The sequence below is a fragment of the Euprymna scolopes genome, chromosome 46, assembly GCF_053919585.1.
Source record: "Euprymna scolopes isolate OS-2025 chromosome 46, ASM5391958v1, whole genome shotgun sequence".
Lineage (NCBI taxonomy): Eukaryota > Metazoa > Mollusca > Cephalopoda > Sepiida > Sepiolidae > Euprymna > Euprymna scolopes.
The window spans coordinates 72,455,663-72,598,984 of record NC_136527.1 but is presented as its reverse complement, the minus strand read 5'-3'; the positions used below and the strand labels follow the sequence as shown (position 1 = coordinate 72,598,984).

At 31.2% G+C, this 143,322-nt stretch overlaps 1 protein-coding gene across 5 annotated transcripts; it reads right to left on the bottom strand.

The window, feature by feature from the left end:
• Window positions 1–21,700: 21,700 nt before the first annotated feature.
• Window positions 21,701–122,847, bottom strand: LOC145270429 (uncharacterized). 5 transcript variants are annotated; one of them, XM_080126072.1, is made up of 8 exons: window positions 122,721–122,847; window positions 101,134–101,367; window positions 90,093–90,185; window positions 89,485–89,577; window positions 70,678–70,764; window positions 69,327–69,404; window positions 62,666–62,758; window positions 21,711–24,077 (listed from the first exon to the last, which is right to left on the bottom strand). In XM_080126072.1, exons 2-8 carry the CDS (start codon window positions 101,201–101,203, stop codon window positions 22,876–22,878), a joined length of 1,716 nt encoding a protein of 571 aa, XP_079982198.1. In that variant the 5' UTR covers window positions 101,204–101,367; window positions 122,721–122,847; the 3' UTR covers window positions 21,711–22,875. The 5 variants fall into 5 exon arrangements, with proteins under 5 accessions (XP_079982200.1, XP_079982201.1, XP_079982199.1 ...); XM_080126071.1 differs by lacking the exon at window positions 122,721–122,847 and adding an exon at window positions 118,791–119,054; XM_080126074.1 differs by lacking the exons at window positions 69,327–69,404; window positions 122,721–122,847 and adding an exon at window positions 118,791–119,056 and having other exon boundaries at window positions 21,701–24,077.
• Window positions 122,848–143,322: the final 20,475 nt, after the last annotated feature.

Here is a 143,322-nt window from a genome sequence, read left to right as displayed (position 1 = left end):
CTTTGAAGAAGTGCTCTGGAAGTTACGTATCAGCGCCGGGCAATGAAACCACGTCCAATATCCATGTCGCTGGAATCCAAAAGAGGCCGAATTTTGCGCTGGGACTCATGACGTCTTAGAGGAGCTAGCATTGCCGTTTTCTTTAAATTAAAGGGAGTTTCGTACAAACCCAAAATATATCAAACTAAGAATCATAAAAGATATGAAATACAGAAAATCAACGGCCCTATCGGTGGGGCATTAGAATACACCGACTGCCCCCCTGGAGAGGGTAAAAGTCCCTCAATGGGAGTCCTGAATATAACCTTAAACTATATCCAGTAGTGAGGCCCCAGCTTGTGGGCTTTGTGGAGTGTGGAGCGTCTCTTTAATTGCCATTGCTCCCAGGTCCACTCTGACCTGGAGTGGTAGTAACTGTTAGGGTTCCAACTATGGATTAAATAGAAACCGACTTGAAAACAGCAAATATATTCTATTAAAAATTTTCAATGTTTGGATTCGGCATTAAATAACCCGAAAAGGGTTGATATGCCGTAAAACAACCAACCAATCCAATCCTGAGACAGAAAATCAAATATAAGAACCAGAGTAAAAATATAATAAATGTATAAACAGAGGGATGCATGATTATTGGTACAAAAAAATTCCAACAATATATCTATTTTTTTTTTCATGGTTTCCAAATTGTAAACTACTTCAGCCATTTTCAAAACTGACTCGGAAATCTTTGCTAATACTTATGTTACATGATAAGGGCTTTTCCCTTTTCATGTAAGTATAAAAATAGAGAGATTTAGTTAAAATTAAAACAAAATGAGAGAAAGCAGGAATCGAACCCTGGATATAAGTTTTAAAGAACAATAGGTTTAAATGGAATGTCCAGTAAATTGTTCATTCTGATAAAATAAATAAACTATTCATTGTTAAGAAAGAATGTGGATAATAAAATATGGGTTAAATGAATTAGATATGTAGGTTGAATTCCTTTGTGAAAACAACAAAGAAAAAAATGGGAAATCAGAATGTTCGGAAACGTGCAGGTCGCGCATGTTGATGGCACGTGAATTGTGGTCACGTTGGCCGGACATGCATGGATTTCTCAATATAGGAAGTGAGAGTTAGTTAGTTAGAGAAGTCAGAAGAAGGGAGGCAGAGAGTCAGAGTCAGACGAGAGTTCGACCAGTTCGAACCTTGGCCCGTCTGGAAGCGAGAGGGTTTAAAACAGAAAAAGAAAATGTAAGAAGAAACTTTGAATTCTTGGATGCAAAGCCATTGACCGGGCAAGTGGAAGAAGAATAAATGCTCATCATGTTTTTATAACTGCCGTCTCCTGTGTCCATCATTACATGAAAAAGTTATTGTCTATTTATGTGTACAAACTATTTGAAATTCATCATCTAAAAAATATATGTGTTAGAAAGTAAATGTGTCTATTTATGTTATACAAACACTCCCGTTCATACGAACTGTCAAAGCATAAATGCCAACCTGTCAATCCATTGGCATAAATGCAAACCTCTCAATTATCGGTCTGTCTATCTAGATATGAAAACACCTTCTCAAAATGTATTTATATGCAATCTCTCTCATTTATAAACTCTCATTCTCTCTTTATATACACCTGTTAATGTCTCCATATCTCACAACATGATCACACACATGAACCTCAAAGATCTCTTACTTCCATGAACACTCTTAAGACTCTTATCCTTACTTTTCTTATAACATGAACTTTAATATATAACACCATGGCGGAGTCACTACTTACAGGATTTGTGGGCATGAGTCGGCGTTCACAAATTCACAATTGGAATCTATCGATTTTAAAGACCAATGGTTGCAAGTGCAGAAATATCTATAAGTCGAAAGTGGTAAAGTATCACTGGGACCATTAAAGGTAAATTTAACGAGATCTCTGATTTACAGAAGGGTCCTATCGAGCCGCATCTAAATTAAAAAGGTATGAATAACTTCTGAAAAATAACAACATCCAAGAACAGTTCTGGTGGGAAAGACAAAAAGAGAGATACAAAAAGTGTTGGAAGCAAAAAAAAAAAAGACGGAGACGCGAATGGTTCCAGAGTCAGGGGGGGGGGGCAAAAATGAAAATCACGAACTTTCTATAGCCTGATACCACTTGTACGCTGAAATGAATATCAAAAAAAAAAAAAATCGATATTTGTGAGAAGTGCTAAGTTTTTAATACGGCGTTCTAGTAAATCGATCCCCCATATTAGAACCATTCAACGAAAACATGCACACCTCTCTTATATAAAGGATTTTCCATTTATCAAACATAGGGTGATTATATTAAGATCTTTATTAACCAATGTAAACCGTATTGTTTTCACTGGTCGCCATGTTTGTTTTCACACATGCGTGCATTCAATTTTTTTTACCAGCGAAAACAATATGGAATACATTGGATAATATCATTATAATGGCCACCACTTATAACATAAAACATCGCATTTAAATTTGCCGCAAAAAATAATGACATTCGATAAAGAACCTGAGATCGCTGTATTTGGATGAAATAACAAGAAGTAATTCAAATCATTTTAATGTTAAGGGATTTTGCAAAAAGTGTTCATCAGACAATTTTTGCTAATAAGTATCTCGTAGGAAAGGCAAAAAATTCATGATTACTGATTATTATGAACAAAAGAGACACACGTGGTTATTGCGTGCGTGTGTGTGTGTGCGTGTGTGTGCGTGCGTGTGTGTGCGTGCATGTGTGCATGTGTGCACGCGTGTATGTGCATGCGTGTGTGTGTGCACATGCGTGTGTGTGCATGCATGAATGTGTGTGTGTGTGCGTGTGTGCGCGCACAAGTGTGTATACATGTGCATGCGTGCTTGCATGCGTGTGTGCGTTCATTACATATCGAAACAACAGTCCGCAATAACAGGGTTGTGAAGAAGAATAAGTCTTGTTTGATACGATTATTCTTCATGTTGAGATTCTAAAATACGTACTGCGTGGAAAGTCACGTTAGGTAATTTAACGTCCCACGTAGACCAAGTCTCTAAAGATTCGAGTTGGGCTGGTGAAATCTGAAGAGAAACTGGTTTTATTTCCACAGGCAAAAGCTTATACACCTATGTCCTAGAACATCTCAAACTATTTGTTGTATCGCTGAGCGCAAAGCATAACGTAGTTCCTTTATCGCATGTGTGTGGATGCGCAAATTACGATGTTGCAAGCTTGCGTGTACTTTATAATACGACGTTCTTGTAAATCGATCCCCCATATTAGAACCATTCAACGAAAATACGCACACCTCACTTATATAAAGGATTTTCCATTTATTAAACTGAGGGTAATTATATTAAGATCTTTATTATCTAATGTATACCATATTGTTTTCACTGGTCGCCATGATTGTTTTTGTGCATCAGTGTTGAAAGCGGTTATTGCTATGAGAATGTCTCCGCTGAAGAGTTGTTCTGGGCATATATAGTGGTCGCTACACCTCTTTCGTGGTCATCTCTTTCACTCCAGTCAAAACAACCACTGATAGTTCGATCAGCTGATTGATGGTTTGGTTTTTGATGTTCACCTGATGAACCTTCCTATAAGTTTTGTGGAAGTTTTTTCGCATCCTATTTCCTCTTACATTTCTCTGAGGTTGATTTCTGCCGATCAATTCGTTCTTTATCTATACATTGCAATAACCCTTATCCCTGAGTGGCTTCCGGACCTTGATAAGTGGTGACCACCGTTTAAAAAAAAAAAAAAAAAAAAAAAAAATTCTCTTTCGCCCTTCCATTTCATATACTGGTGACCTTCTCGACCAGTCACAGATATTAAAATCTTCATTTTGGACTGAGGTGATGAATCAGTAAAAACTTGTTTTTCCCATGCAATTTCTTTTTTTTTTTTTTTTTTGGGTGGGGGGGGGGAGGGTTCACATTTTGAAAACTGCAAGCATCATTATGTACAATTCCAAGACGTTGAGTGTCTTGACTTCTAAACGGTCTCATGAAGATATAAAGATGGCCAGTCACTAGGGTCTGCAAGAAGAAAAGTATACCTGCTATGTTGGATATGGGTGTGGCTCCTTCATTCTCCCAGATGACTTCTTCACCCTGGTGGCATTTTGGTTGGAATCTCCTTTCTTCGTCCTCCGGACTGCTTTTTTTTTTTTTTTTTTTTTACATAGGCATCACCACATTATCAAGGCCAAGAGGCCACTCAAGGATAAGGGTTAAAGAGTGTACAGTAGAAATTGGACATTATAGTAATCATTAGTAATGAAAATTTGGTAAAGTCGATAACTTATATGGAACGGCTCATCAAGAACTTATTTACGTTAGACTTGAACACAACCATATTGTAGTCAGCCGGAAAGCAGGAAAACGGAAGACAATTCCACAGGCGTGCAGTTCTAAGAAAGAAGCTTTGTTCATGGAATCTACGTTTAGGTTTAGGCACAGATAAAGAGTGGGGGGAATTATTGATAGTGTTTACAGCTAGACGAGTGTTTCTTGTGAAAGTTTGGCGAGGGGGGACCATAGATTGAAGCTCATTCGAACACTTTCCATGAAAATAACGATACATCAGAGACAGACTCGCAACATCTCTTCTGTGAGATAGAGGTTGCAAGGAAGAGAAAAGGACATCTCCTACGAGGCTACGAAGTCTATTTTGAACTCTGACTGCTTCGTTATTTATTTTAGGCATTCATGGCACACACACACACACACACACACACACACACACACACACACACACACACACACACACACACAACACGAAATAATCATAATATTTATGAAACATAATTAACTATTTATTTAGGTACGTGCAAAATTCTCCCAAATTTACCTTATCCAGTTTCTCTAACATTTTTGATAATTTGAGCTTCATTCGTGGAGAAATGTGTCAGACAATAGTGTCCCACAGTTTTGTGAGGTTACTCAGCTGGGTGTTCACTTGCTCTAAAACAGGTGGTTTCATTAGATACCTCTCCTTGGACTGGTAATACACAAGCAACCCTGTGAGCTCCGGATCCTTTGTCCAATTCCACCATAGTCATGGGTGGGGTTACTTTGATTGTGTCATCAACATTACTTCCACACACTTTGAACAATTTCAGCATGCTGTGGGTGGACACAATCCATGTACCTGCTGCTATGTGCACAGCCAGAGGGATTGACCTCGTCCCTACAGCCTCTACCTGACACGCCTTATCTATTAGCTCCTCGTTTTTCTGATACAACCTTAGCACACACAGGTCGTGATCTACTACTATCTTTTTTGAGACTCTTGGTTCAACTGGTCCTCAGACCACTGGTCTAGCATTTCTCAGCTTCTTGCCGTCTCAATAGCATAAGTCTGTCCGTAGCCACATTGAAGACTATGAATTCTAACTCTACCCAAAAACTGGCTACCAAACCCAACCGGGTTGTGTCCAGTGGGAGGAGGATAGTTGGTTGGTTGTTTTTGTTTTACGGCATATCAACCCTTTCCGGGTTATTTAATGCCGAATCCAAAGATTTTGAAGAAAATTTTTTTAATAGAATATATTTGTTGTTTTCACGTCAGTTTCTATTTAACCCATAGTTGGGACCCTAACAGGTAATACCACTCCGGGTCAGAGTGGACCTTGGAGCAATGGTAATTAAAGGGTGGCTCCACACTCCCCAAAGCCTACAAGCTGGGGCCTCACCACTGGATATAGTTTAAGGTCATATCCAGGACCCCCATTGAGGGACTTTTACCCTCTGCAGGGGGACAGTCGGCGTATTCTAATGCCCCACCGACAGGGCCAGGAGGAGGATAGGTAAAGTAATCACCTGATATACTTCGTATTGGCTTACCTGGATCAGTTCGATCGGATTGATCACTTTAATGGGGAGTACAACATTGAACTCTGCCCAAACAATCATCCCATAATACATGCATAAAGAAAATGCCCCATGAGGGATGAGATAAAGGCAGAACTAGACGAAATGGTGTCTCACGGGATAATACAAAAAATAGATTGGGTGGGAAGTATTGTGTTTATGTGCAATGGCAAACTTCGCCTATATTTAGACCGTAAAGATCTGAACTAGAACATAATGTGTTGTGATTACAAAGAGGAGGATGGAAACAAACAATATCTTATTGTCGAGTGGTGCACTAGATCCAAAGTTTTATTTATCACAAGGGCAAAGTTAGTCGTGTGGTTAACTTTTAATGTGGAGATCTTCAACTTCTCCAAGAATGGGCATCCTTGGTTTGAACATTTTTTAATATCTTTAATATTTTTATTTATGGTATGGTTGTACTTGTCCGGGGTTGGTTTGTTATTATTATTATTATTATTGCTGCTGCTGCTGCTGTTGCTGTTGCTGTTGTTGTTGTTGTTGTTGTTATTATTATTATTATTATTATTATTATTATTATTTCTTCTTCTTCTTCTTCTGCTAGTGTTGTTTTTATTTCTGTCCTGGTGTCTACTTTTTTTTATTGTTTATCTTGTTGTTGTTTACATTGTTTTCATTTAGTATTTTGTTATTATGTGCCTTAATTATCATCTCTAAATTTTCGCAACAACTGTAAGATAACTTCAAGGTATTTTTATTGAAGATTTTGTGTAAGGGGTTGGTTGCGGGAAAGTGTTTTTCAATAAGATCTAGAAATTTCTTGCCAATTTTTGTTTTTAACATTTGATTGTATGGGGCCGTATACCAAATTATAGTTCTTTTTCTTCTGTTTTTAATTTTATTATAGTTGTTGGTGTTTTGTTGTTTATATTTGATATCTATATTTTTGTATCCACTGTTTTTTAGGGCTGTTTCGTAAATATTGGATGACCTGTTAAATGCAATATCTTAGTGTAAAAGTGTTTTTCTTCCTTTGACTAAGAACAGACAGAACAGATACTACACTTTGAACTATTTATTTGCACAAAATATAAAAAAAAATTACAAATTGAACAAATTAGGCCCAAAGCCAATCAAAAGTGTGGGGATAATGAGTGTCGTTGATCATCTTTGGTTATAAATACTTAAAGTTGTCTATCCTACTCTTAACTAGGACTGTCTTAGTCACCACAATACCACATTCACTCCAGGGACTGTCCTACTTAAGTTAGACACAAATTTGAAATTTTTTTTATTGAATCATAAATACATACAGAGATTTCATTCCATAGGTGGAGATATTAATGTTCTGGAGTCACAGGTAGTCTAAGATGCTCTCCAGCACTTTTTGACATTGTTTGGGGCTTATTACACTGGAAGCGTCTAGCTGCACCTTCATATGTTCAGTCCATATAATTAACTAACCGGGGTGCCCGGTGTTGCCCTGGTGCTGGGAGGTGTGTGTTGAGCAAAAAAAAAGTAGTAGTAGACAGACAGGAGGAAAAGAATGTGAAAAGGAAAAAAAAAGTGACATCTTTGCCGTTGCATCCATCGCCAAACAGTAAGTGGCAAAGGTTTAAATTAAGGATTTTTTTTTTTTTTTTTTTTTTTTACACAGTGATCACCACTTATCAAGGCCCGGAAGCCACTCAGGGATAAGGGTTATTGCAAGTACATTACGTTAGTGTGGAGATTTGATGGAGTGTTTACTTAAGGGGGCGGTTCATTAGGAATTTGTTAACATTACACTTGAAGACATCCAAGTTGTAGTCCAGAGGGAAGCAGGCAGACGGAACAGAGTTCCACAGGCGTGCAGTTCTAAGAAAGAAGCTTTGTTCATGGAATCCGCGTTTTGATTTAGGCATAGATATAGAGTGGGGGAAATTTTTCACAGTGGATTCAGCTAGACGGGTGTTTTTCGTGAAAGATTGGCAAGGGGGGACCAGGGATTGGAGTTCAGACGAGCACCTGCCATGAAAATAACGATAAAACAAGGATAGGCTCGCAACGTCTCTTCTGTGAGAGAGGGGTTGCAGGGTAGAGAAAAGGGCATCCCCCACTAAGCCACGAAGTCTATTTTGTACTCTGTCAAGGCATGATAGGCTGTTTTTGGCAGCTCCTGCCCAGATATGGCAAGAGTATTCCATCCTTGGACGTACTTGGCTTTTATATAGATAGAGAATTGCATCAGTAGTGAGATATCTTCTGGAGCGGTAGAAGGATCCCACCATCTTTCCAGCGACCTTGGCAACAGACTTGATGTACGTGTTCCATTTCAGATCAGGAGTAAAGGTCAAACCCAGAAGCTTGTCAAAACACGGGGCCTCACCCAGACGAGAGCCATCCATCACAATTGATGCCAGCTGGGGATCAGAGCGTTGATGATGTAAGGATAGGAGTTTGGTTTTGGATGCATTAAAGGTAACTAGCCACATCTTCCCCCACTGAACCACGCGCTCGAGATCAGAGGAGAGAGAATCAGAGAGAACTTTGTCATTTACAGCCTTTGATGTGTTGCTGTAGATGGTCGTGTCATCAGCATAGATGTCAACGAATGATTTAAGTATGTGTTTAGGGAGGTCATTGATGTAGATCAGGAAGAGAGTTGGGCCCAGGATTGACCCCTGAGGGACCCCAGCATTTATATTGCAGGCCTCCGATTTTTGTCCATCTACCACTACTCTTATAAGCCTATCGGAGAGAAATGATTTAATGATTGAGAAAACATTTCCAGTTATACCGTAGCTGGAAATCTTGTGAAGTAGACCCTTATGCCATACCTTGTCGAAGGCCTTTGATATGTCAAGAGCAATTGCCCTAGAAAGGAAGCCTTTGTCAAGAGATTCACTAATCCTGTGGGATATAACCGTCAGCACATCTGCGGTAGATCTTGCAGAGCGGAAACCATATTGTGTGTCACTAAGAAGGTTATTCCTGCTGAGGTGGTTGACTATTTCTCTATTTAATATTGATTCCAGCAACTTACTCATAACACAGAGGAGACTTATTGGTCTGTACTGAGAGGGAGATGACTTATCACCTGAATTCTTAAATACAGGGCAAACTGATGAGGTCTTCCAGGGAGTCGGAAAGCACTTCTCCTTAAGGCAGCGCTTAAATAGTTTTTAGTTTTGTAAGTATGGGAGCAAGTTCTGGTTGAAGCTTTTTTAACACTATAATTGGGATGCCATCAGGGCCAGTTGCTTTACTGGAATCTAGGTTTTTTATTAGCTTGGCGACCTCATGCACGGATATTTGTACGTTACCTAGCTTGGTCTGTGTTATAGGAGGAAATATGGGGAGTTGATGGCCTTCGTCGCATAGGGTAGAATTAGCTGCAAAGTTCTTTGCAAATAGTTTGGCCTTGTCTGACGCTGACGAGATGACCTCTGGTCCATTGATAATGGTTGGGATAGAACGCACACTTCTGTTCAGGATCCTATTTGTTATTTGCCAAAACTGGTGAGAACCAAGCCGCTGATCAGCTACCTTGGATTTAACAGACTGGGCATATAGCTCTCTTGCATTTTTATTACTCTTTTACAGTGGTTGCTGGCAGTCCTGAAAGCAGCTTTAGTCTCAGTGCATCTATTACGTTGATAGCTATGGAAAAAGTGATTTCTGTGCGCGATAGCAGCAGCACATTCTGGGGAGAACCATGGCTGGCTTTTAGGTTTTTGTTGGAATTTTTTAGATGGTATGAATTGGTCTATGCCTACAAGTAACCATTCGGTCAGATCTGGTACTATAGAGGACACTTCCTTTTTAAACATGGAGTGCAGAGGTAAATCAGATATGAATGTACGGAAGCTATCCCAGTCAGCCATAGAGTATCGGTATACAGTACGGTGGAGGGGTACGTCTGGGGGCTTCTTACATTTCGTTTTTATCTTAACTGATACGACGGAGTGGTTGGAGGATCCTAGAGGAGAATGAACGGTACATGAACATAGCTCAGGGGAAGTTGAGAGAAAAAGGTCTAAGAGGCTTGCATATTGATTGGGTGTATCGGGCACACGGGTGGGTTCGCGAACTATCTGAGTGAAGTCATAAGCAATGGCAAAATCATGACAAAACCTCCCCTCATCATCTGTCTTATTTGAATGGGTCAGCCATTCCACGTTATGGACGTTGAAGTCACCACAGATGTGGATGTTAGCCGAGGGATGTGAAGACAGTATGTGGTCTATTTTCTCAGATATGCTCTTAAAGATAGTAACTCCGCTGTTGTGGGGCCTATAGAGGGCAAATATAAATGCAGTGGTGTTAGCAAGTGCAACCCTGAAGCACATATAGGGTAAATTAGGATCTTCTCTAGAGATATCCCTGCCACATGGGAAGCCATCTTTAATGTAGGCACATATTCCATGCCCATGGCGATCTTGGGTGTCAGATTTAGCTGTTAAATTGGAGTATCCATTAATTATGAACTCATCTAGGGAAGTGGTCGGCCCTATTCCAGTTTCACTTAGAAATAATATGTCCGGTTTCGTCTCCTGTAATTGGGTTTCAACCTCTGGAAGGTTGGAACGTAGACCCCTAATATTGGAGAAGGAGATCTGGTAGTAGGGGTCTACGCTGGAAGATGGGGTTCTAGGTTTAATCGAGTTTTTATTCTGGAGTCAATCAAAAAGAGGGGATGACTTTCGAAAATATCAGCGAAAAGTAGTGAAGAAATTAATGTTTTTAGCCAATTTTTCGATATTTGTTGTCTGAAGGGCTGAGCATCAAAACGATACTGACCTTGTCACTATATATATATGTATGTATGTATGTGTATGCATATATATACATATATATGTATGTATGTGTATGTATATATGTGTATGTATATATATATATATGTATGTGTATGTATATATATATGTATGTGTATGTATATATATATGTATGTGTATGTATATATATATATATGTGTATGTATATATATGTATGTGTATATATGTATGTATGTGTATGTGTATATATGTATGTATATATGTATGTATGTGTATGTATATATATGCATATATATATATGTATGTATGTATATGCATATATATATATGCATATATATATATATGTATGTATGTGTATGTATATATGTATATGTATGTGTATGTATATATATATATGTATGTGTATGTATATATATATGTATGTGTATGTATATATATATGTATGTGTATGTATATATATATGTATGTGTATGTATATATATATATATATGTATGTGTATGTATATATATATATGTATGTATATATGTGTATGTATATGTATGTGTGTGTATGTATATATATATGCATATATATATGTATGTATGTGTATGCATATATATATATGCATATATATGTATCTATATATATGTATATATATATATATGCATATTTATATGTATACATGTATTTACTTATATATATATATATATATATATATATATGTGTGTGTGCGTGTGTATATACATTGCATATCAAATTATTAATGAGTTTAATTTTTTTTAAATATTTAAGGAATGAGTGAAAAAAAATCCATGAAACCTTGAGAAAGTGCTTACAATACTATTCAGCTATTCCAGTTCGAAAATAAAAATATTAAAAGCAGTATTAGCGAAACTAGTACGACACAATCGCCTTGACACACCGGTTCTTGCTAGATCACCGAAGTTAAGCAATGTTGAGCCTGGCCAGTACTAGATGGGTGACCATTTGGGAAGGCTAAGCGCTGTATGTACCTTCTGGGAAGGTTGGGCGTGGGGCCATCCCCCTCACCCTGTAAAAAGAACTCCTCGCTACAAAAGCATCTAAAAAAGTTGTAGATGGCCAGGGGCTCAAGAGCTATGGATGGATGGATGGATGGATGTCAATCGTCTATAAAAACTAATTTGACACAAAGACTTATTAGAATGTAAACAGATGTCAATGATCCATATGGTCTTGCTATTAAATGGATCAAAAAAACAACATTATTTTTGCACCAACTTAATATTTTACTTCAGTTGAAGTTCTCAGAAATCAATGGGCCCATTACTTAGGGCTAACACTTGAACTCTAAATGAGATACACAGATGTTCGAATATAATGGGTTATAGGCCATCTACAAAAATTGTAGATAGCCTATGCCCCTCCAGGGGATCATGGGCTATGGATGGGATTAGCGAAACTATGGCAGAAGACAGGAATATCTGTTGATTTTAGTGTGGCAAGTTATTAACAAGGTTGAGAAAAAACATAATATAACCATAACTTGTTTATTGAAATAATTTTCAAACATTAAATGAACTAGGAAAAATGCTTAGAAGACAATAACTACATAGAAATTTCTACATTGACATAATTAGTAGGGGATATGCGATCTTTTTTTATGAATGACTTGTAAAGAAGGTTGGTCCACAAAATTAGTCAAATTTATGTTTTCATCAAGTTATTCCTCGCAATACCTCTTGGAGAGCATCCCACAACTCACGGTACCTCTTGGAGAGCATACTACAACTCATCTTTGCTCTTACATTGGCGTCCACTTGCATAGAGACGTTGCTTCATGATACCCCAAAGGTTCTCAATTGGGTTCCCATCTGGCGAATTTGCATTCCACTCCATCTTCCGTCGCCCAGACAACCCCAGTTGTTATAAATACTCTTTGCTTTTGTTTGCTGCATGCAAGGGAGCATTATCCTGCATAAAAATAATGGTTCTTCTGAACGTCAACCTTTGCTTCTTCAGCCATGGTTCAAAGTTTTCCTTCAGAAAAAGCTATGTAAGCATTTGACGTCATTTTTACGCCTTCTGGGACTCTCCATGGGCTAACTAAAGTACCTCTGATAATTCCAGCCCAAATCATTATCTCACCACCACCACCACCACCACCACCACCTTGTTGGCGCCTTAAATGCTGATGATCTAGGACCCATCCCTTGCTCCAACCATTTGGGCCATGAAGAGTGACAAGCACTTTATCCATGAACAAATTCCGTTTTCCTGTTGTCCTCTGCCTATTTCAATTGGTTTTGTATGTGATGTTGCTTTAATCGAGGCTTTGTACCAGGCTTAACAGATTGTGCCACTTCTTTTAGAAGGTGACATCGAGTACTTTTTGAGACATTCTCCAATCCAGCTTGATCAAAGACTTCTCGACGTGTCTGGACAGGGTCTTAACAACTTCACGTTTAATTTGGAGTAGAGAACGGCATGAAACAACTCTAGATTTTCCTTTATCAGCTCTCTTACGTACCTTTGTAGGGTCCTTGACAAAGTTCTTCACAGTTTGATGGTACCTTGCTATCATTTTCAATATTTCGAGGGTAGTTTTACCTTTTGCTAGCTGTACTGTAATAGTACTCTTTTCAGAAATACTCAAACCCCCTTTACGACCCATTTTATTGGCGAAACAAACTGCCTTGTTAATAATTCGACACACCTCAAATACCGTGGATTCAGCAATTATGATGGCAAGTTGTTTATATTGCGCAGAACAGTACAAAAATTTCACAGTATGCGCAGCAGCTCAGCATTGCCAACGTTTCCAAAGCTTTAGATACAAAACTACCAGTAATAAACACGTTTTCCCTTTAATAATATTCCTGCTTTCCAGCTGACTACAATATGGTTGTCTTCAAGTCTAACGTAAATAAGTTCTTGATGAGCCGTTCCATATAAGTTATCAACTTTACCAAATTTTCATTACTAATGATTACTATAATGTCCAATTTCTACTGTACACTCTTTAACCCTTATCCTTGAGTGGCCTCTTGGCCTTGATAATGTGGTGATGCCTATGTAAAAAAAAAATAAAAAAAAATAATGATTAACATTTTCATGAAATATCTCACTTATGTTTAAGTTATGTTAAACTTTGCTGAATTGCAATCTTGATTGTGACGTTGCTACAATTTCTTTATTCATTTGTAATTTTTATTAACATCTGCATTTTTAAAAATATTATCGAACATTATTTAATTCTATTCGTTATAAGTATTATAATATTTCCAATGAGATGTTCATCCAATATATTTTCTAAAGCGGTTTTTGTGTCTTTTCGTAGATTTTTAAATGCTTTTTATTAATTTTATTTTGTTTTAGATTTTGCAATTTCATCAGTAATTTTCATTAAAAAGTATGTGTTCATCTAAATTTTTCTTTGAAATTATTTACATCTTTCGTTACTTTCTCTTTAAATTAATATTATTTCGTTTTGCTTAATTATTGTTCTGTCGTTATTTCACTTATAAAATTTTTCATTTTGATGTTATCCATCACACATTTCATATTTACAAATATTCTGCATAGATTCTCAAAACAATTCCCATAGTTTGACACGACACCTGAAGAAGGTCAGAGGTTACATCGTTCAAAATGTTTAAAAAATTTTTTTTAAAAAGTCTGAAAAATGTAACTAAGCCTATCTCAAAAATTTTGAAGCAATATTAATGTATCAACATTTGTATTATTAAGAGAAAAACACTGAACAATTTCATGACTTATTTAAATAAACTTTTGAAATCTTGTTTAGCAATGAAATATTCGGAAACAAAAGAGGAAGCACATTTATTTCATTTGTTTCAAAACTCGGCAACCCTCCTGCATAGATCTTTTCTAAGAAAAGAGGTAGATGAAAAGGTTTTAATAAAGCTCACATGCTTGCAACATTTATACCAAAAATACAGATTTTATTTTAAACAGTTTAAGTTGAAATTTCATTTAAGTACCGAGATGCTATCCTCCCAAGCATTAACTCCTTCCAGAACAAGTTTGGCTTATTGGTTATCGGCTAAGGCACTCCCTACTGCAGAATGATGATTGCATCAAATTTTGCAGCGGGGGAGAGGGGGCTGAATACCTGACCTCATTTCCATATTTTCCTGTAGTGGAAGGGAGAATGTTATATCTAAATAGACTGGCCCTCTCCAAAAAAAAAAAATAAAGAAAAAGAAAAAGAAAAAAAGAAAAGAAAAGAGAAAAGAAAAGAAAAGAGAAAAGGAAACGTGTAAAGCGTATTTAAAGTTGTTAGCTTTTCTATAAATCTATAATACAAGGGGTCGCTAGAAAAGCAGGAAAATTGCCAAACAATGATTTATTTTTACAAAGAATAACTTTTACAAAGTTTTTAAAAAATGTTATATTATACTCATAGATACTAAAAATGTCGTCCGTGCATTTCACTGCATCGACTTAAACTAGAAATCCAAGCTCAATAAATAAATAACCACCAAAAAATAGCAATAACGTATTTAAGTCATGATCTTAGCTTACCTTCAAATTTCCCGATTTTCTAGGGATTACCCTGTAGTTTGATTTGCTTTTGATCATACCGTATTTTAACAATATAAATTCTGAATTTTATTCGTTATTTTTTAAAAATATTTTATAGAGCCAAGTAAAAAAATATTATCTCGTTAATAATTTGACCCCAGTGTATACTGATTTATCAAATGTACATGATTTAAAAGCTAAAGACCATGCACTAGCAGTGTCAGAAATTTCGTGAAAATAGTGAATAATTCCACCCCATCTTTCCAAGCTTATAACTCCTCGAAAAATGTAATTCAAGCCCTAATTTTTTTTTCAATTAAAGGAGCAAGGACCAAGGTTTTATTAAAAAAAAAAAACAAAAAAAAACAATGTGTTTTTTTTTTAAAAGGTTTTAAACTTCGGACTTTACAGGTAAACTTCTAAAAAAGCGATTTTTTTTTTTGTTTTAAATTTGAATATATTATTTATTGACCTTTTCTCTTCAATTTGTGATATATAAAACTCCACGACATAAATTAATTATTTACTTTTTAAGAGAAAGTTGAAAATGGGTGACACTTGGGGGGGCGTGAATTTAAAAAAAAAAACGTTTGTCTAAAATATTATATTCGGTTTATTGGAAAGAACATAACATTTCACATTGACCCTGAAAATATCGTAAAAATAGAATCAATAGAAAAATTTTGATAGATTTTTAAAGTTTAAAAATTGAAAAGTTTAAAAATTGAAAAAAGTTCGGAAAATTCATTAGTTTAAAAAAAAAAATATTTTTATTACTTTTAAAACAACTGTAATAGTTTATTTTTGAAGTATAATCCATAAAGAAAATAAATAACCCACTTTTAACAGAGAAATTACAAGATTTTTATATTGTATTCGCAGTTTCGTGTTAGGGGTGTCAAAAATTCCTACAAAAATTCTGATACTGCTAACCATGCACTGACATGGTTGAGCGTAGGATTTGAAGGACGCTCAACTTGAGCGTCCTTCAAATCCTACGATCTTGAGCTAAGACGTTTGTTTGGTTTATGTTTATGCTCGGTCATTCACAAGCACTGTCTATCCATTTTTTTTTGTCTAACTTTCAAATGACTTCCTTGTATCAAGTTTTCAACGAATATTTTACATAGCCCACCCAACACTCGTACGATTAGCATAACCAAACAATCTCAAGACTTATTCTTATGGGTGGATTTGCTCTCAATGACAAATCGACTCTAAAACTGTGTCTTTCTTTCTCATCAAAATCTTTCTTAGATTCAATATATCAAATCCATTGCTCTTTCTGTTCTCGTACAATCGTTTTCTCTTGCTTTTTTATGAAAATAAAGCAAGCATTAAAAAAATATTTCGGGAACATTACGAAAAAACAAACAAACTTAAAATCCGTGAATTTTATTTTTTTACATGGTAGTCACCACTTATCAAGGCCCGGAGGCCACTCGGGGATAAGGGTTATTGCATGTACAGTAATCAATGGGATAATATTGTAGTAATCGCTAGTAATGGAGATCTGATAAAGTGTCTTATTTAAGGGGGGCGGTTTATCAGGAATTTGTTTATGTTGGACTTGAAGACATCCAAGTTGTAGTCAGGTGGGGAAGCAGGCAAACGGAAGAGCCCAACACTCGTACGATTAGCATAACCAAACAATCTCAAGACTTATTCTTATGGGTGGATTTGCTCTCAATGACAAATCGACTCTAAAACTATGTCTTTCTTTCTCATCAAAATCTTTCTTGGGTTTCATATATCAAATCCATTGCTCTTTCTGATTCTCGTACAATCGGTTTTCTCAATTGCTCTAAATATTTTCTCACACCCAAGGCTCTTCTATACCTCTACAATGTGTGTGTGTGTGTGTGTGTATATATATATATATATATATATATATATATATATATATTGCAATCATAAAGGGATGACATAAATTCATGAATACGCCTTGGCCTTCAGGCCGGGATCAAAGTATAGTATCTGTTCTGCAGATGCTGTACTTAAGATAATGTGTACCAGTCAATGGAGGGGAAACCCTCTATACTGGGACAATTATTATTTTTGGTAACCAGAGTGCCCCCTTTTTGCCTACTTTTAGGGGAGCTGGTTTTTACCCCACATTAAAAACGGCCTTGTGCCTAATTTGCTTTGGTGGGGAAGCAAATAAATACAATAAATTCATGAATACGCCTTGGCCTTCAGGCCAGGATCAAAGTGTAGTATCTGTTCCGGCAGATACTGCACTTAAGATAATTTGTACCAGTCAATGGAGGGGAAACCCTCTATACTGGGAACCGCCTGGGTAATACCTAGGAGGTCCACCCTCCCAGGCCTTGCCACCGGGCTTTCCGGTGGGGCAAGTTTATTGCTTGCTGCCTGAGGCGCCCCGACCGGGGAATGCCGACGGGGTTACTCAGGCAATTTTTAAAATTGCAGGAGTGCCCCTCCTTTAGGGGAGCCTGCGGGGTTCCCACTTTCCGGCCTTGTGCCACATAATGCTGATGTGGGCAGCATTTAAATAAAAACCCACATATAAGACCTTGGTCAATGAAGGGGCAATCCTTCATACCAATTGTCACTATCCAGATCCCCTACTCCCTGGGGAGTTGGTCCCCATTTCCCCATCACTCCTCACTTTAAAAATCGGCCTTGTGCCTAATTTGCTCAGTGGGGGAGCAAATAAATACCTCAAAGTGTAGTATCTGTTCTGCAGATGCTGCACTTAAGATAACTTGTACCAGTCAATGGAGGGGAAACCCTCTATACTGGGGCAATTATTATTTTTGGTAACCAGAGTGCCCCCTTTTTTGCCTACTTTTAGGGGAGCTGGTTTTTACCCCACATTAAAAACGGCCTTGTGCCTAAATTGCTTTGGTGGGGAAGCAAATAAATACAATAAAAACGTTTTAAAAAAGTGAAGAGAAGAGAAGAAAGAAAATGGGGGCGTCAGCTAATCGGTTTCATCTTCGCTTTCTCAAAGCTGTATCGAGGGGTTTGTTTCGGGGGGGGGGGGAAGTCGAGTGGAAATCGAAAATATGTACAAATAAAATCCCGTTACGTTGTGTTATCTTTCTTGTGATCGCTTGGCTTTATTTGGGAAGAAATGAAATACACACCAGTGCCTCTGTTATTTTAGTATTATTAGACTGGACTAGTATTCAAGAGAGCTAGAAGAAAAAAAAAAGATGCCAGATAGTAGTATCATTAACATTTTGTTGTTATGAGTCTTATTGTGTATATTTGGGCTGTTAATTTAAGTAACATCACTTGGAGAAGATGCACCATTCTCTGTAAACACCAGTATGGGTTAACTATGTCGTGTTGAAATCATTCTTTAAGTTTTGATATTGTGTTATCTTTTCCACTTTAGCACTATTAAGGTAATGATTATTTATTTTTTTTTTACATGGAAGTCAGTACTTATCAAGGCCCGGAGGCCACTCGGGGATAAGGATTATTGCGTGTACAGTAATCAAGGGGATAATATTGTAGTAATCATTACTAATGTACTTTTGCTTTTTTATGAAAATAAAGCAAGCATTAAAAAAATATTTCGGGAACATTACGAAAAAAAAACTTAAAATTGTTTTACTTAGATTTTTTTTTCTTTTTTTTACATGGTAGTCACCACTTATCAAGGGACGGAGACCTCTTGGGGATAAGGGTTATTGCGTGCACAGTAATCAATGGGATAATATCGTAGTAATCGTTAATAATGGAGGTGATAAAGTGTCTTACTTAAGGGGGCGGTTTATCAGGAACTTGTTTATGTTGGACTTGAAGACATCCAAGTTGTAGTAGGTGGGGAAGCAGGCAAACGGAAGAGAGTTCCACAGGCGTGCACTTCTTAGAAAGAAGCTTTGTTCATGGAATCTACGTTTTGATTTAGAGACAGATAAAGAGTGAGGAAAATTTGGAATGGTGGCATTGATAATAATGAACACAGTTACAATGTCTGGCTTGATGGACTTATTTTTTATATATCTGCACCCCTGTATATTTTTCTCATCTGTGCGGCTTCATTTCTTCTCAAGCTGCAGCTCTCTCCACATCTTCCAACAGAGGTATTTTATGGCTGCTATTTGTATTTCATTACAGCTCGATCCTCCGGAGATTGCTTCTGAAGATTCTTTTTATTAGGCTGGTTGCTCCTATCACAACCAGTATAACGCTTATTTCTTTCAGAGACCGTGTCGTTTTTTGATCATTTTTTAGTTCTGATATTTTGTAATTTTTTCCCATTCAGCACTATTAAGGCCATAATCATTTGAAACTGTGACATCAATAATAATAATAGTGCATTTTTTCTGGGCTTGTTCCATATTACTATGTCTGGCTTGATACCCTTATGATTTATATATCTATTATATTTATATATACCCTCATCACTTATATATCTATTATATTTATATATAGCCTTATCATTTATATATCTATTATATTTATATATAGCCTCATCATTTATATATCTATTATATTTATATATAGCCTCATCATTTATATATCTATTATATTTATATATGGCCTCATCACTTATATATCTATTATATTTATATATAGCCTCATCATTTATATATCTATTATATTTATATATAGCCTCATCATTTATATATCTATTATATTTATATATAGCCTCATCATTTATATATCTATTATATTTATATATAGCCTCATCATTTATATATCTGTTATATTCATACATAGCCTTATTTATATATCCTATTTATATATACCCTTATCATTTATAGATCTATTATATTTATATATAGCCTTATCATTTATATATCTGTTATATTCATACATAGCCTTATTTATATATCCTATTTATATATACCCTTATCATTTATAGATCTATTATATTTATATATAGCCTTATCATTTATATATCTATTATATTTATATATGGCCTCATCACTTATATATCTATTATATTTATATATAGCCTCATCACTTATATATCTATTATATTTATATATAGCCTCATCACTTATATATCTATTATATTTATATATAGCCTTATCACTTATATATCTATTATATTTATATATAGCCTTATCACTTATATATCTATTATATTTATATATAGCCTTATCACTTATATATCTATTATATTTATATATAGCCTTATCACTTATATATCTATTATATTTATATATAGCCTCATCACTTATATATCTATTATATTTATATATAGCCTTATCATTTATATATTTATTATATTTATATATAGCCTTATCATTTATATATTTATTATATTTATATATACCCTCATCACTTATATATCTATTATATTTATATATAGCCTCATCATTTATATATCTATTATATTTATATATAGCCTCATCATTTATATATCTATTATATTTATATATAGCCTCATCATTTATATATCTATTATATTTATATATACCCTCATCATTTATATATCTATTATATTTATATATACCCTCATCATTTATATATCTATTATATTTATATATAGCCTCATCACTTATATATCTATTATATTTATATATAGCCTCATCATTTATATATCTATTATATTTATATATAGCCTCATCATTTATATATCTATTATATTTATATATACCCTCATCATTTATATATCTATTATATTTATATATAGCCTCATCACTTATATATCTATTATATTTATATATAGCCTCATCATTTATATATCTATTATATTTATATATAGCCTCATCATTTATATATCTATTATATTTATATATAGCCTCATAATTTATATATCTATTATATTTATATATAGCCTTATCATTTGTATAGCTATTATATTCATATATAACCTTACCATTTACATATCTATTATATTTATATATAGCCTCATCATTTGTATATCTATTATATTTATATATAGCCTCATCATTTGTATAGCTATTATATTCATATATAACCTTATCATTTACATATCTATTATATTTATATTTATATATACCATCATTTATATATAGCCTTATAATTTATGTCTTATATTTATATATAGCCTTATCATTTACATATCTATTATATTTATATATACCATCATCATTTATATATAGCCTTATAATTTATGTCTTATATTTATATATAGCCTTATTTATATATCTATTATATTTATATACCTCTTGTTATAAATATATAGCCATATCATTTATATATCTATATTTATATATAGCCTCATCATTTGTATAGCTATTATATTAATTTATAGCCTTATCATTTATATATCTGTTATATTCATACATACCCTTATTTATATATCCTATTTATATATACCCTTATCATTTATAGATCTATTATATTTATATATAGCCTTATCATTTATATATCTATTATATTTATATACTCTTATCATTTATATACCTATTAAATTTATATATAGCCTTATCATTTATATATGCTATATTTATATATAGCCTTATCATTTATATATCTATTATTTTTATATATGTCCTCATCATTTATATATTCTATTTATATATACCCTTATCATTTATATACCTATCAAATTTATATATAGTCTTATCATTTATACATTATATTTATATATAGCCTTATCATTTATATATCTATTACATTTATATATACCCTTATCATTTATACATTATATTTATACATACTCTTATGATTTATATATCTATTATATTTATATATACCCTTAGCATTTATATATCTATTATATTTATATATACCCTATTCATTTATGTATCTATTATATTTACATATATACCTTTATCATTTATATATCTGCCGACATGTATGTTTTTATTATCGAACACTCTTACTTTTCCATTTGATGTTATCAGTGGTGCTTCATGTTACCAGATGTTAGACATTCTCTGCTGATCTCCCAACATACTTGTTGTGGCACAGTTACAATAGCTGGCTGGATGGCCTTATTTTTTATATATCTGTCCACCTGAATGTCTATCTTATCAGTGGTGCTTCATTTCTCGTCAAGCTGCATCTCTCTCCAGATTTTCCAACAGAGGTATTTACGTACTTGTTGTGGCAGACAATGCAAAAGCCATCTTCCAATAAGATTATGTGGCTAAGGCTCTCAATTGCTGAGTAGCAAAACCTTGTAGACCAGCAACTTGTTAAAAATGCTTATGTGAGTAAACCCTGATCTTGACAGCTACAATAAATCTTTCTTCAGCAAATTGAAGTATCCCACTCCTAATGCTGTTTGTATGTTTTCTATGTCTGATCAACGAAGTAGAGATGAATAAATTATTTTGACTTCTTAATCACTTGCTCCAAACACTGACAATCTGTGTAAGTATCCGCTACCAATGTTTTTAAAGAATGATAATTCGAATATCCATATGTTGTTTGTATGTTTTCTATGTCTGATCAAGAAAGTAGAGATAAATAGATAATTTTGACTTCCTGATCACTTGCTCAAAACACTAACAATCTGTAGGGTTATTTATATATTCACAACTCAAGAAGAGTTAAGACTTATTTTATTAGCAAGTAGTATAGAATATAAAACCTCTTTCTACAATTAAAAAAATAATCTAGCAGTATAACTTATACTGTTCTTTGATTATTAAATCTATAAATTAATGCATATTTAAATGTTGAAAACACCAAAAGTTAGTGTCATGAAGGTATTTGAATTTTCTATGGTGTGTACAAAGATAGATCTGCAAATTAACGGCCAATTAAGAAAATATAGTGTAAAACCAATCATATTTAGAAAAAGTAACTCAGATATTAAATAAAATTAAATTAAATATTAAATTATGCATAATAATTCATTAGACAAATCTACACACAAATTAAAATTTTTTATCTTGTGTGTATACGAAGGTGTGTTTTCAAAGTTGATTTCAAAGAGAATGAAGATCCGCATATTTCACAAGAATAGGGTTTCTCCCCGGTGTGTACACGTACATGAATTTTCAAAGTTGATGGCTTTGAAAATGAAGATCCACACGTTTCACAGCAAAATGGTTTCTTTCCAGTATGTATGTGCATGTGCGTTTTCACGGTTGAGCGATCAGAAAAAGAAGAGCCACATACATCACAGGAAAAAGGTCTCTCACCAGTGTGTACATGCATGTGCCGCTTCAAATGTGCTTGACGGGCAAACGAAGACTGGCATATATCGCAGGAGAACGGTTTCTTCCCACTGTGTATACTCGCATGCATCTTTAGAGTCGATTTGCGAGAAAATGAGCACCTGCAGATCTTGCAGGAAAATGGCTTCTCACCAGTGTGGGTTCGCATGTGGTCTCTCAAAAGCGATTGCTTTGAATACGAAGACGTGCAGATTTCACAGGAGAATGGTTTCTGCCGGGTGTGTACGTACATATGGCTCTTCAGAGTAGACGGGTTTGAAAACGATGCTTGACATGTATCACAGGAATAAGGCTTTTCGCCTGTGTGTATATACATATGTCTTTTCAATGTTGATGGTTTGGAAAATCTAGAACCACATATTTCGCACGAATATGGTTTCTTTCCTGTGTGTATTTGCATGTGTGTTTTTAACGTTGAATTAACAGAAAAACTACAGCCACACACTTCACAGTAATATGGTTTCTCACCAGTGTGTACTTGCATGTGACGTTTCAGATGCGACTTCTGAGAGAAACAGCATCCACATATTTCACAAGAAAATGGCTTCTCTCCAGTATGTATGTGCATATGGCTTTTTAAGTTTGACGTCTTTGCAAATAAAGACCCGCATATCTTACATGGGAATGGTTTAAGACCCGTGTGCGCAAGCATGTGCGTTTTAAGACTCGATTTTTGCGTAAAGGACGTTTTGCAGATTTCACAGGAGTATGGTTTCACTCCGCTGTGCGTTTGTATGTGCCTGTTTAAACTTGATTTCTGAGTGAATGAAGAGCCACAAATCTCGCAGGAAAACGGCTTCTTTCCAGTATACATACATACGTGATGACTCAGCATGGACTTAACTGAAAAAGACAATCCACAAAGATTGCAGGAAAATAGATTCTGTTCTCCAGGGCTTGGTCCTATATCTGTAAATAGAAAAAAAAATGGATTAATAAAAATGCAACAACTTCCATTATTTACTAGCAGATATGTCCGCTTTTATTATAAAAAATAAAAAAATTATTATAAATAAAAATAAAATTTTTTAAATTATTATAAATAAGAAAAAATGTATCCAATACCAAATATTTCCAGTCGTCTTTTATTCGCTGCCGCCACAGGAATTCTTGCAAATGATTATCAACTTTTGCATCATTAGTCTGTCGCGCTAGTCATGCAAAAACATAAAAGACTTTCCTGAGTCCTCACCTCTTCAGGAAACAGGTTCGCAGAAAACTTACGGTGACTTTACTTGATTATAACCAGAACTTTAATTGCAATATTCATTCTTTAAAAAAAATTTTGACTGACATACAAATTTTTTTATATAATCATTGTAATATTAATTTAAAAAAAATTTTTTAATTGCAATATTCATTCTTTAAAAAAATTTTGATTGACATACAAATTTTTTTATATAATCATTGTAATATTAATTAAAAAAATTTTTAATTGCAATATTCATTCTTTAAAAAAATTTTGATTGACATACAAAATTTTTTATATAATCATTGTAATATTAATTAAAAAAATTTTTAATTGCAATATTCATTCCTTAAAAAAAATTTTGACTGACATACAAAATTTTTTATATAATCATTGTAATATTAATTAAAAAAATTTTTAATTGCAATATTCATTCTTTAAAAAAAATTTTGACTGACATACAAAATTTTTTATATAATCATTGTAATATTAATTAAAAAAATTTTTAATTGCAATATTCATTCTTTAAAAAAAATTTTGATTGACATACAAATTTTTTTATATATAATCATTGTAATATTAATTAAAAAAATTTTAATTGCAATATTCATTCTTTAAAAAAAATTTTGATTGACATACAAATTTTTTTATATAATCATTGTAATATTAATTTAAAAAAATTTTTTTTTTTAATTGCAATATAAATTTTTATATATTTTAATTTTTATGTTTGTGAATTTTTTTGATGAGGATTGGTTATTCGTATTATTTGGATTCTTTGGACTACTGTTCTCATCTTGAGTGTGATTTTTCACATATTTCGGTCGATGTCACCTCCGACATTCTTCAGGCATATAATTTTTGAGATGAAGCAGTGAAATTTTTACAACGTTTCAGTCGATATAACCTCTGACCTTCTTCAGGCGTATTTCCATAGCCCTTGATCCCCTGGAGGGGCATAGGCCATCTACAACTTTTGTAGATGTTTTTGTAACAAGGAGTTCTTTTTACAAGGTGAGGGTGCTGGCCCCACACCCAACCTTCCCAAAAGGTACATAGAGTGCCTCGCCTTACCAAATGGCCACCCATCTGGTACTGGCCAGGCTCAACGTTGCTTAACTTCAGTGGTTTGTGTAACGATGTTATCGTTTCGTTACAATCCTAGTTTTGTAACAACGTTATCATTTCGTTTCATGACAATCCTTGTTTTGTAACAACCACGCATGCGCACTGGAAATAAAGGCCTCCATGTTTTATATTTAAAACTAACAACACGCGTCTTTTCATTTCTCTCTATTAACCAACCACACAACACGAGCTAACACAGCTTGACATGGTGACAGCGACGAGATAAAGGGAAAAATAAAATAAAACAACGATAAAAGTAAGACATTATATTTTTTTTTTCTCTTTTCTTTTCGAACCAAAACTTCGTAAAACACACACACACACACGCTCGTTGAAGCTCGCAACAACACTACTACTACTATGGCTAATATATCGATACCAGTTCCCATTCTCGACTGGGACTCGCCTAATACTGCAGAGTCATTCAAGATATTCCAACAACGTTTGGAACTTTATTTCACAGCGAAGGGAACTAAAGAAGAAGAGAAAGTGCCTATCATTCTACTCGCAACTGGCGAGGAAGGAATTCGTAGATACAGCAGTTGGTCTATGTCAAACGAAGACCGGAGAGACGCCAACAAAATTTTCAACGCATTTTTGGAGCAGCTGGAACCGGCAACCAACCACCGTATATGTAGGCTCGAACTCAGTAGATACCAACAAAAACCTACCGAGACGACCGACATATTTCTAAACAGGTGTCGCTTACAGGCGAAGAAATGCGATTTCACAGCCCATGAAATGAACGAACGTTTAGTAGAAATACTGATAGCCAACACGCCCATACCGGACTTACAAAAAGAACTGTTGAACAAGCCGAAGGGCTACACAATAGAAGAGGCTGTGAAATTAGCATGCACATATGAGGCTTCAGCCGTGTATATAAACAAAATACACCAACTACATGGCCTGTCACAGATAGACACCATAAATCGCGGTGGTCGCGAACGCCAGGAAGGCAACAGAAATACCAGCAACTTGTGTAAAAATTGTGGACGGGACCACCATTTTGGCAAGGAGCATTGCCCTGCCAAGAACGACATATGCAGCTCCTGCGGGAAAATGGGCCATTGGGCCAAATTGTGCTTCTCAGCGAGACTCAGACCCAGGAAACAAGAAAAACCCTGGCACAAAAGCCGCAGCCAGCCAAGGCACAGACAACATGGAACAGGCCGAAAAGTCGACAGCGTTGCTGAACATGACGACCGAGCCACAACAAAACTACATGCGGCGATGGAGCACCTCACATTCAGCACTATTAACAGTGAACATCCACTGCACAAACAAAAAACAACACAAAATGAAGTGTTTGCCAATATCAACGTTATATTGACAGACTACCCAGGTACGCACAGCCTCAAACTGAAGGTAGACACGGATGCACAGGAAACACACTACCTTTACACATATTCCGCAGTATGTGCCCCTCCGCCATAAACGAAGACGGAAACCCAATACCTGGATCACTAAACTCAACGAAATGCGTACTGACAGCATACAACAACACTGAAATAAAATGCCATGGCACCACAAACATCAGGTGCAAATACAAGGACTTTTCATGGCTCAACACTCAATTTTATGTGGTCAACACTCCAAGACCAGCTATACTGGGCCTGCCAACATCTGTAGCCCTCAACGTTGTGACAATGAACTGTGCCATATCCGTTCAGCAACAACCTATCAACAGCATAGATGATCTGATGCGTTTATACCCTGACAGATTCGACAGCATTGGCGAGTTCAAGAAAACACACAAGCTCACTGCCAACCCTAACACTCCATGCCACATAGACGCACTAAGAAGACCGCCAATAGCCATGCGGGAGAAGATCAAGGCTGAACTAGACAAGATGGAGTCACAGAATGTCATTCGTCGTATTGAGGAGCCAACTGACTGGGTAAGCTCCCTTACATATATAACCAAACGCGACAACACAATAAGGGTCTGCTTAGACCCAAGGGCACTAAACAAAGCCCTAATGCGGCCGTATCATCAAATCTCAATAGTTGAGGAACTCAATCACCGGTTTGCAGGTGCAAAATACTTCTCAAAACTGGATGCTAAGGCAGGATACTGGTCTATAAAGCTTGACCAGGAAAGCCAGATCCTGACCACTTTTCAAACACCATTTGGAAGGTACTGCTTCCAACGACTTCCATTTGGTTTAAACGTGAGCCAAGACATCTAGCAGCTCGAGATGGACAGAATACTTGAGAAGTGCACAGGAGCATGCAGTATAGCGGATGATATTGTTGTATATGGCTCAACAGAACATGAACATGACAACAACCTAAGGCACCTCATGGAAGTCGCCACACAAGAGGGCCTCACAATGAATTCCAAGAAATGCGAGATAAAACGCCAGGAAATCTCCTTCTTCGGAAATATATGCACCCATTCCGGAATGAAACCTGACCCAGCAAAGGTACGAGACCTACAGGAAATGCCAGAACCACGCAATAAAACAGAACTGCAACAGTTTCTAGGTGTAATGACATACCTATCCCGCTTTATTATAGATTTCAGCTCAAAAACCACTGTATTACGTGACTTACTTCACAAAGAGTCAGAATTCCAATGGGAGCCACACCACCAGACGGTTTTCAAAAACCTGAAGAGTGAAGTGTCTGAAACGTCCCTGCTTCACTACTTTGACCCCAAGCGCCCAATCTACTTACACTGTGACGCAAGTCTTCATGGAATAGGAGCAGCGCTTCTACAACCAGACTCAGCTGGCAATTTAATGCCTGTCTTATACGCAAGCAAGAGCCTGACACAAACAGACGCATGTATCGAGCGGGAACTACTGGCAATCGTGTTTAGCACACATAGATTCCACACATATTTATACGGTCATGGTTTCCAAATTGTCACTGACTACAAACCTCTTGTCATGATCATTGACAAACCTCTCACCTCAGCTCCAGCTCGCCTACAACGAATGCTCATCCAGCTACAGGGATATAATTTCAGATTATCCTACAACAAGGAATCCGAAAACATATTGGCTGATGGGTTATCACGCCTGCCATCACCTGGTAATTCGGACCCTATCGATCTGGATGTTCGAGTTGACACCATTCGTTTCTCTGCTGACTGCATTGAAAAACTGAGAGACTGCACAACAGCTGACCCTCTGCTTAACCAGCTAAGAGATACCATTGTCATGGGATGGCCTGAGACAATCAATCAACTGCCTACCGATATCAGAGAATTCTGGAGCCTAAGAGATCAGCTATCAATTGATGACGGCCTTATCCTTAAAGGACAACAAATTGTCATTCCTCAGACCCTCCAAGAAGATATCCTAAAGCAACTCCACACCGCTCACTTAGGACAGGAGAAAACCAAACTCCTAGCCAAAGACACTGTCTATTGGAAAAATATAAACAGAGACATCGAACAATTTACAAGCTCATGTAGCATCTGTCAACAACATCAGCCATCACAAATGTCAGAGCCTCTTCTGCAGCACAACATTCCGACAAAGCCATGGGACGTAGTTGGAACAGACCTTTTCGAGCTCCATGGACATCAATGGATGATCATAGCAGACTACTACTCCAAGTACCCCGTTATCAAACAGTTTCCTGCCCACTCACCAAGCAGTGCTGTCATAAAAATAACACAACAAACCTTCGCGGAGTTTGGCATACCGTCAAAAGTGGTTAGTGACAACGGGCCGCACTTCTCAAGCGCCCTTTACCACGAATTTGCCACAGAATGGGGTTTCAACCATCAGACCACCTCACCTCGAAGACCACAGGGAAATGGTTTCATAGAGCGCCAGATAAGGACCATCAAGACCATCCTCAAAAAGGCCAAGCAATCTAGGACAACACCCGAAATTGCATTATTGCACTGGCGCTGCACACCTATCTCAAACGCCATACCCAGCCCCGCACAGCTACTCATGGGTAGACGAATCCAATCCCCAATTGCAACAAAAATAGAAAACAACCACCAAGATCAGGATCAAATATATGATGCTTTTAAACAAAGGCAACACAAGCAAAAAAAAAATATTTTGACCAGCATGCGCTCAAGGAAGACCTACCACCTTTATATCCTGGCCAGAGGGTAAGAGCACAAAACCCTACACACGGAAACTGGGACTTAGCAACCGTAGCTTCTCAAGCAGATAGTCCCCGATCATATCTCCTACAAACTGCAAACGGATATATGCTACGGAGAAACCGGCAGCATATTAGGAGTGCTCCAATAAGGCCAACACCACCACAAACGCCAAAGCATGTAACATTTGCAGAACCACCTGCATGTATAACTCAGTCTCCACAAAGAGACTCCCAACAATACACTCGTAGTGGCAGGATGGTACGACCACCATCAAAAAATGAACTTGTGAACATTTTCTAGAGAAGTATAGCAAGCAATTCATGAGGCAGAATAATCCCCTGCTTCGCTGTAGCTATTCAGGCAGTCTACCCTGAATTACCTTTTATCATATATTGAATATGCTCAATGTCATAATCTTCATATTGGTAAAGGGGGGATGTAACGATGTTATCGTTTCGTTTCGTTACAATCCTAGTTTTGTAACAACGTTATCATTTCGTTTCATGACAATCCTTGTTTTGTAACAACCACGCATGCGCACTGGAAATAAAGGCCTCCATGTTTTATATTTAAAACTAACAACACGCGTCTTTTCATTTCTCTCACACAAATTGGATTGAATTAAAGTTATATTCTTTTATATAGATTTACTTTTTGTATTTTGTTGGAGTTTATTTTTTTAAATAGTTCCTTCATATTGTTGACATGGTAATAATTTTGCCGGATATGCGCGAGATCGCCACAATCCAAAAGAAAGTGTTTTACTGTAAAAGGTTCTTGGCATGCAAAACATTCTGGAGAGTCTTCTTTTTTTAGCAGGAAGGAGTGGGTTATGTGCGTATGTCCTATGCGAATACGGGACAAAATCACTTCCTCTCTACGTGATCTTCTGGCATCTGGTAATCGTTCTTCTATTATGGGCTTGATCTTGAAAAGTTTATTATTTGGACAGTTATTCCATCTTTCTTGCCATTTCTTCATAATGAGATTATTTGTTGTTTGTAGTCAGAATGTGGAATTTTTATATTGCTTTTAGGGAGTTTTAAAGCATTTTTGACAGCTATGTCAGCTTTTTCATTGCCCTGAATTCCAGAATGACTGGGGATCCAGCAGAATTTGATACTTTTTTTTTGTGAGAGAGTGTGTATTTTTTGTAGTAGTTTGATGAGTAGTGGGTTATTTAAATTTTTATTCTTTAAGGATTCGAGTACCGATAGGGAGTCAGAAAAAATTATAAAATTGTTGTGGGTAAGGTCAGTGATGAGATCTAGTGCCATATCTAAGGCTGTGGCTTCGGCACTAAAAATTGAGGCATGGTCTGGTAGTCGCTTCTGTAAGGTAATGTTAGTGGATACGACTCCGCATCCGGTTTTGTTGCTGTCTTTGGACCCATCTGTGTATATGTGCTGATGGTTTGGGTGTTTTTCCTGAATGATAAGGAGTTTTTCTTGAAAGGTTAGTGGATGGCTTTGATTTTTTGGGAGGTTATTTAATTCAAGGATGATTTCAGGTTGTTTTAGTAGCCAGGGTGGAAGGCTTAGTTGGTTGACATTATGGATATTGGTGATTGTGATACCTGCATCTTCTACTAGTGGTTTTGTACGGATCCCAAAAGGTTTTATAGCTTTTACTTTTTGGTCATATAGATTTTGGTAATTTGGATTGAAGGTACAGTTAGAGGTTGGATTTGTTGGTTGTTATTTTTCTCTATCATAGAGCGAGTAATCTAGTGAGTTTGCAATGCAGTCGTAAGTAGGATTTTCTGGGCAAGAGAGAATTTTGGTCAAGTATTGCAAGGCTAGTTTGTCGCGTCGAATTGATAATGGGGGTTCATTGGCTTCTGCATAGAGACTATCGATGGGGGAAGTTCGGAAGGCTCCCAGCGCAAGCCTGAGGCCCTGATGTTGAACGGTGTCCAATATCTTTATATACGACTTTCTGGTGGCACCGTAAATGAAGCTACCATAGTCTAGTTTCGATCGCACTAGTGACCTATATAACTTTAATAGGGTTTGTCTGTCCGCTCCCCAATCTATGTGGGCAATGACCCGCATTAGCTGTAGGGTTTTATTACATTTATTTTTAAGATGTTTTATATGAGGGATGAATGTAAGTTTTTTGTCTAGTATTAACCCTAAGAATTCATGTTCATTTACAACAGGAATCAGAATATCATCTAGTTTTAAAAGAGGATCTGGGTGCAGTTTTCTTAGTTGACAAAAGTGCATACATTTTGTTTTGTTAATGGAAAATTTGAAGCCATTCTTAGTTGTCCATTTTTTTTATTTTGTCAATGCATTGTTGAAGTTGACGCTCAATTATATGGATATGTCTTGAGCTATATGCAATTAAAAAATCATCAACATATAGGGAACAATCCACACATTGGTTTATGCATCCAACAATACTGTTAATTTTTAGGCTGAATAGTGTTACCGACAAAATACTTCCCTGTGGAACTCCCGTTTCCTGTTCCTTGATGTCCGATAGGCATGTTCCTACACGGACATTGAATAGTCTATTATTTATGAAGTTGTTGATGAAGATGGGTAGTCTTCCTTTCACTCCAGCTTCTTTAAGATCTTTCATGATGCCATATGCTTTTTTTGTATACATGAATTTCTGATGAAAGTTTCTAAACGAATTAAATGGTCTGTTGTGCTACGATGTTTTTGGAAGCCACACTGAAAATTAGTTATTTTATTTGTTTCCAGAAACCAAATTAACCTGGTGTTGACCATTCTCTCCATGATCTTACACACGCAGCTTGTTAAAGCTATGGGGCGATAATTGGAGGGGTCAGATGCATCCTTTCCTGGTTTTGGTATAGGAATGACTGTGGCTTGTTTCCATATGGCTGGAAGATTGCCATTGAGCCAGATGTCATTATAAATAGAAAGTAAATACTTTAATGGTTCATCTGGTAGTTGTTTTAGAAATTCATACGTTATTTTATCAGGTCCCTCAGCCGTGTTGTTGGCTTTTTTTAATGGATCCTTTAGTTCATGGATGGTAAAAGGTTTGTTGTATTCTTCCTCATTATTACTTTTAAAGTTTAGTTTGTTTTTTTCTGATTCCTGTTTAATGATCTGGAATTTTTTATCGTAATTTTTAGAAGATGAATTATTTGCAATAGTATCTGCAAGCAGGTTTGCCATGTCCTCTTTTTTTGTTATTTTACTATTGTTTACACAGAGGTGGTTGACAGGGGGACTGGTGTTTTTTCCTGATATTTTCTGAATCATATTCCATACAGTTTTGTCTTTGGTGGTGTTATTGATTTTAGACACAAAATTCTTCCACGATTCTCTTTTGGCTTCGTTTATTGTTCGGCGTGCTTTAGCCCTGCATATTTTGAAGTTGTTTAAATTCTGAGTAGTTGGTTGGTTGTTGAATTTTCTTAATGCAGCACATCGTAGCCTGATAGCCTTTTTACAGTCATTATTAAACCAGGAACGATTATACTTGGTTGATGATTTTGTTTTAGGAATACATTCTTCTGCTATTGAGATAATGGTATCTGTAAAGTGAGTGATTGGGTCTTTCTCACATTTTTCAGGTACGAGTTTGTGTTTGCATAGTAATTTGAATTTATTCCAGTTAGCTTTTTTAAGGTTCCAGCGAGGAATTTTTGAAATTATTTCAGGACCAAAATGTTCTAAAGTTATTGGGAAGTGGTCACTTCCACAGGCATCTATATGCACTGTCCAATTGTAATCTATAAAGATACTAGGATCACTTATAGAGAGGTCAATTGCTGAGGATGAATTTGTAGCAGAGTGAATAAAGGTTGGTTTTTTGTTGTTGTATATGCATAGATTGTTGTTGTTGATAATATTTTCTATAGTGATTCGTTTTCTATCCGTGTTTGAGCATCCCCAACTAACATTATGACTATTAAAATCGCCTAATAATAAGAAGGGGCGAGGAAGTTGGTTGATGAGTTTTTCTATTTCGGTTTCATCTATGGGGTCGTTTGGAGGCAGATAAATGGAGAAAATTGTGACCGTTCTATGTAGGGTGGCTGTGACAGCAATTGCCTGTAAGTTAGTTTGTAGATTTATTTGGCTTTATGCCGTGTTTTTGTTAATGAGAATGAATGTTCCTCCTGAAGCTCTATTTGGGTTATTTGTTGTATAGTTGTATTCAGTAAAACTTTGGAGATTTATATTTTCAGATGGTTTTAAAAAGGTTTCTTGTAGGCATATTATTGTGGAACATAGATCGGATATCAGTAGAAGTAATTTGTTCCGGTTGGCTTTTATGCCTCTGAAATTCCATTGCATTATTTTGTTGGCCATAGTTTAGATTTTATGTATTTGATTTCCCTTTTGTCTTGGGAATAGGGGTGTTTTCTTTTTTATGGGGGTTTAGAAGTTTTGTCTTCTATTTCCATTGTTTCCAAGGAGGTTTTAAATTTATTTTGGTCTGTAGTTCTTGTATTTGAATCATTGGACTGTTTCATGTGCGTTTGAGCATTTGTGAGCTTTTTATCATTGGTAGATTCGGTTTCTGTTTCCATAGCTTCTGGTTCTTTGTGTTCAATTGGTTTGTTAGCTTTTATGCTTGATTTATCTCTGGTTTTAGATGTTGAGCGAGATCATGGTTTGGTTTTTGTGGGGCTGGTTTTCTTCGAGGAATTTTTCCCATTTATTGTTCTTGTCTGTTCGGATGTTTTTGGAGAATCTTTATCATTTTTTCGCTCTTGATTGCTTGTGTTTGGTTTCTTTTTTTTTTCCAGGGTGTTTTCGGTTTCCATTTTTCTTAGAATTTGGAATCTATTTTGAATATCTACTGTTTGGTTTTCTTCTTTTCTGGTTCCTTTGTGGAGGGTACTAGGCGAGTGTTCTTTTGATTTTGGGATGTTTTCAGTTTGTGTGGATTTTTTGTTAGGGGATTGTGTTTGGTTTTTTGGATCTGGTGAGATTTTACTCTCAATTGTTTAGTAGTTATTTCCAAGTACAGCTGGAGTTGACAGCAGTTGCCGTAAGGTGGCCCTCAATGTCTCAACTAGTTCATCAAGTGATTTTATGAGGGTAGAGATTTCCTTTAGTTCAGTTTTTTCTATTGTTTTTAATTGATTTTTGGTTGCACCTGCGTATGATCTAGTTGGTTCTGTTGTGGTGACTGTTTCAATAATTTTCCTGGCTTCAGTAAAACTTATGTTTTTAGTATATTTGAGTTCATTTATTTTTTTTCTTTGATCCAGTTTTGGCAGAGCGATGAGTATGCTGGATGGTTCTCTCCACAGTTTGGGCATTTTATATTTCCTTGGCATTCTGTTTCCTAGTGTTCGTTACTGCTACACTTTGGACATACTGCTTTCCTGGTGCAGTATTCTTTGAAGTGGCCAAACTTTTGGCAGTTTAGGCAGCGAAGTGGTCTGGGGATATATGTTTCTACTTTAATGTTAATATATCCAATCTTGAGTTCAGTTGGTGGAGTAGGAGTATTAAAAGTTAATATGTATGTGTTGGTGTTAATTGTTTGTTCGTTTCTTTTTATTGTAATTCTTTTTGTATCTATAACTTTTTGATTTTTTAGGTTTGTTTTTATTTCATCTAGATAACAGGTGTTTAGTTCTGGACATCTGATGACTCCCTTTGAGGTGTTGAGGGTTTTGTGAGGGTAGGCTTTGATGTTTATATCATGGAACTTTGTCCATGTTAAAATTTCTTCGGCACTACTTTTAGTAGATACTTGTATAAGTAAAGTTCCATTTTTTAATTTTTTAATTTGTTTTGTGTTCAGATTTTTGTTGATAATTCTTTCGATTTTGAATGGGGACATTTTAGTTATTTGTGTGTTATCTTGCGATTCCAAGATTATATACTCCGGAAAGTTTGTGTTTTCATCTTCATCGCTTTCTGGATGGGGCCTTTTAATTTTTTTGGAAGCCATAGAATATTTTTTGTTTTTTTCATCATCCTTGCTCCCCACCCTCCTCGGAGCCCTAAATTGGGAGATGGTTGAGGGGAAACCCATTCGCCCAAGCATCTCAGGGATACAATGATGATATACTCAAACAGTGAGTATAGCTGCTTATGACGATTTTTTTCATTTCCTTGGACCCAGCAAGGTGTAGAAAGGGTTAGTTGTCAATAGCATCAGTTTTCACCATCTGATTGGCCCTTGCCATCGCCTTCTAATGGTAGTATGTGTGTGTGTTTTTTTTTAAATTTTTTATATGAGTATAATGTGTTTGTGTTTCTCTTTATGGGGGTTTACTATTATTAGGGACTGTCATGACTAGCCGGTTGGTCGGGTCGAGCCTGCCCGACCGCCCGTCTAGCCGAAGGAAGGGCCAAAGTGGAGTGTTGCTAAATCACGGCCATTTGGTTCCAAGGTCGTGAGTTGCTCAGCCACCAGGATCCCGTTCTAAGGCATTACGGGTCGCCACCTACGGCCAACAGGTGGCCCCATTGAGGGACTTTTACTCTCTGCAGGGGGGCAGTCAGTGTATTCTGATACTCCACCAACAGGGTCTGGGAGTGGGGGGAGATAGAAAAGGGGAGGGAAGGGGGGCTGTTGTTTTTGTTTTTGGTTTTGCAGAACAAAATTAAGTTTTACAAAAAAGATCAGAAAACAAAAAACATCAATGTAGGTGCATTTCGTCTCAGGAAGCCAAAAGACAGCCTGATCTGGTAGCACCAGTTAACTTCAGTGATCTGGCAAGAACCGGTGTGTCAATGTGATTGTGCCATACTCAGGCGTATTTTTATTTTACTTCAGTTTTAAGAGATCAAGGGGCTCCTTCTTGGAGATAACACATTTCATTCCATTATGATTTAAATTTGGAATCCATGACACAACTTGAGCTGAACGTTTTGGTTTCGATTCTTGGTGGTGGCGCATGAGTCTTTTTTTTTTTAATACTTTTTAAATCATTACTATATATTGCATCCAATCTATCTATCTATCTATCTATCTATATATCTATAAAAGTGAAAATGTCTGTCTGTCTGCCTTTTCTCTATGGTAGTTAAGGAAAACTATTATACACAAAGGCATTACTTTGCATATTCACATAACCTTATTAACAGTACATAGGGCCCGAACAAAGCTGGGCGGAACTGCTAGTATATATATATATATATATATATATATATATATATATATGCATTGTGGCGATTACTCCATATCTGAAAGGGAAGACGAATAGAAATGAAATAAAGTTGAGAAAAAAGAAGGATGGAGATATTAAAGTTATTGAGAGATAGAAAATCTCTTGCAAAAGACACAAAGAGAATATATATATATATATATATATATTCTCTTTGTGTCTTTCTTCGAAGGCAAAGCACACAGTACCACGCAGGTTTTTTACATCAGAAATACCTTCTCCTAAACGCATGTCTTAACTAAGACTCGGGGTGCATCTCTCCCAGTGAGTTAATCTGCCTCTAGATACCAACCTGGAAATTACTACGACTCGGCTCAACGTTGCTTAACTTCGGTGTGTCAACGTGATTGTGCATCGTATATATATATATATATATATATATATATATATATATATATATATATATATATATATACATATATATATGCATTGTGGCGATTACTCCATATCTGAATATCATTATATTGAATGTTACAAGTTCACTCTGCTGCAAAAACCAAATTCAACTTTTTAATAACAACTAGAATGGACGGGGCCCACGAGAGACTTGCTATCGTGTACAGACAAATAATCATTATATTAACAATCACTGTGAATGCGAATTGGCACAGTTTGTTCTTTGGCAATTAAAATCATTATTACAAGATTATATAATATGAGCATTTGTCTACAGAAAAATCCAGATTTTATTAATGCAATGTTTAAATTAAACAATAAATTTTGAAAAATTAGCTAAAAACATTAATTCCCTCAACTGGGCATTTTTTCTACAAGGAGAAGTCGCTTTTTTTCACCAATATTTTTTTAAGTCATCGCCTCTTTTCGATTGTCTAGCCTTAATCACTTCTGTTTTAGCGATTGGCACAACAGCAAACACATCACGTTTCTTTTCCCCACGTTCGTTTCCTCCTTCACGGTACGGGTTCAAGCCTGCCTGCTACTAACACTTTTTTTTTGCTCAACACATACCTCCAAACACCCGGACAATGCCGGGCACTCAGACCAGTTTACTATAAAGACTGGGGAATATGTAGTATATATCAGAAGTAGCACACAAGTTATACACGAGTCATGCCCACCTTATGGATAATAATGTACTCTTCCACTTATAATGACCTCTCTTAGCATTATGCACAAGTCATGGGCACTTGGCAGTTAGACTGACATATAACCACTTTTTTTTTTTTTAGTTGATATAACTATTTCAGGAACAATGGACTAATCCAGAAATCATAAATATAATAATGGACTAATCCAGAAATCACAAATATAATATTGGACTAATCCAGAAATCACAAATATGATAATGAACTAATCCAGAAATCATAAATATAATAATGAACTAATCCAGAAATCATAAATATAATAATGGACTAATCCAGAAATCATAAATATAATAATGGACTAATCCAGAAATCATAAATATAATAATGGACTAATCCAGAAATCATAAATATAATAATAGACTAATCCGGAAATCATAAATATAATAATTACATTTAACACGTTATTAGAAAGAGATGCAAGGAAGTTAAGAATCGGTAACATACTTTTGCTAATACACCTTTTATTCATCATTATTGTCTTAATTATTAATGCATTATCATAAATTATTATGACTAGCGGGACCTGTGGAAATTCCACAGGGACTCATTCCCATGTAATATATTGATGTTGGCATTCTGTAGGTGTACTTTTGCAGCTTTAATAAAAGGGCTACAATAATATCAGAGCGTCTCCATTTACGCTTCAGCGTAAATGGAGACGCTCTGATATTATCGTAGCCCTTTTGTTAAAGCTGCAAAAGTACTTATCTAAGCTAGTAGGGATGCCCAGCATAGCCCTGTCATAAAGTATGTTCAAATATGATGTTTTTATTCTTGCAGATTTTGTATTTATTATTATAGAGTTAATGTGCTATCGATTTTTATATAGCACACAGTTGTGATTTCAAAAATAAAAAATGTATCCATATGAATTGGGTACATTAGGTTGAATCGAAACCATATGGCGATTGCCGGGAGCTGGTGTCTTGTTGAAGTAGGAAGTGGGAAATACAGAAATAAAGATTGCTGAACTCACACAAGAATTGGAGAAAATTATGTATATTAAATTGAAAATATTACAAAGAAAAGGTTCTTGCAAAACTAATTGTGTGTCCAATAAAAAGTTCTTTATCGTCCAAAAGTCTTGGACGGCTCCCTGAAAAAGTTCAATCAAAATTCGGCGGCAAATTTAGGAGAGATTTTCCATAGTTGTCTATAGGCCGACGATTGATTAAAAAAGAGGGCGAATCTGTTTTTCCAGAATTCTGCTTATATTAAATGTTTGTTGATTGGCCAAGGAGCTTCATCCTAGCCAATCAAAATAGGGCTTTCAGAAAGGAGAAGTGGTCGATATAATTAGTTTGAACAAAGGGAGGTAACTACTTTTTTTTATACTCTGCCAACAACAATAAATAATGCGACGATTGAAATCGTTGCATGCTATATAAAGGCAATCAGTTACAATATTTGTGATTGCTACGTAAAGTGTTTAAATTAAATTGTACAGAATATTCTGTTTAATAGAAATATTTAACAGGTAGAATATACCTTAATGTGTTAGGCATTATTATGGCCCATTTACAATGCAAATTTTCTTTTTTTTTTTTAATAATAAATGTAATGTATAAATTAAATTGTACAGAATATTCTGTTTAATAGAAATATTTAACAGGTAGAATATACCTTAATGTGTTGGGCATTATTATGGCCCATTTACAATGGAAAATTTTTTTTTTTCTTTAATAATAAATGTATTCAGGATTAGATGTGGATTTCTTGATCCTTTTAGGCCTGTAATTGGCCATTTCTTCTGAAGGTTCCGATGGGTCCCTACATTCTTCTATAGGGTGGGATGCAAATTCATCAGATTCCTAATCTGCTGGGGTGTCAGGAAAGTGGTTATGAGTGAGTGATAACTCCAACGGATATAAATGTTTGAGGCTATGTGTTTCCACTGCACCATCACCTCTTTTTATTCGAGCAGAACGAACCTTGCCATTGTTGCCACTAAATAGCTCAATAACTCTGCCCAGCTTCCAGAAGGGCCTGGACTTGGCCGGATTCTTGACGAGTATTACGTCGTTGATATTTATTTTATTGTGAAATTCGATTTCGTGTAAATCCTTGCAACTCTCCCTCAGACTTAGCAAATATTCATCGTGCCACATCTCTTTGAATTTAGATATTAATTCCTCTCTGCTTTCCAAGGTACTCACAAGGAGAGACCTAGTTATTGGTTCTGTCTCAACCAAACTGGGTGTGTCAGATTGGAAGAAGAGCTCACAGTTTATATTTGGATGAGTGAAGCAGTTGGGTGTTAAGGGAAGCAAATCAATATCGGTAGAGCATCTGTAGGTCAGAGGTCGAGAGTTCACGGCTCTTTTGATGTCTGATAGAAGGGTTAGAAGGTTAAAATAACTGATTTTAGATCGGCCAAGTGTTTTGAATAGGCATGACTTTATCACTCTGATCATTCTTTCCCAAGTACTTCCAACCCAAGGGGAGTATAAGGGTATTTTTATGTGTTTAATGCCAGCGCTTGAATATGAGTTACAGAACTCATTACTGTTTATGTGATGTTTAATTACATCACCACCTAAGGCTGCATTAAAGGAACGTGCATTGTCACTGTATATGTGACTGGGAACTCCATAGGTATTTGAAAACCGAATCAAGGCTTGAATGAAGGCTTGTGTGCTCATATCAGGTACAAGTTCAATGTGAACAGCCCTCACGTTCATACATGTGAAAATTAATAAATACATTTTATGAGACTTTCCATCTCTTTGTACCCAGATGTGACCTGTGTAGTCTATGCCTGTGTGTTGGAAAGGATTGATTAATCTAACACGGTATTTTGGCAAATTTGTCAATTTGGGGTATTTGAAGGCTAGGCTGTTGAATTTCCTACAGGTATTGCAGTTAGAAATCACAGTCTTCACAGACTGTCTTGCCTGTGGGACCCAGTATCCGGATAACTGCAATTTGGTCACTGTCGTACCAATACCCAAATGCCTGCATCGATTATGGCTATCCATAATCAGTAATTTTGTAAGAGAGTGATGTTTTGCAAGCAATATTGGATAGATTAAATTGTAGTCATATCTTGTTGAATTGGCAATTCTACCATCCACTCTCAAAATCCCATCAGAATCGATGAAAACGTTAAGATTCTTCACCAGCACTGGGATTTCCCTGTCATGAGGATTCTTCAAATAAGCAATTTCCTTTTCAAACGATTGCAATTGCATCATCTTTATCAGGTAATTCGTGGCTGTCTGTTTTGGATCTGAATGTTCCTTCACTTTTCTGCATCGATGCACAAACTTGAATACGAAAGCAGTTGATCGACACAACTTGTTGAAGTCTGAGAACCTGTCAAATGGAATCAGTGGTTCCCTAACAGCTTCACTCAATGTATTATGGAAAACACTTTCCACATGACACTTATTTTCCGGGCTCAGACAGCTCAAAGTACTCGTAGGCCACTTCTCAGGGCAATGGGCATATTTGGATATTGTAGTATGATAATTGACAATTGTTTTGGAAATTCCACATCTCACAGGACTGACTTGATGAGGATACAAAAAGTGTTGTACATTACCAAATGGGGCAATCCCTTGAGGCAAATCCCAGGCCTGTCCATTCATACATTTAATGATTCTGGAACCCTTCATGAACTGAAATATGTCAACTCCCAGGATACCCTGAATTGTTATGGAATCACCCTGTTTTTCACTTGAAAATGCCAATCTGTGTTTCAACTCATTCAGGTTGGACTTCACTTGGCCAAAGCTGGCGAACTCAAACTGCATACTGAATCCATCATCGATTAAAACAGGAATAGGGAGTTGTTTCCCCTTTTCCACGGTAACGTTCAAGACAACCTGTTCAAATCGCTTCATAGTCACACCCGCATAGGTCTTCATTTGATAATCGGTTGGATCAGAATTTCCATCAGGATACTTCAGCTCCTTTAATATTTTCTTAGAAAAATATGAACGCTGACTCCCTGTGTCCAATAGGCAGTTAATAGTAGCTTTCTCAGATCCATAATTTAAAGAAATAGCTACAACAGGCAATATGATTTCGTTTTCATAAACGTGAGAGAATAGAGAAACCACTCTCTTAGTGTTGCACAGGGGTGCAATATGCGCCTTTGAAAGGCATAAGCTGCACGTGAGGGGGGATTTGCTCTGGAGTCCAGGACAATTCTCACTTTTATGTTTTAAGCTGGAACATCCTGTACACAGTTTCAGTTGCTTGCATCTCTCAATTCTGGCTTCATAAGATGCAAACTTGGTGCATTTTAGCATAGTGTGGCCACGTGATGTGCAAAGTTTGCAATATGCCCCAGAAGAGCTTGTAGTGAAATTCTGTAGAGCAGCATCACCATTCTTTTTTTCATAGGTCTTGACCTGCCCTTTATCATTCTTCGAGGGGTTTTCCGTAACCCAAAAAAGTTTTTTATTTCGAGACAGAGCACGAACTGCCTCATTGTAATTTTCAAAAATTTGTGTTAGAGACGGGTAACTCGTGCCCACTCTGTGGTTAATTTCCCTTCTCAAGGCAACTGGCAACTTTTCGTATATAATATGGCTGACCAGCAAAAATCCGGGGGAGTTCTCCTCAAAAAAATCTATCAGATATGAAGTCCTCAATTCGGATAAATCCGCTCTCACCTCAGCAAGGTATCGCTTCACAGCCACAAATTCAGGGTCATATTGAGGAGAAGTAGAAATGATCTGCTTGAAGATCTCACTTATTATAAAGGGGACATCCAGGAATTCCTTGGTCAGCAAATCCACCGCTACATCGTAATTACCATCCTCCAAGGTCAGATGGGAAACCAATTGCAAGGCATAGTCACTCAAATACCCTTTCAATAAGGCTAATTTTGCCCTGCCGGAATCAATAGACTCAGTACAGTTTTTGAATTGAGCAATAAAATTTTTATATTCAAATTTGGAAGGATTGATTCCACTAAAGGTGGCACACTGCAACTTGGGGACAGAAAGCAAAGGTACAGAGGTAGGTTCATTTTTCCGTGATGTGGTGGGGTTTTCAATAGAATTTTCAATGTCGGCAAGGCGATCATTAATATTTGCTCGAAAGCCAATTTCCCTCCTTTGCTCCTCAACAAATCCACACTCCCTTAAATCAAGTTCTGCTTTTATACACAGCCCTTTAATTTTATCATTTAAGGAGCGGACCTCAATCTGCAACTCCTTAATTATAGCTTCTTCCTTCTGGAAGGTTTTTTTTCTCAAACCTTCGCGTTCTTCCAACATGTCCGTGTTAAGGGAAATATCTTCCTTTAACACGTTTCTGGAGTCCATGAGCGCCCTAACACCCTTCAAGGTCCGGAAATCATCCATTTTACAGTTGTTTTGTTTTGGGAAAGGATGATGGTTTTAAGTTGTTTTTTTTTTTTTAAACAAGTTAAATTTGTGGGAGTATTGTTGATAATGTCTGTGTATAGGCCGAGAAGAGTTATGGCCCTTGGACGGAACTTAGCATAAATGGAGTTATGGCCCTTGGACGGAAGTTTGCATAAGTGGAGTTATCGCCCTTATATAAGGAGGCCATGTTTATTTACATTCGTATGTACGACGCCACGCTCTTGAACGAATGATGCCTGCTTTATGCGAACTTCAGTCGGTAGAAAGTTTCAAACTTTTAATAATACAACAGGAAATATTATATTATTTGTTCGTTTTTTTTTGGAAACGAAATAATTTTTTTTTTTTTCTTTTAAAATGTTCATTGAATTTTAAACCTTTAACAAAGGAAGAAATACTATTTGTTCGTTTTTTTTTTGGAAACGAAATAAATTTTTTTTTTCCTTTAAAATGTTCATTGAATTTTAAACCTTTAACAAAGGCAGAAATACTATTTGTTCGTTTTTTTTTTGGAAACGAAATAAATTTTTTTTTTCCTTTAAAATGTTCATTGAATTTTAAACCTTTAACAAAGGAAGAAATACTATTTGTTCGTTTTCTTTTTTTTTGGAAACAAAATAAATTTTTTTTTTCTTTTAAAATGTTCATTGAATTTTAAACCTTTAACAAAGGCAGAAATACTATTTGTTCGTTTTTTTTTTGGAAACGAAATAATTTTTTTTTTTTTTTAAGAGGGACTTCTCAAATTGGTATTCCTTTTTCCATTTTCCTTGCAAATATCCTCAGGAGTTCAAATCTTCTCTTCCCTTTTATTATTTTTTTTTCTTCACAACAAGCTGCTAAACGTTATTTAGTTTTGCAAAATATGGCGATTGCCGGGAGCTGGTGTCTTGTTGAAGTAGGAAGTGGGAAATACAGAAATAAAGATTGCTGAACTCACACAAGAATTGGAGAAAATTATGTATATTAAATTGAAAATATTACAAAGAAAAGGTTCTTGCAAAACTAATTGTGTTTGCGGCTTTAGAAGTCCAATAAAAAGTTCTTTATCGTCCAAAAGTCTTGGACGGCTCCCTGAAAAAGTTCAATCAAAATTCGGCGGCAAATTTAGGAGAGATTTTCCATAGTTGTCTATAGGCCGACGATTGATTCAAAAAGAGGGCGAATCTGTTTTTCCAGAATTCTGCTTATATTAAATGTTTGTTGATTGGCCAAGGAGCTTCATCCTAGCCAATCAAAATAGGGCTTTCAGAAAGGAGAAGTGGTCGATATAATTAGTTTGAACAAAGGGAGGTAACTACTTTTTTTTATAACCAAAACAAAAACCAAAATCACAACTTATGAAGAAAAGAATATATAACTTGAGTGTCATCAGTTATAATCGAAACCAAAACTCATGAGGAATTCTTGGAAAAATTATTTATATAAAAAAATAGATTACTGGAGTGTCATCAGCTATAATCGACACCAAAACTTATGAAGAATTCTTGGTAAAATTATTTATGAAAAAATATTACTAGCGTGTCATAAACTATAATTGAAACCAAAACTTATGAAGAATTCTTGATAAAAAAAATATTACTGGAATGTCATCAGCTATAATCGACACCAAAACTTATAAAGAATTCTTGATAAAATTATTTATTACAAGAAATGGAAGTCCATAATTAAACACTTGGATTTAAACAAAATAAATAACACACACGCTATCATATTAATATATAAATACTGTCGTATGTCAGAGCATCACCATATTACACAGATTACAGGAAAACAAACACTTCTCTAGAGATTAAGCATTAAAGAAAATAGATCAATACTGTGCAAAGAGGACTGGGATCTTGGGGAGTTTATTATCACCCAAACTCCAGTGAAGACCAATGGTTGCTGCCAAGAAGAAATCAATGGTAAGCGGCTGTTGTGATAATGCACATTTTTTTGCAAAGGTTATCAACGAAGGTGAAAAGTACTGGAGATTTGGGGTGACTTGCTGTCAATCAGACTCCAGAGAACACCACAAGTTGTTCTCAAATATAAACCTTTGATGATGGCTTGTGTGACTAAATAATATTAATAATAATAATAATAATAATAATAATAATAATAATAATAATAATAATAGGATTCCCAGTTAACTGCTTTTTCATGCAGTCTATTGGGTCTAGTTTACAACATTATTATTATTATTATTATTATTATTATTATTATCTAAATATTAATTTACTTGTCTGTACGTCCAGTGTCACAAAAAACATGATCATTACAAACATTAATTGCTAAGAAACGAATTACCTGACTTTATAGTCGCTCTTTATCAGTTAAAAATCATTAAAACCATTACTTCCTCAAAGATTTTCAAAAAAAAAAAAATCATGGCTGTCGGTTTACAGTTTCACTATTTTATTGTTTTTTTTTTAAAGTCATGTTGAGAAGAGACTGCGGTTTTTATTAATTCTTTTTAAAATTTATTAATTATAGATTCTTTTTAAAATTTATCAATTATAGATTCTTTTTAAAATTTATCAATTATAGATTTTTTTTTAAATTTATTAATTATAGATTCTTTTTAACATTTATTAATTATAGATTCTTTTTAACATTTATTAATTATAGATTCTTTTTAAAATTTATTAATTATAGATTCTTTTTAAAATTTATTAATTATAGATTCTTTTTAAAATTTATTAATTATAGATTCTTTTTAAAATTTATTAATTATAGATTCTTTTTAACATTTATTAATTATAGATTCTTTTTAAAATTTATTAATTATAGATTCTTTTTAAAATTTATTAATTATAGATTCTTTTTACAATTTATTAATTATAGATTCGTTTTAACATTTATTAATTATAGATTCGTTTTAACATTTATTATAGATTCTTTTTAAAATTTATTAATTATAGATTCTTTTTAAAATTTATTAATTATAGATTCTTTTTACAATTTATTAATTATAGATTCTTTTTAAAATTTATTAATTATAGATTCTTTTTAAAATTTTATTAATTATAGATTCTTTTTAAAATTTATTAATTATAGATTCTTTTTAAAATTTATTAATTATAGATTCTTTTTAAAATTTATTAATTATAGATTCTTTTTAAAATTTATTAATTATAGATTCTTTTTAACATTTATTAATTATAGATTCTTTTTAACATTTATTAATTATAGATTCTTTTTAAAATTTATTAATTATAGATTCTTTTTAAAATTTATTAATTATAGATTCTTTTTAACATTTATTAATTATAGATTCTTTTTAAAATTTATTAATTATAGATTCTTTTTAAAATTTATTAATTATAGATTCTTTTTAAAATTTATTAATTATAGATTCTTCTTAAAATTTATTAATTATAGATTCTTTTTAAAATTTATTAGTTATAGATTCTTTTTAAAATTTATTAATTATAGATTCTTTTTAAAATTTATTAATTATAGATTCTTTTTAACATTTATTAATTATAGATTCTTTTTAAAATTTATTAATTATAGATTCTTTTTAAAATTTATTAATTATAGATTCGTTTTAAAATTTATTAATTATAGATTAGTTTTAAAATTTATTAATTATAGATTCGTTTTAAAATTTATTAATTATAGATTCTTTTTAAAATTTATTAATTATAGATTCGTTTTAAAATTTATTAATTATAGATTAGTTTTAAAATTTATTAATTATAGATTCGTTTTAAAATTTATTAATTATAGATTCGTTTTAAAATTTATTAATTATAGATTCGTTTTAAAATTTATTAATTATAGATTCTTTTTACAATTTATTAATTATAGATTCGTTTTAACATTTATTAATTATAGATTCTTTTTAACATTTATTAATTATAGATTCGTTTTAACATTTATTAATTATAGATTCTTTTTAAAATTTATTAATTATAGATTCTTTTTAAAATTTATTAATTATAGATTCTTTTTAAAATTTATTAATTATAGATTCTTTTTAACATTTATTAATTATAGATTCGTTTTAAAATTTATTAATTATAGATTCGTTTTAAAATTTATTAATTATAGATTCTTTTTAAAATTTATTAATTATAGATTCTTTTTAAAATTTATTAATTATAGATTCGTTTTAAAATTTATTAATTATAGATTCTTTTTAAAATTTATTAATTATAGATTCGTTTTAACATTTATTAATTATAGATTCGTTTTAAAATTTATTAATTATAGATTCTTTTTACAATTTATTAATTATAGATTCGTTTTGACATTTATTAATTATAGATTCTTTTTAAAATTTATTAATTATAGATTCTTTTTAAAATTTATTAATTATAGATTCGTTTTAAAATTTATTAATTATAGATTCTTTTTAAAATTTATTAATTATAGATTCTTTTTAACATTTATTAATTATAGATTAGTTTTAAAATTTATTAATTATAGATTCGTTTTAAAATTTATTAATTATAGATTCGTTTTAAAATTTATTAATTATAGATTCGTTTTAAAATTTATTAATTATAGATTCTTTTTACAATTTATTAATTATAGATTCGTTTTAACATTTATTATAGATTCTTTTTAAAATTTATTAATTATAGATTCTTTTTAAAATTTATTAATTATAGATTCTTTTTACAATTTATTAATTATAGATTCTTTTTAAAATTTATTAATTATAGATTCTTTTTAAAATTTTATTAATTATAGATTCTTTTTAAAATTTATTAATTATAGATTCTTTTTAAAATTTATTAATTATAGATTCGTTTTAAAATTTATTAATTATAGATTCTTTTTAAAATTTATTAATTATAGATTCGTTTTAAAATTTATTAATTATAGATTCTTTTTACAATTTATTAATTATAGATTCGTTTTAACATTTATTAATTATAGATTCGTTTTAACATTTATTATAGATTCTTTTTAAAATTTATTAATTATAGATTCTTTTTAAAATTTATTAATTATAGATTCTTTTTACAATTTATTAATTATAGATTCTTTTTAAAATTTATTAATTATAGATTCTTTTTAAAATTTTATTAATTATAGATTCTTTTTAAAATTTATTAATTATAGATTCTTTTTAAAATTTATTAATTATAGATTCTTTTTAAAATTTATTAATTATAGATTCTTTTTAAAATTTATTAATTATAGATTCTTTTTAACATTTATTAATTATAGATTCTTTTTAACATTTATTAATTATAGATTCTTTTTAAAATTTATTAATTATAGATTCTTTTTAAAATTTATTAATTATAGATTCTTTTTAACATTTATTAATTATAGATTCTTTTTAAAATTTATTAATTATAGATTCTTTTTAAAATTTATTAATTATAGATTCTTTTTAAAATTTATTAATTATAGATTCTTTTTAAAATTTATTAATTATAGATTCTTTTTAAAATTTATTAGTTATAGATTCTTTTTAAAATTTATTAATTATAGATTCTTTTTAAAATTTATTAATTATAGATTCTTTTTAACATTTATTAATTATAGATTCTTTTTAAAATTTATTAATTATAGATTCTTTTTAAAATTTATTAATTATAGATTCGTTTTAAAATTTATTAATTATAGATTAGTTTTAAAATTTATTAATTATAGATTCGTTTTAAAATTTATTAATTATAGATTCTTTTTAAAATTAATTAATTATAGATTCGTTTTAAAATTTATTAATTATAGATTAGTTTTAAAATTTATTAATTATAGATTCGTTTTAAAATTTATTAATTATAGATTCGTTTTAAAATTTATTAATTATAGATTCGTTTTAAAATTTATTAATTATAGATTCTTTTTACAATTTATTAATTATAGATTCGTTTTAACATTTATTAATTATAGATTCTTTTTAACATTTATTAATTATAGATTCGTTTTAACATTTATTAATTATAGATTCTTTTTAAAATTTATTAATTATAGATTCTTTTTAAAATTTATTAATTATAGATTCTTTTTAAAATTTATTAATTATAGATTCTTTTTAACATTTATTAATTATAGATTCGTTTTAAAATTTATTAATTATAGATTCGTTTTAAAATTTATTAATTATAGATTCTTTTTAAAATTTATTAATTATAGATTCTTTTTAAAATTTATTAATTATAGATTCGTTTTAAAATTTATTAATTATAGATTCTTTTTAAAATTTATTAATTATAGATTCGTTTTAACATTTATTAATTATAGATTCGTTTTAAAATTTATTAATTATAGATTCTTTTTACAATTTATTAATTATAGATTCGTTTTAACATTTATTAATTATAGATTCTTTTTAAAATTTATTAATTATAGATTCTTTTTAAAATTTATTAATTATAGATTCGTTTTAAAATTTATTAATTATAGATTCTTTTTAAAATTTATTAATTATAGATTCTTTTTAACATTTATTAATTATAGATTAGTTTTAAAATTTATTAATTATAGATTCGTTTTAAAATTTATTAATTATAGATTCGTTTTAAAATTTATTAATTATAGATTCGTTTTAAAATTTATTAATTATAGATTCTTTTTACAATTTATTAATTATAGATTCGTTTTAACATTTATTATAGATTCTTTTTAAAATTTATTAATTATAGATTCTTTTTAAAATTTATTAATTATAGATTCTTTTTACAATTTATTAATTATAGATTCTTTTTAAAATTTATTAATTATAGATTCTTTTTAAAATTTTATTAATTATAGATTCTTTTTAAAATTTATTAATTATAGATTCTTTTTAAAATTTATTAATTATAGATTCGTTTTAAAATTTATTAATTATAGATTCTTTTTAAAATTTATTAATTATAGATTCGTTTTAAAATTTATTAATTATAGATTAGTTTTAAAATTTATTAATTATAGATTCTTTTTAAAATTTATTAATTATAGATTCGTTTTAACATTTATTAATTATAGATTCGTTTTAACATTTATTAATTATAGATTCTTTTTAAAATTTATTAATTATAGATTCTTTTTAAAATTTATTAATTATAGATTCTTTTTACAATTTATTAATTATAGATTCGTTTTAACATTTATTAATTATAGATTCTTTTTAAAATTTATTAATTATAGATTCTTTTTAAAATTTATTAATTATAGATTCTTTTTAAAATTTTATTAATTATAGATTCTTTTTAAAATTTATTAATTATAGATTCTTTTTAAAATTTATTAATTATAGATTCTTTTTAAAATTTATTAATTATAGATTCTTTTTAAAATTTATTAGTTATAGATTCTTTTTAAAATTTATTAATTATAGATTCTTTTTAAAATTTATTAATTATATATTCTTTTTAACATTTATTAATTATAGATTCTTTTTAAAATTTATTAATTATAGATTCTTTTTAAAATTTATTAATTATAGATTCTTTTTAAAATTTATTAATTATAGATTCTTTTTAAAATTTATTAATTATAGATTCTTTTTAAAATTTATTACTTATAGATTCTTTTTAAAATTTATTAATTATAGATTCTTTTTAAAATTTATTAATTGTAAATTCTTTTTAAAATTTATTAATTATAGATTCTTTTTAAAATTTATTAATTATAGATTCTTTTTAAAATTTATTAATTATAGATTCTTTTTAAAATTTATTAATTATAGATTCTTTTTAACATTTATTAATTATAGATTCTTTTTAAAATTAATTAATTATAGATTCTTTTTAAAATTTATTAATTATAGATTCTTTTTAAAATTTATTAATTATAGATTCTTTTTAAAATTTATTAATTATAGATTCTTTTTAACATTTATTAATTATAGATTCGTTTTAACATTTATTAATTATAGATTCTTTTTAAAATTTATTAATTATAGATTCTTTTTAAAATTTATTAATTATAGATTCGTTTTAACATTTATTAATTATAGATTCGTTTTAACATTTATTAATTATAGATTCTTTTTAAAATTTATTAATTATAGATTCTTTTTAAAATTTATTAATTATAGATTCTTTTTAAAATTTATTAATTATAGATTCTTTTTAAAATTTATTAATTGTAAATTCTTTTTAAAATTTATTAATTATAGATTCTTTTTAAAATTTATTAATTATAGATTCTTTTTAAAATTTATTAATTATAGATTCTTTTTAAAATTTATTAATTATAGATTCTTTTTAAAATTTATTAATTATAGATTCTTTTTAAAATTTATTAATTATAGATTCTTTTTAAAATTTATTAATTATAGATTCTTTTTAAAATTTATTAGTTATAGATTCTTTTTAAAATTTATTAATTATAGATTCTTTTTAAAATTTATTAATTATAGATTCTTTTTAAAATTTATTAATTATAGATTCTTTTTAAAATTTATTAATTATAGATTCTTTTTAAAATTTATTAATTATAGATTCTTTTTAAAATTTATTAATTATAGATTCTTTTTAACATTTATTAATTATAGATTCTTTTTAAAATTTATTAATTATAGATTCTTTTTAACATTTATTAATTATAGATTCGTTTTAACATTTATTAATTATAGATTCTTTTTAAAATTTATTAATTATAGATTCGTTTTAACATTTATTAATTATAGATTCTTTTTAACATTTATTAATTATAGATTCGTTTTAACATTTAATTATTATAGATTCGTTTTAACATTTATTAATTATAGATTCTTTTTAACATTTATTAATTATAGATTCTTTTTAAAATTTATTAATTATAGATTCTTTTTAAAATTTTATTAATTATAGATTCTTTTTAAAATTTATTAATTATAGATTCTTTTTAAAATTTATTAATTATAGATTCTTTTTAAAATTTATTAATTATAGATTCTTTTTAACATTTATTAATTATAGATTCGTTTTAACATTTATTAATTATAGATTCTTTTAAAATTTATTAATTATAGATTCTTCTTAAAATTTATTAATTATAGATTCGTTTTAAAATTTATTAATTATAGATTCGTTTTAACATTTATTAATTATAGATTCTTTTTAAAATTTATTAATTATAGATTCTTTTTAAAATTTATTAATTATAGATTCGTTTTAAAATTTATTAATTATAGATTCGTTTTAAAATTTATTAATTATAGATTCGTTTTAAAATTTATTAATTATAGATTCTTTTTACAATTTATTAATTATAGATTCGTTTTAACATTTATTAATTATAGATTCGTTTTAACATTTATTAATTATAGATTCTTTTTAAAATTTATTAATTATAGATTCTTTTTAAAATTTATTAATTATAGATTCTTTTTAAAATTTATTAATTATAGATTCTTTTTAAAATTTATTAATTATAGATTCTTTTTACAATTTATTAATTATAGATTCTTTTTAAAATTTATTAATTATAGATTCTTTTTAAAATTTATTAATTATAGATTCTTTTTAACATTTATTAATTATAGATTCTTTTTAAAATTTTATTAATTATAGATTCTTTTTAAAATTTATTAATTATAGATTCTTTTTAAAATTTATTAATTATAGATTCGTTTTAAAATTTATTAATTATAGATTCTTTTTAAAATTTATTAATTATAGATTCGTTTTAAAATTTATTAATTATAGATTAGTTTTAAAATTTATTAATTATAGATTCGTTTTAAAATTTATTAATTATAGATTCTTTTTAAAATTTTATTAATTATAGATTCGTTTTAAAATTTATTAATTATAGATTCTTTTTACAATTTATTAATTATAGATTCGTTTTAACATTTATTAATTATAGATTCTTTTTAACATTTATTAATTATAGATTCGTTTTAACATTTAATTATTATAGATTCGTTTTAACATTTATTAATTATAGATTCTTTTTAACATTTATTAATTATAGATTCTTTTTAAAATTTATTAATTATAGATTCTTTTTAAAATTTTATTAATTATAGATTCTTTTTAAAATTTATTAATTATAGATTCTTTTTAAAATTTATTAATTATAGATTCTTTTTAAAATTTATTAATTATAGATTCTTTTTAACATTTATTAATTATATATTCGTTTTAACATTTATTAATTATAGATTCGTTTTAACATTTATTAATTATAGATTCTTTTTAAAATTTATTAATTATAGATTCTTTTTAAAATTTATTAATTATAGATTCGTTTTAAAATTTATTAATTATAGATTCGTTTTAAAATTTATTAATTATAGATTCTTTTTAAAATTTATTAATTATAGATTCGTTTTAAAATTTATTAATTATAGATTCTTTTGAAAATTTATTAATTATAGATTCGTTTTAACATTTATTAATTATAGATTCTTTTTAAAATTTATTAATTATAGATTCTTTTTAAAATTTATTAATTATAGATTCTTTTTAAAATTTATTAATTATAGATTCGTTTTAACATTTATTAATTATGGATTCGTTTTAACATTTATTAATTATAGATTCTTTTTAAAATTTATTAATTATAGATTCTTTTTAAAATTTATTAATTATAGATTCTTTTAAAAATTTATTAATTATAGATTCGTTTTAAAATTTATTAATTATAGATTCTTTTTACAATTTATTAATTATAGATTCGTTTTAACATTTATTAATTATAGATTCGTTTTAACATTTATTATAGATTCTTTTTAAAATTTATTAATTATAGATTCTTTTTAAAATTTATTAATTATAGATTCTTTTTACAATTTATTAATTATAGATTCTTTTTAAAATTTATTAATTATAGATTCTTTTTAAAATTTTATTAATTATAGATTCTTTTTAAAATTTATTAATTATAGATTCTTTTTAAAATTTATTAATTATAGATTCGTTTTAAAATTTATTAATTATAGATTCTTTTTAAAATTTATTAATTATAGATTCTTTTTAAAATTTATTAATTATAGATTCTTTTTAACATTTATTAATTATAGATTCTTTTTAAAATTTATTAATTATAGATTCTTTTTAAAATTTATTAATTATAGATTCTTTTTAAAATTTATTAATTATAGATTAGTTTTAAAATTTATTAATTATAGATTCTTTTTAAAATTTATTAATTATAGATTCGTTTTAACATTTATTAATTATAGATTCGTTTTAACATTTATTAATTATAGATTCTTTTTAAAATTTATTAATTATAGATTCTTTTTAAAATTTATTAATTATAGATTCTTTTTAACATTTATTAATTATAGATTCTTTTTAAAATTTATTAATTATAGATTCTTTTTAAAATTTATTAATTATAGATTAGTTTTAAAATTTATTAATTATAGATTCTTTTTAAAATTTATTAATTATAGATTCGTTTTAACATTTATTAATTATAGATTCGTTTTAACATTTATTAATTATAGATTCTTTTTAAAATTTATTAATTATAGATTCTTTTTAAAATTTATTAATTATAGATTCTTTTTACAATTTATTAATTATAGATTCGTTTTAACATTTATTAATTATAGATTCTTTTTAAAATTTATTAATTATAGATTCTTTTTAAAATTTATTAATTATAGATTCGTTTTAAAATTTATTAATTATAGATTCGTTTTAAAATTTATTAATTATCGATTCTTTTTAAAATTTATTAATTATAGATTCGTTTTAACATTTATTAATTATAGATTCTTTTTAAAATTTATTAATTATAGATTCTTTTTAAAATTTTATTAATTATAGATTCTTTTTAAAATTTATTAATTATAGATTCTTTTTAAAATTTATTAATTATAGATTCTTTTTAAAATTTATTAATTATAGATTCTTTTTAACATTTATTAATTATAGATTCGTTTTAACATTTATTAATTATAGATTCTTTTAAAATTTATTAATTATAGATTCTTCTTAAAATTTATTAATTATAGATTCGTTTTAAAATTTATTAATTATAGATTCGTTTTAACATTTATTAATTATAGATTCTTTTTAAAATTTATTAATTATAGATTCTTTTTAAAATTTATTAATTATAGATTCGTTTTAAAATTTATTAATTATAGATTCGTTTTAAAATTTATTAATTATAGATTCGTTTTAAAATTTATTAATTATAGATTCTTTTTACAATTTATTAATTATAGATTCGTTTTAACATTTATTAATTATAGATTCGTTTTAACATTTATTAATTATAGATTCTTTTTAAAATTTATTAATTATAGATTCTTTTTAAAATTTATTAATTATAGATTCTTTTTAAAATTTATTAATTATAGATTCTTTTTAAAATTTATTAATTATAGATTCTTTTTACAATTTATTAATTATAGATTCTTTTTAAAATTTATTAATTATAGATTCTTTTTAAAATTTATTAATTATAGATTCTTTTTAACATTTATTAATTATAGATTCTTTTTAAAATTTTATTAATTATAGATTCTTTTTAAAATTTATTAATTATAGATTCTTTTTAAAATTTATTAATTATAGATTCGTTTTAAAATTTATTAATTATAGATTCTTTTTAAAATTTATTAATTATAGATTCGTTTTAAAATTTATTAATTATAGATTAGTTTTAAAATTTATTAATTATAGATTCGTTTTAAAATTTATTAATTATAGATTCTTTTTAAAATTTTATTAATTATAGATTCGTTTTAAAATTTATTAATTATAGATTCTTTTTACAATTTATTAATTATAGATTCGTTTTAACATTTATTAATTATAGATTCTTTTTAACATTTATTAATTATAGATTCGTTTTAACATTTAATTATTATAGATTCGTTTTAACATTTATTAATTATAGATTCTTTTTAACATTTATTAATTATAGATTCTTTTTAAAATTTATTAATTATAGATTCTTTTTAAAATTTTATTAATTATAGATTCTTTTTAAAATTTATTAATTATAGATTCTTTTTAAAATTTATTAATTATAGATTCTTTTTAAAATTTATTAATTATAGATTCTTTTTAACATTTATTAATTATAGATTCGTTTTAACATTTATTAATTATAGATTCGTTTTAACATTTATTAATTATAGATTCTTTTTAAAATTTATTAATTATAGATTCTTTTTAAAATTTATTAATTATAGATTCGTTTTAAAATTTATTAATTATAGATTCGTTTTAAAATTTATTAATTATAGATTCTTTTTAAAATTTATTAATTATAGATTCGTTTTAAAATTTATTAATTATAGATTCTTTTGAAAATTTATTAATTATAGATTCGTTTTAACATTTATTAATTATAGATTCTTTTTAAAATTTATTAATTATAGATTCTTTTTAAAATTTATTAATTATAGATTCTTTTTAAAATTTATTAATTATAGATTCGTTTTAACATTTATTAATTATAGATTCGTTTTAACATTTATTAATTATAGATTCTTTTTAAAATTTATTAATTATAGATTCTTTTTAAAATTTATTAATTATAGATTCTTTTTAAAATTTATTAATTATAGATTCGTTTTAAAATTTATTAATTATAGATTCTTTTTACAATTTATTAATTATAGATTCGTTTTAACATTTATTAATTATAGATTCGTTTTAACATTTATTATAGATTCTTTTTAAAATTTATTAATTATAGATTCTTTTTAAAATTTATTAATTATAGATTCTTTTTACAATTTATTAATTATAGATTCTTTTTAAAATTTATTAATTATAGATTCTTTTTAAAATTTTATTAATTATAGATTCTTTTTAAAATTTATTAATTATAGATTCTTTTTAAAATTTATTAATTATAGATTCGTTTTAAAATTTATTAATTATAGATTCTTTTTAAAATTTATTAATTATAGATTCTTTTTAAAATTTATTAATTATAGATTCTTTTTAACATTTATTAATTATAGATTCTTTTTAAAATTTATTAATTATAGATTCTTTTTAAAATTTATTAATTATAGATTCTTTTTAAAATTTATTAATTATAGATTAGTTTTAAAATTTATTAATTATAGATTCTTTTTAAAATTTATTAATTATAGATTCGTTTTAACATTTATTAATTATAGATTCGTTTTAACATTTATTAATTATAGATTCTTTTTAAAATTTATTAATTATAGATTCTTTTTAAAATTTATTAATTATAGATTCTTTTTAACATTTATTAATTATAGATTCTTTTTAAAATTTATTAATTATAGATTCTTTTTAAAATTTATTAATTATAGATTAGTTTTAAAATTTATTAATTATAGATTCTTTTTAAAATTTATTAATTATAGATTCGTTTTAACATTTATTAATTATAGATTCGTTTTAACATTTATTAATTATAGATTCTTTTTAAAATTTATTAATTATAGATTCTTTTTAAAATTTATTAATTATAGATTCTTTTTACAATTTATTAATTATAGATTCGTTTTAACATTTATTAATTATAGATTCTTTTTAAAATTTATTAATTATAGATTCTTTTTAAAATTTATTAATTATAGATTCGTTTTAAAATTTATTAATTATAGATTCGTTTTAAAATTTATTAATTATCGATTCTTTTTAAAATTTATTAATTATAGATTCGTTTTAACATTTATTAATTATAGATTCTTTTTAAAATTTATTAATTATAGATTCGTTTTAACATTTATTAATTATAGATTCTTTTTAACATTTATTAATTATAGATTCGTTTTAACATTTATTAATTATAGATTCGTTTTAACATTTATTAATTATAGATTCTTTTTAAAATTTATTAATTATAGATTCTTTTTAAAATTTATTAATTATAGATTCTTTTTAAAATTTTATTAATTATAGATTCTTTTTAAAATTTATTAATTATAGATTCTTTTTAACATTTATTAATTATAGATTCTTTTTAAAATTTATTAATTATAGATTCTTTTTAACATTTATTAATTATAGATTCGTTTTAACATTTATTAATTATAGATTCGTTTTAACATTTATTAATTATAGATTCTTTTTAAAATTTATTAATTATAGATTCTTTTTAAAATTTATTAATTATAGATTCGTTTTAAAATTTATTAATTATAGATTCGTTTTAAAATTTATTAATTATAGATTCGTTTTAAAATTTATTAATTATAGATTCTTTTTAAAATTTATTAATTATAGATTCTTTTTAAAATTTATTAATTATAGATTCGTTTTAACATTTATTAATTATAGATTCGTTTTAACATTTATTAATTATAGATTCGTTTTAACATTTAATTATTATAGATTCGTTTTAACATTTATTAATTATAGATTCTTTTTAAAATTTATTAATTATAGATTCTTTTTAAAATTTATTAATTATAGATTCTTTTTAAAATTTATTAATTATAGATTCTTTTTAAAATTTATTAATTATAGATTCTTTTTAAAATTTATTAATTATAGATTCTTTTTAAAATTTATTAATTATAGACTCGTTTTAAAATTTATTAATTATAGGTTCGTTTTAAAATTTATTAATTATAGATTCGTTTTAACATTTATTAATTATAGATTCTTTTTAAAATTTATTAATTATAGATTCTTTTTAAAATTTATTAATTATAGATTCGTTTTAAAATTTATTAATTATAGATTCGTTTTAAAATTTATTAATTATAGATTCGTTTTAAAATTTATTAATTATAGATTCTTTTTAAAATTTATTAATTATAGATTCTTTTTAAATTTTATTAATTATAGATTCTTTTGAAAATTTATTAATTATAGATTCTTTTTAAAATTTTATTAATTATAGATTCTTTTTAAAATTTTATTAATTATAGATTCTTTTTAAATTTCATTAATTATAGATTCTTTTTAAAATTTTATTAATTATAGATTCTTTTTAAAATTTATTAATTATAGATTCTTTTTAAAAATTTATTAATTATAGATTCTTTTTAAAATTTTATTAATTATAGATTCTTTTTAAAATTTATTAATTGTAGATTCTTTTTAAAATTTATTAATTATAGATTCTTTTTAAAATTTATTAATTATAGATTCTTTTTAAATTTATTAATTATAGATTCTTTTTAAAATTTATTAATTATAGATTCTTTTTAAAATTTTATTAATTATAGATTCTTTTTAAAATTTATTAATTATAGATTCTTTTTAAAATTTATTAATTATAGATTATTTTTAAAATTTTATTAATTATAGATTCTTTTTAAAATTTATTAATTGTAGATTCTTTTTAAAATTTATTAATTATAGATTCTTTTTAAATTTTATTAATTATAGATTCTTTTTAAAATTTATTAATTATAGATTCTTTTTAAAATTTATTAATTATAGATTCTTTTTAAAATTTATTAATTATAGATTCTTTTTAAAATTTAAAAAAATGCGAAAGCGAATTAATATCTATATTACAAATTAGTAAAAAAAAAGACAAAACAATGTGTTGTGTGTTGAATTTTCATTGAAAATAATGTAAATTTTTTAGATTAATTCTTTTTAAGTTTAAAATTTCCCTGTCGGTGGGGCATTAGAATACACCGACTGCCCCCCCCCTGCAGAGGGTAAAAGTCCCTCAATGGGGGTCCTGGATATGACCTTAAACTATATCCAGTGGTGAGGCCCCAGCTTGCGGGCTTTGGGGAGTGTGGAGCCACCCTTTAATTACCACTGCTCCCAGGTCCACTCTGACCCGGAGTGGTAGTATCTGTTAGGGTCCCAACTATGGGTTAAATAGAAACCGACTTGAAAACAGCAAATATATTCTATTAAAAAAAATGTTTCTTCAAAATCTTTGGATTCGGCATTAAATAACCTGAAAAGGGTTGATATGCCGTAAAACAAAAACAACCAACGAACCAATTAAGTTTAATAGGTTAAAAAAGAATTTACTTAAAAATCTGTTTTAAATTCAACATTATTTGCTTTACTTTATTTTTATTAATTTTTTTATAATGTGTTTTAAAAATTTTCAACCACCATGGAATTTCCACGGGTTCTGCCAGTTATATTGATTTTATTTATTATCACTTAAATGTTGACAAGCTTCTGGGCTTAACCTTTACTCCTGATCTGAAATGGAACACGTACATTGTCTGTTGCCAAGGTCGCTGGTAAAATAATCCTTCTACCGCTTCAGTAGATATCTCACTGTTGATGCAATTCTCTACTTATATAAAAGCCAAGTACGTTCAATGATGGAGTACTGTTACCACATCTGGGCAGGAGCTGCTAGAAGCAGCTTATCCTGCCTTTATAGAGTTCAAAATAGACTTCGTAGCTTAGTACGGATGCCCGTTTCTCTTCCCTGCACCCTCTTTCCCACAGAAGAGATGATGCGCGCCTTTCTCTGCTTTATCGTTACTTTCATGACAAGTGCTCGTCTGAGCTTCAATCTATGGTCCCCCCTCGCCAAACTTTCACAAAAAACACTCGTCTAGCCAAAACTTTTGTTGAGCATCATTACATCCCGGGCAACGTCGGGTCTTCCTGCTAGTATAACATAAAATTTTTGTTGTAGGGAAGGTGAAGATAAAAAGGGGGCATTTATCATGTTAATTTGAATCTAAATTTAAGAAAAGTTACCTAACTTGACTTCCAGTTACATCTTTGAAAGCATCGAGAAAATTGTTGGCGTTCTTCGCTAGTATTGTCATATTGTCATATTGTAAATTTGGTCATATTGTACATATTGTCATATTGTACATATTGTCATATTGTACATATTGTCATATTGTACATATTGTCATATTGTACATATTGTACATATTGTCATATTGTACATATTATCATATTGTTATATTGTACATTTTGTAATATTATATATTTTGTCATATTGTACATTTTGTCATATTGTCATATTGTACATATTATCATATTGTTATATTGTACATTTTGTCATATTGTACATATTGTACATTTTGTCATATTGTCATATTGTACATATTATCATATTGTTATATTGTACATTTTGTCATATTGTCATATTGTACATATTATCATATTGTCATATTGTACATATTGTCATATTGTACATATTGTACATATTATCATATTGTTATATTGTACATATTGTCATATTGTCATATTGTACATATTGTCATATTGTACATATTGTACATATTGTCATATTGTACATATTATCATATTGTCATATTGTACATATTATCATATTGTTATATTGTACATATTGTCATATTGTACATATTGTACATATTGTCATATTGTTATATTGTACATATTATCATATTGTCATATTGTACATATTATCATATTGTTATATTGTACATATTGTCATATTGTACATATTGTACATATTGTCATATTGTCATATTGTACATATTATCATATTGTCATATTGTACATATTGTCATATTGTTATATTGTACATATTGTCATATTGTACATATTGTACATATTGTCATATTGTACATATTATCATATTGTCATATTGTACATATTATCATATTGTCATATTGTACATATTATCATATTGTTATATTGTACATATTGTCATATTGTACATATTGTACATATTGTCATATTGTCATATTGTACATATTATCATATTGTCATATTGTACATATTGTCATATTGTCATATTGTACATATTGTACATATTGTCATATTGTACATATTATCATATTGTCATATTGTACATATTGTCATATTGTTATATTGTACATATTGTCATATTGTACATATTGTACATATTGTCATATTGTACATATTATCATATTGTCATATTGTACATATTATCATATTGTCATATTGTACATATTATCATATTGTTATATTGTACATATTGTCATATTGTACATATTGTACATATTGTCATATTGTCATATTGTACATATTATCATATTGTACATATTGTCATATTGTCATATTGTACATATTATCATATTGTCATATTGTACATATTGTCATATTGTTATATTGTACATATTGTCATATTGTACATATTGTACATATTGTCATATTGTCATATTGTACATATTGTCATATTGTCATATTGTACATATTATCATATTGTCATATTGTACATATTATCATATTGTCATATTGTACATTTTGTCATATTGTCATATTGTACATATTATCATATTGTCATATTGTACATATTATCATATTGTTATATTGTATATTTTGTCATATTGTACATTTTGTCATATTGTCATATTGTACATATTATCATATTGTTATATTGTACATTTTGTCATATTGTATATTTTGTCATATTGTACATTTTGTCATATTGTCATATTGTACATATTATCATATTGTTATATTGTACATTTTGTCATATTGTATATTTTGTCATATTGTACATTTTGTCATATTGTCATATTGTACATATTATCATATTGTTATATTGTACATTTTGTCATATTGTATATTTTGTCATATTGTACATTTTGTCATATTGTCATATTGTACATATTATCATATTGTTATATTGTACATTTTGTCATATTGTCATATTTTGTCATATTGTACAAAGTATTTAAAGAAGAAAAGGTATGCTGACTTTATTTATTTCACAATTAACAAAAGTTATTAATTAAAACAACAGTGTGGGGGGGTGAAGATAAAAAGGGGGCATTTATCATGTTAATTTGAATCTAAATTTAAGAAAAGTTACCTACCTTGACTTCCAGTTACATCTCTGAAAGCATCGAGAAAATTGTTGGCGTTTTCTTCGCTAGTATTTAATCGTGGTTCATTGTTGTTTTGAGCAGCTGAAAACATCAATATTTATATCAGTGACTTATTTTCGGTTTTTAAACTGTTTTTTTATAAATAAAATTGTATGTAGAACAAAAAACGTGCTTCTAAATAAACTAAATTAGTTTTAGGCGATTACTAAAACTTTTTAAACAAATATACAATGTCCAAATTGGATACACAATTGCAGTTTAATGGGTTGGTATTTTGGAGAAAAAAACAAAAACAAAAAGTTTATAATTTTCTCTCTCAACTTCAAGTACGCATCTGTCCCTCTCACCTCTGCTAACAAGTTTTTTTTTATTAAACAAACTGACTGCATTTCATTTGCATATGTGTGTGATCGGCGGTGTGATTTTGTGCGATTCCACAAGACCACACCTAATAAAACTATGGCCGCCATCTATGTTGAATTTTAATCTCTCTCAGATCCCACTTGAAGGGGATTTGTACAGCCACACAAAGCACACACAGGTGGGCGCTTGCTTCTTTGACTATTATATTCAACTCCACAATAATCAAGAGGGATCAAGAGGAGAAATACAATCTAGTGAGCGATTGTATTTTAAGTGTGGTAATAGCAATTAATGAACCATCATTATTGTGAATGAAATCCCAGTAAAATGGGGAATAATGATCATAGAACTAATTTACCTTATCAACATTTTGAAATGTGAAAAAAAAATAAGACATATTAAAAGGAAGTTTCCTAAAAAACATCAATATTATATCAATGTCATAAACCCTGCTACCTCAAGTTGCATCTACCGACCCAAATATTTAAATGTGATCAAACCAAGGAAGTCTCATGTTATGCACACACCCTCTTGTACTGTACATTATACCCGAACAAACAGTTGGGAATGACAACTACACTATTCACTATGACTACATAATCCCTACTGCTACATATCTAGAAAACGCAGCTGTTAAACCAGATATAGGGATTTGGGACAGAGCAAACAAAAAAGCGACCGTAATAGAGGTCAGTGTACCCAATGATACAGGACTTAACAGAGCTGAGAGGGAAAAGATAACAAAGTATCAAGGGCTTATGTATGATATGAAACGAAATTGGAAATTAAAAGACGTTTCAATTATACCAGTCATCATAGGAGCAACTGGGCTTATGAAAAAGAACTTTAAAAAGTACATAGCAAGCATACCCGGTGAACCAAGTGCAAGTGAAATACAAACGATTGCACTGAAAGGGACGGCTAGAATCCTGAAAAGATCTCTTGGTTGGACTCACTAAAATAGGGGTAAATGTCAGACATCTGGTTGGATGTCCCATCCCCTAGAAGAAAAAGTTTAAGAAAAATGAAAAAAAAAAATACAGATTTGATCTTCCTCTGAGGTCCTCAGATCTAAGCCTGTCTTTAGAACCCATGTTAGATATCCATCATAACAATCTCATTTTGCTTCATGCAACACATATCCTCAATCCTCACTGGCCAGGTTTCACTTCCATACACCATCACACTGTGTACACATGCTTGATAGTCTTGAAATGAGAGATTTTATCGCTGTTTCATGACGTCATCAGAATAACATTAACATTCTTTGTAGTGTTAAGACGATTAATCAGAATCGGTAATGTGAAAAATCGGAACTGTTTGAAAAAAATTTTGTTCCTATTTTCCGAAGCCAAAAAAGATTGCTCTGATTATTTTTTTTATTTTGATTTTGTTCTTAAGAAAATCTTTCACTGGTGGTAGCAATAATAAAAATTTTATTGATTTTAAATTTCCAGTAAATAAAACTGATTTTTAATAAAAAATGTTATTGATATAAAATTTCAAGTAAATAAAACTGATTTTTAATAAAAATGTTATTGATTTTAAATTTCCAGTAAATAAAACTTATTTTTAATAATAAAAATTTTATTGATTTTAAATTTCGGTAAATAAAACTGATTTTTAATAATAAAAATTTTATTGATTTTAAATTTCCGATAAATAAAACTGATCTTTAATGATAAAAATCTTATTGATTTTAAATTTCCAGTAAATAAAACTGATTTTTAATAAAAAATGTTATTGATTTTAAATTTCCAGTAAATAAACCTGATTTTTAATAATAAAAATTTTATTGATTTTAAATTTCCAGTAAATAAAACTGATTTTTAATAATAAAAATTTTATTGATTTTAAATTTCGGTAAATAAACCTGATTTTTAATAATAAAAATTTTATTGATTTTAAATTTCCGATAAATAAAACTGATTTTTAATAATAAAAATTTTATTGATTTTAAATTTCCAGTAAATAACACTGATTTTTAATAATAAAAATTTTATTGATTTTAAATTTCCAGTAAATAAAACTGATTTTTAATAATAAAATTTTTTATTGATTTTAAATTTCCAGTAAATAAAACTGATATTTAATAATAAAATTTTTTATTGATTTTAAATTTCCAGTAAACAAAACTGATATTTAATAATAAAATTTTTTATTGATTTTAAATTTCCAGTAAATAAAACTGATTTTTAATAAAATTTTTATTGATTTTAAATTTCCAGTAAACAAAACTAATTTTTAATAATAAAAATTTTATTGATTTTAAATTTCCAGTAAATAAAACTGATTTTTAATAATAAAAATTTTATTGATTTTAAATTTCCAGTAAATAAAACTGATTTTTAATAATAAAAATTTTATTGATTTTAAATTTCCAGTAAATAAAACTGATTTTTAATAAAAAATGTTATTGATTTTAAATTTCCAGTAAATAAAACTGACTTTTAATAATAAAAATTTTATTGATTTTAAATTTCCAGTAAATAAAACTGATTTTTAATAATAAAAATTTTATTGATTTTAAATTTCCAGTAAATAAAACTGATTTTTAATAATAAAAATTTTATTGATTTTAAATTTCCAGTAAATAAAACTGATTTTTAATAATAAAATTTTTTATTGATTTTAAATTTCCAGTAAATAAAACTGATATTTAATAATAAAATTTTTTATTGATTTTAAATTTCCAGTAAACAAAACTGATATTTAATAATAAAATTTTTTATTGATTTTAAATTTCCAGTAAATAAAACTGATTTTTAATAAAATTTTTATTGATTTTAAATTTCCAGTAAACAAAACTGATTTTTAATAATAAAAATTTTATTGATTTTAAATTTCCAGTAAATAAAACTGATTTTTAATAAAAATTTTATTGATTATAAATTTCCAGTAAATAAAACTGATTTTTAATAATAAAAATTTTATTGATTATAAATTTCCAGTAAATAAACCTGATTTTTAATAATAAAAATGTTATTGATTTTAAATTTCCAGTAAATAAAACTGATTTTTAATAATAAAATTTTTATTGATTTTAAATTTCCAGTAAATTAAACCGATTTTTAATTAAAATTTTATTGATTTTAAATTTCCAGTAAATAAAACTGATTTTTAATAATAAAAATCTTATTGATTTTAAATTTCCAGTAAATTAAACCGATTTTTAATAATAAAAATTTTATTGATTTTAAATTTCCAGTAAATAAAACTGATTTTTAATAATAAAAATTTTATTGATTTTAAATTTCCAGTAAATAAAACTGATTTTTAATAATAAAAATTTTATTGATTTTTAATTTCCAGTAAATAAAACTGATTTTTAATAAAAATTTTATTGATTTTAAATTTCCAGTAAATAAAACTGATTTTTAATAATAAAAATTTTATTGATTTTAAATTTCCAGTAAATAAAAATGATTTTTAATAAAAATTTTATTGATTAGAAATCTCCAGTAAATAAAAGTGATTTTTAAAAAAAAGTTTATTGATTTTAAATTTCCAATAAATAAAACTGACTTTTAATAATAAAAATGTTATTGTAACGTAGACATTTTTGCTGATGACACTACCATCTATGGCAGCACATCAAAGGCCATAAATGACAAAGTTCTCTCTGATTCTCTCTCCTCTGATCTTGAGCACGTGGTACAATGGGGAAAAAGTGGCTGGTTTCTTTTAATACATCTCAAACAAAGCTTCTATCTTTACATCATCAATGCTCTGATCCTAGTTTCAACTTCAATAAAGTATGTACTTCGATCATAGTTATACCGTTACTTAAATCTATATTGAATTTATACATAATTTTCCCCGTATTGACTCAAATGTCCAGAGATTGCACATCTAACTGTATCTTAATTCCTAACATCATTTTGAAACGTACCATAACATTTTATCCTATTCTTACACTAATATATGAACAATATTTCAATTCTATAATTACTCTGCGCTTAAATCTCTTAAGGTATGACATAAAGGTCTACTTCACAAGATCTCCAACTATGGTATAGCTGGAAATGTCTTTTCAATTATTAAATCATTTCTCTCTGATAGGTTCATAAGAGTAGTGGTTGATGGACAGAAATCAGAAACTCATGGTATTAATGCTGGAATTGAAACAAATTACATAAACTTGAACTTGAATTGTAAATTGAACCTCAATCGAAACAAATTACATAAACTTGAACTTGAATTGTAAATTGAACCTCAATCGAAACAAATTACATAAACTTGAACTTGAATTGTAAATTGAACTTCAATCAAAACAGATTACATAAACTTGAACTTTTCCAGGTTAACTGACTAAAGTGTTAACTTACTAAAGTGTAAGTGCTGAGGCTGAGGAGGCTCTTCTTTCATCCAAAACTAACAATAGTTTGGTGGATATTTATATTAATAGAGGAAGATTCATCTATAAATATAAAAGCGAAAATGTGTGTGTGTGCGTTTTCGTGTATGTCCAAGAAAGGCTTCTTTCCGAGAACCGATCGGTCGCCTCACAACTTCTTAAAACTTTTAATATCGTGCCTAAATGATAATATCTACGAGTTAACAACCGGAATCGCCTGTCTATTTAATTGCCCGACTTTGAAAAGATAAATATTCAACAATTTTCGATCGCTGCATGTGCATTAAGCTTTTTCGTATAATGATAAAAGTAAAACGGAGCTTAAGACACCGTTCCCGGTACGATCGCCGGAAACGTCCAAAAGCAATCAGCTTTGATCAATGTGGAGTTTCTCCTTATATCAGACAATTGCTATTCAATTTGAACAATCCCCTTGTTATGGGGAGCTGGTCCCCCCCCCCAACATCTTGGGGAAACAAAAAAAAAATAAATAAAAAAGCGTTCCCGCAGTAAATAAAAACGGCCCCGCAGTCAAAGTTGACCTCATTAAGTCATTAAAACGGGCACCTGCCAATTCTAAATACTTAAATAAATTCAAACGTGTTTCCGTTAGTATTTCGTGATGACCCAGTGGTTAACGTCACACGTTTTTTGTTCACACTTTAATTTCCAACTTTGCCTCAAGGGTTCGGGTTCGATCCTTCATACTTACCATCCAAAACTTTCTTTTTTATTTTACCCCCCCCCCCCTCCCCCTCCCCGACACAAACACCCGGGTAACCACACACACCTCCAAACACCCGGGCAATGCCGGGTACCCCCGCTAGTCAAATATATAATAGGCAAAATGTGTGTGTGTGTGTGTGTGTGTGTGTGTATGTGTGTGTGTTTGTGTGTCCCACAAAACCTTTCGACAGACACATCGGAACTTAACCAGACTGGTATCATTTTCAAGCTCGATCCTTCAGATGACAAATATCAAAAAATTGGCCAAAAGCATTAATTCCTCAACTGGGCAGTTTTCTACAAAGAAGGGTCAGTTTTTGCGTCGGCATTTTCACAAGTCATTGTATCGGTTGGATTGACTACGCTTAATTTTTTTTTTTTTTTTTTACATAGGCATCACCACATTATCAAGGCCAAGAGGCCACTCAAGGATAAGGGTTAAAGAGTGTACAGTAGAAATTGGACATTATAGTAATCATTAGTAATGAAAATTTGGTAAAGTTGATAACTTATATGGAACGGCTCATCAAGAACTTATTTACGTTAGACTTGAAGACATCCATATTGTAGTCAGCCGGAAAGCAGGAAAACGGAAGACAATTCCACAGGCGTGCAGTTCTAAGAAAAAAGCTTTGTTCATAGAATCTACGTTTAGGTTTAGGCACAGATAAAGAGTGGGGGGAATTATTGATAGTGTTTACAGCTAGACGAGTGTTTCTTGTGAAAGTTTTGCGAGGGGGGATCATAGATTGAAGCTCAGTCGAACACTTTCCATGAAAATAACGATACATCAGAGACAAACTCGCAACATCTCTTCTGTGAGATAGAGGTTGCAAGGAAGAGAAAAGGACATCTCCTACGAGGCTACAAAGTCTATTTTGAACTCTATCAAGGCAGGACAAGTCCTTTCTAGCAGCTCCTGCTCAGATGTGGCAACAGTATTCCATCCTTGGACGTACTTGGCTCTTATATAGATAGAGAATTGCATAAGTAGTGAGATATCTTCTGGAGCGGTAGAAGGATCCCACCATCTTTCCAGCGACCTTGGCAACAGACTTTATGTATGTGTTCCATTTAAGATCAGGAGTGAAGGTCAAGCCTGAGAAGAAGGTTGTAAAGGAAGTATTTTTTTCGCAATCTCACTTAGGTGTTAACTAATTTTATTTTACAACAGTTAATGTGGATTTAAAAAGAGTTACCTACCTTGATTGCAAAGATTGAACAAACTGTTGACGTTTTCTTCACTTTTATTTGATCCTGGTTCTTCATTATCTTGAGCATCTGAAAACATCAAAGTTTATTTAAGTGTCATCAGTTCTCTGTTGTTTTTTTTTTTTTACTTTTAATCGATTTCTATTTGCACTCGCGGACCATTTTTTATAGTGTTTGACTTTTGACTATTTTTTCAACAACATACAGAGTGGAACGATAAAATTGTTGCTCTAAAGAAAAAACTTTATTTTAAAACTTTTATTGAAAAAAAAAATCAATTCAGGTAACTTTATTATGTAGTAGCGAACCTGTCCCTGCTCTATTGATATTTTCATGGCAAGTGTTCAGTTGAGCTTCAATCTACAGCCTCCCCCCCCCTTTCCAAACCTTCACAAAAGCATTCCTCTAGCTCCAACCACTATCAACAATTTCTTTTACTCCCTATCTATGTCTAAATCTAAAAAAAAATTCCATGAACAAAGTTTCTTTCAGTTTGTGGAATGACAACACGAAGATAAACAGTTACAGAATATTAGATTATTTCTTTATTCATCAGCCGATTGATGATGTCAGGAATTCAAACTTATATAGCTATATGATCTCTCTTCCACCCTTCACCTCTAACGGTATCAGCTTCACTAGAGTCGCTGTCCGACTCTCATCTCTAACTGTGACTGTGATTGTCTGATTCTCATCTTATGTCAGACTTTAGAGGTCAAACCTATTTTTAAATTATTGTTTGTTGCCCTAAAGGAAACAACACTACAACTTTATTTTAAAACTTTTATTGAAAAAAATCAATTCAGGTAACTTGATTATGTAGTAGAGCTGATATCTATTCAATGTAGCCACCTTTAGCTTCAATCATTGCCTCAATACAGGTCCAGAACTTTTCTACACGTGCTGGCAGGCAGATGGCGGCGATCAGGATGGCTTTAGTGTTGTGGGAGGTCATGTTGGTGATGTACTTGATGCATGACCAAATGACTAAATCTAAAAACAAATTCCACAAATTCCTTTTCTAGAACAACTGCCCACCTGTGGAACTCTATTACGCTAGTCCGCTTTCTAGCTGACTACAATACGGTTGTCAGATGATCAAAACATCAGTTGCTGGAATGACGACACGAAGACATGGATGATGATTTCATTATTCCTCAGCTGATTGATGATGTCAGGAATTCAAACTTGGTCTCTCTTCCACCCTTCACCTCTAAAGGCACCAGCTTCACTAGAGTTGTTTGACTTGCTTACCTTCATGGATTCCTGTTGTAGATGAGGAGGAGGAGGAGGAGGAGGAGTTGATGTTAATTTGAATGTACATTGAAGAAATGTTACTTACCTTGACTTGCGTCTCTGAAAGGATTGGGAAAATTAATGGTGCTTTCTCCACTGTTATTTAATCCTGATCCATCATTGTTTTGAGCGTCTGAAAAACATTAATTATTATTTTTTTTTTTTTACATGAAATAAAATTGTACGTACAACAACAACAACAAAAAAAAAAACGTGCTTGTATATCTATATAATTATAAAACTCAAATCAGCTTGCTTGGGTGTTTAAACAATTCAGCTGGTTTCTGACTTCCAGTTTAAAAAAATCTATTTCATTACCTATTTCATGGCCGTCCAGGACTGTCTTTAGTCCTAAATTAAAAGCCACTGCTGCTCTTCAAAGCATACACAAGGTCAACAATATTTTTTTATTTTAACTTATTTTAACGTGTTTTCCTTACAAATAATTTTATATTTAACCCTGTTGAGTTAAAAAAAATATTAAAAATCTATATATATATATATAAAAGCAAAAATGTGTGTGTATGTATGTATGTTCGCTTTTTGTGTATGTCTTGCACCTTAAAACTTTTTATATCACGTCTAAATCGTAATATCTATGACTTAAGAATGGAGGTCGCGTGTGTATTTAATTTGCCTGACTTTATCAGCTTGCACCTGCATATTCCATTTTATAAAGCTTAACTGAACATGTTCATCAATTCCTCTCCCCTCGTGGCTGAGATGGTTAGGTAGTTGGCTTTTTTTCCCTTTCGTGTGTGTGTATGCTTTTTGTGTATGTCCGCAAAAGGCTTTTTTCGTCGGCCTTCTCACTCGGCTCGCTCCTTCTTAAAACTTTTTATATCTACGACTTAAGAATGGTGGTCGCGGGTGTATTTAATTTGTCTGACTTTTATCAGCTTGCAGCGTCTTTGAAAAGCAGGGAAAACAGTAACTGGCTTGCAGCGCAAAACTAGGTCAAACATCACGCCACTTCCTCGCACCTGTATATTTTACTTTATAAACCTTAATTTAACACACTTATCAATTCCTTTTCTCTCGTGGCCAAGAGGGTTAGATCTCTCGCCTTTTTCCCCCTTTTGTTTCCACCTTCACGTCAAGGCATCGGGGGTTCAATCCTACCTTCCTACCAAAACTTTTTTTTCTTCTTTTACACCTCCAAACACCCCGCCAACATTATTTTTTTAACACACACACACCTCCAAACACCCGCTATATATATATATATATATATATATATATATATATATATATAATCAGATATTGTTCCCATTATGGTTAAGTTTCATAGTGTAGGTCCTTGTGACGTTTCAATTTAGAATTTTGCGAAACTATAAATGTTTGTGGCAGACAGTGTAAAGACCATCTGCCAATAAGGTTTAGCATCCAGGCTCTCAATTGCTGACTGGCAGAACCTGCAATGGGCATTTGTTTGTAAACCATCAAATGGAAGCCTCCCCCTTTTGAGCCATTGGAGTGAAGCATCTCTGTCTATATACTGGGTGGGCCAAAAGTCACTGACCCATTTTAATTTTAAATAACTCTTTTATTTGTAAGCATTTTGTCAATTTCTTAATATTTTTTTTTTTATATCCTGAAAATTAATTATGGAAAAATTCAGTATCATCCAATGTACAAAGTTTGTACAATTTTACTATCAACATGAAGGCTCAATAATTCAAACCCAAAGAACCGATCGAAGACATTTCAATGTGAGAGATGCACTAGGTGTATCAGAATTTCTGACACACCTAGAGATGCACCTATTGTGGAGATATCTAAAGGAAAAAGTTTTTGTCAACAAGCCCGAATCTTTAATAAAGCTAAAAAAATCATCATTATTGTGGCGCAGTTAATAGAGATGTTGAATCTCTACGGTTCCAGATGACCATTGTCTGAAGATAGCGGTTTCAATCCTACCCAAAGCCGGCCAGAGGCTTACTTAGTCACAGAGTGGCGATAGGAGCCTCAAATGACTGGATTTTTTACAGTCCATTCTTTTATGGCTCTTTAGCTAAATTGTTAAAATAGTATTTAATGGGTAAAAATTGTTAAAATAGTATTTAATGGGTAAAAATTGTTAAATTAGTATTTAAGGGGTAAAAATTGTTAAAATAGTATTTAAGGGGTAAAAATTGTTAAAATAGTATTTAATGGGTAAAAATTGTTAAAATAGTATTTAAGGGGTAAAAATTGTTAAAATAGTATTTAAGGGGTAAAAATTGTTAAAATAGTATTTAAGGGGTAAAAATTGTTAAAATAGTATTTAAGGGGTAAAAATTGTTAAAATAGTATTTAAGGGGTAAAAATTGTTAAAATAGTATTTAAGGGGTAAAAATTGTTAAAATAGTATTTAAGGGGTAAAAATTGTTAAAATAGTATTTAAGATGTAAAAACTGTTAAAATAGTATTTAAGGGGTAAAAATTGTTAAAATAGTATTTAATGGGTAAAAATTGTTAAAATAGTATTTAATGGGTAAAAATTGTTAAAATAGTATTTAAGGGGTAAAAATTGTTAAAATAGTATTTAAGGGGTAAAAATTGTTAAAATAGTATTTAAGGGATAAAAATTGTTAAAATAGTATTTAATGGTTAAAAATTGTTAAAATAGTATTTAAGGGGTAAAAATTGTTAAAATAGTATTTAAGGGGTAAAAATTGTTAAAATAGTATTTAAGGGGTAAAAATTGAAAAAATCGTTATAAATTTTGTACATTCATCTTAGTTTATTTTTAATTTTTAATCGGTTTATATGCATGACATGTTGGTTGTTTTTGTTTTACGGCATATCAACCCTTTTTCAGGTTAATACTGAATCCAAAGATTTTGAAGAAAAATTTTTTAATAGAATATATTTGTTGTTTTTAAGTCGGTTTCTATGTAACTCATAGTTGGGACCCTAACAGGTACTAGCACTTTGGGTCAGAGTGGCCTACTTGGCCAAAAACATGGTGAGACGACAACTACGGATGGCAGTGATTGCTGAGAATGCAGTTAGGAGATTCGGAGTTCCTATCCTTCGCGGTTACCACCTGACGAAGGCCAGAGGAATAGTTGGCCGAAACGTCGTGAAAAGCAACAACCAAATAACGATGAGAATAATAGTCCGAAATAAATAAATTAATGTTTTTTTAATTATTATTATTTTTTTTTTTACATTTTCACCCCAAACAAGGCACAGTGCCACTTTGATATAGGGGGCTACTATTATCAAGGACATAAGTTGCTGGGATACTATGTAGGGAGTTGAGCAGCAAGATGTCTGTTCACATTACACTTGAACTTCTGAATGTCAGTACAGTTGGAGAAGCAGGAACTCGGAAGGGAATTCCAAAGTCCAGCAGTTCTGGGGAAGAAGCTATCAGAGAAGAAGATTTGCTTACATGTGGGGGATCTCAACTGTGTAGGGGTGGGACTTTGCTGCTTCTCGGGTTTATTTACATCGAGGGGGGGGGTACAAGGGCTTGTAGTTCAATTGATCACTTTTTTTTTTTAAAAGAGAAATAAGGCCAGAAACTTTGAAAAAGGTTATGGCAGAGATAATCAAAAGAGCTTAAAATGGAAGGCATTTAACCATTTCCCCCCTTTATTTTATGATTTCATGCATAAAACTGTTAAAATAAAAAAGTGAGTTAAAATTAAAATGGCTCAGTGACTTATCACCACTTATCAAGGCCCAAGGGCCACTCGGGGATAAGGGTTATTGTGTGTACAGTAATCAATGGGATAGTGTAGTAATAGTATTGGAGAATTGATAAAGTGTCATTACTTAAGGGGGCGGTTCATAAGGAATTTGTTTGTGTTGGACTTGAAGACATCCAGGTTGAAGTCGGGAGGGAAACAGGCAAGCGGAACAGAGTTCCACAGGCGTGCAGTTTTAAGAAAGAAGCTTTGTTCATGGAAGCTACGTTTTGATTTAGGCACAGATAAGGAGTGGGGGAAATTATTGACAGTGGTTTCAGCTAGTCGGGTGTTTTTTGTAAAAGATTGGCGAGGGGGGACCAGAGAATGGAGCTCATACGAGCACTTGCCATGGAAATAATGATAGAACAAAGATAGGCTCGCTACATCTGTTCTGTGGGAAAGAGGTTGCAGGGAAGAGAAAAGGGCATCCCCCACCAAGCCACAAAGTCTATTTTGTACTCTGTCAAGGCTGGATAGGCTGTTTTTAGCAGCTCCTGCCCAGATGTGGCAGCAGTACTCCATCCTTGGACGTACTTGGCTTTTATATAGATAGAGAATTGCATCATTAGTGAGAATGACGATTTATTTTTTTCAGGTTTTACTTTACAAATATTTCTTTTCAAGGAGAGAGGGGGGCATAAACTTGGTTTTAGTAGTACTTTTAATAGGGCCTCCTTAATTTTAATTAATGCTTGCAGTAGAGCTCTGGAAGCTTCCTGAGTTTTATTTTTTTCACTCATCACTTAAAAAAATGTTTTCTCAAGACAATAAAAGGCAATATAAACTCAAAATCAGTTTCTACTTTGAACACTTTTCATCTTACCCTTTAAGGGCTAACAGGTAGATTAGTAAACTATATTATTTTTAGGCCATTACTGAAACTTTTTTGTAAAATATTCAATGTGCAAATTGGATACATAATGAAGAGGGATCAAGGATGAAAATACAATCTAGCGAGCGATTGTGTTTTAGATGTGGTAACAGCATTTACTTAATGGACCGTAATTATTGTGAATCAAACCCAGATGAAAAAACAAATAAAATGGGGAATATTAACCATAGAACTAGCTCATGTTATTTCTCATCAACAATTTGACATGTGAAAAATGAAACATCTATATATATAAAAGGCAAAATGTGTGTGACCATTTCGTGTATGTCTTCAAAAGGCTTTTCGAGCATACGCTCCCGGGTTCGTTACTATCGCTTACAACTGTTTATATGGGTCCTAAATAATAATATGTATGATTTGGGAAAGTGCGTCGCATCTAGATTTATTTACGTCGACTTTTACAAAATTATTGCCATTTTAGCTTCTCGCATGTTGATGAGGCTTTTTCGTATAAAAAGTGAAACTAATTCAAAGTTAACAACGAACAACGTTCTCGGCATTGCATCGGGAAATGTCCAGAAGCAATCAGCTTTGATCAATGTTTTACATCAGACAATTGTTATTCAATCTGGACAATTGGGAGCTAGTTCCCCTCCCCCCAACATCTGTTGGGGGAAAAAAACAAAAGCAGACAACTGCGTGACTTCTATTTGACCTTCTTAATTAGGTCAAATGGAAGCAGCAGAGTTAACTTTTATTGCTCACACATTAATTTCCAACTCAAGGGTACGGGTTCGATTCTCATACTTACCTACCAAAACATTTTTTATTTACCCCCCCCCCCCCGGAGTTTTGATTTACCTCAAGACACCCGGGCATCGCCGGGTACCCCCCGCAAGTCTATTATATAAATCTCACCTGTCTGTTTAAATGTATGTATGTATGTATGTTTGCATATTTTGCAACATCTTTCGCAATGGATCCTGACAAGATCGGTATCATTTTGAAGCTTGACATCTTGGGCAACAAATATTTGAAAATTGGCTAAAATTATTAATTCCTTCACCCTAAACTCAGCCGTTTTGTACAAGGGAGGGGGGGGGGTCGATTTTTAACCGACATGTTAGCAAATCATCGTCACCATTGGATTGACTTCAGTTAATTTCAACGCTTTTGACTTCCGGTCGCGTCATGAAGACGTTGGCTAAGACGTCAGATTTTCTTTCACTTTCTTTTCTACCTTCATGTCATGGGTTCGAGCCTGCATGCCTACTACCACTTTTTTTTTTTTTGCTCAATACACACCTCCAAACACTCGGGCAATGCTGGGCACCCAGGCTAGTATTAAAATAAACTGTTCTAAAATATAGTATTCCCACTATATCATAAGAGTTAAGCAACATTGAGTCTGGTCAGTACCAAATGGGTGATCAATTTGAGAACACCAGACAGTCCATTATACAAGGTCGCTTGTTTTAATGGTACCACTCCTGTCTTCAAAGCTCATCAGCTTTCTGAGTTTAAAAAATATGAATCTTAACTTTTGAAATGACTCTCCTATAACACTTGATTTCGGATGTGATAAGAGTACCTGTTTTATGGAGCGTTATTTTTTGGAAATGAAATCCAGAAGAACAAGCTTAAATTATTCTTAAACCAAGAGTGATCAAGGAGAGGGAACAGTCACGTATCTGTGTGGGCGACACAATGTTTTGAGAATATCTAAACTTCAACGACAATTGAAAAAGTGATCAATTGAACTACAAGCCCTTGTACCCCCCCCCTCGATGTAAATAAACCCGAGAAGCAGCAAAGTCCCACCCCTTTACAATAGAGATCCCCAGATGTAAGCAAACCTTCTACTCTAATAGCTTCTTCCCCAGAACTGCTGGACTTTAGAATTCCCTTCCGAATTCCTGCTTCCCCAACTGTACTGACATGCAGAAGTTTAAGTGTAACGTAAACAGCCATCTTGCTGCCCAACTCCCTGCATAGTACCCCTCTAGCTTATATCCCTGATAGTAACCCCTTACATCACAATGGCACTGTGCCTTGCTTGAGATGAAAATGTGACAAAAAAAAAAAAGAAAGTGCTCCCCATTGACATCTATGTATTACTGGGCACGTTTAACGGTTGCAGATACTGCCTGTAGATCTTCGCTAGTGATTCTCCTGATAACGTTTGTAATGTTCTCTTTTAGTTGGTCTAGATTGTGAGGATTATTTGCATAAAATTTTTGTTTTCAAGTCCTACAAAAGATAAAAATCATATGATGGCAAGTCCGAGGAATGTTTGCTTATTGTTCTCTCTTCTGTAAACATGTCATGAACTCGTGTCAGTGATCTGTGAGACGTGTGGCATGTAGCGCATTCTTGCGGCAAAAAGAATTGCATTTTGTCTTGTGGTGTCAGTTGGGCGTTAAGAGAAAGACAACCTGACTAAATATTGAAAATCACATAATGTTCACAGTTCAAATAAGATATCCACGGTATTGCTAACCCACACTAGCTTTTACGAGGAATGGTGCACTTTCTCCATGTGATGTTACATCATGTAACTGCACAAAGCTGGGTACTCTACTAGACTGGATGAATTCTGATCTTGATATCCAGTAAGACCAAGAGACTACAAGGAAGATATGTTATAATATTATATACAGGGTATCCACAAAGTCTGGCTACATTATGTAGCCAGACTTTGTGGAAGCATCCTGTAGATTATGTAGCCAGACTTTGTGGGCACCCTGTATATACACACACACACACGTGTGTGTGTGTGTGTGTGTGTGTATATATATATATATATATATATATATATATATACACACACATGTGTGTGTGTGTGTGTGTGTGTATATATATATATATATACACACACACACACGTGTGTGTGTGTGTGTGTGTGTGTGTGTGTGTGTCTATATACAGGGTGCCCACAAAGTTAGGCTACATAATCTACAGGATGCTTCCACAAAGTCTGGCTACATAATGTAGCCAGACTTTGTGGACACCCTGTATTATCTATAATCCAGATATGTTATAATATACGTAAATGGTCAATTGGGGAGAAAAAAATTATTTTCTCAACTTCTTTACCAACTTGGTTTTTGAGAGGAAAAGGAGAACTAATAGAGTATTCGAATATCTATGTATCTACTTTGAAGTGGGCCATCCTGTATCATCTACTCCTTGTTTCACCTTGGTTTATTTCTTTTCTGATGACCACTTCTTTTCAACTCAATTTTTTTTTCCATAAACCAAACACTTATTTGCTTCTGTGATGGTCCTTTCTTTGTTTCATTTACTTTGCCTACCTGAATCTTCAGAGTTGTTCTTAAACATAATTCCATCACTTCTGTTATTGTTTAAATTACCTGTAGATGCCGGAAGAAGAGTCACCAACCTGATAGGTCCTGAACTGTCATCTAAGCTTCAGCCTCTGTCCCATCAATGAAATGTTGCATCCCTCTGCCTGTTCTACAAGTATTTTAATGGTGAATGCTTTCATGAACTGCAAGCACTTGTACCTACTCAACGTAAATAGCCCGAAAAAACCCGACAATCACCAAAATCCCACTCCTAGCAGAGATCCCTAGATGTAAGAAGGCTTTTTACTTTCACAGTTTCTTCCCCAGAACTGCCGGCTTTGGAACTCCCTTCCGCCTTATTTGCTTTATTTATCTGTGATGGTCCGTTCACTGTAAATCTCACAGAATGTTTCTTTTTTAAGGAAAGAACTAGCAGGGACACCCAACGTTGCCCGGGATTGAATGATGATCAAAAAATGTTTCACACTGCCACTTTCTTCGATTGGACCTTTTCATTGTTGTGGGTGTTCGGATTGCCTCCCTTTGTCTGTTAACTCATGATGTTGATTTTAAAGAACGTACTTTGAGTTATCTCCTTTTAATGGATTTTTTGTCTAAAAATGACACTTTGCATTGCTTCTTTCCCCTTTGGTGTAAGCACGTAAATAAATAGATGTGTCTTTCTATGCATGTCCTGTGTGCTGAGAAAATGTTACATTATTAATTGATTTGTTTTCTTTTTGTGAAATGTTTTTGACTCCTGATGGTGGGGGGGAAATGACACCAATGATTTTGACGATCGTTTTTATAACCACAAGTCATGGTGAGCAACCAATGAAAAGCTTCTAAAGTTACTATAAAAATTGTCGAATTTTGGATTCAATCAGTTCGCCACCATCTTTGTTACTCGCAATTGCACTGAGGATCTGAACTACACTGCTTCTACGCTGCTATCTTTGTTACTTGCAATTACACTCAGGATCTGAACTACACTGCTTCTACACCGCCATATTTGTTACTTGCAATTACACTCAGGATCTGAACTAAACTGCTTCTACACCACCATCTTTGTTACTGGCAATTACACACTCAGGATCTGAACTACACTGCTTCCACACGGCCATCTTTGTTACTGGCAATTACACACTCAGGATCTAAACTACACTGCTACTACGCTGCCATCTTTGTTACTGGCAATTACACTCAAGATCTGAACTACACTGCTTCTATGCTACCATGTTAGTTACTGGCAATTGCACTCAGGATCTGAACTACACTGCTTCTATGCTACCATCTTTGTTACTGGGAATTGTACTCAGGATCTAAACTACACTGCTTCTATGCTACCATCTTTGTTACTGGCAATTACACTCAGGATCTGAACTACACTGCTTCTATGCTACCATGTTAGTTACTGGCAATTACACTCAAGATCTGAACTACACTGCTTCTATGCTACCATCTTTGTTACTGGCAATTACACTCAGGATCTGAACTACACTGCTTCTATGCTACCATGTTAGTTACTGGCAATTACACTCAAGATCTGAACTACACTGCTTCTATGCTACCATCTTTGTTACTGGCAATTACACTCAGGATCTGAACTACACTGCTTCTATGCTACCATGTTAGTTACTGGCAATTACACTCAAGATCTGAACTACACTGCTTCTATGCTACCATGTTAGTTACTGGCAATTGCACTCAGGATCTGAACTACACTGCTTCTATGCTACCATCTTTGTTACTGGGAATTGTACTCAGGATCTAAACTACACTGCTTCTATGCTACCATCTTTGTTACTGGCAATTACACTCAGGATCTGAACTACACTGCTTCTATGCTACCATGTTAGTTACTGGCAATTACACTCAAGATCTGAACTACACTGCTTCTATGCTACCATCTTTGTTACTGGCAATTACACTCAGGATCTGAACTACACTGCTTCTATGCTACCATGTTAGTTACTGGCAATTACACTCAAGATCTGAACTACACTGCTTCTATGCTACCATCTTTGTTACTGGCAATTACACTCAGGATCTGAACTACACTGCTTCTATGCTACCATGTTAGTTACTGGCAATTACACTCAAGATCTGAACTACACTGCTTCTATGCTACCATGTTAGTTACTGGCAATTGCACTCAGGATCTGAACTACACTGCTTCTACACCGCCATCTTTGTTACTGGCAATTGCACTCAGGATCTGAACTACACTGCTTCTATGCTACCATCTTTGTTACTGGCAATTACACTCAGGATCTGAACTACACTGCTTCTATGCTACCATGTTAGTTACTGGCAATTACACTCAAGATCTGAACTACACTGCTTCTATGCTACCATGTTAGTTACTGGCAATTACACTCAGGATCTGAACTACACTGCTTCTACACCGCCATATTCGTTATTGGCAATTACACTCAGGATCTGAACTACACTGCTTCTACTCCGCCATCTTTGTTACTGGCAATTGCACTCAGGATCTAAACTACACTGCTACTACTCCGCCATCTTTGTTACTGGCAATTACACTCAGGATCTGAACTACACTGCTTCTACTCCGCCATCTTTGTTACTGGCAATTGCACTCAGGATCTAAACTACACTGCTACTACTCCGCCATCTTTGTTACTGGCAATTGCACTCAGGATCTGAACTACACTGCTTCTATGCTACCATCTTTGTTACTGGCAATTACACTCAGGATCTAAACTACACTGCTACTACGCTGCCATCTTTGTTACTGGCAATTACACTCAGGATCTGAACTACACTGCTTCTACTCCGCCATCTTTGTTACTGGCAATTGCACTCAGGATCTAAACTACACTACTTCTATGCTACCATCTTTGTTACTGGCAATTACACTTAGGATCTGAACTACACTGCTTCTACACCGCCATCTTTGTTACTGGCAATTGCACTCAGGATCTGAACTACACTGCTTCTATGCTACCATCTTTGTTACTGGCAATTACACTCAGGATCTGAACTACACTGCTTCTATGCTACCATGTTAGTTACTGGCAATTACACTCAAGATCTGAACTACACTGCTTCTATGCTACCATCTTTGTTACTGGCAATTACACTCAGGATCTGAACTACACTGCTTCTATGCTACCATGTTAGTTACTGGCAATTACACTCAAGATCTGAACTACACTGCTTCTATGCTACCATGTTAGTTACTGGCAATTGCACTCAGGATCTGAACTACACTGCTTCTATGTGGTCATCTTTGTTACTGGCAATTGCACTCAGGATCTGAACTACACTGCTACTACGCTGCCATCTTTGTTACTGGCAATTACACTCAGGATCTGAACTACACTGCTTCTACTCCGCCATCTTTGTTACTGGCAATTGCACTCAGGATCTGAACTACACTGCTTCTATGCTACCATCTTTGTTACTGGCAATTACACTCAGGATCTGAACTACACTGCTTCTATGCTACCATGTTAGTTACTGGCAATTACACTCAAGATCTGAACTACACTGCTTCTATGCTACCATCTTTGTTACTGGCAATTACACTCAGGATCTGAACTACACTGCTTCTATGCTACCATGTTAGTTACTGGCAATTACACTCAAGATCTGAACTACACTGCTTCTATGCTACCATGTTAGTTACTGGCAATTGCACTCAGGATCTGAACTACACTGCTTCTATGTGGTCATTTTTGTTACTGGCAATTGCACTCAGGATCTGAACTACACTGCTTCTATGTGGTCATCTTTGTTACTGGCAATTGCACTCAGGATCTGAACTACACTGCTTCTATGCTACCATCTTTGTTACTGGCAATTACACTCAGGATCTGAACTACACTGCTTCTATGCTACCATGTTAGTTACTGGCAATTACACTCAAGATCTGAACTACACTGCTTCTATGCTACCATCTTTGTTACTGGCAATTACACTCAGGATCTGAACTACACTGCTTCTATGCTACCATGTTAGTTACTGGCAATTACACTCAAGATCTGAACTACACTGCTTCTATGCTACCATGTTAGTTACTGGCAATTGCACTCAGGATCTGAACTACACTGCTTCTATGTGGTCATTTTTGTTACTGGCAATTGCACTCAGGATCTGAACTACACTGCTTCTATGTGGTCATCTTTGTTACTGGTAATTGCACTCAGGATCTGAACTACACTGCTACTACGCTGCCATCTTTGTTACTGGCAATTACACTCAGGATCTGAACTACACTGCTTCTACTCCGCCATCTTTGTTACTGGCAATTGCACTCAGGATCTGAACTACACTGCTTCTATGCTACCATCTTTGTTACTGGCAATTACACTCAGGATCTGAACTACACTGCTTCTATGCTACCATGTTAGTTACTGGCAATTACACTCAAGATCTGAACTACACTGCTTCTATGCTACCATCTTTGTTACTGGCAATTACACACTCAGGATCTGAACTACACTGCTTCTATGCTACCATGTTAGTTACTGGCAATTGCACTCAGGATCTGAACTACACTGCTTCTATGTGGTCATTTTTGTTACTGGCAATTGCACTCAGGATCTGAACTACACTGCTTCTATGTGGTCATCTTTGTTACTGGCAATTGCACTCAGGATCTGAACTACACTGCTACTACGCTGCCATCTTTGTTACTGGCAATTACACTCAGGATCTGAACTACACTGCTTCTATGCTACCATGTTAGTTACTGGCAATTACACTCAAGATCTGAACTACACTGCTTCTATGCTACCATCTTTGTTACTGGCAATTACACTCAGGATCTGAACTACACTGCTTCTATGCTACCATGTTAGTTACTGGCAATTACACTCAAGATCTGAACTACACTGCTTCTATGCTACCATGTTAGTTACTGGCAATTGCACTCAGGATCTGAACTACACTGCTTCTATGTGGTCATTTTTGTTACTGGCAATTGCACTCAGGATCTGAACTACACTGCTTCTATGTGGTCATCTTTGTTACTGGTAATTGCACTCAGGATCTGAACTACACTGCTACTACGCTGCCATCTTTGTTACTGGCAATTACACTCAGGATCTGAACTACACTGCTTCTACTCCGCCATCTTTGTTACTGGCAATTGCACTCAGGATCTGAACTACACTGCTTCTATGCTACCATCTTTGTTACTGGCAATTACACTCAGGATCTGAACTACACTGCTTCTATGCTACCATGTTAGTTACTGGCAATCACACTCAAGATCTGAACTACACTGCTTCTATGCTACCATCTTTGTTACTGGCAATTACACTCAGGATCTGAACTACACTGCTTCTATGCTACCATGTTAGTTACTGGCAATTACACTCAAGATCTGAACTACACTGCTTCTATGCTACCATGTTAGTTACTGGCAATTGCACTCAGGATCTGAACTACACTGCTTCTATGTGGTCATTTTTGTTACTGGCAATTGCACTCAGGATCTGAACTACACTGCTTCTATGTGGTCATCTTTGTTACTGGTAATTGCACTCAGGATCTGAACTACACTGCTACTACGCTGCCATCTTTGTTACTGGCAATTGCACTCAGGATCTGAACTACACTGCTTCTATGCCAGCATCTTTGTTACTGGCAATTGCACTCAGGATCTGATCTACACTGCTTCTACGCCGCCATCTTTGTTACTGGTAATTACACTCATGATCTGAACTACACTGCTTCTATACCGCCATCTTTGGTACTGGCAATTGGACTCAGTATCTCAACTACACTGCTTCTATGCTGCCATCTTTGTTACTGGCAATTACACTCAGTATCTGAACTAAACTGATTCTACACTGCCATCTTTGTTACTGGAAATTACACTCAGGATCTGAACTACACTGCTTCTACGCCACCATCTTTGTTACTGGTAATTCCACTCAGGATCTGAACTACACTGCTTCTATGCTGCCATCTTTGTTACTAACAATTACACTGAGGATCTGAACTACATATCTTCTATGCCGCCATCTTTGTTACTGGTAATTACACTCAGGATCTGAACTACACTGCTTCTATGCCGATCTTTGTTACTGGCAATTACACTCAGGATCTGAACTACACTGCTTCCACACGGCCATCTTTGTTACTGGGAATTGTACTCAGGATCTGAACTGCACAGCTTCTACGCTGCCATCTTTGTTACTGGCAATTACACTCAGGATCGCAACCACACTGCTTCTACACCGCCATATTCGTTACTGGCAATTACACTCAGGATCTGAACTACACTGCTTCTATGCTACCATCTTTGTTACTGGCAATTGCACTCAGGATCTGAACTACACTGCTTCTATGCTGCCATCTTTGTTACTAACAATTACACTCAGGATCTGAACTACATATCTTCTATGCCGCCATCTTTGTTACTGGCAATTACACTCAGGATCTGAACTACACTGCTTCTATGCCGATCTTTGTTACTGGCAATTACACTCAGGATCTGAACTACACTGCTTCCACACGGCCATCTTTGTTACTGGGAATTGTACTCAGGATCTGAACTGCACAGCTTCTACGCTGCCATCTTTGTTACTGGCAATTACACTCAGGATCGCAACCACACTGCTTCTACACCGCCATATTCGTTACTGGCAATTACACTCAGGATCTGAACTACACTGCTTCTACGCCGCCATCTTTGTTACTGGCAATTATTCACTCAGGATCTGAACTATACTGCTTTTACACTGCCATCTTTGTTACTGGCAATAACACTCAGGATCTGAATTATACTGATTCTACACCACCATCTTTGTTACTGGCAATTGCACTCAGGATCTTAACTACACTGCTTCTACACCGCCATCTTTGTTACTGGCAATTACACTTAGGATCTGAACTACACTGCTTCTATGCTTCCATCTTTGTTACTGGCAATTTCACTCAGGACCTTAACTATGACGAGATCTCGGTAGACACCAGATGGTCTTTCTTTTCAAATAGAGGAAGAGAAGATGGGAGAGGATGAGATAAGGTTAGAAGTGCCATGCGGACACTTGGTCAAGGAAAAACAGATATGTATGAGATTCCTGTTCACCAGAGAAGAAATAGTAAATAATTCAATGAGAAAAAAAATATAAATAAATATGATAATAGATAATAGTTGTTCTTAAGCGCTTTTAATTTCCATTTTGTACTTATGTAGCGATAAGAAGAGGCAAAAATGTCCAGAAGAAATAAAATATTTCAATGGGGGTAAAAAACAAAAAACAGTCCCTAAGCCATTATTAAAAAAAAAAACAAAAAAAAAAATGAAAAAAAAAAAAAAACAAACAAATATCAAAAGCACAAATATTTTTCTGATTGTTTTATGATTTATGAGAAAGAGAAAATGAGCAAGTAGTTTAAAGGGTGTATGAACCCTCCTTTGATAGTGAACTGAGCATGGTTATCTTTCCTCAGTTGCATGCACGTAGGTTAAGTCATAGAGAAGGACCGAAAATGAAAAATAATGAAAAAAAAGGAACACATGTAGAGAAGAACTGAAAATAAAGGGGAAACAAGAAACTGTTTTGCATGTACGTGATTTAGTCACTCAATAGGATAAAAATGGCTTCTCTGCACACCTTTTAGAAAAAAAATCCCATTTCTTTCATTCGTCTAGATATTATATATCTAGAAAGAGAATTTCCAGCACCTGTTTTGAATTCTTTGCTTTGGTCAACATAAGTTTTCTCTTGATCCTTAAAAATAGTTAATTTAAGCCTGTGGTCGTCTTTCAAAGTGGATGCTCTAGGGCGACCAGATTCAGATTTCCCTTTTACAAATCGTTCGACTTCGAACATTTGAGCTATTCACTTCACTACAGAAAGAGATGTTTTCGCATTTTCTTTTCTTAAAATATCAAAAATCTGCTTGTAAGTCATTTTGGACTGCCTTAATCCTGCAATTCGTTTTTTTATATCCTCGCCAAGTGCGGTCTTACCATTTTTAGGATTATTTTTTTCACTTATTATTATATGCTATAATAATAATGTTATGCAAAATACAAATTTTCATTAAAAATTAAGAAAAAAAAAGGGAGTTTATCAATTGAAAAAATGCATGTGTAGGCGAATATAAAAATCCATGACTCATGAGCTGTGGAAGCTTATAATTTCATGGGTGCATGTTATGTTATTGAATGAGTGCCATTTTCTCTGATGATAAGAACTATGAACTACATACAAGTATTTATTGAATTCTTTTCTATATTACAATATATACAGCAGTACAACCAGAACCATTGGACCAGGACATTTTTGCATGCTAAATGGACAATTTTTGTCAGTTGCTTTTTGTTGACTTTGATTGTAGAATTACTAGTTTCGGGTCAGGCTTCTGGTGTAAGTCGCATATATGCCAATTATGACTAATTGACAAGTGAAAGGAAAGGGCGGATATGACGAGATCCCTGGCGACACCAGATGATCTTGCTTTTCAAATAGAGGAAGAGAAGATGGGAGAGGATGAGGTATGGTTAGGGGGGGCCATGCTGACACTTGGTCAAGGAAAAACAGATGTTATGAGATTCCTGTCCACCAGAGATGTAAATATTTCAATGGGGGGAAAAAAATATGATAATGAGATTCTCGAGTTGGCAGAAAAAATAATACAGGGTCGTTTTCTGGTTTAGGTTAGAACAACAATTCAAATTATTAAAGAAACAATGTTCTGTTGAAAGGTACAATGACTTGGGTTCAAAAGGTCTGCTTTGGTGTCTGGGAGATGTTGTCATTTGGGTCCACCTGTTGTATTTAACTACCAGATCACCAAGCCAGTGATAAGTTAGTTGGACAGATAAATAAATAAATTGAACCTAGGGAGAGATATGGTAATGAAAGAGGAAGAAGCAGGTCACAAGAAAAGAGAAAATGAAAAGAATAAAATAATGAGTTCACGAGAGAAGAAAAAGAATAAGATAATGGAAAAGAGAAAGAATAAATCCAAAAAGGTAGAAGGAGAAATTTCTTTGATAAAAACGATTGTCTTTTTTAGAGTTGGGGTCCTTTTTACTGGCTGGCATCGAGGCGTCCACATCGCTCTCACCCCGCCCGTAACCCTCATAGGAGCTAATTTGAAAGGCTCTTGTTCTTAGCTGGGAAATTAATTAGAGGAACTTAAGTTATACAACCTGCATCATGAAGTTCGGATCAAGGAACTCGACTTTTAAACAAGTGTAAAATGATTTATGAATAATTATTTTGTTGGTTTTTATGAAAATGAACCAGAGTTTTTCTTTCTTTTCCGATTGCCGGCCTGAATGAAGATGCAGTTTATTTCAGGTATGCCCTGATGCCAGATGATGAAAGAGATAGACTGGATCCAGCACGAAGCCAGAGTGACGGCCGAAATTGACAATGTTGCCACACGGACTTAGGGTCATGCACATTTCACATGCCCTGAGCAGCAGAAAGATATTTTCCAGTGACCAGTGAGAGTCTGGTCACCCTTGAGGGGTCCACCACTAGACAAGTAAGAATGTAGCCCTGCTTGGCTGCATCTATGGTTCTGTGAACTGGGAGCGACGAACACGGCCAGAAGTACATCACAAGTATGCTCCAGTGAACCAGGATAGCGACAGATGCGGCCCGGCCCTCGGACAAGAGAGGTTGTTAGGGTTATAATATTGTATATATTGTTATATTGTCATATTGTATATATTGTATATATTGTCATATTGTACATATTGTTATATCGTCATATTTTGTATATTGTCATATTGTACATATTGTTATATTGTATATATTGTCATATTGTATATATTGTCATATTGTACATATTGTCATATTGTATATATTGTCATATTGTATATATTGTCATATTGTATATATTGTCATATTGTACATATTGTCATATTGTATATATTATCATATTACGTGAACTCTTGTCATATTTAGTTTGGAAAGAGATAGAAGTTAAAAATTTGGAGACAGACAGACATACAGCTTTTTATATATTAGACTTGTTATCTTTTCAATCTCAGTTCAGTTGTGACATTTAAATACACCACTGTGTCTCGTTACTCCCTTTTCTCTATAAAAAAGAGAGTAATAAAACAGTATCACGTACGTAAATGAGATATTATGAAAATAATTCATATTGTACATCACTAGTCCATTTTCTTTCAGTTTCATTCACTCAAAGTTCTCAGAAATCAAGCGACTAACACGTGACCTTTTATCATATTGTCATATTGCCATATTGTATATATTGTCATATTGTCATATTGTACATATTGTCATATTGCACATATTGCCATATTGCATATATTGTCATACTGTATATTTTGTCATACTGTATATTTTGTCATATTGTCATATGATACATATTGTCATATTCTACATATCATATTGCACATATTGTCATATTGTACATATTGCATATATTGTCATACTGTATATTTTGTCATATTGTCATATTATACATATTGTCATATTGTATATTTTGTCATATTGTATATTTTGTCATATTGTCATATTATACATATTGTCATATTATACATATTGTCATATTGCACATATTGTCATATTGCACATATTGTCATATTGCACATATTGTCATATTGTATATTTTGTCATATTATACATATTATCATATTGCACATATTATCATATTGTACATATTGTCATATTGTTATATTGTACATATTGTCATATTGTACATATTGTCATATTGTTATATTGTCATATTGTATATATTGTCATATTGTATATTTAGTCCTATTGTCATATTGTATATATTATCATATTGTACATATTATCATATTGTACATATTGTCATATTGTACATATTGTCATATTGCACATATTTTCATATTACGTGAACTCTTGTCATCTTGTACATATTGTCATATTGTACAAAATATTTAAAGAAGAAAAGGTATGCTGACTTTATTTATTTCACAATTAACAAAAGTTATTAATTAAAAAAACAGTGTGTCGGGGGGGGGGGGGTGAAGATAAAAAGGGGGCATTTATCATGTGAATTTGAATCTAAATTTAAGAAAAGTTACCTACCTTGACTTCCAGTTACATCTCTGAAAGCATCGAGAAAATTGTTGGCGTTTTCTTCGCTAGTATTTAATCGTGGTTCATTGTTGTTTTGAGCAGCTGAAAGCATCAATATTTATATTAGTGACTTATTTTCGGTTTTTAAACTGTTTTTTAATAAATAAAATTGTATGTAGAAAAAAAAACGTGCCTCTAAATAAACTAAATTAGTTTTAGGCGATTACTAAAACTTTTTAAACAAATATACAATGTCCAAATTGGATACACAATTTCAGTTTAATGGGTTGGTATTTTGGAGAAAAAAACAAAAACAAAAAGTTTATAATTTTCTCTCTCAACTTCCAGTACGCATCTGTCCCTCTCATCTCTGCTAACAGGTTTTTTTTATTAAACAAACTGACTGCATTTCATTTGCATATGTGTGTGATCGGCAGTGTGATTTTGTGTGATTCCACAAGACCACACCTAATAAAACTATGGCCGCCATCTTATGTTGACTTTATTTATTTCACAATTAACAAAAGTTATTAATTAAAACAACAGTGTGGGGGTGAAGATAAAAAGGGGGCATTTATCATGTGAATTTGAATCTAAATTTAAGACAAGTTACCTACCCTGACTTCCAGTTACACCTCTTAAAGCATCGAGAAAATTGTTGGCGTTTTCTTCGCTAGTATTTAATCGTGGTTCATTGTTGTTTTGAGCAGCTGAAAACATCAATATTTATATCAGTGTCATCAATTGGTTTATTTTCGTTTTTTAAATAAAACTGGTTTTTAGTTAAAAAAAAATGTATGTAGAACAAAAAACATGCTTGTAAACAAACTATATAATTTTTAATCCGTCCATAAAACAGGTGGATGCAGAAGTAATCAGGGATGATGCCGCAGATTAATGAGGAAAGGACAGAAAAGGAAGTGGAAGATGTGGCTGAGGCAGCAGCATACAGAGAGGAAACAAGGGACAAGGTAATCGGTAATGATGTAGAAACTGATGATGAGATGCTGGAAGAAAATTAAAAATGAAAGGTATTGTTGGAAGGAAAAAGAAGTGGTGGGATTATGTCAGTACAGTTGGGGAAGCAGGGACTCAGAAGGGAGTTCCAAAGCCGGCAGTTCTGGGGAAGAAACTATTAAAGTAGAAAGCCTTCTTACATCTAGGGATCTCTGCTAGGAGTGGGATTTTGGTGATTGTCGGGTTTTTCGGGCTATTTACGTTGAGGGGGTACAAGTGCTTGCAGTTCATGAGAGCATTCACCATTAAAATACTTGTAGAACAAGCAGAGGGATGCAACATTTCGTTGATGGGACAGAGGCTGAAGCTTAGATGACAGTTCATGACCTATCAGGTTGGTGACTCTTCTTCCAGCATCTACAGGTAATTTAAACAATAACAGAAGTGATGGGATTATGTTTAAGAACAACTCTGAAGATTCAGGTAGGCAAAGTAAATGAAACAAAGAAAGGCCCATCACAGAAGCAAATAAGTGTTTGGTTTATGGAAAAAAATTTGAGTTGAAAAGAAGTGGTCATCAGAAAAGAAATAAACCAAGGTGAAACAAGAAGTAGATGATACAGGATGGCCCACTTCAAAGTAGATACATAGATATTCGAATACTCTATTAGTTCTCCTTTTCCTCTCAAAAATCAAGTTGGTAAAGAAGTTGAAAAAATAATTTTCTTCTCCCCAATTGACGATTTATGTATATTATAACATATCTGGATTATAGATGTGTGTGTGTGTGTGTGTGTGTATATATATATATATATATATATATATATATATATATATATATATATATATATATATATATATATATATACAGGGTGCCCACAAAGTCTGGCTACATAATCTACAGGATGCTTCCACAAAGTCTGGCTACATAATGTAACCAGACTTTGTGGACACCCTGTATATAATATTGATAATATATAATATTATAGATAATATATAATATTATAAATATAGAAAATTATAGATAATATATAATATTATAGATAATATATAATATTATAAATATAGAAAATCATAGATAATATATAATATTATAGATATTATCATATATATTACGTCCAGTTGATAATATATTATATACATAGCTAATTCTATCTTAGTTTCTGCATTTTAGTGTCCAGACTGTTTATGTCCTTTTGTGGCCAGTCAACAATGTCAAATGTATATTATCACAGTTAATGGCTAGTTCACTTCTTTCATTTATTAGTTTCTGCATTTTAGTGTCCAGACTGTTTATGTCCTTTTGTGGCCAGTCAACAATATCAAATGTATATTATCACAGTTAATGGCTAGTTCACTTCTTTCATTTATTAGTTTGTGCGTTTTAGTGTCCAGACTGTTTATGTCCTTTTGTGGCCAGGCAACAATGTCAAATGTATATTATCACAGTTAATGGCTAGTTCACTTCTTTCATTTATTAGTTTCTGCGTTTTAGTGTCCAGACTGTTTATGTCCTTTTGTGTCCAGTCAACAATGTCAAATGTATATTATCACAGTTAATGGCTAGTTCACTTCTTTTATTTATTAGTTTCTGCATTTTAGTGTCCAGACTGTTTATGTCCTTTTGTGTCCAGTCAACAATGTCAAATGTATATTATCACAGTTAATGGCTAGTTCACTTCTTTCATTTATTAGTTTGTGCGTTTTAGTGTCCAGACTGTTTATGTCCTTTTGTGGCCAGTCAACAATGTCAAATGTATATTATCACAGTTAATGGCTAGTTCACTTCTTTCATTTATTAGTTTCTGCATTTTAGTGTCCAGACTGTTTATGTCCTTTTGTGTCCAGTCAACAATGTCAAATGTATATTATCACAGTTAATGGCTAGTTCACTTCTTTCATTTATTAGTTTCTGCATTTTAGTGTCCAGACTGTTTATGTCCTTTTGTGTCCAGTCAACAATGTCAAATGTATATTATCACAGTTAATGGCTAGTTCACTTCTTTCATTTATTAGTTTGTGCGTTTTAGTGTCCAGACTGTTTATGTCCTTTTGTGGCCAGTCAACAATGTCAAATGTATATTATCACAGTTAATGGCTAGTTCACTTCTTTCATTTATTAGTTTCTGCATTTTAGTGTCCAGACTGTTTATGTCCTTTTGTGTCCAGTCAACAATGTCAAATGTATATTATCACAGTTAATGGCTAGTTCACTTCTTTCATTTATTAGTTTGTGCATTTTAGTGTCCAGACTGTTTATGTCCTTTTGTGTCCAGTCAACAATGTCAAATGTATATTATCACAGTTAATGGCTAGTTCACTTCTTTCATTTATTAGTTTCTGCATTTTAGTGTCCAGACTGTTTATGTCCTTTTGTGTCCAGTTAACAATGTCAAATGTATATTATCACAGTTAATGGCTAGTTCACTTCTTTCATTTATTAGTTTGTGCGTTTTAGTGTCCAGACTGTTTATGTCCTTTTGTGGCCAGTCAACAATGTAAAATGTATATTATCACAGTTAATGGCTAGTTCACTTCTTTCATTTATTAGTTTCTGCGTTTTAGTGTCCAGACTGTTTATGTCCTTTTGTGTCCAGTCAACAATGTCAAATGTATATTATCACAGTTAATGGCTAGTTCACTTCTTTCATTTATTAGTTTGTGCATTTTAGTGTCCAGACTGTTTATGTCCTTTTGTGTCCAGTCAACAATGTCAAATGTATATTATCACAGTTAATGGCTAGTTCACTTCTTTCATTTATTAGTTTGTGCATTTTAGTGTCCAGACTGTTTATGTCCTTTTGTGTCCAGTCAACAATGTAAAATGTATATTATCACAGTTAATGGCTAGTTCACTTCTTTTATTTATTAGTTTCTGCGTTTTAGTGTCCAGACTGTTTATGTCCTTTTGTGGCCAGTCAACAATGTCAAATGTATATTATCACAGTTAATGGCTAGTTCACTTCTTTTATTTATTAGTTTCTGCGTTTTAGTGTCCAGACTGTTTATGTCCTTTTGTGGCCAGGCAACAATATCAAATGTATATTATCACAGTTAATGGCTAGTTCACTTCTTTCATTTATTAGTTTGTGCGTTTTAGTGTCCAGACTGTTTATGTCCTTTTGTGGCCAGTGGATAATATATACATAGCTAGTTCTATTTATCAATTCTTATCGAAAAAGATTAAAAAATAAAGAATATATAAAATGTTATTTACTTATTAGTTCTATTTTTGTTTTATTTTATTTCAATCGAAGTTCTCAGAAATCAAGGGTCCCACAACTTGGGGCTAACACTTGAACTCTATATGAGATACATAGATATTCGAATGTTCCATTAAAGTTCTTTGTCTCTCAAACACTGAGTTAGTAAAGAAGTTGAGAACATAATTTTCTTTTCCCCAATTAACCATTTATATATGTTATAGTATATCTTTCATTTTCCGGCATCAGAATTCATCTAGTCTGGTGGAGTACCCAGCTTAGTGCTCTTACATGATTTAACATCACATGGAGAAAGTGCACCATTCCTCGTAAAAGCTAGTGTGGGTTAGCAATACCGTGGATATCTTATTTGAACTGTGAATATTATGTGATTTTGAATATTTGATCAGGGTTAAGTGTTATATTATAAACCCTTTTTAAGAATTTAAAACACAACAACCATTGGTGTAAGCAACAGTCCGTTTTTTATTTCTCCTGTTATTCTTGCTTATGGTAGATAGAGAGAGAGAGAGTGGGGGACCGACAGAGAGAATTATCGTGGCGTCCACTGGGTTGACAATCAAGTCTCCAACTGCCATCTTTTTCCTTCTGTCACTTTTTTCTGTCAATCTTTTCAAAACATCCACATAACCAGCTTCCTTTCCTTCATTTTTCATAACAATAACAAGGTTTGTTTATATTTTTGAGAAATATTGAAACAATTCCCGTTTAGCTTGTCAATTTCTGACATTTCATCTGCAGACGCGTGCCACATTTTAATTCATGAACATACATATATGTATATACATCTATACACATATATATATACTAGCATGTCAACCCAGCTTAGACCGGGTCATTCGTGTAACATTAGTTGAAGAGAAAGGTATCATCATGCCCGGTTGTCTTTCTCTTAACAACCAACTGACACGACAACACAAAATAAAATTCTTTTTGCCACAAGATGGCGCTACATGCCACATGTCTCACAGATCACTGACACGAGTTCATGACATGTTTGTGGAAGAGAGAACAATAAGCAAAGGGTTATGGCCACCACATTCCCTGGACTTGTCATCATATGATTTTTATCTTTGGGGGACTTTAAAACAAAACGTTTATGCAAATAATCCTCACAATCTCACAGGAAAAAAGTAAAAAAAATAATGTAGGAAAAAAAGTAAAAAAGATAATGTAGGAAAAAAAGTAAAAAAAATAATGTAGGAAAAAAGTAAAAAAAATAATGTGGGGAAAAAGGGCAAAAAAAAAATAATGTAGGAAAAAAGTAATAAAAATAATGTAGGAAAAAAGTAAAAAAAATAATGTAGGAAAAAAAGTAAAAAAATAATGTGTGAAAAAAGTAATAAAAATAATGTAGGAAAAAAAGTAAAAAAAATAATGTAGGAAAAAAAGTAAAAAAAATAATGTAGGAAAAAAAGTAAAAAAAATAATGTAGGAAAAAAAGTAAAAAAAATAATGTAGGAAAAAAGTAAAAAAAATAATGTAGGAAAAAAGTAAAAAAATAATGTGGGGAAAAAGGGCAAAAAAAAAATAATGTAGGAAAAAAGTAAAAAAAATAATGTAGGAAAAAAGTTAAAAAAATAATGTAGGAAAAAAGTAAAAAAATAATGTGGGGAAAAAGTAAAAAAATAATGTGGGGAAAAAAGGGCAAAAAAAAAAATAATGTAGGAAAAAAGTAAAAAAAATAATGTAGGAAAAAAGTAATAAAAATAACGTAGGAAAAAAAGTAAAAACATAATGTAGGAAAAAAGTAATAAAAAATGTGGGGCAAAAAGGGCAAAAAAAAAATAAAAATAATGTAGGAAAAAAGTAAAAAAAATAATGTAGGAAAAAAGTAAAAAAATAATGTAGGAAAAAAGTAATGAAAATAATGTAGGAAAAAAGTAATGAAAATAATGTAGGAAAAAAGTAAAAAAAATAATGTAGGAAAAAAAGTAAAAAAATAATGTGGGAAAAAAGTAATAAAAATAATGTAGGAAAAAAAGTAAAAAAAATAATGTAGGAAAAAAGTAATAAAAATAATGTAGGAAAAAAGTAAAAAAATAATGTAGGAAAAAAGTAAAAAAATAATGTAGGAAAAAAGTAAAAAAAATAATGTAGGAAAAAAGTAAAAAATAATGTAGGAAAAAAGTAAAAAAATAATGTAGGAAAAAAGTAAAAAAAATAATGTAGGAAAAAAAGTAATAAAAATAATGTAGGAAAAAAGTAAAAAAATAATGTGGGAAAAAAGTAATAAAAATAATGTAGGAAAAAAAGTAAAAAAAATAATGTAGGAAAAAAGTAAAAAAATAATGTGGGGAAAAAAGGGCAAAAAAAAAAATAATGTAGGAAAAAAGTAAAAAAAATAATGTAGGAAAAAAGTTAAAAAAATAATGTAGGAAAAAAGTAAAAAAATAATGTGGGAAAAAAGGGAAAAAAAAAATAATGTAGGAAAAAAGTAAAAAAAATAATGTAGGAAAAAAGTAATAAAAATAATGTAGGAAAAAAAGTAAAAAAAATAATGTAGGAAAAAAAGTAAAAAAATAATGTAGGAAAAAAGTAATAAAAAATGTGGGGCAAAAAAAAATAATGTAGGAAAAAAGTAAAAAAGTAAAATAAATAATGTAGGAAAAAAAGTAAAAAAAATAATGTAGGAAAAAAAGTAAAAAAATAATGTAGGAAAAAAAATAAAAAAAATAATGTAGGAAAAAAAGTAAAAAAAATAATGTAGGAAAAAAAGTAAAAAAAATAATGTAGGACAAAAGTAAAAAAATAATGTAGGAAAAAAAGTACTATAGAGGACACTTCCATTTTAAACATGGAGTGCAGAGGTAAATCAGATATGAATGTACGGAAGCTATCCCATAGAGTATTGGTATACAGTACGGTGGAGGGGTACGTCTGGGGGCTTCTTACATTTCGTTTTTATCTTAACTGATACGACGGAGTGGTCGGAGGATCCTAGAGGAGAATGAACGGAACATGAACATAGCTCAGGGGAAGTTGAGAGAAAAAGGTCTAAGAGGCACACGGGTGGGTTCGCAAACAATCTGAGTGAGGTCATAAGCAATGGCAAAATCATGACAAAACCTCCCCTCATCATCTGTCTTATTTGAATGGGTCAGCCATTCCACGTTATGGACGTTGAAGTCACCACAGATGTGGATGTTAGCCAAGGGATGTGAAGACAGTATGTGGTCTATTTTCTCAGATATGCTCTTAAAGATAGTAACTCCACTGTTGCGTAATTTAAAAATTGAAAGAATATTCCTCCTCTCTCAAATACATTTTCTGGGATACTTTTAAATGGACCACTCTGTATAAAGAAACCAAGAAAGGATGTGAACTTGCTTGAAAAAAGATTGAAAGGACAATTGGGTGCATAGAAAAGACACAGAAAGCCAAACAAATTATAATCATATTGTGGAAAGAAAGGGAACAGAAGCTGTTCTAGAGGAAGTAAAGCAAAGAATGGTAGCAAAAAGTGCAAAGATATGTAAAAAGAATTGAACAGTTTAGACAGAATAGGTTGTTTGGTTTCGATCAGAAATTCAACAAAGAACTTAATAAAAGCTAAAATTACTCAAATAAAACATCAAATGCACAAACGTTTTGGAGTGATATTTGGAATTTTTAACAGAAATATAACAGAAGTGCTTTGTGAAATAGAAAGTAAGTTTAAGCAAACTATGAGGACACAGTGAACAAAGGTCTTAAACTAATTTTTCTATTCATAGAGGGCAAAAAAAATCCCAACTGATAGACAGACGCGTGAAAATCGGTATAGTGTGATAGTAAAATTATTCTCTGCCCTTTTAACCACTCTATCTAAAAAGGATAAATAAGAGCACCGGATTACCGGTGTAGGGTAAGGAGTGAGGTCCCTTGAGAAAAGAAGAGGAGAGTCCGTACACATGAGGCACGGACGCAAAAAGTTCTTCTCCTAAAAGACAATGTTGGACAGGCAGAGTACAACTCTAGAATACAGTCCTCACTCCTCCCGTAAACCCCACTATTGAAGTGAGTAATCTTTTTACCTTAATGTTCTGAATTGCAGTGTTGTCATGTTTTCATGTTTGTTAATAAATTCTTGTCGTTTATACTTGTTGTACGTTTAGTAATTATTAAAGCTGGTCGGTAGTTTTGGGACTTGGAAGAACCTAAACCCGTACCAACATGCTCTTTCCCCAAGGTAAATGGAGATTGTTTAATTTCAGGAAAAATTCACTCACTTCCTGCCAATATTCAATAGCAGAAGTGTCTAGAAACCCAAATGAATAATATTGATTCTTGAAAACCTAGGAAAATGTTCGCTAGGATTACATTCAAAGGACTGCCTATCACCACCCCATCAACCTGTTGGCACATTACATGTGGTAAAAAGGAGAAAGTTCAAAAACAATGTAGGATAATTCCGGGACAAGATGGTGTTCAGGGATTTTGGATAAAAAACTATACCAACTTGCACGACATGATTGCATTTCAAATTAAGAGAATTTTGACAGGAGATGTAATTTCTGAATGGAACACCTGGATGCCAAAAGGATACATCAAAGGGCACTGTGGTCGATAACTATCGGCCCATCACCTGCCTTCCATTGACGTGGAAACTTATGACAGACATTTTGGCAGATGACATTTACCTATATTTGGAACAGCAAAAGATCAAAAAGAAAAAAATGTAGATGAGAGAGACGACTGCGGATAGGACGGTACTTCACAAATTTATCCATGGCATGGATAGATTACCATCAACCATATGATCTGGTTCCAGATAGCTGGATTATTTAACAACAACTATGGAAGGCAGTAATTGCAGTCAGGAGATTCAGAGTTCCTATTGTCGTGGTTACCACCTGACGAAAGCCAAAAGAATAGTTGCCCGAAACGTCGTGAAACAACTAATAAAAATGAGAATAATTGTCCGCAATAAATAAAATTAAGGAATGGGTACTTCTACACCTTAACAACAAAAAACGGAGATGTTATTTTTTTTGTGCACCTGTCGTTAAAATCAGAGGGAGAAATCAGTATTTTAAACTATGACTGAAGTAGGAAATAAATAACAAAAAATAAAAAAATACAAAATTGTTTTATTAAAAATATATTTTCTTATGCAAACTTTTCAATAAATGATTTTACAATTATATTTTGATAAATTTTTATACAATAAATCATTTGGTTTTCAAATGGCGCTCGCCCAGTTTAGACAATTATGAATATGTCTTTTTCATTTTAAGTTTTTAACAATAACAAAAATATATACGTTTCATGAAAACTTTCCCCGTTTTTATTAATTGAATCAAAACATTTCCAATTAAACAATTACACATATATGTTCTCTTTCACTTTCTTTATTTACTTTTTTTCATAGTTCTTTCTGGAAGTAATTAATCTCTAGTTTAAATTTTTTGGTATCTATTTCCTACTTCGGCCATAGTTTAAAATATTAATTTCTCCCTCTGATTCTAATGACAGGTGCCCGTAAAAAAATGGCATCTCCATTTTCGGCGATAAACTGTAGAAGTACCAAGGAATGTATGGAAATCTTTGGAATAGTGACGAATGTGCGAGATTTCCTGGAAAAAACGTATGAAATGATGGAAAGTGGAATTGATATGAAACCTATAAGATCTCAAATTGAAGGAATTTTGACAGGAGATGTGAATTCTTGAATGGAACACCTGGATGAACAGTGCTCTCCCAGAAGAATACATCAAAGATTTAAAGAACACCAACAAAATTTTACTTAGTTCGATTATAAAAAATATAATTCCAAAAAATCACTTACCTATAAAAAATTCTATTCAATGTATATTTCCATTGTTCATTGTTAAGAATTTATCCATATTTATACTTATATTCCATGTCCTTTTTAAATAAAATACTTTTTTAAACAAGGATTCTAAAAAAAACGCGAACTCAGATTTATTGGCTGTTCAAATAAAGGGAGATAAATCTGATTTTTTTTGCGATTATCTTATGGTGGCTTATAAACGCCATTATTAATATCTCTTTTTATTGCATGCTGTTAATCAAAATTAGTATTTTGGGGGCCTCCGTAGTTGAAAAAAAGCACACATTCGCTTATAAGTTTCTGCCGTTAAACAAAAAATCCAGTCGACCGATTTTTTTTTAATTCTCTTAATGAAATACACGAGGTTTTGATTATTATATCTTATTTCTACTTTATCGAGTGAATTTTTTTTTTTTAAATATCTAAAAAAAGAAAACACTGAATGAAATAGAAAAAATTGCCGTCAGCGTCTGGTATTTACTTGACGATATAAGCATAACATGAGCTTTCATTAAAAAAAAAAAAAAATCAACATGGTTTAAAAAAAAAAGAATACATCAAAGGGCACTGCGGTCGATAATTATCGGTTATCACCTGTCTTCCGTCGATGTGGAAACTTATGACAAGCATTTTGGCAGATGACGTTTACCAATAGTTGGAACAGCAAAAGATCATACCTGAGGAACAAAAACAAAATGTAGACGAGATAGTAGAGAGACGACTGGTGATAGGACAATACTTCAGGATTGTAAGAAAAAAGTTTCTTTTTTTTTTTACATGGGTATCATCACTTATCAAGGCCTTGAGGCCACTCGAGGATAAGGGTAAAAGAGTTTACAGTAGAAATTGGACAATATAGTAATCGTTAGTAATGGAAATTTGTTGAATTTGTTAACTTATATGGAACGGCTCATCAAAAACTTGTTTATGTTAGACTTGAAAACAACCATATTGTAGTCAGCTGGAAAGCAGGAAAACGGAAGACAATTCCACAGGCGTGCAGTTCTAAGAAAGAAGGTTTGCTCATGGAATTTACGTTTGGGTTTAGGCACAGATAAAGCGTGGGGGAAATTATTGACAGCGATTTCTGCTAGACGGTTGTTTCTTGTGAAAGTTTGGTGAGGGGGGACCATAGATTGGAGCTCAGCCGAGCATTTTTCATGAAAATAACGATAAAGCAGAGAGCAGAGACAAACTCGCAACATTTCTTCTGTGAGAAAGAGGTTGCAGAGAAGAGAAAAGGACATCTCCTACGAGGCTACGAAGCCTATTTTGAACTCTATCAAGGCAGGACAAGTCCTTTCTAGCAGCTCCTGCCCAGATGTGGCAACAGTATTCCATCCTTGGATGTATCTGGCTCTGATATAGATAGAGAATTGCATCAGCAGTGAGATTCACAAATTTATGCATGCCATGGATAGATTACAACAAAGCATATGATCTGGTTCAAGATAGCTGGATTAAGAAATGTTTGGAGATATTTGGAATAGTGATGAACGTGTGAGATTTCTTGGAAAAAAAAATGAAATGATGGAAAGTGTCACTGATATAAAACCGAGAAGATCTTCGGAAGTTCATGTGAAATTCATGAGGAATTTTTCAGTGAATGTGAGGGAAAAAGAAAAAGAGAAAGTCGAAAAGTAACAAGACTTAAAAACGGGGATAAAAAAAAATTGTGGAGGTTGAAGAAAGTAGAAGTACCTGTTGTGATTGGATCCCGGTGGGTGTGATAAAAGGATTTGGCAAGCGGATTGAGAAAATTGGGATCCATTGCAATGTTGGAGTGCTTCAGAAGACTGCCTTGTTGGGAACTGCCAGAATCTTGCAGAAATTACTGGACGACTGAGAAGATGCCGATAGCCTATAGTCATCTGTTATGATCGGTCTATCAACATAGAACCGGCAATAACAACAGCCAGATACAAAATGTGACAACTGAAATGATAATGATAATTATGATAATAATAATGATAATAATAATAACTAATAATAATAATGATAATAATAATAATAATAATGATAATAATAATGATAATAATAATGATAATAATAATAATAATGATGATAATAATAATGATAATAATAATAATGATAATAATAATAATGATAATAATAATGATAATAATAATATTAATAATAATGATAATGATAATAATGATGATAATGATAATAATGATAATAATGATAATAATAATGATGATAATGATAATGATAATAATGATGATAATAATAATGATATTAATAATAATGATAATGATAATAATGATAATAATAATGATGATAATAATAATACAAAATGTGACAACTGAAATAATAATAATAATGATAATAATAATAATGATAAAATAATAATGATAATAATGATGATAATAATAATGATAATAATAATAATTATAATAATAATAATTATAATAATGATAATAATAATGATAATAATAATTATAATAATAATAATAATTATAATAAAGCTTACTTTTATCCAATTGGCAAACTTCAATTGTTTAATATTTTTATGGCAAACGTCAATGTTGCAATATTTTTGAGCTAATGAAGGGTATGGTCCCTAACAGTCAGGAGATTCTATTTACAAACGATGCTGCTAGGAACTGACGAATCAACTTAATTCATGTTCTGCTACCAACCAATCAGAAACCAGAGTTTCTCCATAAAAATTAAACCTTTCTGTAGCAACCTCGCATGTGTTTTCTTCGTGCCAACACGGGAAGAATCTTTTGCTCTGTGGATTCCAACTCGAGAACTGTCTACTGAGAACCACTCACCTTCAGGACTGTTCTGAAACTAAACATGGCTTACAACTCTTTTAAGCTTGACATTTGCAAATAAGTCTACTCAAAATAATGACGGAAATCACACTGGCTTGGCTAAGTAAAAGTAGCGATAAAAAAATACCTAGATAATAAATCTCACAATCAGTAAAAACTTGTGAAAATTATACAGTGAAGTAGAAAAGTAAATTTTCTTGCATTTGGTAACAGTTTTTTTTTTTTTTTTTTTTTTTTAATTTTTCACTCCTGCTTATGTTTAAACAACATGTTTATTTGGCCAAAAAACAAGTAATGTCAAATGGTACAAGAGCACAAAAAAAAAAAATGCCAAGCGTAACAAGTACATGGCAGCCATTTCTTCTTGTGCTCGGGTAATGCTCGATATTACTTGTTTTTCAAACCGAATAAACATGTTACATTAAATAAAAACACTAAAAACTTATCCAGCTAGGCAGAGAAGTAACTTATCTTGCCTTTGATAACATTTATTTGTTATATATTATATGTTTTTTTGACACATTTTCAAGTCGCTGTCGATTTTAAAACAAACCCGTAGTCCTAATAATTATTATTCTAATAATACTAATACTATTACTAATAATAATAATACTAATACTACCATTACTACTGCTAATGATAATAATAACAATGCTTTACTTTTTTACAAAGGAGTCACCTCTTATCAAGGCCTGGACACCACTCGAGGATAAGGATTAATAATTGTACAATAGTCAATGGGAAAATTTCGTAGTAATTGTTAGTAGTGGAAATTTGGTAAATTGGATTACTTGGGACGGTTTATCAAGAATTTGTTTACATTGGACTTGAAGACGACCATATTATTTTTTTATGGTTTTATTTAAGTCTTTGGGTCTAATAATGTGTTTTAGCAAAAAGTTTAAAAAAAAGAAAAAAAGGGAGAAAAATGGGTGGACCTGAATGAGAATCACCCCACCCGCTATAATTTTTATAGTATGTTTTAGTATAGTGTTTGAGCTTGGGGGTGTTTATTCCCAAAGCCGTTCTTACCATGGAGAGGTTGATGGCGTTTATACTATGTTGGGTTTAGTTGTAAAAAAAAAAAAACTTACTGCAGAATACTGGTTAAAATTATAGAGAGGATGATTCTTGTGCAGGTCCACCATTGAAAAAAAAAGAGAAGCTTTTTATAGTTTTATGCAAGAATAAAATGGCCACCAAAACTTGCCGTAACGTGTTAGTTGGTTGTTTTGTTTTACGACATATCAACCCTTTTTAGGTTATTTAATGCCGAATCTGGTGATTTTGAATAACGATTTTTTAACATAGTATATTTGTTTTTTTTAAGTCGTATTCTATTTAACCCATAGTTGAGACCCTAACAGGCACTACCACTCCAGGTCAGAGTGGACCTGGGAGCAATGGTAATTAAAGGGTAGCTCCACACTCCCTAAGGCCTGCAAGCTGGGACCTCACCATCGGATATAGTTTAAGGTCATATCCAGGACCGCCGTAACGTGTTAGTGTTGTACATCAGGTCTAATAATAAAGTATAAAGAACAATAAAAATTAAGCTTTTAATGGTTTTATTAAAGTTTTTGGTTCTAATAATGTGTTTTAATGCCCCCAAAATAGATTTTAATGGTTTTATTAAAGTCTTTGGTTCTAATAATGTGTTTTAATGCCCCCAAAATAGCTTTTAATGGTTTTATTAAAGTTTTTGGTTCTAATAATGTGTTTTAATGCCCCCAAAATAGCTTTTAATGGTTTTATTAAAGTTTTTGGTTCTAATAATGTGTTTTAATGCCCCCAAAATAGCTTTTAATGGTTTTATTAAAGGTTTTGGTTCTAATAATGTGTTAAAATGCCCCCAAAATAGCTTTTAATGATTTTATTAAAGTTTTTGGTTCTAATAATGTGTTTTAATGCCCCCAAAATAGCTTTTAATGGTTTTATTAAAGTTTTTGGTTCTAATAATGTGTTATAATGCCCCCAAAATAGCTTTTAATGGTTTTATTAAAGTCTTTGGTTCTAATAATGTGTTTTAATGCCCCCAAAATAGCTTTTAATGGTTTTATTAAAGTTTTTGGTTCTAATAATGTGTTTTAATGCCCCCAAAATAGCTTTTAATGGTTTTATTAAAGGTTTTGGTTCTAATAATGTGTTTTAATGCCCCCAAAATAGCTTTTAATGGTTTTATTAAAGTTTTTGGTTCTAATAATGTGTTATAATGCCTCCAAAATAGCTTTTAATGGTTTTATTAAAGTTTTTGGTTCTAATAATGTGTTTTAATGCCCCCAAAATAGCTTTTAGTTGTTTTATTAAAGTTTTTGGTTCTAATAATGTGTTTTAATGCCCCCAAAATAGCTTTTAATGGTTTTATTAAAGTTTTTGGTTCTAATAATGTGTTATAATGCCTCCAAAATAGCTTTTAATGGTTTTATTAAAGTTTTTGGTTCTAATAATGTGTTATAATGCCCCCAAAATAGCTTTTAATGGTTTTATTAAAGTCTTTGGTTCTAATAATGTGTTTTAATGCCCCCAAAATAGCTTTTAATGGTTTTATTAAAGTTTTTGGTTCTAATAATGTGTTTTAATGCCCCCAAAATAGATTTTAATGGTTTTATTAAAGTTTTTGGTTCTAATAATGTGTTATAATGCCCCCAAAATAGCTTTTAATGGTTTTATTAAAGTCTTTGGTTCTAATAATGTGTTTTAATGCCCCCAAAATAGCTTTTAATGGTTTTATTAAAGTTTTTGGTTCTAATAATGTGTTATAATGCCTCCAAAATAGCTTTTAATTGTTTTATTAAAGTTTTTGGTTCTAATAATGTGTTTTAATGCCCCCAAAATAGCTTTTAATTGTTTTATTAAAGTCTTTGGTTCTAATAATGTGTTTTAATGCCTCCAAAATAGCTTTTAATGGTTTTATTAAAGTTTTTGGTTCTAATAATGTGTTTTAATGCCCCCAAAATAGCTTTTAATGGTTTTATTAAAGTTTTTGGTTCTAATAATGTGTTATAATGCCTCCAAAATAGCTTTTAATGGTTTTATTAAAGTTTTTGGTTCTAATAATGTGTTATAATGCCTCCAAAATAGCTTTTAATTGTTTTATTAAAGTTTTTGGTTCTAATAATGTGTTTTAATGCCCCCAAAATAGCTTTTAATGGTTTTATTAAAGTTTTTGGTTCTAATAATGTGTTTTAATGCCCCCAAAATAGCTTTTAATGGTTTTATTAAAGTTTTTGGTTCTAATAATGTGTTTTAATGCCCCCAAAATAGCTTTTAATGGTTTTATTAAAGGTTTTGGTTCTAATAATGTGTTTTAATGCCCCCAAAATAGCTTTTAATGGTGTTATTAAAGTTTTTGGTTCTAATAATGTGTTATAATGCCCCCAAAATAGCTTTTAATGATTTAATTAAAGGTTTTGGTTCTAGTAATGTGTTTTAATGCCCCCAAAATAGCTTTTAATGGTGTTATTAAAGTTTTTGGTTCTAATAATGTGTTATAATGCCCCCAAAATAGCTTTTAATGGTTTTATTAAAGTTTTTGGTTCTAATAATGTGTTATAATGCCCCCAAAATAGCTTTTAATGGTTTAATTAAAGGTTTTGGTTCTAGTAATGTGTTTTAATGCCCCCAAAATAGCTTTTAATGGTGTTATTAAAGTTTTTGGTTCTAATAATGTGTTATAATGCCCCCAAAATAGCTTTTAATGGTTTTATTAAAGTTTTTGGTTCTAATAATGTGTTATAATGCCCCCAAAATAGCTTTTAATGGTTTAATTAAAGTTTTTGATTCTAATAATGTGTTTTAATGCCCCCAAAATAGCTTTTAATGGTTTTTATGTAACTTTAATAATTCACGCACCTGAAATGCACTTTAACTCTACTATTATTTCTTGTAAGGTAACAAAGTTTATAGCATTAACAATAAAATAATATAATCGCAAACAGGAATTGTTACAATATTTTTGATGTAGAACGAAAATTGAAATATTGAATTTCATTCATAAACAATGGTCGATACTTAACTGTCATATTGAAGATAACATAATAAATCATGGACTACAATAGAAAAATGCAGGAATGAAAAATAATATGGTTAAGCTTAAATATGGAAAAGTAAAGGAAAAATAATATGGTTAAGCTTTAACATGGAAAAGTAAAGGAAAAATAATATGGTTAAGCTTTAACATGGAAAAGTAAAGGACTAGTTGTTAAAACTGAAAAAAGAAAAGGACAAGATATTCTAGTAAAAAATATAATAAATTTATAACTTAAAATATTATTAGAGTATTGGATTACAATAGAAAAATGCGAGCATGAAAAGTAATATGGTTAAGCTTAAACATGGAAAAGTAAAGGACTAGTAGTTAAAACTGAAAAAGAAAAGGACAAGATATTCTAGTAAAAAATATAATAAATTTATAACTTAAAATTATTATTATAGTATTGGATTAAAACAGAAAAATGCGAGCATGAAAAGTAATGTGGTTAAGCTTAAACATGGAAAGATACAGGAAAAATAATATGGTTAAGCTTAAATATGGAAAAGTAAATGAAAAATAATATGGTTAAGCTAAAACATGAAAAAGTACAGAAAAAATAATATGGTTAAGCTTAAATATGGAAAAGTAAAGGAAAAATAATATGGTTAAGCTTAAATATGGAAAAGTAAAGGAAAAATAATATGGTTAAGCTTAAATATGGAAAAGTAAAGGAAAAGTAATATGGTTAAGCTTAAAGATGGAAAGGTAAATGAAAAATAATATGGTTAAGCTTAAACATGGAAAAGTAAAGGAAAAATAATATGGTTTAGCTTAAATATGGAAAAGTAAATGAAAAATAATATGGTTTAGCTTAAATATGGAAAAGTAAAGGAAAAATAATATGGTTATGCTTAAATATGGAAAAGTAAATGAAAAATAATATGGTTTAGCTTAAATATGGAAAAGTAAATGAAAAATAATATGGTTAAGCTTAAACATGGAAAAGTAAAGGAAAAATAATATGGTTAAGCTTAAATATGGAAAAGTAAAGGAAAAATAATATGGTTAAGCTTAAATATGGAAAAGTAAATGAAAAATAATATGGTTAAGCTTAAACATGGAAAAGTAAAGGAAAAATAATATGGTTATGCTTAAACATAGAAAAGTAAAGGAAAAATAATATGCTTAAGCTTAAACATAGAAAAGTAAAGGAAAAATAATATGGTTAAGCTTAAATATGGAAAAGTAAAGGAAAAATAATATGGTTATGCTTAAATATGGAAAAGTAAATGAAAAATAATATGGTTAAGCTTAAATATGGAAAAGTAAAGGAAAAATAATATGGTTAAGCTTAAATATGGAAAAGTAAAGGAAAAATAATATGGTTAAGCTTAAATATGGAAAAGTAAAGGAAAAATAATATGGTTATGCTTAAATATGGAAAAGTAAATGAAAAATAATATGGTTTAGCTTAAATATGGAAAAGTAAAGGAAAAATAATATGGTTATGCTTAAATATGGAAAAGTAAATGAAAAATAATATGGTTAAGCTAAAACATGGAAAAGTAAAGGAAAAATAATATGGTTAAGCTTAAATATGGAAAAGTAAAGGAAAAATAATATGGTTAAGCTTTAATATGGAAAAGTAAAGGAAAAATAATATGGTTATGCTTAAATATGGAAAAGTAAATGAAAAATAATATGGTTAAGCCTAAACATGGAAAAGTAAAGGAAAAATAATATGGTTAAGCTTAAATATGGAAAAGTAAATGAAAAATAATATGGTTAAGCCTGAACATGGAAAAGTAAATGAAAAATAATATGGTTAAGCCTAAACATGGAAAAGTAAAGGAAAAATAATATGGTTTAGCTTAAATATGGAAAAGTAAAGGAAAAATAATATGGTTAAGCTTAAATATGGAAAAGTAAATGAAAAATAATATGGTTAAGCTTAAACATGGAAAAGTAAAGGAAAAATAATATGGTTAAGCTTAAATATGGAAAAGTAAAGGAAAAATAATATGGTTAAGCTTAAATATGGAAAAGTAAAGGGAAAATAATATGGTTATGCTTAAATATGGAAAAGCAAATGAAAAATAATATGGTTAAGCCTAAACATGGAAAAGTAAAGGAAAAATAATATGGTTAAGCTTAAACATGGAAAAGTAAAGGAAAAATAATATGGTTAAGCCTAAACATGGAAAAGTAAATGAAAAATAATATGGTTAAGCCTAAACATGGAAAAGTAAAGGAAAAATAATATGGTTTAGCTTAAATATGGAAAAGTAAAGGAAAAATAATATGGTTAAGCTTAAACATGGAAAAGTAAATGAAAAATAATATGGTTAAGCCTAAACATGGAAAAGTAAAGGAAAAATAATATGGTTAAGGCTAAACATGGAAAAGTACAGGAAAAATAATATGGTTAAGCTTAAAAATGGAAAAGTAAAGGAAAAATAATATGTTTAAGCTTAAATATGGAAAAGTAAAGTAAAAATAATATGGTTAAGCTTAAATATGGAAAAGTAAAGGAAAAATAATATGGTTAAGCTTAAATATGGAAAAGTAAAGGAAAAATAATATTGTTAAGCTTAAACATAGAAAAATGCGAGCCTGAAAAATAATATGATTAAGCTTAAACATGGAAAAGTAAAGGACTAGTCGTTAAAACTGGAAAAGAAAAGGACAAGATATTCTAGTAAAAAATATGATAAATTTATACCTTAAAATATTATTATAGTATTGGATTACAATAGAAAAATGCGAGCATGAAAAGTAATATGGTTAAGCTTAAACATGGAAAGTTAAAGGAAAAATATGGTTAAGCTTAAACATGGAAAGTTAAAAGAAAAATAATATGTTTAAGCTTTAATATGAAAAAGTAAAGGAAAAAAAATATGGTTAAGCTTAAATATGGAAAAGTAAATGAAAAATAATATGCTTAAGCTTAAATATGGAAAAGTATATGAAAAATAATATGATTAAGCTTAAATATGGAAAAGTAAAGGAAAAATAATATGGTTAAGCTTAAATATGGAAAAGTAAAGGAAAAAAAAATATGGTTAAGCTTAAATATGGAAAAGTAAAGGAAAAATAATATGCTTAAGCTTAAATATGGAAAAGTAAAGGAAAAATAATATGGTTAAGCTTAAATATGGAAAAGTATATGAAAAATAATATGATTAAGCTTAAATATGGAAAAGTAAAGGAAAAATAATATGGTTAAGCTTAAATATGGAAAAGTAAAGGAAAAATAATATGGTTAAGCTTAAATATGGAAAAGTAAAGGAAAAATAATATGGTTAAGCTTAAATATGGAAAAGTAAAGGAAAAAAAATATGGTTAAGCTTAAATATGGAAAAGTAAAGGAAAAATAATATGCTTAAGCTTAAATATGGAAAAGTATATGAAAAATAATATGCTTAAGCTTAAATATGGAAAAGTAAAGGAAAAATAATATGGTTAAGCTTAAATATGGAAAAGTAAAGGAAAAATAATATGGTTAAGCTTAAATATGGAAAAGTAAAGGAAAAATAATATGGTTAAGCTTAAATATGGAAAAGTACAGGAAAAATAATATGTTTAAGCTTAAATATGGAAAAGTAAAGGAAAAATAATATGGTTAAGCTTAAACATGAAAAAGTACAGGAAAAATAATATGTTTAAGCTTAAATATGGAAAAGTACAGGAAAAATAATATGTTTAAGCTTAAATATGGAAAAGTACAGGAAAAATAATATGGTTAAGCTTAAATATGGAAAAGTAAAGGAAAAATAATATGCTTAAGCTTAAATATGGAAAAGTACAGGAAAAATAATATGGTTAAGCTTAAATATGGAAAAGTAAAGGAAAAATAATATGTTTAAGCTTAAATATGTAAAAGTAAAGGAAAAATAATATGTTTAAGCTTAAATATGGAAAAGTAAAGGAAAAATAATATGGTTAAGCTTAAATATGGAAAAGTACAGGAAAAATAATATGGTTAAGCTTAAATATGGAAAAGTAAAGGAAAAATAATATGGTTAAGCTTAAATATGGAAAAGTACAGGAAAAATAATATGTTTAAGCTTAAATATGTAAAAGTACAGGAAAAATAATATGGTTAAGCTTAAATATGGAAAAGTACAGGAAAAATAATATGGTTAAGCTTAAATATGGAAAAGTAAAGGAAAAATAATATGGTTAAGCTTAAATATGGAAAAGTACAGGAAAAATAATATGTTTAAGCTTAAATATGGAAAAGTAAAGGAAAAATAATATGGTTAAGCTTAAATATGAAATAGTAAAGGAAAAATAATATGGTTAAGCTTAAATATGGAAAAGTACAGGAAAAATAATATGGTTAAGCTTAAATATGGAAAAGTAAAGGAAAAATAATATGGTTTAGCTTAAATATGGAAAAGTAAAGGAAAAAATAATATGGTTAAGCTTAAACATGAAAAAGTACAGGAAAAATAATATGTTTAAGCTTAAATATGGGAAAGTACAGGAAAAATAATATGTTTAAGCTTAAATATGGAAAAGTACAGGAAAAATAATATGTTTATGCTCAAATATGGAAAGTTAAAGGAAAAATAATATGGTTAAGCTTAAATATGGAAAAGTACAGGAAAAATAATATGTTTAAGCTTAAATATGGAAAAGTAAAGTAAGTAAAACTGGAAAAGAAAAAGACAAGATATTCTAGTAAAAAATATAAATTTATGACTTAAAATATTGTAGCATAAAGAATTGATTATACAATGTTAAATTGAATTACATAAAAAAATTAATGTTGCAATATTTTAAGTTATAAATTCATTATATTTTTTACTAGAATATTCTGTCCTTTTCTTTTCAAGTTTTAACAACTAGTCCTTTACTTTTCCATGTTTAAGCTTAACCATATTACTTTTCATGCTCGCATTTTTCTATTGTAATGCAATACTATAATAATATTTTAAGTTATGAATTTATTATATTTTTTACTAGAATATCTTGTCCTGTTCTTTTCCAGTTTTAACAACTAGTCTTATTTTTTTGCCCCATAAATGTAAGATACATGTACATAATAAAAATGTACGGTACTCGTCTGCTTTCAATAAAATCCCCCCAAGTATCTCCTTTTCATGCTTTCATTCTGTCTGTTACACTTATTACTTCGCAACCGCAGTGAATTAGTAGCAACACTAGTCAGTGAAGCAACATGGTTGCTATGGAGGCCAATCATAAAAAACGTCGCTCACCTAACGTTTTTTTATGATTTTGAACACCTGTAAAGTCATTATAACTTTTGTTTTACTGAACGAAAATTGATTTTTTTTTTTCACAATATGGCTGAGAAGGTGATGTATAAACTGTAATAGTTGTTTGAAATTTGATTGAAAAATGAGTGAGCGATGAAGCTTTAAAGCAGTTCTAAATGACTAAAACTGCCATTTAACCATATATTCAAACATGGTAGTGTTTGAATGATTATGGAAAATAATTTACAAAGAAATTGCAAGTTATCTTCTATATAATAAAATAACAAGAGATGCCACATACAAATTCAATACATCTAACCTAATAGCCACTGTCTTATGTAGCTTCCAAACCTCATTATAGGCATATTAAGTCATGATAATAAAATGCTACATTGTATCCTACGAACAACACCATCACAACATCTCCAGGTACGTCCAAGGATACTGGGCCCAACTCTCTTCCTGATCTACATTAATGATCTTCCAAATCACATCCTTACATCATTTGTAGACATCTATGCTGATAACACTACTATCTATGGTAGCACATCTAAGACCGTAAATGCCCAAGTTCTATCTGATTCTCTCTCCTCTGATCTTGAGCAATTGGTACAATGGGGAAAGAGGTGGCTTGTTACTTTTAATGCATCTAAAACCCAGCTTTTATCTTTGCATCATCAGCGCAAAATCTGATCCCCATCTGGCATCAATTGAAATGAATGGCTCTCGTTTTGGGGAGGTTTCATGTTTTGACAAGCTTCTGGGCTTGACCTTTACTCCTGATCTTAAATGGAATACATACATTAAATCCATTGCCAAGGCCGCTGGAAAAATGGTGGGATCCTTCTATCGATCCAGTAGATATCTCACTACTGATGCAATTCTCTATCTATATAAGAGCCAAGTACGTCCAAGGATGGAGTACTGTTGCCACATCTGGGCAGGAGCTGCTAGAAAGGACTTATCCTGCCTTGATAGAGTTCAAAATAGACTTCGTAGCCTCGTAGATGTCCTTTTCTCTTCCCTGCAACCTCTATCTCACAGAAGAGATGTTGCGAGTTTGTCTCTGCTTTATCATTATTTTAATGGAAAGTGTCCAACTGAGCATCAATCTATGGTCCCCCTTGCCAAACTTTCACAAAACACTCGTCTAACTGAAAACACTATCAATAATTTCCCCCACTCCTTATCTGTGCCTAAACCTAAACGTAGATTCCATGAACAAAGCTTCTTTCGTAGAACTGCACGCCTGTGGAATTGTCTCCTGTTTTCCTGCTTTCCAGCTGACTACAATATGGTTATCTTCAAGTCCAACATAAACAAGTTTTTGATGAGCCGTTCCATATAGGTTAACAAATTTACTGAATTTCCATTACTAACGATTACTATATTGTCCAATTGACTACTGAACGCTTTTAACCCTTATCCTCGAGTGATCTTTGGGCCTTGATCAGTGGTTATGCCGATGTAAAAAAAAGAAAAGAAGGACTTCCTATTTTTCTCTCTAAATATTTAGTTCTACCACTGCTACCAGTTGTCACCAGAACTAATTCTAGATTTTCCACAGATTCTGTAATTACACAGATCATAACTGGTCCATAGATACATAGACCTAGCATAATCTTTCCAATTAATAAATAATAAAGGCTCCCTTTCCAGAGTCAGTTCATTCTGATTGGCTGAGACCTGACAATTCTCATATCCAGCCACATCTTCCCCCACTGAACCACGCGCTCGAGATCAGAGGAGAGAGAATCAGAGAGAACTTTGTCATTTACAGCCTTTGATGTGTTGCCGTAAATGGTTGTGTCATCAGCATAGATGTCAACGAATGATTTAAGTATGTGTTTAGGGAGGTCATTGATGTAGATCAGGAAGAGAGTTGGGCCCAGGATTGACCCCTGAGGGACTCCAGCATTTATATTGCAGGCCTCCAATTTTTGTCCATCTACCACTACTCTTATGAGCCTATCGGAGAGAAATGATTTAATGATTGAGAAAACATTACCAGTTATACCGTAGCTGGAAATCTTGTGAAGTAGACCCTTATGCCATACCTTGTCGAAGGCCTTTGATATGTCAAGAGCAATTGCCCTAGAAATAGGTATCCTAAACTGGCCTAGTTTAGGTGCGAAAACTAGTAAATAAAGTAAAATTTCCCTTAACTTCAACTTGCGATATCTCGTTTGTTTTTTGGGTTATTTTGATATGGTTTTGATTTAAATAAAATTTAATCTTTTGTCTTTATAGATATATAATTCTTTTTCTTGTGTCTTTAATAGTTTTTTTTTTCAGGATTTTTCAAGTTATGCCTCTAATTTTGGTAAATGTCGCTTTATTTTTTACACAAAAAAAAATGATGTTTTTCAAATTTGTTGCGCTTCATATTGTGAGTCTCTAAATATATAAAAATGGTATCATTTTAAAGAAAAAAGGTCACTTAATAACATGGTGAGGTTATTAAAAGGTTATAAGTGGTTTTTCTAAAAAAAAAAAAATCCAACTTGAAAACTTCAGTGAAAGAAACATGAAAGAAATTTTATAGTAAGAATTCCGAAAAAGGCATCATTTTGTAGAGGAATATCTCCTCTTTAATAATCTGTTGGTGTCATGTTTATGGCCCCATAAATCAAGGAGCGCACACTAATAAAAGTTAGGATACCTACAGAGATTTTCAACTTAATGCCAGAGAGACCAATTATCAACTGTCAGCTAGCCAGTAGCCACACAGCAGCACAACGTACTGACTGACTGAACGGAAAAACATAAACAAACAACTCGTTTGACGTTTCACTATGGACTTACCAAAGTTCTTAGGTGAGTTTGTTTTTTCTTTATTATTTAAAAGTTATAGAAAGATATTTTTTAATTAATATTTTTAGAACGTCATTAAAAAAAATGAAAATTTACAATTTAAAAAATAATGCCAGTTTATTTTCTATAGCTTTTTTCAAACTTTCATATGTTCTTTCATCGCTTTCTCCTTCGGTTACGGTTGGATAAACTTCAGCATTGTTAGATTATTTTAATTAAATTAATTAATAAAACCATGTACAAAACATTTTTAGTTGTGTGGGACTGACGGAAACTTTTATTTTTTTCGGTTGGATAAACTTTAGCATTGTTAAATTATTTTAATTAAATTCCACAAACAAAACATTCGGCTAGTGACTTATGACGATAAAGTATATGTTTTTGTTATTGTTCAGAAACATAAGTTTTTTTTAATTATGAAAAAAAAAATAAAGAGAATTAAAAAAAAATTATTTAAAATAAATTACTTAAAATAAGCATTATTTATTTACTAATTTTTTGTTTCTTTGTTTTGAATTCGTAAAACATGTCAACATTTATGCTTTGTAGAAAAAAACTGACTAAATATAAAAACTCAGTTCCAAGGCTATATATTAGCAAATATATTAAATTATTTTGTCCTAAAATTTGAAAATAACTACATAAAAACTTTTTATGTCAGCATTAACAGAAATTGTGACAGAACGCATATTAATTTTTTTTTTTTGTCGTCACCCGTACAATGTACATACACTCATAAACAATAAAAGTGGTTGCAGGACAGAATGGCTGGCATTCTGCAGCAAAGAAGGGTACCAATCTCAAATCACAAGTTATCGGGCAAATAGGTTTAATTCTCTATTTGAAAATGCCCTGGCAATATATCACTATTAAGAGCACATAAAATTATTTTTATCTGTGTTTGCAACATCTTGCAATATGAAATTACAGAGTGTTTTGGCTGACATTTCTGATGAGAGACTACATTCCCTACTTGCTGCAGTTGGTTTGCTGAACATTAATTTGACCAAACCTTTCTGGAAACTTGTTAACAGCACTGTTCAGTATGTTGACTTCCATCACTATATCAAGAAAATGGCTCTAAGTTTAGAATACTGGATCAACAATCCCCAGTTGTTATTAAAATCTGACTGTAAAGGTGTATTTAATGGGGAATTCTTTGAGGAAGGCAATGTGTCTCTCTGTATTAGTCTCATGGCCCCTGAACTTGTTTTAGAATGTTTGCGCAAGATACTCAGTAAGTTCCTCATTGTCACTAAGCACCAGTTGCATGACTTTTTAGAAGGAGGTGCTTTTGGAAAAGATGTAGATCAGGAGACGAGAGATGCCTTGAAGAGCTGCCCTTTAACAAATCTGTCAGGTGAGCATGCCTTTGGAGATTTAGATTTTAGCATGCAAACAAAACGACATGCATCACTACATAATCGATCATCTTCAAATATGCTTAAGCGCAATCAGACAACAGCTTGGTTGGAAGTAATACCATCAACAAAGAGGCAATCCATTCTGATCATCTCCAGAAAACATGCAAAACATTGGCGACAAAAACATGCACAACAAGAAGCCCTTGTGAAACTTTGTGTCCAAGAAAAAATTGGACAAAATGAAAGATTAAAGAAGGAAAAAGGACGTCAAGCTGCTGCTGAGAAAGAGAGAATTATTAACTGTTATTAAGCATGGTGGTTCAGTGAAGTCTGATAAACAGATAAAAAAAATTTCAGAAAATGGTTTGGAAGCACTCAAAGACCAATTGAGATACCTCAAGGTTGTTTTAGGTGTCAAAATCAACACCAGTGGAAATAAAGTTCAACTGGAAGCTGCTCTCTCTGACTACTTGAAAAGAAATCCAATTGATTCATCTCCACCTCCACCAAAGCAACAAAAAACGTCTTCCCTAAGTGAATCTGCTGAACATTCAGATAACTCCTGCAGTTGTGATGAAGATCCATCTCAGGATATCTTCAGTTATGAACATCAAGGACAATGGGTAGCTGTCTACTATGACACCAACTTTTACATTGGCCAAGTCATTGATATTATATCTGCAGTAAAAAAGATTATTTTCGATGGCCTTTATCAGATGACATTGCACAAGTAGAGTCAGCATTTGTCTACAGATGGGATTTTGAGGTAATGCCAGTTTCAAGTGATGGTAGGATTTGGAGGGTTCCTGAGATATCTACCATAGCAGAAGCCTATGAAAGAATTCTGAGAGAAGATCGATAAGAAAGGAATTGTAGTAAGACCTAAAATATCTTTCTTACTTGTTTTTTAAGTTGAAAGTTTTTCAATGTTTAAAAAAAATGATTTGTGCCTTTTTTTGTATAAAAAATTTCTAAATATTATTGTCGTCGGTGCTTTTTTGGCGAGTTTAAATTTCCCAAAGTAAAAGTATTTCTGTGGCAAAAAGTTTTGTTATTAGAAACAAGGCAACCATTTTTTGAATTCCTCACTCCAAAATTAGTAAAGTTGCAAAGTTTCAAGCTTCTACCACCAATGGTTACAGTCTTATAGCAATTTCAGTAACGTATACTTTTGACTCATTTTTTTTTTTTTTTTACCTTTTTTGCCCTTTTTACAAAATTGCCTGTTTGACTGCTTTTACATGGTCCACAATTAAGTGGTTTTATCAATTTATAATTAAAAGAAAGAATTATCTTGATCTCTAATGTGTTTTGAATCATACTAAGAAGATTCAATACATTAGCTATTAAAATGAAATTGATATGAACAGTTAAATTGCATTTCCGTGTCGTATTTTCACTGTTTTCGCGTTGATAGAGGGATTTTGCCTAGTGTTTAAGTTGTTTTCATCTAATATTTATTGCCTAAATTTGTATTAATTTTCATCTACTACAAGATGACATTACATTTATAAGGATTTTTCACTTGTTAGTAGCTTACATTTTTAGTTATAGACTATGAAATTTGGCTTCTCGGCCACGATAGCAAATTTCAACTTTCCGACAAACTTTGAATGATCATAACTTGATGGCTAATTGACCTACCAAAATAAATTTGGTATTTTTGTAAATGGTTTACAAAAATCTACATGCCCACATTACTTTTTTTTAGATATGATAAAAATAAAATTTTGGTTTGGGATACCTACTAGAAAGGAAGCCTTTGTCAAGAGAGTCATTAATCCTGTGGGATATAACCGTCAGCACATCTGCGGTAGATCTTGCAGAGCGGAAACCATATTGTGTGTCACTAAGAAGGTTATTCCTGCTGAGGTGGTTGACTATTTCTCTATTATTATATTATTATATTCGGTTTATTGGAAAGAGCATAAAATTTCACATTGACCTTTAAAATATCGTAAAAATTGAACCAATAGAAAAATTTTGATAGATTTTTAAAGTTTAAAAATTGAAAAAAAAATTAACTCATTAAAATACAATTGATTTCATACGTAAAAAAAAAATGCATGAAGGCGCACGCACCGGCACGGCGGCACTTTGCAAACACTGTTTTTTTTTTTTTTTAATAAAAAATAATATTTCTATTATTTTTTAAACAATTTTAATGGTTTATTTTGGAAGTATATTCCATACAGAAAATAAACCACCCACTTTAAAAAGAGAAAATTACGAGTTTTTTAAAAATATTTTATTCGCAGTTTTCGGTTAGGGGTGGCGAGGTAAATTTATACAAATACCGTGACAGCGAATTAGTAGAAAAAAAATGTACCCTAACCCTAACCCTAACCCAGTTTTCAGATTCGTGTTCAGCACACCGAAACGTAACAGAATACTACGTAAAAGATTTTACTAATTCGCTGTCACGGTGTTTGTATAATAATACCAAAAAAAAATGCATGAAGGCGCACGCACCGGCACTTTGCAAACACTGTTTTTTTTTTTTTTTTTTAAATAAAAAAATAATATTTCTATTATTTTTTAAACAATTTTAATGGTTTATTTTGGAAGTATATTCCATACAGAAAATAAACCACCCACTTTAAAAAGAGAAAATTACGAGTTTTTTAAAAATATTTTATTCGCAGTTTTCGGTTAGGGGGTGGCAAAAAATCCCCCAAAATTCTGAGACACCTAGCTCGCGGCCATTTGTTTTTTTTTTTTTTTTCTCCACACATGTATCAATAAACACTATGATTTTCGAATCGATTACACGTTTTAAAGTGAGTAAAACCACTAAAAACATTTGCAAATAGGTAGAAGAGTAAGTTATCTTGCCTTTGATAACATTTGCTATATATTTTATTTTTGACAACATTTTCGAATCTGTGCTATAGTAAAACAAACTATAAATGAGCTAAATTATAATCAGTAAATTAAGCAAACGAATATTATATCTTTCATTAATTTTTAATTCATTTTAAACATTTCAATATATATATATATATATATATATATATATATATATATATATATATAATATCAATTTTCGTAACTAAATGTTTTAAAAATACATTTTTAACAAGAATTTTAAAAGCGTTCATGAATTGTTTTGATCAAATTCAGTAAATAGAAACACTGACAAAATAAACAAAAATGATGAAAATATTTGCATAAGGTGTAATATGTCTTTATAAATTACCTTTTAGTATCCCACATATTTCAAGGTCAATCATTGAACGAGCTTCCATTTACACGTGCGAGTTGCGTATAAATTACTGGCGATCTTTTTCAACTACGGATGCACGGAATTGTAAAAAAAAAAAAAAACAAGTTGTTCGTTTTGTTTTGTTTTGTTGCTGTTGTTGTCCAGAATTCAACCTACTTAAAAAAATATATATATATATATAAAACAGAAAAATGGTTACCGTAAAGTTCCACGTTTCTTCGTTTACTTTTGTTGGTAAATTTTCAGATTAGGTCTACTCTACTACCTCAACAATTTTCTTTTAAATGACGACTTTTAAGGGTTTTCGGCTATGCTGAATACGAAAATCGCATTGAAAATTTGCAGAAATAAGTAGTTATCGAGATATAAAAAGTTATATTATGCATTGTATTCGTTGGCGGCCATTTTTTACGCGCGTGCGCGCCATAAACAAATCTACTCATCTATGACTACTGCACGCGCGTAAAAAAAGATGGCCGCCAAAGAATACAATGCATAATACAACTTTTTATATCTCGGTAACTAATTATTTCTGCAAAATTCCAATGCAATTTTCGTATTCAGCATAGTCGAAAACCTTTAAAAGTTGTAATTTAAAAGAAAATTGTGAAGGTGGACCTAATCTAAAAAATACCCTTTCTTGTTTACTGCTGCGGCTGCGAGCTGCGTCCAGCCAGCTCCAAGTCTGCGAAAAGTCTGAGAAATGTTTAGCAGTTTTAAAATAAGCCAACATACTTAGCTGTTTTTTTTTCTTCAGAATAACTGAATATTTAAAAACTGATAAACATTAATCAGAAGAGGCTTTTCCAGGGCATTTATCGTAAAAAAATCGGAACGATTAGCAGAAAACGAAAGTAAACAAAGATAATGAAATTATGATGAGCGAAAATATCAAATTCCAAAGATAACGTGGCACTTCTACAGTTTATCGCCGAAAATGAACACGCCATTCTTTTTCGCGCACCTGTCGTTAAAATCCGAGGAAGAAATCAGTATTTAATGATTTTTCGGTTTCATTTAAATCAATTTGTTGTTGACCCTCCCTTCAAAGTTGCTTTAATTAAAAAAAAATGTTTCATTTAAATTATTTGTTCGAAAAAAAAAAAAAAAAAAACCCAAAGAAACTACATTATAAAAATCCGATGTTGCTTTCATTACAAAATTATTTTATTAAAATTATATTTTCTCACGCAAACTTTTCGATAAATTTTTATAAATGTTTTGGTTTTCAAATGGCGCTCGCCGCTCGTCCAGTTAAAAACAAATATGAATATGTCTTTTTCACTTTCTGTTTTTAATAATAAAATTATATATAGACGTTTCCTGAAAAGCTTTCCCTTTTTCATTAATTAAATGGAAACATTTCCAATTAAACAATTATGGATATATGTTCTCTTTCACTATCTTTATTTACTTTTTTGGTACTTTAATGACTGTGCAACCATTGGTCTATTTAGCCATAAAAAATTTTCAGGCCAAAATAATTTAAAAAAAGGCAAAGAAAATGGGGGTTCTTTTACTGTAATTCGAAAAAGTTGTCAAAAAAAAAAAAATATATAACAAATAAACATTATCAAAGGCAAGATAAGTTACTTTTCTACCTAACTGGATATGTTTTTAGTGTTTATATTCAATGTAGCATGTTTATTCAGCTCGAAAAACATACAGTGTTTATCGATGTATTGGAAAATTCAAAATGGCGGCCGACTCTCTCTTTGAGGCGGTAAGTTTGAGAAAATGAGTTAGAAATAAAAAAAAACAGACAAAATACTGTTAGAAACTCGCTCAGTATATGTTACCGTGACATAGGCTGACAAATATTCGGCGGGGTTTTAACAGTATTTTGACTGTTTTTTTATTTATAACTCATTGTCCCAAACTTACCTACTCAGAGAAAGAGTCGGCCGCCATTTTAAATTTTCCAATACATCGGTAAACACTGCATCTTTTTCGAGCTGAATAAACATGTTACATCAAATAAAAACACTAAAAACATATCCAGTTAGTTAGAAAAGTAATTTATCTTGCCTTTGATAACATTTATTTGTTATATATTTATTTTTTGACAACTTTTTCGAATCTGTGTATACAGTAAAACAAACCCAGAAAATGCCAAATTGATTTTAAACTCCAAATTAATCGAGCGTGTTTTCTGTTTTGACTTCTGTTTTTCTTTGAGTAAATTACATTCATACTTGTATTTTGTGCTTTTTTAAATTTTATTTTATTTCATTTTAAGTTTATTTTTTATTTAATTCATTTTAAATTTATTCTATTTTAATTAATTTTAAATCTATTTTTTATTTTAATGGATTTTAAATTTATTTTAATTCATATTAAATTTATTTTTATTAATTTTAAATTTATTTTTATTTTAATGGATTTTAAATTTATTTTTTATTTTAATTCATATTAAATTTATTTTTTATGGGTTTGTATTACTGTACACATAGATTCGAAAAAGTTGTCAAAAAACAAATAAATGTTATCAAAGGCAAGATAAGTTACTTTTCTACCAAACTGGATATATTTTTCGTGTTTTTATTCAATGTAACATGTTTATTCAGCTCGAAAACCATACAGTGTTTACCGATGTATTGGAACATTCAAAATGGCGTCTTATTCTCTCTTTAACACGGTAAGTGTGGGAAAAGATGTTATAAATAAAAAAAAACGGATAAAATACTGTTAAAAACACGCTCAATATATGTTACCGTGACAGAGGCTGACATATATTCGGCGGGTTTTTAATAGTATTTTTTATAGTTTTTTATTTATAACACCTTTTCCCAAACTTACGGTGTTAAAGAGGGTGTGAGACGCCATCTTGAATTTTCGAATACATCGGTAAACACTGTACGTTTATCGAGCTGAATAAATATGTTACATTGAATAAAAACACAAAAAATATATCCAGTTTGGCAGAAAAGTAACTTATCTTGCCTTTGATAACATTTATTTGTTATATATTTGTTTTTTTTTTACAACTTTTTTGAATCTATGTGTATAGTAATACAAACCCCTTTTTTCATCTAATTTTAAATTTTCTGCGGAAGATTGGTACGCCATGTGAGAAGGCAGTTTGCTTGGTGAAGCAAGCCGTCGTTTATGCTGCTGCGCACACGCGCGTAGCGTAAACGGAAGCTGTAAAATGGCGGAAAGTAGTTCGTGGGCTCAGGGGTTAATACCATGGAAACGGTAAATTTCCCCCTGGTTTGAGTATCAGATTCGTTCTCAGCAACCTCGATTACCCCTAAAAAGCAAATTAGAGTGGTCGTTGTTCTGTTGTAACGTATCTGAATATTTACCAAAAAAACAAGCACAAAATAAAAATATGAATGAAATTTTTTTTTTTTTTTTTTTACATGAGGATCACCACTTATCAAGGCCCGTAAGCTACCCGGGGATAAGGGTTATTTTGTGTACAATAATCAATGGGATAATATCGTAGTAAGAATTGGCATTGGTAAAAAAAAAAAAGTCAAAACGGAAAACACGCTCGATTAATTTGGAGTTTAAAATCAATTTGGCATTTTTTTTGGGGGGGGGAGGGGCTTTTTTTTTTAAAATTTATTTCGGCCTGAAAAAGTTTTTTCATGGCTAATTTGACAAACTTCGGTCATAGTTTAGAATACTGATTTCTCCCTCGGATTTGAACAACAGATGCGCGAAAAAAACGGAGTCTCCATTTTCGGCGATAAACTGTAGAAGTAAGTACCGATCAAATAGTTTTTTTTTTTTTTAATTTTTTTGTTTTTTATAGAAAATGATTGTTTTTACTATTTTTTAGCGAATTTAATAACAAACTGAGTGTTTATTTAGACCTTCGGTGCTTCTATATTATAATAACCAAAAAAAAAAAGAAAAAAAGATTGAATTTCAAATAAAACAAATGGTACCTACGTAATTGCCATGTCCCAAATAGTAACATATCCAAAAATTACGGAAAACGATGAGTTAGAAAAATAATTATTCATGAACAAAGACATTTGTAAAATCTTCCGATTTGAATTGGAGAGTTAACAAAGGAGGTAATTGAGGGTAAAACTTGCGAAGAACGCATTATTTTAGGGTTGTCTTAAAAATGGAACGGAAATTTAAATTTCGTTTCGGTTCATTATTACATTATTACGTCAAACTCATCACTCACATTCGACATGTCAACTTAAATAGGTTTTCGGGTATGCTGACAAGGTTGGGGGGGTGTCTATTCCGAAAGCCGTTCTTAACATGGGGAGGTTGGAGGTGTCTATTCGTTGTAAGCATACCCGAAAACCTGTAAAAATCGCTATTTCCAATGTGAACCGCGAGTTGACCTTATGTAAAAAGTTACTAAAAAGGTATACCAAATTGACTTTTTTCGTTTAAAAATTAAATTATTTCATTTTTCTTTAATAAAATTTTATTTTTATAATAAAAAAATCTTTCTTTTTTTTTATATATAAAAGGTACGATCCTTGAATGTTATTCTTTTTTTTTTTACATAGGCATCACCACTTATCAAGGCCAAGAGGCCACTCGAGGATAAGGGTTAAAGAGTGTATAGAAATTGGACAATATAGTAACCGTTAGTAATGGAGATTTGGTGAATTTGTTAACTTATATGGAACGGCTCATCAAGAACTTGTTTACGTTAGACTTGAAGACAACCATATTGTAGTCAGCTGGAAGGCAGAAAAACGGAAGACAATTCCATAGGCGTGCAGTTCTAAGAAAGAAGCTTTGCTCATGGAATCTGTGCTTAGATTTAGGCACAGATAAAGAGTGGGGGAAACTAGTGATTGTGTTTTCTGCTAGACGGGTCTTTCTTGTGAAAGTTTGGCGAGAGGGGACCATAGAATGGAGCTCAGCCGAGCACCTGCCATGAAAATAATGATAAAGCAGAGACAAACTCGCAACATCTCTTCTGTGAGAAAGAGGTTGCAGGGAAGAGAAAAGGACATCCCCCACAAGGCTACGAAGTCTATTTCGAACTCTATCAAGGCAGGATAAGTCCTTTCTAGCAGCTCCTGCCCAGATGTGGCAACAGTACTCCATCCTTGGACGTACTTGGCTCTTATATAGATAGAGAATTGCATCAGTAGTGAGATATCTACTGGATCGATAGAAGGATCCCACCATTTTTCCAGAGGCCTTGGCAACAGATTTGATGTACGTGTTCCATTTAAGATCAGGAGTAATGGTCAAGCCAAGAAGCTTGTCAAAACTTGAGGCCTCCTGAAGACGAGAGCCATTCATTTCAATTGATGGCAGATGGGGATCAGAATGTTGATGATGTAAAGAGAGAAGCTTGGTTTTAGATGCATTAAAAGTAACCAGCCACTCCTTACCCCATTGTACTACGTGCTCAAGATCAGAGGAGAGAGAATTGGAGAGAACTTGGTCGTTTACTGTCTTAGATGTGCTACCATAAATGGTAGTGTCGTCAGCATAAATGTCTACAAATGATGTAAGGATGTGATTTGGAAGATCATTAATGTAGATCAGGAAAAGAGTTGGGCCCAGGATGGACCCCTGAGGGACACCGGCATTAATACTGTGAGCTTCTGATTTTTGCCCCTCAACTACTGCTCTTATGAACCTATCAGAAAGAAATGATTTAATAATTGAGAAGACATTTCTAGCAATACCATAGCTAGAGATCTTATGAAGTAAACCTTTATGCCATACCCTATCAAAGGCCTTAGATATGTCAAGAGCAATTGCCCTAGAAAGGTTGCCTCCGTCGAGAGATTTGCTAATCCTATGAGATATAACTGTAAGCACATCTGCTGTAGATCTAGCAGAACGGAAACCATATTGAGTGTCACTTCTATTAATATTGTTATATTGTTCTTGTTAAAAGAGGTTGAGGGAGTCTTATTAATAGTGAGAGTCTTATTAAGAGTTTGTTGTTGACTTAGAGAAAGAGAGATGTTGTTGAGAGAGATTGTTCGTGTTATGAAGAATGTCGTTGTTTCTGTTATGAAGAGATTGTTCGTGTTATGAAGATATTCATATATATATAAAATGTTCATACTTAGAAGTGTAGATATGAGATGTAAAGTTCACATTGTAGATATGAGAGGTGTATATCAAGACATTTTAAACCACATGATATACAAGACATATAATAACAATTTTCACTTTACCTTTTGGTAGAATCACAACACAAAGACGACGTTTATAAAAACACATGATGGGTTTATTTCTTCTTACGACCGGCCGTGGTTTTCTGAGTCAAGAATTCAAAGCTTCACATATTAAGTTTCAAAAGTGACCGTCTCGCTTCTAGACGTTCGAATGTCTATGTCTGGACTGTCGTCTGTCGTCCTCAAACTCTCTTTGACTCTCCTAGTTTCTCCCCCAGTTTCTCTCAAGTTTCTAACTATATCTAGAACTTCCCATTTTCCATGACGTCATACACATGTTAAAACATGTGTCTTCTTTCACATGTTCTGGACATGCGTGTCCAAAACTTTTTCCTTTGTTTACAAAAGGAATTTTAACCTATATTCCCAGTAACCTATTTTTCCAATATGTTAAAAACATGTTTATTAAATTATCTTGTATAGTTGCATTCCTCAATTGAATTGTTCATAACAGAATTGACAATACACATTCTTTTCTTGAAACTATTTTATCTCTAAGCTAAACAATGGTTTGTTTTGCATTCCATTTTCTAATTCCCTCTCGTAATCTATTTCTAAACCTAATTTACGAGGTTCGAATTTCGTGTATTCTATTTCATTTTCATTTTAACTATTTCTCTCTATTTTTATACTTACATGAAAAGGGGGCAGCCCTTATCATGTAACAATATCAGTAGCGGGCATGTTAGCTCGGCTGTTAGTCCCTTATGTATCAGTGACAACATGTCATTAAACAAAAAGAAAAAAAAGCAAACAAAAGAAAAGAGTATGTTCCTTAAAGTTGGCCAGGAAAAAAAACAAGGGAGATAAGAACTCTGATATAAATTCAAGAGCAATAACTCGGGCAATTCTATGTGAACAGTTACTCACTTCGCATTCAGGAATATGCGTAGCTGACTTTGATATTTTTTTTTATTAGGTCAGCTCATCATTGTCTGTCAATACTTGTTGATTTTTCTGTCACACATTTCTATCCACTTCCTTCTGTCTTTTGCAGTTAGCTCAATGTTGTTATATTCAATATTTAGAACCTGCAAAATAGACTTTATATATATATATATATATATATATATATATATATATATATATATATATAATGTGTGTGTGTGTGTGTTTACTTACATAGTTATAATATGTTTATTTATACATTTTTAAATACGTTTTCTACATATTTTAATATGTTTTTTTTTAAATCCTTGTATTTGTTTTTTTTACATATGTTTAAATGTATTTATATATATTTTACATATATTTATTTCAATATTTTAAATATCTTTATATATGTTTTACATATATTTATTTAAATATTTTTAATGTTGTTTTTTACATAATTTTAAATGTTTATATGTTTTACATATATTTATTTCAACATTTTTAATGCTTTGTTTTTGCAAGTTTCTGTTATAAATGTAAATAAACATATTAAGATAGTCAAATAAACATTATTTAAACTGCTTAATCGTTATTTTCATAGCAAGTGCTCGTCTGAGCTCCAATCTATAGTCCTCTTTAGCCTGACTTTGACGAAAAACACTCGTGAACAAAATGCACCCCCTCAAATATGCATCATGGACTATGTCAGAAACCGAAAGATGCTACACACAGATTGAAAAAGAAGCCCTGGCAATAACATGGGTATGTTGATGATACAGACTACCTCATTGGCTTAAGTAGTTATATATATATATATATATATATATATATATATATATATATATATTTATTTATTTATATATATATATATATATATTACTTGTTTATTGTTATATAAACATGCTCACATCCCGCTGCTACAAATAGCCACTTGTTTCAATCAAACAACAGATATCATCAGGCAGCGACTTGACTATTCAAAAGTTCAATGAATAAATTGTTCATTGAACTTTTGAATAGTCAAGTCGCTGCCTGATGATATCTGTTGTTTGATTGAAACAAGTGGCTATTTGTAGCAGCGGGATGTGAGCATGTTTATATAACAATAAACAAGTATTATCAGCTCTTTTTATTGAGCACTATCTAACAACCTCGTTGAATTCATTAGTCCATTACTTTTGAATATAAAAAACCCCGAGTATATAAATATATATATATATATATATATATATATATATATGTGTGTGTGTGTGTGTGTGTGTGTGTGTGTTTACTTACATGTTTATTTATACATTTTTAAATACGTTTTCTACATATTTTAATATGTTTTTTTTTAAATCCTTGTATTTGTTTTTTTACATACTTTTAAATGTATTTATATATATTTTACATATATTTATTTCAATATTTTAAATATCTTTATATATGTTTTACATATATTTATTTAAATATTTTTAATGTTGTTTTTTTACATAATTTTAAATGTTTATATGTTTTACATATATTTATTTCAACATTTGTAATGTTTTGTTTTTGCAAGTTTCTGTTATAAATGTAAATAAACATATTAAAATAGTCAAATAAACATTATTTAAACTGCTTAATCATTATTTTCATAGCAAGTGCTCGTCTGAGCTCCAATCTATAGTCCTCTTTAGCCTGACGAAAAACACTCGTGAACAAAATGCACCCCATCACATATGCATCATAGACTATGTTAGAAACCGAAAGATGCTACACACAGACTACCTCATTGGCTTATACTTCCAGATTGAAATTGACACTACTGCGAGGCAAAGACTTGTTGCTGGGCCAAATACTTGTTGTGGGGCTGAATGTCGGTGGCAATCGACCCTACAACTAAAAGACGACAATGGTAAAGAAAAGATAACAAACGCAACATGTACCATCATGAACGAATATAAATCCGTTCAGGTTTTTTGTTGTTAAAGAAACCAAATGGTTGTAGGAGGTCTCAGGCTGAGGGTTGGAACAGGTGTGGCTGCTGCTGCTACTGGATTCAGCCGTTGTCGGGGAGGTAGTCAAAACAATTCTGCATGGACGTGACTGCTGCTGCTGAGTTGGATTGGGCCGCTGACAGAGGGATCCTCGTTGCTGGTCTGCCTCTGGTTGGAATAACTCGCTGTATTTATCTAGAAGTGTAAGTCATTTTGAGTTTCAGAACAGTTTCAGATGGTTCACTGTTACATACAAGTCCTGGGGGGTGACTTGTTTGTAGTAGACAGTTCCACAGAACAAAATATTCTTACCGTGTCGAAACCCGGGAAAAGAACATGTGAAATTGCTCCAGAAAAGGTTTAATATTTATGAAGCAATTCTGGTTTCTGATTGGTTGGTAGCAGAACGTTAATTGATTTGATTCGTCAGTTCTTAGCAGCATCCTTTATAAATAGAATCGTCCGACTGTGTGGGATCATACCCCATTATAATTCCAAAATATTGCAACAATTTATACTCATCGAACAGACGTAGTTGTAGACATTGTGGCTTTGCAGCATTGGTCGTCGTTTTTCGTTTTTTTAATTGTGTCTGTTTTGTGTGTTTTAATGTGTTGTAGGGAGTCGTCGGTTTGATGCTTGTATACATGTGTTGTATTGATTTAAAGCTAAGAAAGTTATGAATGTGTTCTAGTAGGTGTTGTACTGTTGCAGTGTTTTATGAGATAATTATTTGTGTCGAAGTACTTGTCGAAAGGGCTGTCGGTTGTGGTTTTTACGTTTTGGAAGGGGATCCTTTTTTGATGAGTGTTTTTCTTTTGGTTAACATCAGTATCAGTGACAAACATCAGTGAATGTGCAGCAAAATACAAAGATTCCATTTCCTGCGTTATGATTTTACCATTTGCCATGTCCCAAGCAAAGAACTATACACGTTTTAAATAAGAAAAGTATTGGTTAATAATAGTATTTTTGATAAAAAAGATTTAGGAGAAAGATAAGAAAACAAGACAAATATTCAGGATTAAAGTCAAACCTGTGATTAGGAAAAAAAATAAAAAATAAAAAACTGGACATGTTAGTGTTTTTAGATTAGTAGGCTGCAAAAGTTATGAACAGAAAAGTTACTTAGCTTCTGGGACCGTAGAGTTCGACTTAGCTTGGAGTCGATAGCTTAAAGAGGACGAATGCCAGCCAGTCAGTCTGCTTTTATGCCGATATTTAAAGGGTATGTTCGGTGGCGGTAGTTGGGGGGAGGATCTTGGTGAGTTTTGTATTTTTATTTATTTCTTTTAAATTCAACATTGAATTATCTATCTAATGCCAGAATGTTCGACCACCCCATAATAAATATGCTATAACGGAACTTTCATCAAATTGAACAAGTCTGGTTATTTTTAACTCGTTTAAAAAGCTGGTTAAGAAGTAATACCTTTAGGGTTATGTATTAACTTTAGCTAGAAGTAATGCATGCTTTAGAAGAAAAAAAAAGCTGCGTGTTTTTGAGCTCAGATAATATGCAAATATAATTTAAGAAATGTTCAATTTAATGGGAGACTTTTTTTTCTCATTTTAAATATAAGAAAAAGTATTGGTTAATAATAGTATTTTTGACAAAATCTATCTAATGCCAGAATGTTCGACCACCCCATAATAAATATGCTATTTGAAAAGGGATCCTTTTTTGATAAGCGTTTTTCTTTTGGTTAAAACCATGACAAACATCAGTGAATGTGCAGCAAAATACAAAGATTCGACTTCACGCGTTATGATTCTACCATTTTCCATGTCCCAGCCAATGCCCTGTTAAGAGTCAACGTATACAAAGGCCAAAGCAAACAGGATTTGTACATGCCATAATGAGCTTGCTGTTCACCAACGACAAACGCCCAAAACAACTGATCATTGCTACCTAAGCTGACAAAGTTTGCAAATATATCTCCGATTGCATCAAGAATGGATGGCCACTCAAAACCAACATCCCTAATTTAAGAAAACCATACTGGATCCACCATGGCAGCATCACTGCGGAAAATGAACCGTTCATATATGGCACCCATATTTTCTCCCCTTGCTATGGAGACCATACATAATCAAAGAAATCTACGCTGGCAATCAATGTATTACTAGTCTGCCAATAAGTATGATGGCCGGGTCTACTCAACTAAATAAAGGCCTATTCAACAAAATAAAGGCCTATCGAAAATAATAAAGGCCTATAAAACCAAATAAAGGTCTATCCAACCAAATAAAAGCTTATCCAACCAAATAAAAGCTTATCCAACCAAATAAAGGCCTATCGAACCAAATAAAGGTCTATCGAACCAAATAAAGGCCTATTCAACAAAATAAAGGCCTATCCAACCAAATAAAGGCCTACCCAACCAAATAAAGGTCTATCCAACCAAATAAAAGCTTATCCAACCAAATAAAGGCCTATTGAACCAAATAAAGGCCTATCCAACCAAATAAAGATCTATCCAACCAAATAAAGGTCTATCCAACCAAATAAAAGCTTATCCCACCAAATAAAAGCTTATCGAACCAAATAAAGGCCTATCAAACCAAATAAAGGTCTATCGAACCAAATAAAGGCCTATTCAACAAAATAAAGGCCTATCGAACATAATAAAGGCCTATCCAACCAAATAAAGGCCACTGTGAAAAACTGCACAGCATGCACAAGACTGGGGAACCAACCAGCAGATCCACTAATGAAAACAGAGCTGTTAGTAAGACTATGGTACACAGTAGCCTCTGACTTGTTCCAACCAAAGAACTATAGAGTTCAAAATAGACTTCGTAGCCTCGTAGGGGATGCCCTTTTCTCTTCCCTGCAACCTCTTTCTCAGAAGAGATGTTGCGAGTTTGTTTTCATGGCAAGTGCTCGACTGAGCTCAATCTATGGTCCTCCTGTCGCTAAACTTTCATAAGAAACACCCGTCTAGCAGAAAACACTATCAATAATTTCCCTCACTCTTTATCTGTGCCTAAACCTAAACATAGATTCCATGAACAAAACTTCTTTTAGAACTGCACGCCTGTGGAATTGTCTTCCGTTTTCCTGCTTTCCAGCTGACTACAATATGATTGTCTTCAAGTCTAATGTGAACAAGTTTTTTGATGAGCCGTTCCATATAAGTTTACAAATTTACCGAATTTCCATTACTAAAAAAAAAAACAAACAAAAAAACTAAAAGGTTGATCTTACGTAATAGCCATCAACTACTTTTCTAGGTACACAGAGAATGCTCTGCTAACATCCATCAATTCTCAAGCAGTGATAAGAAGCCTGATATCCATACTTTTTTTTTACAAAGGCATCACCACTTATCAAGGCCAAGAGGCCACTCGAGGATAAGGGTTAAGGAGTGTACAGTAGACAACTGGACAATAAAGTAATCGTTAGTAATGGAAATTCGGTAAATTTGTTAACTTATATGGAACGGCTCATCAAGAACTTGTTTACGTTAGACTTGAAGACAATCATATTACAGTCAGCTGGAAAGCAGGAAAACGGGAGACAATTCCATAGGCGTGCAGTTCTAAGAAAGAAGCTTTGTTCATGAATCTACATTTTGGTTTAGGCACAGATAAAGAGTGGGGAAAATTAGTGATAGTGTTTTCAGCTAGATGAGTATTTCTTGTAGAAAGTTTGGCGAGGGGGGACCATAGATTGGAGCTCAGTCGAGCACTTGCCGTGAAAATAACGATAAAGCAGAAACAAACTCGCAACATCTCTTCTGTGAGAAAGAGGTTGCAAGGAGGAGAAAAGGACATCCCCCTACGAGGCTACAAAGTCTCAAACCCTGGAACCAATTAAACCTCCATAAAATTCACCAAGATCGCATCCGAATGGGGCTTCTAGCATGTCACAAAAAGGCCACGTTATTTCCAAAGCAATGGAGCAATGGAGCAGCTAAGGTCTGAGTAAAAACTGCTAAGGAAAGTAGAAAACTGCTAAGGAAGGTAGAAAACTGCTAAGTAAAGTAGAAAACTGCTAAGTAGAGTAGAAAACTGCTAAGAAAAGTAGAAAACTGCTAAGGAAAGTAGAAAACTCATACCCTTCATTGCTCACATACAGAAGAACCCCAATGGACTGCGGTCTTAGTCCAAGCAAGCTGCTCATGGGAAGACTACTTAGAACCAACATTCCAACCCACCCGATTCTGCTCAGCCCTGGATGGCCTGACTTAGAAACCTTCCGCAGAACAGACGACATGAGAAAAATCCAGCAGTGCCACACACACTACATCAGACACAAGGCAAAAGAATTGCCAGCACTCGATTCATTTTTTCGAGACCGGAATGAGTGTACATACCAGAGACTAACATGGTGAGGGCTCAGAAAGCACCATCATCAATGCCACTTCCGCCCCTTGTTCCTACCTCTTGCAAACTGGTGTGACAATCATCCGACAAAATCGCTGGCATATCATAACAAAACCAACACAAAAAGTGGAGGCGAACTGGCAGCCTACTAAATACAAAAGCCTTCTCCAACACCCACAACTACACAAAACTGCCCCTCGTACAACACCTTCTGACCCTCATAGAGGGATAATGACTAGATCTGGACGGATATCAAAACCACCCATCAAACTGGACCTTTAAAAAAAAAAGAAGAAAAAAAAAAGGGGATCTGGACACTTCACATATAAATTAACTACAAAAGGAAAAAAGGAGATGTTGTATCTGGCTAATAAGCCACCCAGAGTGATGTCCCTTGAACGACTTTCTTGTGAAATAAAAACCTTGGGAAAGTCGGCATTTTGGAGTCTTAACGAGACACACGTGTTTCTGTTATATCTCAACCGTACGAACCCAACAGGTGGGTATATTATAAAGATTTTTCTGCGTTTCTTTGTGATAAAAATCAGAATCTGAAAGTTAAAAAAACAACATTATCTATTTATTTTTTATGTCAGTTTTAACTAAAAGCCACATTATCTATTTAATTGTCATGTCATGACAAATGGCGGCTAGCTCACTGTTGAATGCGTTAAGTTTGGGAAAATGAGTCCAAACTAAAAAAATTATACAAAATACTGTTAGAAACTCATTCAATATATGTTACCATGACATAGGCTGACATATATTCGGTGGGTTTCTAACAGTATTTTGTATAATTATTTTAGTTTGAACTTTTAGAGAAGGTAATTGTTTACCCCTAAATAAAATATATTTAATGAACACAGAACAAATGAATAACAAACTTTTTTTAACAATAACAAGTTAGAATATTTATTGGTAGCAGAAACTGGCAGGTCGGACTGTGAAAAAGGAAGAAAGTACAGAAAGTTCTTTTTGAGGTCGTCTTTGGCCTGTCAGTACTGTTATGGTATTATTACCATACATTAACATGGGTACTAATTAGAGGTCACCATTTCGGTAGGCTCCCACTTCGGGGCGCCTCCGATAACATGGAGAACTGGAGCGCTGAAATAGAAAGAAATACTGGTAAAAGAAGACATTGTCTTCTTATAAAAATGAGGACGTGTAACGCGACTTTGTTATGAATTCATGAGGTTTTATATATCCAATATATGTGTGTGTTTTCCCGAAACTCGGGTTACAAAGAAAGACAGTGCATTTTGTAAAGTCTGTATTAATGTTCAATGCTCCTCTTGGCTACCTAACGGGAGCTGAGGAGTGAGGCGTGTGTTCTGTCTCGAGTCGCCGTGGATGTAAGGACGTTTCCTTCACTCGAATGTCCCATGTAAACCGTTCTCGCTTTTCATTGGCTGGAACCTCTGATGATGTATAAGAAGAAAGGAAGGAAAAGAGAAAAGAGTAGGGAGAAAGAGAGAACTAAGGTGAGAATACAGCCTAGTCTCGTAGTAGTAGCAGCTCGCTACACTGTGTTGTCCTAAGCTAATAGCAGTTGCCTCCAGTGTGTGTGGGGGGGGGGCGTCGATGCTATAGCGAGATGTCCAGTGGACAGGGGACGAGAGAAGAGATGTTGCTTGGCTGAAGGTTCGGTCCTGACTGACTAACGTTCCCTCAAGACTTTAGAGAACAGATGAATCAATGCGCCCTGTTAGCTGATCGATCAGCCTGTGGCCGAAGAACTCAGAGAGGGGAGGTAGCATTGATTCACTAGAGAAAATAGTTCTCTGTAACTGATACAAATTCATTTTCCCAAACGTAATGTATCCAACAGCGAGCTCGCCGTCATTTGTCTTTTTCAAATACACCGATAAACACTGCATGTTTTTTGGGCACTTGTACAGTTTAATAAAGGCATTAAAAAAATGAAAATACCGAAAAAATGGTTATATTGTATGTATCCGTTTTGGACTGAAGATCCCCGAAAAAAAAATTCACTTAATTTGATCGAGTTTTTTTTTTTTTTTTTGTTTGCTTTTGTTTGTTTTTTTTGTTTTTTACAGCGGAAAAACACGTTTTTATGGTAGCGTATTGAAAGTATACATATTGGAATTTTTTGAACACGCCACGGGGAGATAACTCAATTTAAAGCGCCGACACTCCCACCCCATCTTTAATACTAGCTTTTCTTCCTAAAAATCAAACCTTTTGCTCGGTATCATAGCAAATTGTTTTTTCGCTGTAAAAAAAAAAAAAAAAAAAAAAAAAAATACTTGATGAAATTTTTTTTTTCGGAGAACTTCATTCCATAACGGATACGTACAATATAAACTTTTTTTTTTTTTTTCGATATTTTCATTTTTTAATATATTCATTGAACTGTACAAAGTACCGTTTTTGAAAAGAATAAACATTTTACATTAAATAAAAACACTAAAACCGTACAATATAAACTTTTTTTTTTCGATATTTTCATTTTTTAATATCTTGATTAAACTGTACAAGTACCGTTTTTGAAAAGAATAAGCATTTTACATTAAATAAAAACACTAACACCGTATCCAGTTAGGTAGAAAAGTAACTTATCTTGCCTTTGAAAACATTATGTATCGTAAAACAAATCCCGAAAGGATTTTCAAATTCTTTCAATTTCTGCCGAGTTACTTTCTGGGTCGCCATTTTGAATTTTGACTGCGTGATTCGTTTGAATGCTTACAACACTTTATTCCTGCGTGAACTTCGCGGCTGTTTTCTTAATTAAAACGAACCAAGTGAAAGGAGATGGGTTAAACGTGAGTATATAATGTTACTTGAATTATTTTACTGCTTTATAAATAATACATTTTGGCGCTTCTTCGTTATAATATCGAAATTCTAAAATCGAAAATTTTGAATTTCATCTGAAACCAATGGTATCTACTCAATTGTGATGTCGAATTGTTGCTTTTCTACACTTTATCGCTGAAATTGGAGACGCCATTTTATTTCACGCACCTGCTGTCCAAATCCAAGGGAGAAATCAATATTTTAAACTATGGCCGAAGTTAGAAATAAATGACAAAAAAAAAAAAAAAAAAAATTAAACTTCCGGAAAGAACTATATATTATAAGTAAATAAAGAAAGTGAAAGAGAACATATATCCGTAATTGTTTAATTGGAAATGTTTCGATTTAATTAATGAAAACGGGGAAAGTTTTGCAGGAAAAATTTTATTTATTTTTATTATTAAAATCAGAAAATGAAAATGACATATTCATAATTGTTTAAACTTGGCGAGCGGCGAGCGCCATTTGAAAACCCAAAACATTTATTGCATAAAAATTTATCAAAGTATAATTGTAAAAACATTTATCGAAAAGTTTGCATGAGAAAATATAATTTTAATAAAATAATTTTGTAATGAAAGCAACATCGGATTTTTATAAAATATATATTTTTTTTTCGAACGAAACATTAAATAAAGTAATAAATGTTAATTTTAGGTTAAGTCTTTCCGGAAGCAATCGTTCTCAGCTTAATTTTTTTGTTATTGATTTCATGCTTCGGCCATAGTTTAAAATAATGATTTCTCCCTTGCATTTAAACTGCAAGTGCGCAAAATAAAATGGCGTCCTCAGTTTCGGCGATAAAATGTAGAAGTACCGTCGAATTTAATAATATGTGCAAAAATTACGAGAAAATGATCAGATAGAAAATTAATGGTAAATATGTAGTTTAGCGGCGTAAATTATTTGACAAACAAAAAATTATAAAAACTATTTTATACAAAACACATTATTAGACCCAAAGGCTGAAATAAAACCAGAAATTTTTTATTTTTATTATTTTTTCATCATTTTTTTGTTAGACTAAATGTACGATATTCGAGGCTGCCGTATTGGCTTTTAAAATTTGGCCTTTCTGAAGTTTGACAGATTGGCCTATTTAAGACTAAATTTGGCCTTTTTTACACTCTGTCTTTACGAAAAAAATGGGGGCCCCAAATAGGGTTCATTAAAGAATGTAAAAAAGGCCAAATTTGGCCTTAAAAAGGCCAATCAGTTAAACCTTAAAAAGGCCAATCTGTCAAACCTTAGAAAGGACAAATTTTAAAAGCAATATGGCAGCCTCGAATGTCGTACATTTAGTCTAATAAAAATGATGAAAAAATAATAAAAATGAATTTTTTTTCAGCTTTTGGGTTTGATAATGTGTTTTATATAAAAATAAATAGTTTTTATAATATTTTGTCAGTCAAATAATTTATGCCGTTAAACTACATATTTACCACTTGTTTTGTGTAATATTCCAGTAATATTAAATAATTGTGACAGGACATGCTTTTAGTTTAAATTGACATAAGTAAATAGTTATTATATTTTTAATGAAAACTAAATTTTTCGACTCATGCTGTTATAATGAAAATAAGTACGTGCAAAATGAATGCCGATGCTTAAACTATATACACATTTTGGCAGATTTGCCGTTTAATTGTACAAATAGCCTCGAATCCTGTTTTTTTTTTTTTACACTGATCACCACTTATCAAGGCCCGGAAGCCACTCAGGGATAAGGGTTATTGCAAGTACATTACGTTAGTGTGGAGATTTGATGAAGTGTTTACTTAAGGGGGCGGTTCATTAGGAATTTGTTAACGTTGGACTTGAAGACATCCAAGTTGTAGTACGGTGGGAAGCAGGCAGACGGAACAGAGTTCCACAGGCGTGCAGTTCTAAGAAAGAAGCTTTGTTTATGGAATCCGCGTTTTGATTTAGGCACAGATATAGAGTGGGGGAAATTTTTCACAGTGGATTCAGCTAGACGGGTGTTTTTCGTGAAAGATTGGCGAGGGGAGACCAGAGATTGGAGTTCAGACGAGCACCTGCCATGGAAATAACGATAAAACAAGGATAGGCTTGCAACGTCTCTTCTGTGGGAGAAAGGTTGCAGGGTAGAGAAAAGGGCATCTTCCACTAAGCCACAAAGTCTATTTTGTACTCTGTCAAGGCAGGATAGGCTGTTTTTAGCAGCCCCTGCCCAGATATGGCAACAGTATTCCATCCTTGAACGTACTTGGCTTTTATATAGATAGAGAGCTATCCTGTTATTAAAAAAAGGGACATGTTGGGTCGACGTCGGTGTAAATATAAGTTTGTTTATATTTATGTAATTATTGAAAATGTAATCCGTGATTAATATTTAATTAAAATTAACCACGTTGTTTAACAAAAAAAAAAAGAAATAATGTAAGATGAAGTTTTAAAAGTGTTTTAATTTTATAATTAAAGTTATATAAATGTGTTTTATTTTAAAATGTAAAAATAAATATAAATAAAATATTGGTTTTGTTCTCGAAAAGAAATAATGAAGTTATGACATTATTAATAATAAATATTGAAATATTGTGAGGACACATCATCATCATATACAATATGAGAACAATATAAAATGTAAAATCAAACCAAAATCTTATTTGTATTGTTCAGTGTTTTAAATTTTTAATTATAAAATAAATATTTTAAATTATGAAATAATCATTTTAAAACCTCATTTTTGTTTTTTTTATTTGTTAAACAACGTATTATTTGCATTGTTCAATGTTTTAAATTTTAAATTATATACAGGGTGGCCACAAAGTCACGCACCAATGTTAATTAAAAAAGTTATAGTAGTAACATTTATTCAAATTCAAAGTTCTTTACAAGGATTACAATTGCTCGATATGTTCGCCGTTTGCAGCTATGCACGAGCCAATACGAAATTCAAAGTTCCTGTAGACACGATTCAGTAAATCAGCATCACCATCAATTTGAAGACAAGCATCAATAATACGACTCTTCAGATGATCCAAATTACGAATCTTCGTTGAATAAACAATTTGCTTAATGTGACCCCAGAAATAAAAGTCCATGGGATTTAGGTCAGGCGACCTGGGTGACCACTCTACTGTACCTCTTCGACTGATCCAATTTTCAAAATTCTCGTTGCATAATGTGGCGGGGCACCGTCTTGCATAAACCTATTCTAGCTGAATCCACTGTGAAAAATTTCCCCCACTCTATATCTGTGCCTAAATCAAAACGCGGATTCCATGAACAAAGCTTCTTTCTTAGAACTGCACGCCTGTGGAACTCTGTTCCATCTGCCTGCTTCCCACCGGACTACAACTTGGATGTCTTCAAGTCCAATGTTAACAAATTCCTAATGAACCACCCCCTTAAGTAAACACTTCATCAAATCTCCACACTAACGTAATGTACTTGCAATAACCCTTATCCCTGAGTGGCTTCCGGGCCTTGATAAGTGGTGATCACTGTGTAAAAAAAAAAACAAAAAAACAAGTAGGTCTACCGTCTTCACGTAAATCAAACTGCGGTATCAAATGATTTTGCAACATGTTGAGGTATCTTTCGCCAGTAACTGTGTGATTGAAGAAGAAAGGGCGCAACACATGGTCGCGCCACAAACCACACCAAACCATTATCTTGGGATCGCTGTGTTCTTTGCTGTCTAACATAAAATGAGGATTGTCTTGTGAATAGTATCGGCAGTTCTGCCGATTGACCTCTCCACTAACATAAAAATTTGCCTCGTTGCTAAATAACATGTTTCGCCTAACAAAGTCAGGATCTTCCTCGAGTTGAACCTGAAACCATACAGCCGTTTCTAAACGTCTGTCACTATCATCCTCGTACAATTTGTGTAGAATTTGAAGTTTGTAAGGATGAAACTTTTCTGCTTTGAGGACCTTCTGCATCGTTGAATGAGGAATACCAATTTCACCTGCTGCCCTTCGCACTGACTTCCTTGGACTGCTTGCAATTTTTTCCAACACTTGTGCACGTGTCTCTGCAGATAAACCTGGATGCCCACTTCGCTTTTTGTCAACGACGCTACCAGTTTCTCTGAATTTGTTGATTAAGCGACCGACAGAAGTGTGTGACACATTTTCATGAGGATGGTTTCTGTTGAATTGCTCAGCAACACTTCTGTTGGTCGCACCATCACGACCAGATAATAAAATTATTTCTACGCGCTGCTCTGTAGTCAATGGCATGTCTGATCTGAAATAAAAAAATTATAAAATTAAAAAATTATATTAATAAAAAATAAATATTAACATTGGTGCGTGACTTTGTGGCCACCCTGTATTTTAAATTATGAAATAATCATTTTAAAACCTAATTTTTCATTTCTTTTTTTTTTATTTGTTAAACAACGTATTGTATTGTTCAATGTTCAATTATACAATAAGAATTTTAAATTATAAAATAAAACACATTTAATTTGTTAAACAATTTGGTTCATCTGAAATAAATTATACGTAAACAAACTTCTAGATGTACCGGTGACGACCCAACGTGTCCCTTTTTTTGATAACAGGGTTGGAGGCTACTTGTACAACTAAACGGCAAATCTGCCCCCATTTTGGCAAGACTGTAGTTAAAGTAAAAAATAATCTCGAACCGTTTATCACATAAAAGGAACTAATTTCCCTAATCACCGGTACGTTACAATGCCAATAATATGTAAACAATAATAGAGGTATTTCAGAAGTTGTTTTATAAACAACTTAAAAAAAGCCCAACTTTTTACTTATTTATTTTAAAACGTTTCACAATCTTTTTTTCACAATATCTTTTTTCTCTCATTTTTTACTTTTTTATTTTAAACATTTTTTAATTTTAAACTATTTAAAATTTAAACGGAACGTTTCATGATATCTTAAGCACTAGGTGTATGAAAACTTTTGTTGGAATTTTTGACACCCCTAACACGAAACTGCAAATAAAATATAAAAAACTCGTAATTTCTCTTTTAAAAGTGGGTTGTTTATTTTCTTTATGGATTATACTTCCAAAATAAACTATTAAGGTTGTATAAAAAGTAATAGAAATATTATTTTTTTTATTTAAAAAAAAAAACAGTAATGAAATTAATTGAATTTTACGAGCTCAGTATTTTTCAATTTTTAAACTTTAAAAATCTATCAAAATTTTTCTATTGGTTCAATTTTTACGATATTTTCAGTGTCAATGTGAAATTTTATGCTCTTTCCAATAAACCGAATATAATATTTTAGACAAACGTTTTTTTTAATTCACGCACCCCCCATTTTCAAGTGTCTATTAAAAAGTAAATAATTAATTTACTCAAAGTTTTATATATCACAAATTGAAGATAAAAGATCAATCAATAATATATTCAAATTTAAAGCAAAAAAGTAGTGTTTTTTAGAAATTTACCTGTAAAGTCCGAAGTTTAAAACCTTTTTTTTAAAAAAACACGTTGTTTGTTTTTTCTTTTGTTTTTTTTAAATGAAACCTTGGTCCTTGCTCCTTTAATTGAAAATAAATTAGGGCTTGAATTACATTTTTCGAGGAGTTATAAGCTTGGAAAGACTGAGTGGAATTATTCAATATTTTTCACAAAATTTCTGACACGCCTACTTAAGCACCTTTTTTAGCATGGTAGCAAAAATACATAAGTACCGAAGTTTCATAATTAATAAATTTAAATTTGAAATAGAGAAATAATAAATAGCAATAGAATACACGTGTTTAATATTAATTTGTATCGTTTATAACTACTCATGTAATTTAATAATAGTCACGTGATTCAATTTTGAATTAAAAATTAAAAAAAGTATTGTTTAAACTTAAACAAAATAGTTAACTAGTAATGGAGTTATTGCCCTTGAATAAAAATTACTCATTACTAGGGGCTAGGACAACAGCATATTCTTTTCATTTTTTTGACTCTCGAGTATATATCCAACACAGACACAATTAATCAACCAAGAACCACATCACTATATAAAAGCATATAAAAGTCTGATAATTTATTATTTCTATTTATGTATTGTTTAGCATTAAAAAAGGTATTCATTGTGTACAATTAAAAAAAAACATTTAAATATGAATAGAACTTTTCATAATTGTAACCTTTTTATTTTAATTAAAAGCAATATAAATAGAAGTTTCGTTTTTTTTAAAAAGTTTTTTTTCAAAACAACTTCTGAAATACCTATATTATTGTTTATATGTTATTGGCATAGTAACGTACCGGTGATTAGGGAAATTAGTTCCTTTTATGTGATAAAGGGTTTGAGATTATTTTTGCACCTAAACTACAGTCTTGCCCACATTGTAACCCCCTCTTTACTTAAAAATTCCCGAAAAATCAGGAAATTAACTAATTTTAATGAAATTTTCAGTATTTATTAAATAATGATAGTGGAATATAATGAACCCATTATTTTTATTTTAATCTTCATGGAGATGTATTACTTTGTTTAAACAAAAAATACCTTTACTAAAGTTATGGCTTTCAGTAGTAAAAAAAATATAAAACAAAAAAATGAATGTATTTTTGCTGTTTTATGAAAATAAAGAATCGTAAACTGTAACAATAAAAATCTGGGTTTCTATTACTGTACACATAGATTTAAAAAAGTTGCCAAAAAACAAATATATAACAAATAAATGTTATCAAAGGCAAGATAAGTTACTTTTCTACCTAACTGAATAATTTTATAGTGTTTTTATTTGATGTAACATGTTTATTCAGCTCGAAAAAAATACAGTGTTTATCGATGTATTGGAAAATTAAAACTGGCACCCGACTCTCTTGAACATAGTAAGTTTGGGAAAATGAGTTAAAAATAAAAAATATACAAAATACTGTTAGAAACTCGCTCAATATATGTTAACTTTAAGTATTTACTTCAAAAGTGCTCAATACGTAGGTAGACCTAGTTAGTAAGTTATAAAATATATATGGCGATTAAGCTACACTGAATATTCTGCGTTTCATCCACTCTAGGACTCTTCAGGCTTATGCGCATAAGCTTGAAGAGTCCTAGAGTGGATGAAACATGGAATATTCAGTGTAGCTTAATCGCCATATATATTATATATATATATATATATGCCCATGTAATTTGATAAATATACCAATACATACATCTCTCATGTGTGTGCGTTTATGTATGTTACCGTAACATGGGCTGGCATATATTCGGTGGGTTTTTAACAGTATTTTGTATAGATTTTTCTTTTTAACTCATTTTCTCAAACTTACCGTGTTATATATAGTACTGATTTTAAAGGTAATAAAAAATAACTTGGGTGCCATCAGCTAGAATCGAAACCAAAACAATTAACTCTCCAGCCGCATTCCCTCATTTAACCTTCTAGCCTCATTCACTATCATTTGGACTAAACCGACAGACAGATAAAAAAATTATAAAATTAAAACACTTTTAACGATGTTTAGTTTACGCATGTGCAAACTAATAGAAATGTCGGCAAGTCTAAATGAATATTTTGCATTTCAACTTGCTGACTTCTGTACACATTATTTGTTCATCCAAACAAAGATTTTAATCGTTATAAACCGTCCTTGGTGTATGATTTTTGTTAATTTCAGTGTTATGTAACCAGTAATTTAATAGTTTACCTGTTAAATATTTACATGCACACACATACGTCTACTGTTTTATTTATATAGAAATCTGTGATATTTATTTCTTGTAACTCTTAACTTTCTTTTTATATGAAACAATTGTAAAAGTGAATAAACAGTTTCAAGGGTAATAACTCCATAATTAACTAGTAATGGAGTTATTGCCCTTGAATAAAAATTACTCATTACTAGGGGCTAGGACAACAGCATATTCTTTTCATTTTTTTGACTCTCGAGTATATATCCAACACAGACACAATTAATCAACCAAGAACCACATCACTATATAAAAGCATATAAGATATCAACAGATACACACTCGAGAGTCAAAACAATGAAAAGAATATGCTGTTGTCCTAGCCCTAGTAGAGCTATTGATTCATGGATGAATAAGGTTGTGGCGTGCAGTGTGGCCAAACTAGCAAAGTCTCCTCTTTAAAAGAGATTAGTTGAGGAGTATATACAGATCAAAAAGTGTTTGACCTATTTATGCATTCATTGGGTTCAAATTCTAAAATTTAAAAAGAAATCCAGCAGAGTGCTCAATTAAAAGGAAAATCCGAAAATAAGAGTGTACTTATATTTTGTATTTTGTGTACAGAAAGTTGTTAGATGAGACAAGTCATTGGTACCGTCGGTTTCAAGCCTGATAATTAGGATCTTTTAAGATATCCATATCAAGCTCTCTTCATTCAAGTGATGAGTATTGGCTGAAGTGAGCTGGATATGGATATCTTTAACAGTCCTAATTATCGGGCTTGAAACCA

Coding starts and splice junctions, on each gene's coding strand:
- LOC145270429 (XM_080126072.1), bottom strand. CDS start 101,203: ATGGATCCCAATTTTCTCAATCCGCTTGCCAAATCCTTTTATCACACC. Junction 69,405..70,677: donor TTTCAGAGACGCAAGTCAAG/GTAAGTAACATT, acceptor TGATGTTTTCAG/ATGCTCAAGATAATGAAGAA. Junction 24,078..62,665: donor AGATGTAACTGGAAGTCAAG/GTAGGTAACTTT, acceptor TTCTATTTACAG/ATATAGGACCAAGCCCTGGA.